This window comes from Hippichthys cyanospilos, chromosome 1, assembly GCF_059441005.1.
Source record: "Hippichthys cyanospilos isolate Australia breed blue-spotted pipefish chromosome 1, RoL_Hcya_1.0, whole genome shotgun sequence".
NCBI classification, from domain to species: Eukaryota; Metazoa; Chordata; class Actinopteri; order Syngnathiformes; family Syngnathidae; genus Hippichthys; species Hippichthys cyanospilos.
The window spans coordinates 34,461,121-34,605,299 of record NC_142369.1 but is presented as its reverse complement, the minus strand read 5'-3'; the positions used below and the strand labels follow the sequence as shown (position 1 = coordinate 34,605,299).

At 38.4% G+C, this 144,179-nt stretch overlaps 3 protein-coding genes across 5 annotated transcripts in view; 2 read left to right on the top strand and 1 right to left on the bottom strand.

Annotated features, from left to right (window-relative positions):
* nr6a1a (nuclear receptor subfamily 6, group A, member 1a) overlaps positions 1–10,089 on the top strand; it is a 146,892-nt gene extending 136,803 nt beyond the window's left edge. Inside the window, exons 8-10 of the mRNA XM_088411640.1 lie at positions 2,364–2,485; positions 4,285–4,437; positions 5,514–10,089. Of these exons, the coding sequence (XP_088267766.1) occupies positions 2,364–2,485; positions 4,285–4,437; positions 5,514–5,644 (406 nt within the window). The 3' untranslated portion in view covers positions 5,645–10,089. The remainder of the gene's footprint in view (positions 1–2,363; positions 2,486–4,284; positions 4,438–5,513) is intronic.
* A 23,833-nt stretch (positions 10,090–33,922) lies between these two features.
* Positions 33,923–64,977, top strand: LOC148430198 (nuclear receptor subfamily 5 group A member 2-like). Its single transcript, XM_088413990.1, has 7 exons — positions 33,923–34,066; positions 35,151–35,269; positions 35,638–35,779; positions 36,419–37,068; positions 53,335–53,454; positions 54,818–54,965; positions 62,660–64,977. Exons 1-7 carry the CDS (start codon positions 34,045–34,047, stop codon positions 62,911–62,913), a joined length of 1,455 nt encoding a protein of 484 aa, XP_088270116.1. The 5' UTR covers positions 33,923–34,044; the 3' UTR covers positions 62,914–64,977.
* On the bottom strand, positions 64,918–121,519 carry adgrd2 (adhesion G protein-coupled receptor D2). Of its 3 annotated transcripts, XM_088413961.1 has the most exons (25): positions 121,142–121,519; positions 120,910–120,967; positions 120,593–120,832; positions 119,874–120,497; positions 113,873–113,995; positions 106,497–106,591; positions 101,586–101,870; positions 96,052–96,163; positions 91,711–91,845; positions 91,246–91,354; positions 90,450–90,555; positions 90,314–90,369; positions 90,023–90,149; positions 89,745–89,848; positions 89,394–89,496; positions 86,007–86,160; positions 81,756–81,889; positions 80,963–81,078; positions 78,953–79,073; positions 73,487–73,528; positions 73,323–73,376; positions 70,946–71,093; positions 70,300–70,358; positions 70,164–70,194; positions 64,918–68,912 (listed from the first exon to the last, which is right to left on the bottom strand). In XM_088413961.1, exons 1-25 carry the CDS (start codon positions 121,184–121,186, stop codon positions 68,905–68,907), a joined length of 3,189 nt encoding a protein of 1,062 aa, XP_088270087.1. In that variant the 5' UTR covers positions 121,187–121,519; the 3' UTR covers positions 64,918–68,904. The 3 variants fall into 3 exon arrangements, 2 of the variants coding, with proteins under 2 accessions (XP_088270087.1, XP_088270098.1); XR_015865487.1 differs by lacking the exon at positions 70,946–71,093; XM_088413972.1 differs by lacking the exon at positions 113,873–113,995.
* Between the last annotated feature and the right edge of the window lie 22,660 nt (positions 121,520–144,179).

The following is a 144,179-nucleotide window of genomic DNA, read 5'->3' as shown; positions in this document are numbered from 1 at the left end:
TCTTGTCTGGCCAGTCTACCATACAGGCCTGATTGGTAGATTGCTTCAAAGAGGGTTTTCTCTCCACAGAGCAGTGCATCTCAGTTATATTTTGCCAAGGCCCCCCTAGGAAAGAGAAAACTTTTGACTATCTATAAAATTTGTAAAAGTACTGTAAACCTGTATCCTTTTTAACATTAACAAAAGAAAAAAAGCAATATAAATCAGCTTTCAACAACTGTTGATTCAGAGTAGTCTAAAAAAAAACAACCAAGTGCATCAAAGTGCCTAAAAAAGAAAAATTTTTGCAATTACATTCCACATGACAAAAACAAAGCCTTTTCCCTGGGGTCCTAGGCTATCACTCAGCTACTCAGGTAAGTCCCAGATGCAAGAATTACACATCTGACTGAAATGTGCACAAATTACATTGATTAAATCAATCATTACAGAATTACAAATGCAACTCATTTAAATACAAAACGTCAATTAGGTGCGAATGCAAATTTATCAATGCAAAAGCTTTGTGTATGCTGACATATACCAAAGAGAAATACCTGGCATAAGGAAAATGCTAAAGAGTTAAACGCATAAAAGGCAGCACTAAATAACGTGCTTAAGATTAGAGCTAACATTAGCTAGCATGTTATCACAGTCACAAGTTGGAGCAACAAACAAAGTAATTTGGGGAATATTATCATAAATGACAACATTCTAAGAAAGAAAGAACAATTTACAGACACTCGTGAGCCAGATTGCACAGAGAGACAGAACAATGTGTGTGTCACCAACAGGGACTACTCCCAACAGTAGCCACACCGTCCTTCCTCAATACAAAATGTAATATCAACAGCAGCCAGAGACAACGCTATAAAAATGAAGATCAAGCAAAATAAACCACATAACAGTAACTGTTAAAGGATAAACTAAATCAGTACTAAAATATTATTATTTTGGGTGTGGCCAATGTGTCTTGGTACCAGTTGATCCATGGAGCGGGCCGCGGACCGGCAGTTGGGGACCACTTATTTATGAATAATAGAGGCCACTGTGCTCACTGGGACATTCAAAAAAGCATACTTTTTTGTGTATCCTTTCCCAAATTTTTGCTTCAAGACAAACTATTCTTGACGGTCTACAGATAATAAGTAATTCCTTTGACTTCATGCTTGGCGTTTGTGCGCTGACTTGGGTGAATGGACGGACGGGCGGGCGGACGGACAGACAGACAGACAGACAGACAGACAGACAGACAGACAGACAGACAGACAGACAGATAGGCCCGCCAGGATGCGCACATAAGGTTACATGCATGACCCATATGGGGCATTCCTCATGTCTGGGGAAAAAAAAAGCAGGTTTGTGCCTTTCCAAGTCATGTCCAATCAATTGAATTTACTGTGGGTGGTCTACAATTAGGCTGAATAAACATCTCAAGGATGATCAGAGGAAAAATGATGCAGCTAAGCTCAATTTTGAGATTCATGGGATACAATTGAAAACATCCTTCTGCATGAACAGACCATCTGATCTGATGTGATGATGAACTGAATCTACATCCACGATATAAATCCACGATGAGGCTATCTGTCTATATGCTAAATACATGCACACAAATACCCAAACATACAAGTCTTTGGTGACCTGGCCATTTTTACAGCCAACACCATCCGAAGAGTTTCAAAGATAGTAGGCATTGAGTCAGTGTTCTCTTGGTATTTTAATTTATTTCATTATTTATTGTTTGAAATAATATTAGATGTGAGACGTGCAGATGTTTTATTGGCTAACCAATATTTTATCAACAATTAAGGTAGACATCACCGCAACAACTCTCCAAGAAAGCCAGACGTTCTGGTCTGTTGGTTCTATATCTTCAAAATGGTTTATAATCCCCCCCCCCCAATCGCTTTGAGGAATATCAATTTGGAATGGAGCCAGTGAAAAGGAGGACTCCCCAGTACAGAGTTGTGGCTAGCATCATCTGTCTGGCATGTGATGTTATGTCTCACTGTTGGTAATAAAGGATGTGTAGGGGTTTGGCTGAGTGTAAATCAAGCTGCAATTATCTGACTTCATGACACATTTTCTCTTAATAAACAGTGCTTCGCCAATGCCTCAGTTAATTGACATGTGTTTTCAAAGTGAATGGGTGATTTAAAGTGGCAGCTTCTATTTCACTGTTACTCTGATTGACTAAGATAAGAACAATTATGTTTGGTGATGTGGATCTTTCGCAAATTGATTTTTACACGCATCCAAATAATGAAATCTTCTTCAATATTTTTCCTCAGTTAGAAAATAAGAACGACTTAAACCTGTTGTGTTTTCGGCATATTTTGTTGAAATAGGCATAACTTTAAATTGCATGTGTTATTTCTCAGTTTCAGTGAGGACGGCATGGAGGTGATGGAGAGGCTAATATATCTTTTTCGCAAATTCCACCAACTGAAGATCAGCAATGAGGAGTACGCCTGTATGAAAGCAATCAACTTTTTAAACCAAGGTGCCAGAGCAAACATTTCATTAGCAAACAAAACAATGCAATATCTTTAAATCTGAAATGCATGACTGCTTTTAAACTGATTCTGAATACGTGCTCATATTTTCTCTAGCACATCAGGTTTTCTTAATAGTAGTAATAATATACTGTGTACTATAGTAACAAATACAGTATTAAATATTAATGAATTAAGACTTAGAATCCCCAACAGGTGGACTGTTTATTTAAAAAAAATATATGCACGACATATTTATACTGTATCTAACTATAAATGACTGGTATGTAATGTGCAAGCTTTTTTTTTACTATAGGGCAAATGAAAATAAACAAATGAATATGTTAAAAAGGAGATGTGCTAGAGAAAAAAAGTGGACATGTTTTAAATATGTATAAGGGACACTTAAAATCATCTCTGATTAAAATTTGCTGTTGACCACTGTTATTATCAGTGTTGAGCAAGTTACTTCAAAACTAATGTACTATTTATGACTTATTACTTTCATTTCAAAGTACTGTTTTTTCCGGACTATATGCCACACTGGTATATAAGACGCAGCAGCAAAAAATTGAGCAAAAAACAACAAAACAAAACAATTTTTGTCACGGATAAACCGCACTGGACTTTAAGGCGCAGGTCATAACATCAGATATTTATGCAAAAAAATGTTATATGGAAGTTTTTAAATTTTTTATAGTTATTTAAAAAAAAATTCATTTCCTGCCAACAGCAACATCTTTTCATTAACAGACTCAACATGCCTGCATATTTAGCACCAACATATTTATGCAAAAGTTGAATAGTGCAGAATTCAGTAGTAGTTCAAACTCAAAATCAATTCTTCGATACCATCTTCTTTTGTCTCCCAATGTTTAATTGCTAGATTATTTTAGTGAACATACTGTACAAACACTTTGCAGATAATTCATGGTTGTTCCATAAATTGACACCTTCAACAGATACACACATTTGCTTAACCGGTGGATTGTCTCCTGATGGCTAGCAAAAAAAAAAACAAAACAACAAAAAAAACAAAAACAAAGATAAGGCGCACTTGACTATAAGACGCAGGGCAGACGTTTAAAAACAGATGGTTTCCAATAGGGCTAACATTAGCAGCTAGCCTACGTCATCGTTATCATGTTTAATGTACTTTTAACATGAGCTTTTGTATGCTTCATGTTGATACACATTGACCACAAGTAATTACGAACTAATTATTAAGAGCAATTGTTCAATGAAAATTAGTGTTAGCTGACTTTATCTTTATTGCTAGTTGTGACAGGGATCTCTCTGACAAGTCAAAATGCTGGAGAATCCACTGCGGAAAGCGGCAGCATATCTTTTACGTGTCACATACTCCTCATCCTAACGTCTAGAGGTGGAAGAGGCATCCCTGAGCGAGTGAATGATCATTTTGCTTGCTTTGTTTTATCTCCACTCTCAATCCTCCGTGTGATTTCTTTTCGCTAATTTACTATGGCTCCACTCTAAATGTTTTTTCAAATTACTGGTGCTATGGTGAAATTAGATGTCTAGCACAAAGTGCCCCTAACTATTATATTTTCTCTGACGAACTGAAAGTAAAGGGCGCATGTCCATCTTGTGTACGTAATGTCCATATTCAAGCTGTCATCTGCTGCTGCCACACTCATCTCTGCTGTACTAGGTAATACGTAATAACAGAAAGTGTTAGAGTTACGTTTGTCATGCATTATTCCCAACACCGTTTGTTATTGCTTTTTTTTTTTTTTAAGCCATACTGTATTCCTCATGTTTGTGTTATGCTTTCGTATCCCTGCAGATATCAGAGGACTGTCAAACACCTCTCAGCTTGAACAGCTGAACAAGCGTTATTGGTATGTGTGTCAGGATTATACTGAGTATAAGTACCCACACCAACCAAAACGTTTTCCTGAGATCATGATGTGTCTGCCAGAGATCCGCTCTATAGCAGGTAAGACCACAATTGCCAAACAATGATTAGTTTCTTTTTAGACATTGGAATCACAACAAGAAATGCCAAAAGATACGGGTCAGGAACCATCGTTTTCATTTTGTGTGATTAGAGTTTGGACAACACTAGTTGTCACTAGGGATGTCCCGATACCACTTTTTTGCCTACCGAGTACGAGTACTGACATTTAAGTACTTGCCGATACCAAGTACCGATACGAGTACTTAATAACACTATAACAACGGTTTTGAAATTGCATTCTTTTTTCAACAATCTTCAACATGTTACTTACAACTACAAGAACTGAAATAATAATTGTGCTGTCTTTACGGACTAAGCCTTTCTTCCTACAAGTCAGAGGTAGGTTCTTCTTTTTGTTCAAAAAATTAAAAAAGTAAAATCAGAAGGCAAGTCATTTGAAATAACTTTTTCAGCAGCAACACAAATGTGGGGGTTATTTCCCAACTCTATCGCTATCGCAATCTCTCAGTGAGAGACCATGCTGACAAGACTGAGTGCTGACTGAGAAGGAGGGCTCACTATGCTGCTTATGCAGCGCTATCAAAGCGGACCGGTAGGGAGTCTCAATCAGACACGTATACAGCCCTCTCTAAGCGGTCACCGAACCCTATATGTTTAATATGCTAATTCACCGAAACCTTACATTTACATTGTCGACCGAGGGGAGGGGGGCTGTCGCAATCTCCTCGACTGAGGAGTGGACCTCTGCGGCGGAGGCAAAAAAAAAATCTGCGGCGGAGGCTCCACCGAAACCCTGAGACCGACTCACCGAACCACTGATCTGGCACGTGTCGCACACAGCACGGCAGCATGTTGATGACGTAATTGTATCGGGTGGACTCAGAGCACGAGTGCGAGTACATAAAATACGCTAGTATCGGGGCGAGTACCGATACCAGTATCGGTATCGGGACAACCCTAGTGGTCACTATTTATTTTTTCCCCTGTCCAAAAAAATCCATGACCAGGTCTCAGCCTAAAGTTGTTTGGTTTTATTATCTATACCTGCGGGGCATGAGGAAAGGGGAAGCTAAAGCAGTTGTGTGTGATTTCAGGGAAGCTGGTCAATGTTCCACTGGAGCAGCTCCCTCTCTTGTTCAAAGCAGTCTTGCACTCCTGCAAATCCAGTCTGACCACCTACAGGACCGGCCCGTCACCCTGTGTGACCGCCTCCTCTGGAAATTAGAGTCCTAACCCTAACCCAACCCTCCCCCTCCCCCCCCCAAGGCGAGGGACTGGTCTCACCTTTAATGAATGTGACAAGCAGCTATTTTTTTTTTTAATGACTTTTTCTTTTTATATTTATTACACGACAGAGCTGAATGTATGCTGATTTACACTGTGCACATGCTTCTGTACAAAACAAATGCTCATAGATGCATTGGTCTTTGGAGTTTACAAGTGTGTATCCAGTTTGCTCATTGTGTCAGTGTTGCCAGTTAGCGGTAGACAAAAAAAAAAAAAAAAACTAAAACAGAGTTTATTTTATTCAGATGGGGGAAGATAGACACGCGTGACAAGTGTTTTGAGACTACCTCAGGAAGATGTTATTGCTATTTTCGTGGTGTTAATAAGGAGTCGCCCAGTCTTATACAAAATTCCAATGGTTGCTTTGGCACCTCACTCAGGGTTTGGATGTTCAAAGGAGCTGTGCAAATCTAACATGAAGAAATGATGTTTTATGACTAGCAAACCATTAGCTACTATAGCTGCATAGACTCTTGGACATTCTGCTAATGGGAGGAGTACCATTCCATGAGTGAAGGTGATAGCCATTAGGATCAGTGGGATCTAATTTGGAAAAGGAGTATACGGGTATTTTTACAATCATAGACTGGGGATATAAGGCTTTATTGCAAGGGTAAGGGAGAATAGCCAGGTTTGCTGTTTTTTTTATTTTGACCAAAGTATTATGCAATTTTTTATTTTATTTTTTTTAAATGCCGATTGATGGGTATGGAGCTGATAGCTCGACAACTTTTCTTGTCAATGAAGGATAAGTACAAGTCATGCATCAATTTTAATTCGAGGGTAGGCCCTCTGATGGGACAGATGAGCAAATTGCCAGATTTCCTCCTAAATGCTGCTACATCTAGACACATATATGCATTCTGCAAATATGATGTTTCATTTGGGAGGAAACTCACAACACGTCAGCAGTTCACGTTCAATAATTTTATGAGCCAGTTGTCACGTAGATACCCTCTGCCCATCAGCCTAGCAAAGACATTTGCTATTACTTTTATCAGGTCCTGTCGAGTCCAATCATGTTTTTGCACACACCCAACACCAGATTAGATTAGACCTGACACACAAACACTTGTCTCAGGTGCTGTCGAACTGGTGCATCGTGAGTTTGATTGGGACGATTGACTCCGCGGACTAGGAAATGAATGTTTATGTGCTGATTCAAGTTCAGCTGCAAAGATTGCCGATAATCATTTTATGATGTGGTGATATGATTTTAATGTGATTGATTTGGTTTCTAGCATCGGCAAGACCTCTGGCCCTTGCTCTCTGTGGCGGATATGCACGTTATTGTCCAAAACGGTGTTTCATATTTGAACTGCTTGAGCGTCCTCTTTTTCGCCTCAGATTTTGAGCAGTTTAATGACGTGCAAAGAAAACAAAATGCAGTAATTGCAACGACTCTCTTTTTTTGCACACGTCGGTGACGTCGGTGACAGAGACCATGACCTTGGCCACTGCCCACCAAGTGTGTTCCTCTCTCAGGTCCCTATTGGCCTGGATCGAAACAGGGTAAAGTGAGTGTTATGTATTGCATTCAGGAGTTACTCCAGCGGCCATGCTGATGTGCTTGTTGTGTTAGTAGAAATAGTATGCTGGACGTAGATGGTCCTCTGTAGGAAAAGGATTCCTCTCGATTTGCTCAACGGTCATCTCGCCCGTTGGTGCGAATGGCAGTGGATTGCATTAGTTTGGCAGTGAAACGCATGGGAAGTGGGTGCAGAGTGGCGAGTGATTGGTCCACTTTTAACATTTGCAACGAGCATGAGGAGAAAATATGTTTCCAGAATGTTCGCTCGTCCCAATGTTGCCGCATGACGCTTTTCCAGGCACATCTCTGGCCTTAACACCGCCACGAGAACAGTGCAGTGTTTCTCTTTCAAATGCTTCATTTCTATTTTCATCTTTTGAGTTTCTTTTTTTTTTTTTTTTACATTTTCATGTACAGTACATATGTAGTTCTTTTAAATGCTTTGGGCTTTTTGTTTTTCTCATGTATTAATTGTCTGTTTTGCGGGGATGGATAAACCCTCATTTTCTGTTTCTTAACTTTTTTGTGGACTTGATTTAAGACCCATTCCCTTGTGCACAGCGGTTTATGAAAGTTTTACTCAGGTTATGTGATGTCAGATATTTTACGCAACACTGCTCACACGTTAGAAACCTCAAATGTATAACTCGATAGTCGAAATCAGGTGTTTTGGGACCGCTTAGGATTCCAAATTGCTATAATGTTTTTTCTGTGTTCCAAGGCAGCGACATTATTTCAGTGTTATTTAGTTATTAAACTATTTGTTTCATCTCAACTCCAGTGGAAGCCATGCAGATAAGTATGTTAATGACGTTTGTTTTTGAGGCAATAGTGTGACAATAATCGTTTGGCCTCATAGAACAATCTTGAAATATCTGTGAATCTTAAAATCAATCGTTTTAAAGTTAACATGCAGATAGCACAGCGATCAATCTCTTCTGTATGGTTGTCGTATGGCAAATTTGGAGTTTGAGAATGAAATTGAGGTTAACCACTCGTTTTCAACACCGAAGCTCAGTGACTTGGAGACATCGAGTGATGAGTCATGTCAAATGCAAAGTACAACTCTTAACTCGGCTGTCGTGTATCAGCAGCTGCAGAGGCCCATCAGCAGAGCAATACTGATGCAGTTGAAGGAGATGAGAAAAGTTCAGGGTGGCCAACAACAGCCGCTACCGACCCCTCTTTTCTCAAAGTAACTTCAGGAATGCATTGAACATCACACACATCTGAGATCTGACTGTGGAAAAAAGATCTGAAGGGAGGGTTTTCCTTTTATGTAAAATCCTGCTACTCAACTCAAATAAGTTGTTTCAACTACCTTACCGCCAATTTCTGTCATAATCTGAAACTCATGATATTTTTTGTCTTTTTATTTAACACAAAGAAAATGTCATTTGCAATATCTGCTGAAACTACCTCTTCATCATCATTTTACTCACACTACAAATAGGTGATTTTTTTTTTTTATGTCTTATTTATTGGGTTCATTGCTTACATTTTCTTTTAGATTGTCGCTTATCTTGCCCAGTGATGTCTGATATATAAAAGTTCTTCAAACCTGATTATTGTAAGTTTTTAAGCATGTTGCTGCATGTTCCTCTCTACCTCACTCTTGCTGCTGTTTGTTTGTTATACACTAATTTTTCCTGACCTCTGGCTGGAATACAACAAATATTTTAATCTCTATTTTCAGGGATCCTTGTTTACACCTCCCCTTTTGTTTCATTTTCTATTAGCGTCATCTTTTGTTTCACATCAGCCATGTTATCATGAATCCAAAACCAAAGATGAAAGAATGTCCATGACAATGTCAGCATACTGATTGTTATTCACGTGAAGCATTCTCGATGTACTCATGCAATCCTTTATTTTCCTGTGTTTACTTTTTTTTTTTTTTTTAACTGTTTGCTATCTTGTGAATGGCGTTTGGTTGACTGTATACATAATTTTCACACATCATCCAGTGTTTTTTTTTTGGGGGGTAATTATTATTAACTTGCTGTTCACCATTCGAGGATTCAAGGTAGCACAAGGGTGTTTATCATATCTGATGCTGCTTGTAATCGATTCTCAATCAGGGAATGTAATTGGGGTCGTGCTGACATCTCCATGTGTTTACATGCTTCCACTCAGTTGAGTGGCCCTGGCACAAGACCACGCGACTTGCGGTTTTATCACTGGGTTTGGACATACAGGCTTCTGAAAAGAGGCTGCAGTGTTACTTGCTGATAATGATATTAACGTCATATAAGGAGAGGTTAATGGAGGATGGCCTCATGGGATGATTATTAGCCTTTCCTCAACCTCTGTGTACATGAGTGCATTGCTCATTTTACTCTGTATTTAAAGCCACAAAGTGTATAACCATTTAATTGTGTCATGTTTTCTCTTAGTGTATGCTTTATATAAAGTGGAAATTGCCAGCCTTATATTGTGGTCGCTCTATCGCCGTGTAAAACGTGTCCAATCCCAGTGATGCAAGATTTTCATAGCCTGTTCTACATGAGCGCAAGATGAGGAGAGTATGGGGCTGAAGTAAAACATATATATATATATATATATATATATGTATATATATATATATATATATATATATATAGATGGATAGATAGATGGATAGATAGATTGATATAGATAAAGATATATATCTCAGGGAATACATTGATTTACACACTGTTGTTTACTGTGAACAGACAATTGAAACTGCTTCGTGTTTTTCTCTTCAGAAATCTTGTCTGCTCTTGTTACTTTAACTACCTGTGAAGAATGTGATCCATTATGTGTTTAAAGCATGTTTAGAATGTGTTAGAAAATAAAAATCAAATAAATGTGAATGTTATGCAAGCATACCCATGTTGTCCTTGATTTTTTTTCAGTTCATTCCATTTATTTTAGTCACAGAAAGGAACGCTAGCAACTGATTGGATGCTGTTCTTATCCAATTTTCTGAGCTTTTTGATAGAGTACGTTTTTAAACAGAAAGTGTACAACTGTAAGCTAATTGGAACTGGAACTTATGTACAGTAGCAATTCAGACCAATAAACGTCTTATATATATCTCACATCAATGCCAAAAACATGTATACTACTACTGGTGTAAAACAAAAAAAAGTTTTGAACTGGGAAGTCTTTTTCTATTTACAAGTTGCAGGAGCATGAAATTGAATTGAAGCCGACTGAAATATATTGTGACACTTACTGAATCGGATTTAATAGGAGAGAAATATTGTAAAGCAAATGTAATGTTTATAATTCTAAAAATAAATTCTAATCTTCATCTTGAAATTTTGAAACCCCAAACAACGGCATTTTGTCAGGATTATGGTTAGATTTGGATTACCAGCAGTGTTGAGGATAGCGCGATGCATTGAAAATGTGTCACTAAAATTTATTGCATCTTGAATGATGATGAAGAAATAAATGGATTTATTTGTTTGAATATTGAAATGTTGTTTGGATTAATTGATTATTTTTTCTCCTTTCTTGTACCGCATAACAGAATTTAAACCCTCAGGCAAATTTAATAGCTTAATGTACAGGAACAGCCTATTAACCTCTTGTGTCCAACAGTGTGACATTCAAGGACAAACCAGTCGTATTTTGAACGGCTCTTCACTGTGAACAATGGGGATCAAGTCCGACTAATCCCAGTGTTTATTTTATGAGTAAAACAATATTTTAAAATATGCAAAAAAAAACATGAAAGAACCAGTCTGAACAGTTGCTTTTAGTTAACAGTTCCCTTAAGGCAGTGTTTCTCAACTATATTTTGCCAGGCCCCCCCCCCAGATGATGCACTGACTATAAATACGATTATTATTGATGAAAATTGTTTAAGTATACCTACACATGTTTCCTTTTTAACATTAACATCAGAAAAACGCAACATAGAGCAACTTTCAACAACTGTTAATTATTTTTATCACGTTTATATGGGTTACAGCTTAGTCCAAAACGGGAAAAAAGAAGCAAGTGTACCAAAGTGCCTGAAACTAAAAGAAAATTATGAAAATTATTACTTTATTGCAATTACATTCCACATGACAAAAACAAAGCCTTTTTCCTGGGATCATCCACACCCCCACTGGCATCAACTCGCGCCCCCCACTATTTGAGAAGCACTTCCTTAAAGGGACAGTGTGCCAGATATAGACTGTTTTTCATTAAAAAAGACCAAATTAAATTATTTTAAATTTCACAAACTTGCAAATGAATGTGTTCGTAATGACCAACAGTATGTTTTAAATATAATCTCAGATCTAGTCATTATTAAATTATATTACATGGGGGTGGCACTTCTCTGGAGGCGGCCATGTTTGTTATAGCAACGGACAATGGTAAATGCAGCACCTCCTGCTGTCTGTCATGAAAAGCGTTCTAAATCTTACACACAATCAAATTTCACTTTTTTTTGTTGTTATAATTTTGGCAAGATAATGTTCCATTGTTGGCTGTGAGGGTGTTTTTTTGCAATGTAATCTTGTACAAGATCTTAAAGGGTGTTAAACTGTATTTATTTTATTCCTTTTGATAATTGTTTGATTAGAATGATTTTATGTTTTTAATTTAAGTTACAAAGTTTAACATTTTTGGCTTAGCTTTAGCCGTAGCTCCAAAAATATTGATAAAAACTGGTCTATAAAACTACCACGACAGAATTCAACTTGTTTACAAAATACCCGCTGGCAGCACCATTAAGCAGTTCAGAGCACTTTCCCTGTATTTGCATTGATTGCTCTTCTGCAACTTTCAACATTGTGTGTAGCTTATAAGTAATCTTTCTGAAACTAATTACATGGTTTTATGAAATAAAAACAAAAATGCAAACGGTGACATATTCAACATAGAAGCAGGAACGAACCCAAATAAAGGCTAGTATTCACAATGAAGAGTGCTTTTTGAATCGACGTTGTCAAAATGATCACCGATAGCGAGCAAAATGCAAATCTGTCTGTGATTGAGCAACCACGGATGTGAATATCAAATAAATATGAACAATAAATAGAAGATCGAAATCCTAGATTCATTGGAGTGCAATTATTATTGATATTTCAATGTGTTCTTGTTCTGTTGTTTAGAGCATTAATAGGGAAAAAACAACAACAATAAACTGTCTACTTGTCTGGCATACCTGAGCACTGTAGCGCCCACCAGAGGGCAACAGTAGAAAGCATAATGACAAAGATGTATTCTGCCTCTGACAATGTTCCTTGCTGTGCTCAGTAGTCAGAGCTCACAATGTCGTCGTCTAGGGAAGGCAGAGAGAACCCAGTGAATATTTTGTTGATCACAATCTGCATCACTTTCCTGTTGCCTGCAGTGCAGATATTTTTTCTTTTATTACACATTATCTATTGATTGAACAATCATCCATCCATGCATCACATATCCTGGATTGGATAGCATCTATTTTCTATAGCCACTTATCCTCACAAGGATCGCGGGCTTGCTGGTGCCTATCCTAGATGACTTCAGGCAGTAGGTGGGGGACACCCTGAACTGGTTCAAACACCCATCCACGCACCCAGTGACACCTAAGGACACTTTAGTTAGGAATCAACCCCACAGCACTGCTAGACGAACGTGCTAACTGATCTTCCACCATGCCACTTGATCAATCCTTGAATTAATGAATGAAAAAAAAACATACAAAAATAATTTGCTTAATTTCACAAAGATGGCCATAGTAAAGAAGGAGGTGAGAGAAGGGCAGAGGTCGAGTGGATGGAGGAGGTGGAGGAGATGCTAGTGGCATGCGATTGCTTGTTAAAACATTTCAGATGCAGTGTTCATGTGTGCTCGTCAATGTTTGCAGAGTGTTCTGCATGTTTACTTATGTTATTAAGAGACTAAGAAGTAACTTATTTTTTTAAGTCTTTTTCATTGACAATGCAATAAAGCAATGTTGGGCACAATTCCCAACATGCTTAATGAACTTAGCATTTACAATATCTTAGGAGAAGTCAATATTTAACCCTTTTGCAGTATTTTGTCCCATTTTTGAACTTTAAATCACAAACATTTCACATCAAAGGGAAAGTGTTGAAAGAAGACACTATGGAGCTGAATCGTCACTCTGACGGTAACATCATGTCAAAGTTCAACATGGCACAACCACTTAGGGTAGTTATATGGATGCAGTCCTGTTCTGAATTTACTGTGAGAATGATGTGGAATAAAATGACCTAAAATGGTCAAAATACTGCACAAGAGTTAATGTCCCTTAAATTATGACATGAATTGTGATATATAATCAATCCCAATGTTTGTTTAATGAGTTAAATATATATTTTTTTTAAACTAAGTGTTCCGTCTCTGTACTTTTTTTAAAAAACTTAGTTTGGCTCATTGCTCAGCGTTCAAGTGGTCATAATCCAACCCAGAGATTGGGGGTCCCATCCCAGGCCATCGTGACCATGTCGGCGTTCTTTGAGCAAAACACCGACCCCCAATTGCCCCTGATGCTGTGTTATTAGTAGGTAAATGAGTAGTTAGTGTAAAGTGCCTATACACCTAAGGTAGAAAAGCATTTTATAAGTGAAAATTCAAGACCAATGAAGCTGGGTCTTAAAACATTGTTCTTTTAAAATAGGCGGCTCGATGGTTAAGCGGTTAACACGTCCGCCTCACAATTAAGGAACCTGAATTCAATTTCAGCTGGCCCCGGCCTTCCTGTGTGGAGTTTCTCCCTGAGCTTCCAGGCACCCCGGCTTCCTCCCACACTCCAAAAACATGCATGGTAGACGTACAGGACACACAGAATTGACTGAGATTGGCTGGCAACCAGTTGAGGGTGTCCCCCACCAACTGCCCAAAGTCAGCTGAGATAGGCACCAGCATGCCTGCGACCCCTGTGAGGAGAAGCGGCTAAAGAAGATGGATTTTCAAAACTAAGATGGTTTCAAAACTAAAATAACATAAGAGAGTCAGTCTTTTGAACGGCTCTATTTAGTGGCGGGTTTGAGAATTAATGGCTCCCTTTGAAGAGCCAAAAGTCACGTCACTAATGATTTCGCAATCACACATGTTAAGCCCCATCACCAGGAACGTTAGCTACCCTACTCTACTCGAGAAAATCACAGTTTCCACCAAGAAATCTATTTGACTCTACTCGACCCTTTTTGCTTTTTCTGGAACTCATTGCGTAGTGGTTTTCCAAAAAAATAGTAGCCCGGTTACAGAATGTGACGTGAGACAGATTTGGATATGTTGCCAGGAAAACTAGACAGGAAAAACAGCCACCATTAACAACTCCGTTAACTATCTACTGATTTGTAGAGCGGAGTAGAGTAGCAGAGTGCTTAGTAGTGCAGGGTAGAACCCTTCGGTTGAGATGGTGCTTTGAAAAAGACTAAATTGTCCATATAGATGTTAGTGTGACTGACGACCAGTCCAGAGTGTTGTCCACCCCTCACTCAGATGATGATGAGAGGAAAAAAAATGAAAAAGCTCCCATTTTCACAACCCTCCTTTGATGGTCTTGAAGTCAATATTGTCTTATGGTTTATGCAGTATTCCAGAAGAAGACACTATGGATCCTTCCGCAAGAATCCTTCCGCATGATCCATTATTTTATTGTTTTTGTATGTGTTTTTGCCGCTCGTTACGGTCGGCGGTAGCACTGTTGAGGTCATGAGGTGCTCCCAGAAAGTCCTTTGTTGTAGAGCGGAGTAGTGTAGCAGAGGGCTTAGTAGTGCAGGGTAGAAACCTTCGGTTGAGATTGTCCATGTAGATGTTGGTGTGACTGACAACCAGTCCAGAATGTTGACCACCCCTCACTCAGTTGGTTAGTTTTCAATAATCATACAGTTCAACTGATAATTAGTGAGTTTCCCATGAACAACGTGGCAAAATGTAGAATCCTCATATACTGAAAATTTCACGTTGACTACATTAGTTTACAGTAGTATATGTTGTGTTGACAGTATATTCAGCAGTCAGCAGACCTACATCATGAGTGTGGTGCAGGTCAATAAGCCGGGGTGCACTACTTTATCTTCTCAAGGTTGACGGATTGGCTTTTGACAGGCTAGCCTATAACCCCTCCCACACCCAACCAACAAGTCTCTAATCAGATTGAGGCCAGTCAAGGCTGTGGATCCCCCTGAGTACAACAACACCCATGATAGGCAGTGGTGGGCGGTCTAATGATGGATTTTGTACATGAATATATTTAAGACTGCAGGAGTTGAGCACCACTATCAACAGGGTGATAAGCATCTAGCAGGAGAACTGACATGTTTATTATCTCTGTTTATTTGCTTGATCTGTTGGTGTTTGTGGTCTTACCTTGGCACATGGCAATGACGGCTATTTTGTTTGTTTTAGCTGTACCACGATCAACTTTTTCCTCAATAAAAGCAAACACTATTCAGATTAAAAAGTACAATGATGAACGGACCATCAACTATTGAAGAATACACATACTGTACTATATATTTACTTATCACTTTGATTTTTGTTTTAGGTTTGAATGCGGTGTTTGTGTGTGAAACAGAATGTGCCTCAGTTCACTACGCCGCCCAGCAAGGAGCAACTTGGTCTGCCAAGTTATCGAACATGGCAAACCAGACTGCCCCTCATCATGAAATGAGACAGCAGTGCTCATGTGCATCTGTCTAACAGGACCTGAAAAGTGTTTAGGGGGGGTCCAGCATTATTAGAGAATGCCAAAGAGGTTAAGGCAGCTAATCTCCTTATTATCTATCGTCCTCCAATGCCTTCAAAATAACCAAGAATCATTGATTAAAATTCATATCAATGATGTCTATTTAATATTCTAAAAATAAACAACAATATATAGATTTTGGCCTGATCTGCCTCACAAACTGATCTTCAAACTCCATCCATGTCTATCAGCCGAGTGAGACGTATTTCAGAAGCAGGCGATAAAACATTGAAAAAATAAAAATAAAAAGCACTAATGGAGCTATAAGGGCAGTAATAATGAAGCACTAATGAATGAATAGACTCACATTTTGAGCATATTATGGAGTAAATTGAGTGGAAGAAACTGTATGAAGATGATAGTACAAAATATCATGCAATGCAAAATATTATGTATTTAGCAGCTTTGATGCACTGTGCAGGATTTGTATGCATGTGTGCATGCGGTAAAGTGACTGGTGTTGCGGCAAATTAGTGCGTGAGGGATTTGTTCAGAATCCGGATGACCTGTGGGTAGAAGCTGTTTGCCAGCCTGGCCCTGTAACTGCCTGTATCGTCTTCCTGATGGCAGCAGTTCAAACAAGGTTGTGTTGTGGGTGAGTATTGTCCCTGATGAGGTTGTGTGTCCTTCGCAGGTTGTGTGACCACCCTTGTGTGCTAAATGTCCTGCAGTGAGAGGAAGGCTGCTCCAGAGATGCGTGACAGAATGCCACTAATCTGCGTGATGTTGTAGATCTATAGTTCATTAAAATCTACAAATGTAAGTTAGTGCTAGAATGGCCGATTTAAAACCCTTTTGTAAAAATTCAGCACCTGTACAGAATATGTGGAGCCTCTATGCCAAAAAAGGTGCTCTTCTCATTTAATTATTTACTTTATGATCTGTTGAAGCAATGTGCTATGTGCAATAATTAATTATGTCTCTCTAGATTGATCTGTTTTGCATTACAGAAAGTGTGAAGACTATGTCAATACTGGCACTTCAACAGATGACACTGAAAATGTTTGGAGAACAAATATCTTATCACTTGTGTATCATAGAACTCTTATGACATCATCTTTACAAAGTTTACTCATTAAGTGGATTGGGACCTCCACATCAATACTGTCATTTGTACCACTGTACAACTACATACCCTGGCCAGCTTTGCTTAATGAACATTTTTCATGCCTTTTTTCAACTTTGTTCAAGCTGAATGATAATGCTGCTAGCATTATAGCATCCATCCTTCCATCCATCCATTTTCGAGAGCCGTTTATCCTCACAAGGGTTGCAGGCTTGCTGGTGCCTATCCCAGCTGACTTGCGGTACTAGGCAGGGGACTCCTTCAACTGACTGCCAGCCAATAACAGGGCACACAAGAATGAAGCCAGAGTGCCCGGAGAGAACCCACACAGGCTCAGGGAGAGCATGCAAATTCCACACAGGAAGGTCGGACCGAGGTGGATTTGAACTTGAGTCCCTCAACTGTGAGGCCGACGTGCCAACCACTGCTCTACTGAGTCACGAAATGTAATTTTGTTTTCTGAATTGTAAATGTGTTTTGGCTTGTTTAATTTGCCTTCTGAAATATAAATTTACACTGTTCACAATCAGACAGGGATATTCTAATTTGGATAAGTGCAAGGTCATTTTACACAGTAAGACAATTTTGTGGAAAACACAAAATGAGATGTGAGTGCATTTCGTACAGTAGCTGGTACTGTACAAAATCCATTCGCAGGGCCTATTACTAAACTGATAATACTGTACAAACAACTTTGCAGATTCATTGACAATTGTCGTCTCCCCTCTCCGAGCACTCTTGGGGAGTGCATATTGGACCTCTGATGATGTGTAGGTCGGATGTGTGCAGATGAGTGTTCATACAGCAGATGCATCGCATACATATCTACATATGAGATCCAGGTCAGATTTTAAAAACTTGGAAGTGTACCATTTATATTGCATGAAACGATCTGATCAAATAACATAAACATCAAATTTGAGCTGCAGCCTTATGATGTCTTCAATCAATTTAAAAAAAGAGGAAAGCTCCACACAGGGATGTTCTGATGGACATGTGAAATTAAACCTGCTGACTGTGTGGCAGATGTTACGTGGCAAATGGTGCTGACATCTACCCATGTATGCCAATGCATGACAGTGACAAGGCACCCGAAACCTATTTTACATACTGCAAACTTTCAAGGCATGCAGCTGATAAGCATCCAAAGAAACCTTTGTTATACTCATCCTCCACCTCCTCACAGCCAGTAAGTGGGCTTGCTTTGGTTTTGCTCTCTTTTGCTAACGTCAATGGGGACGTCTGTCAAGGACACAATTGGCAATGCTTGCAGCCTAAACCCTTCCTCTTTGGCTTTTGCTGGCTCATGTTTGCAAGAGAGTGCACTCAGCACGCTCCACAAGCGTGCCTTCACCTGGTGTGGTCCTCCTCCCTCCTGACACCCCCACCTCTTCCGCTCCTCATCTCTCTCATCTCGTTCCCCTTGACCCTGACACACTGCGACCTAACTGCTGATAACGGCCCACCATTCCTCACCCCTTGCCAACTGACACACTTCCAGAAGGGGGAAGACCTTGTTCCCTTATATTTCTCTGATGCCTGTTTGGCCTTTTTTTTTTTTTTTTTAATGCCCTTGACTCTTTCTGACTGCTTCAACTCATTTTTAATTGCCAATACCATGACGTTTTGCAAAAGTCCACATTGCATTTATAAAGCTGACAGTCCTGTCATGATTATAATGATGACTTCAAAAGGGAGTCTCTTTCTCAGCAATGCCGAGTGACCGTCTTGTTTATTTTATTTCATTTGTTGATCCTAATATTAATATATGTAGCTTACAGCAGGGGTTCTCAAACTTTTTGGAGTCAGTGACCCTTTTCAGAAAGCAAATTTTCCAAAGACCCCCATCGCAAATGTTACAATACGAAACAATACTATTCAACCAAACAAAAAACACTTCAAACAAACATAAGTACTCTTTTTATTCAGCAACATATTCCATTTGACAACAAGTATATTTGTTACTGCTCAGCGTTACTGAAGTTTAGAAATTAAAACTGCAAATTGCATTCCTCCTTACAACAAACCGGGTAAATATTCCCCAAAAGGTTGCTACCAATCATTTAGTCGAAAATACCTCTTTAGGTTTGCTGGCTTCATTGCTTTGTCATTAAGCAATTTAACACAATTTGACAAATGTAAAAATTATTATATTTAAAAAAATATACTATTAAACTGGTTGAATTGATTGCTTTATTGAAGAGTCATGAACACTTTCACAATTGAATATAAATTAAAATTATTATTTTTTTTTTTAATTGATAACCCAATGTTCTGGCCTTCTTAGATGTTCGAATGGCTTCTACCAAGGTAGACAGACAGCGAACAGCAAATGAGTGTAAGACATCTTTAGTTTAGTTGTGACAGTCGTACAGCGCTCACTTATTTATACTTTAAAACTGTAAAGAAATGAAAGCCAGGCGTTCCCAGGCCAGCTGAGAGACAGTCCTTCCAGCATGTCTGGGTCGTCCCCGGAGTCTCCTCCCAGTGGGACATGCCCGAACCTCAACACCACCTCAACAGGCTCCTCCCAATGCAGGGGAGCAGCGGCTCGACACCGGGTCCCTTCCCGGACGACCGAGCACCTCACGCTATCTCTACGGGAGACCCTGGGGAAGGAACTCTGTGATCTCGTTATTTTGATCACGACCCACAGTTTGTGACCATCGGTGAGGGCAGGAACGTAGATCAACTGGTAGAGAGCATTGCCCTTTGGCTCAGCTTTCTCTTCACCGTGATAGAACGATACACAGTCCGCAATACGGCAGACCCTGCACCGATCCGCCTGTCGATCTCACGTTCCATCCTATCCTCACTTGTGAACAAGACTCCAAGATACTTGAACTCCTCCACTTGGGGCAGGATTTCCTCCCCTTACCCGGAGAGGGCCCTCCACCTTTTCCGACTGAGAACCATGGTCTCCGATTTGGAGGCGCTGATCTTCCCAGCCACTTCACATTCAGCTGCGAACTGCTCCAGTGAGAGTTGGAGGCCATGGTCTGAAGAAGCCAACAGCACCACATCGTCTGCAAATAGCAGAGATGCAATGCTGACACACCCAAACTGGAGCCCCTCAACGCTTCGGCTGTGCCAAGAAATTCTGTCCATTAAAGTAATGAACAGAATCGGTGATAAAGGGAAGCCTTGGCGGAGTGCAACCCCCGCTGTAAATGGATTAGACTTATTGCCAGCAATGCCGACCAAACTCTGACATCGGTGGTACAAGGATCGAACAGCCCATATCACCCCCCACAGAACTCCCTGAGGGACGCAGTCAAATGCCTTCTCCAAGTCCACAAAATACAGGTAGACTGGATGGGCAAACTCCAACGCACCCTTGAGGATTATGTCAAGGGCGTAGAGCAGGCAAAAATTACATATCTTACTAACTGTACACACATTGCATGGATTAAATCAATTATATAACTGAATTAGAAATGATATTCCTTTCAATATAAAACATTAATTACCCTATTTTCTGCACTTTAAGGTGCACCTAAAAGCCTTCAATTTTCTAAAAAGCTGACAGTGTGCCTTATTATCCGGTGCGCCTAATATCTCAATCATATCAAATGATCAAATATATATATATATATATATATATATATATATATATATATATATATGTATATAAATCTGCACTTTTATCACAATGTGTTGGATACAAGTATATGAGCGCCTCATATATGTATATGCAAACATTTACCAAAAGGGAATACCTAGCACAAATGAAAATGCCAACAAGTTAAACACATACAAGGCAACACTATAGTTGGATCTAGTTGGGTCAAGAAACGACTAATTTTGGTCATAAATGGCAACATTCCAAAGAAGAAAACAAAACTCACAGACACTCGTGGGACGAATCTCACAAAGAGAAGGAACAAAAGCTCACAACTGAAGTCACACCTTCCCTAACGTCACCACAAAATGCATCAACAGTGGCAAGGCGGCGCCAAAAATCAGACTAAGGCAAGCAAGGTGCAAAACTGCAACTGTTAAAAGATAAACCAAAACAACCACATTATTTTACGGACCCCTTGCAGTCAGGCCACGGACCCCGGGATGTCCGCGCACCCCTTTTCGAGAACCATTGTCTTATAGTATGTAATTTCATTCGCATGTCATAAATAGGAATGAGAGAAAATGCCATGTGATAGATTGCTGTGACTAGGTTTTGTTTTTCAGATGTGAAGTTTAATAATGACTCTCAATTTCCAATTTTTTGAACTGTTTTCTAATTGGCATTATCTTTTCTAGTGCATTGTACTACTGACTCGTTTTGTCATGGCTCCACTATTTATATACTTTTATAAATCCTTTCCCTGGGCAAAATATAATATAAGATTCTAAAAACACGAACGCGGTATTATCTCAAGGACCTGGTCAGCCAACCTATTGTGCCAAGTTGATATCATTAAAACAAACAAACAAACAAACAAACAAATAAATAAATAAATAAATAAATAAATAAATAAAAAAGCAAGTAGAGACAGTAAAATAGTTTTGTATTTTAACTCCAGCCCGCCAATTTACAATTGTCAGTTGGTGTAGTCGATCCATGCATATGCTGGATAAAATGACACATCTCTTTTGCTAATCTGGACACCCAACAAAAGTAACTGCAGCTCTGCTTACCCGTTTCACAAAAACGGCACAAATATTTTGAATCCATACAGCATGGTATGTACCTTCGGGTACATATTTGCCTCCAAATAGTACAAATTTTAAGGGTCCTAATTTGTACTTTCTGAACCTTCCATTTTCTATAGCTGCTTTTGCTCACGAGGATCGCTGGCGCTCACCCCAGCTGTCTATGGGCAGTGGCCGCGGTGACACTCTAGGCTAGTTGCTACCCAATTGCAGGGCACACAGAGACAAACAACCATATACATACCCAATCACACCTCAGGACAATTTTGCAGGTCTAATGCACCTGCCATGCATGGTTTTGGAGTGTGGGAGGAAGCCAGAGAGCACCCACACGGGCTCATGGAGAACATGCAAACTCCACACAGGAAGGCTGGAGCCAGCTGGAATTTAACTCGGGTCCCTTTAACTGTGAGGCAGACGTGCTAACCACTGCTGCACTGAGCCACAGAAGCCACAGCCAATCGGTTCATTGCAATATGGTGTTCGTAACAATCACTCTAACGCAGGAAATGCAAGTCAGTGTGTTGATGTGTGAGTTTCGTCCGCTTCTGGTCAACCTCTTGAGATGCATATTTAACAGGAGTGTGCTAAAAAAATGGATTCACATAAGAATCACAATTCTCATGTACCACAATTCAGATCTATTTAAAACGTCACTAAATCGATATCAAAGATAACATGAAATCAATACACTTCCTGTTGGCTTGTGTACTACGTCTGAGGTGTGCTGTGCAATGATGTCACCACTCAGCCCATTCTGGAAGGTCAAGCCTACCATCCGCACTAGCAGAAGTCTTGTCGCGTTTTGCAAACTCATATTACTTACTAAAGCCACACGGCCGCCAATGTAAATGCACTGTTTTCCTCCGCTACTAACGAATGGAGTTTGACCATCACGGGTCTCCTTTCAAACTCCATTTGTTAGTGACAGTGGGCGGTGCATTTAGATTCGTGGCCGTGTGGCGTTTGTGAGTAACACGAGTTTGCAAAACGCGACAAAACTGTGTTGCTTTGGCTGCACATGCACCACAGGTTAGCCACTCTCCTTTCGGTCAAGGCACTGGCAAGGCAACTTTTCCTTCAGTCTCTTTGAATAGTAGGATGGTCAAGCATACGTTAGTTCAGCTGTCTGCAACATTTTCAGTTACAAGTAAGGACCTAAATCTTTGCTTTCAAAAAGGAAAGGGCAGTTGAATTTCCATTGTTTGTTTCTGTAGTCCTACCATGCACGCTAGACTTTCTAGAAACTGATTCATGGGGACGTGCCTCCAACTAGTACAGAAACCTCAAAGTGGAATGATTGATTTCTATTTTTACCTATATTATCGATTTTGGTAGATTTGAATTCAACCCCGTGTCTGCCTCACAGGTTTGAGTTGAATTCCAGCTTGCTCTGGCCTTTCTGTGTGGTGTTTGCATGTTCTCCCCTTGCCTGCCTGGGTTCTCTCTGGGCATTCCGGCTTCCTCCCACATTCCAAAAACATGCATGGCAGGTAAAATGGACCTTGAAATTGTCTTTGGATGTGATTGGGTCCAGGAATGGTTGTTCGTCCTTGTGTGCCCTTCGATTGGCTGGCGATCAGTTCTGGGTGTCCTCCGTTTCCTGCCCAAAGACTGTTAGGGATAGTCACCAAGCCAGTGACCCTCAGGAGGATAAGCAGCTATAGAATATGGAAGGATGGTGTTATATGCACTTCTGTGTGATAATTGTTTTTCAAACAGCAAAAAAAAAAAAAAAAAAAAAGAAGAATTTATTATTTAATAGATATGTGCAGCCCAGCTGGCCTTGTTGCGATCTGGTGGTTGACAAATATTGTGTACTGCCTTTTAAAATTTTTAAACGTATTTCCTGAAACTTTTCAGATAAGTTTCATTTAAAGGCAAGGATCTTTTAGTCTGACATGAAGATAAATTATTTTAAAAAAAATAAAAGGAAAAAAATGTATTGGACATTGTGACACAACTTGATACATTTTACAGCAATAACACTGTTATGTAGTATTTTGAAATATTATATTCATCAGTCACCGCATAAACCAACCAAGTCTAGAAATGGTACAAACAACTGCTTTAATTGATTTCACATTTTGCCACCAATTTTTGAAAGATAATGCTTTCAGCCTTTTTCTTCACTGGTTTTTCATTCTCTAATGTGACGTTCACAGTTTTGAAAAGCCTCTTTTAGAACATCTAATTATCAACTCGCCTCATGTAGCCTTGAGAGTGAATGGGATTTTGGCATAAATCTATACTTGAACATCTGGTGTCTGCACAATCAAAACATTCTTAGCTCCAGACCCACACTGGAACAAATGTATACAGGAAAAAACATGGTGATAAGCCTGGCAAGTACCTGGTGAGACAGTAAACTTGCAAGAAAGTTGTTCCCCCCGATTCGTATTCTTATGATATGTATAGCAATTGCTTTAATTTGTTGTTTCAAGATTTTTATTTCCTGGGGTGTGACGATTAAGTACTGTTATTGGGGCGGATATTTGGCAGTTTGCTGATAATAGAACTATAAGATGTCCTCAATATCGTATGCACCATATCCAGACCGAAGAAAATATAATACTGTAGACAAGTGCTCAAAGACCATTTCATTATACAGCATAAGTACACCAAAGACAGAATGCAGGAAATGATGTATCCTTGTTTTCTCAAAAAGGAGTAAGGGATTGCTCCACATAGACTCAAAAGGCTGTAATTCGAAATTATGAAAGCTCAAATTTACTGATATTGTGCAAATTCATGTGATGTTGTTCTCTCAAAGATTCTATGGACCATGATGTGATGTTCATCAACTAGTATTACCATATGATTGAAAATAGGGCCAGTTGGGCTTTGAGGTCTCCACACTCAGGTCAATCAGTGGTCCACAGATAGGAAATATGGTGAGCTAGTATTTAGCTATAATGCTGCAGAAGTGAAATCAACCTTCAGTGTAAATGTTTTAAAATCCAAGTTCAGAAATTTCTCCCGTAACTTTGGTTAAGGTTTTTTTTTAAAAAAAATAACTTTTATAAGTAATCATTTGCCTCTGCAAACTTGTGCCATATCAATGACAGTATAATTGACGAGCAGTTTCTTAGCATCCTTAATCCTTTCACTATCGATTTTTTTTTAAGGGGGGGGGCAAAAAAAAACAAACAAACTGATGGCATATATTACAATAAATGCCACTGGGACTGTATATCCCATAGACCACGATGCTTGTACAAAAAACGTGCCAGAGAAGTGAAAGTGATCACCAAACGACTACAATACATAGTAATCAGTGTAATCTATTGTAACACATACAGTATATATATATAGCACAAATTATCAATATATATCGCAGTATTAGATGGTTGATTGACTATGCAAGCTATCTTGTTGACAGTGGACCCAGCACTGCCTTGTTGTGTATGGAAAAGTTGCGAGTAGACACTAGAATATGTAGATATAGATAAGTAATGAATCGCTGGGTTGCCATTTTATCTTGTTGCTACCATTTATATACCCACTGACAATTTTTCAAAAACACAGCGACGGTTTGTCCCAATGGGAGGGAAAGGGGTAAACAACAATTGAAAGTTTTTAATGGCACTGTGTCCATATTGGTACCTCTGGGATGTGATGGCAATACAAATGGAGTTGTGACGACGATCAAGCTAGCAATAGCTGCGAAGGCCAACTTCAGAATACAATCTTACTAGGCTATTGCTTTATTGTCCACATTATATTTGCTGTGTTTGTTTTGAAGTCGGCTGACAACAGCAAATGCTTAGTGGCATAATGTTGTCAAAGGTCTTTTTTTTCCACAATGTACATCACATAAATAAATATATGAATGTTGTCATATCCATGTACAAGCTAGCTGTAAAGTTGGATGTTTTTGCAGGTGAAACGGTTACGGTCGAGACCTGCAAGAATTTTAATGGACTGCTTGGGCAGCAGTGACAGGCCACTGCTGCTCAATGTAGGTAGAGGAAACATTAGAGTTTCCTTTACTGAGAAATGTACTACATGCATAAAGTTGTTTTTGGCTTGCCTAGCAAAAGCAGAACATATGAATATTAACCATTTCTTTCTGTGTAAAAGCCAACAATGATGTGTTTATAAAGGTTTAAACTGTGAAAAATGGTTGCCCCTTTATGCATTTCTGTATTTTTTGCATATTTAACAACGTTTAAAATTGACTTTTCAAATGATTATTATATTTTTGATGGAGGAAGAAAATACAAACCTATCTGACCTGTGAAAATAATAATGACTTGTGCCACCTTTGGTAGCAATAATTGAAATCAAATGTTTGCAAAATTTGGTGATGAGTCTTTTTCACCGCTGTGAAGGCATTTTGGACAACTCTTTCTAGAATTGTTTCAACTTTGCCGTATTGGGGTGTTTTTTAGTGTAGTATCTCAATTAAATTTCAATAGGGACTTTGACTTGGCCACTCCAAAACCTTTATTTTGAGCCATGCTGAGGTGGACTTGCTGGTATGTTTTGTAGTGTTGTTCTGTTGCCTGATCCAAGAGTACTTGAGTTAGAGGGCACAAACTTATGGCCGGGCGTACTCCTTCAGGATCTTCTGGTAAGCAGCAGATCTCCATTTTTTCTGTTCATACCATCTCACAGCCACCACCATGCTGAATTTTTGTTGTTGTTGTTTTTTCTAATCAAATGCTATGCCGATTTATATGCCAGATATAATGGGCTGCACACCTTCTAAAAAGTTCCATTTTTGACCCATCAGTCCATAGAATGTTTCTCAAAAACATACTGGTATTTTGGAATGTTTCTCCAAAAACATTCACCGGAGTCCCACAGCCTTGGAAATGGCTTTGTAACATTTTCCAGACAGATAGATTTCTATCACTTTTTTTCTCTTCTAGAATTTCTTTGGATTGTGGCATGATGTGTTTGTTCTTGGGAGTTTGTTGCCTACTTCACTTTGTTGAAAAGATTGTAATTAGGCGATTTATTGATTCAATAAAGATGGTGGCAATAAGGTTTGGGTCTGACGTGTGAAATTGAACTCAACTTTCAATAAACAAAATCCTAATCTATAAACTCTAATATACATATCTTGAGTTGTCTCAACTTCTCTTTTGTTTTTTTCCTCTCAGGGGTTGACACAGCGAATCAATTGCCACCATATAAGCCCATCTCCTGCATATCCTTGTGTTGTCCAAGTGTGGTCTTAAAATAAGTTTGATTAAATAAATTCTTCACGAGTGATAATTATGCAAAAAGCACAGAAATTAGGAAGGTGGCAAAAACATAGTAGGCCTATGCACCAATGTTTGAACACTGGTGTGGTCATACTTGATATTTGAGATTGTGGGCTATTGAAATAATTTACGGGACATTCGTATGCATGAAATAGTGTGCTTGATTATTGTTTTCTTGTTAAACTGACCAAGGCTGAGACATTTAAAGTTTTTTTTTCGTTTGTTTCACTACAGCCAATTTTGTTCAAGCTTGGTTACTCGTGGTCTCATTTTAATTGGTAGGCTATGTCATTAAGATATGTATCATTACCTTTTTAAGGGAAAACATATATATACTATTCTGTATATAATATTTAAATCTCATTACTGTACTGTGGTCACGAGGAGCAATATGCCAGCAGAGGGCATAAGTCCATCAGGCAAGCTTTGACTTATTACCTTTTTCCTAGTGCTTTTGTCGATGTTCTAGTCTTAAGTCAAGGGACCGACTGAAGCACAGTGAATGCTGGCAGTTTACCAAATAATTTAAATACAGTCAATATACAGTAGTTCTCTTAACCGTTTGTGACTTCCCCTGATTTAGATCAAGCATATGTGACAAAAAAGTGTCGATTGGTCATTTGTGTGTGTGTGTGTGTGTGTTCGTCTCTAAAGATGTAGGCTTTGGAACAAGTGGATGATTGTTCAAGTTCAAGAATGGACCACGTTGTAAAAATGGTGAGTGATTTTTGGAGGAATGCTGGTCTGCCTCCTGTCACTTGCTAATATTTTCTTTTGCAAGGCACAGTTCTCATGTTGCAGGCCTAAGACGTGTAGCACTCTTTGTCTGCCGCTTTCATTCGGTTATCTGCGTGCTTGTGTCCGATTTGTTTTTTTCTGTGACTGGTGTGTAGCATGAAAACGATGTTGAAGCATAAGGTAAACACAGTGTTAACATCCATTTCCTTAGCCGCTTATTGTCATAAGGGTTGCAGGTGTGCTAAAGTCAATCCCATTTCTTTTCGTGCTGTAGTTGGGATACACCCTGAGCTTGGCACACAAAGATGAACAGCCACTCATTCTCACAAACAACTGGGGAAAGTTTAGAGCACAGGTGTCAACCTCAAGGCCCGGTGGCCAGATACGGCCCCCCACATGGTTTTATGTGGCCTACCAAACACTGATTTGACTTCAAGTTTCTGGCTAAAACACCAACCTTGCAAGTTGTTTTCAAAAAACAAATACAATTAAAAAAAAGCACTTTAAAATTATTCATTCTACAACACAGTTAACAAACTCAAGGCCCCTTTATAGCCCCTTTAACACCAAACAGTCCATGAACTCCTCTGAGTTCCTGGTCACGGGGGTTCCGGGTCCGAAGTTTCTTAACGGTGGGCCACAAGTTTGCGTTCATACCGAAGGACAGCGGATGGGGTAGCTTATTCAAATTAGACTAATGACGGAGGCACGAGAATGGAGCACAATTAGCTTTTTCTTTATTTGCATTGACTAGTTCGTGTAGAGCGCTTTAAGTACCCAAGATAGAAAAGCACTATATAAGTGAAAGTCCATTTCCCATGAGGTAAAAATGAGTTTGACACCCCTGGTTTAGAGTGTTCAATTAGTTGCGAAGTGAACATGCAAACTCCAAACAAGAAGGCCGGAGCTGTAAGTGAACCCACGGCATCTGCTCTGTGTGGCAAATACTAATCTTTCCATGCCTCTAGGCATTGAAAAGAAGTATCAAAAGCAAAACCACTATGCTAATTTTTTTTCGACCATTAATGTTGGGTCATTTGTCACAACAGTGTCTACATTTTTTATAGGTGGTGTGGATTATAGTTTTTGTAGAAACATATCAAGCATTATTCACACTTCTGAAAAATGTCATATTGTTCATTTGAAAGAACTTTGATGCGGTATATTCTCCAAATGGTCTTTCAATAGTTACAAACTCAAGTTAGTTGTAGCTTTCACCCACTGTGATAGACACAAAAGTATCTTTGATCTGCATATATCAAGCCGTTTCAACAGGAGATTGCTATGAACGGTTAGGATGGTTGGTGAGGGGGCGGGTTTACACTGAACAAAATACAATTGGCAAAGTCAAAATATGAGCTTGGCCTTATCCCTTCCTTTTATTTATTGTACAAATATATCGCGGAGACAGAGACAGAGCTTGTCTAATGCTGGCGCTCCACTGACCTAGCCACAGCACACTTGCAAAACAAAATCGTGCTCGAGAAAAACAAAAGAAAGGCCATCATTCTTGGCCTGGTGACAGAGGGCTTGACTTAGCGTGAGGACCCCTCCTCTGGTCAGCCAGGCTTGTTTTCGGGCCTGTGATCCCTATTAACACGAGGTGTAGCTTCAGACTAATCGAGGACCCTCAAAGGTCAGGGGTGAGCTCGATTGATAGATACAACTTGACTCCCTCGTCACCCTTAGTGCAACTTCTGCTGAGCCAACAGTCTGACAGTTTAGATGTGCAAGCATAGGAAGGGGACAGGATAAGACTGTGTCCTAAAGTTTGAATGGGTATAATTTGTTAATGTGATCTTAACAATGTGCTCGTGTCATCTAGTGTGACTGTGACAAAGTAAGCGTTCTGTGCTTTCAGTAAATAACCTTACTTACTAAAGGAAGACATGTTATCCAAATGGCAAGATTGAGCTATCATTCCATTTGATCTTAATCAGAGCTAAAGCAGCAACATTTGTCATAATTGCATTAGTAGTGGTCATTTAACATTTAGCTATTTAGAAAAGAGGCAACACCGGTCAAAACAATGAAAACACCCTCTAGTTCGGTGTTTTTACATAGATTAACACTGTCCTGACTAATAATTGAATACTTAACTCATTGCCATTATGAAAAATCATTGATAGAATTAATTGGTGGACAAATAACGTTACAACAAAAAGAATGTTTTGTCATTTAGTTTACTCACAGTAGGGACATTTTGCCCAGATAACAGTGTTGCACATCCTGGAATTTTTTGTTAGCGTTCTAACCTGGGTGAAGCTTTATGACATGGGATGACTTACAGTTCAAAGCTGTGCATTTTAAATAAACAATTATTTTCTTGACCTCCTAATATGCTTAAGACTGTCTAAATGTAAAGGCTTTTCCGAACTTTTTAACTGGTACTGTACTATTCTTGTTATTCTTTTTTTTTTCTCTGTCACACTTGTTGAGGAAGCTAACAAGTTGGCCCGAACGTCGGTTTATCATTGCTGGCAGTGGGTCAAAACGTACTAACTGTGAGCATTGGCAATTATACGATAGCGCCATGAATTACCCGATAATTTCCTAAATATTGCAGGAAACTGCAAATTGGTTCTGGGCTGCTCAGCGTTCGCACATTCACCACGTGCTCGGTGGGTTTCCTCTAGGTCCTTGAGCTTCCTCTCACATTGCAAACCATGTTAGTGTGGATGTTAACTGATAATGTGCCTTGGGTGTACCCCACTAGTTGCCCAAAGTCGTCTGGGATAGGCTCTATTTCACCCACAAACCCTCAGGAGGAAGAGCTGCTAGATCTTTCACTCTTCTTGTTACTTAATATAAAAATGATATCCGGACGACGACGCAAAGTTCACTCTTTATTAGCATTGCAAGTATTCGCAAAACAGAACTGGGGTTCCCATCTTGCATTGGGTTACAAACTACGGAAAGCCCTACAGCTCAAAACACTCTAAATTATTACACTAGTGGTATAGAAAATTCTACTTCTCGTGTGGTTTTGCAACCAAAGAACTCATGTGGATGATGAAACCTACAAGACACATTCACGCTTTGCCTCCATTTGATAAAATATTTTATTTTATATAACGACGTGACTTGTAAAACATTACAGTATAGCAGTTCATAATGTGGAGTAACTAATGTCTTGCGAACATGTACAAAACCACCGCTTAGAGTTTGGGCAAGATGATTATGATCGGGATTTAATATCCATCCATTTACTGTATTTCTCTGAATACAAGTTGAGTTTTTTCCCCTCGTTTTCAACCCCCATATTAGGGGGTCAACTTAACCGCATAACTCAAAACAAACCATTTTTTTCCACATATCTGTTTGAAGAACCTTAATTCAAATGTGAAGTATGTACTATCTTTTCATTTACAAGGCTTAAAATGATTATATACACTGTACCTCTAATTTGATTTAGTATGCATCCGTTTTAAAGTGGTTGCACAGAACGCAAAAATGCACTTTCGACAAGAGACGCTTAATTGCCTCTTTGTTGTCAACAACAAGGCTTATGAAAAGGAACAACTTGACTTGTCCCCTTTGATGTGCGCTTGAACAAGCGGGCATGGATGTCGGCAGGTGAAGGGGAGAAACAGCGAAGGGCAACCTTCCACCCTTTGGTCTCACAGCCGTCATCTCTTGGCTGAAGAACATCCCAATTTGGATATTTTGAATTTGAAGCTAGTGATGCTAACTTTTAGGGCCTTTTGACAAATTACTTTTCAGCATTGAATCTTCAAATCATTTTCTTGTTAGTTTAGTTTAGCGTTTAGTTTCAGCATTTGTGTCTACAATGTGTGCGTCCATTGCCTCTCACTTGTCTCATTTCCACGCCCACCATAACCACAACATTATGTTATTTGATATATGAAAAAATGTGTCTAAAAGTACCGCAATTTCGCCATTTTAATAATACACATCATGTATTATACTTAGCCATGATCCATGAAACCCCTATAGTCAGGGGTCGACTTATACTCGCATTTTTGTAAAACTCACCCAAATTGAATTAAAAAAGTGACATCGACTTGTACGTCGAGAAATATAGTACGTTACAAATGTTCCTCTTCTGGGCATCAGGGACCTGGAACCTATCTCAGTAAAGTCCTCTGCAAAAGGTTAAACACACCCTGTGCTGTTTGGCAGACAGTCACAGTTTGCATAAGAAGCTTTAATTAGGAACTCAAAGCTTTTTTTCTTTTGGCCTTTGTCACGTGCCAAAATAAGATTTATGAGGGGTCCTACCATTCATATTCGCCATTACTCAATGGAAAGCGATCCATGCTTTCTGCACCAAAGTCATGTGAATGTACAGTACATAGATGGCGTCAATGACTTCGCTTTAGCTTATTAAATGAACCAAATTCACCTCAAAATATTTTTCATTTTCATGTTCCTTTTGAACAATGGAGTACTAACCATTGACTTAGGTTGACTTACCTTATCATAGTTTGGTGCTCAGGTCAGATTTTGTAATTTAATGATTTTTTATTTCTTTTTAACATATATGAACTCTAAATCTGTCCTTCAGAGTTCACAGATATTGAGACATTTTAAATAGTCCGGTTAGATGAAATTAAATGTGATGACTGACATTTGAATATTCCTTTCTCATTGAGTGTGGTTTTTTTTTTGCACCTTTTATTCAATGCAAGGCCTAATATAGTGAAATAAGTTACAAAAGGTGGTGCATCTTGCTCTGTAGTTGTTGTTTTCTTGTGTGTATGCGTGTGTGTCTGTGTGTGTGTGTGTGTGTGCCTGTGTGTGTCTGCTTATCTGTGTGTGAGTGCATGTGTGTATGTGTAAGGGGTGTTGCTGTCATGAAATTGTATAGTGCCTTGCTGATTGATATACTGTGGACTTGAAATGACTGTTTGATCCCATGGCTTGTCAGAAATTTGTTCTTGAAAAGAAGGAACATGTGCATGCTGGATAAATGTTTGAGTTTTGTGTTATTTTGCTGTACATAAATGAAAAATCATGTTCAGTAGTATATTGACACACATACACCTTTTGGTCTATAAAGAATTCGCTGGAAACCACAGTATCCCAACAAAATGTGGGCAGTGAGATGGCAGGGTGAATCTTGGACCATTCGCCGGTTAACCACACACACTTTTACACTATTCACATTAGATTTTATTTTGACCGTGTAAGGTTCATGTCATCTTGCAGGAAAACAGAGTACCTAAAGAAAACCAATGCAAGAATGAGGAGAACACGCAAAAGACACATCGACCTACCCACATACTTACATATATACATACATTAATCCCCCCCGACCCCCAGAGGGCACTCTACCCTTTTCCAACTGAGGACCATGGTCTCGGATTTGGAAGTGCTGGTCTTCATCGCAGCTGCTTCACACTCGGCTGCGAACCAGTCTAGTAAGAGTAGGAGGTCACAGCCCGAGGAAGCCAATGCATCACATCATCTGCAAATAGCAGAGATGCAATGCCATGGACCCCATCAACGCTTTGGGTGCACCTAGAAATTCTGTCCATAAAGATAATGAAAGCGGTGAAAAAGGGCAACTTTGGCAGCCAACATCCCAAGCGCTAGTTTCTGCAGCTAGGGATCAGAGCGCCAAGGTCCCTCCCTTTGGCCGCCGCCCATTTCACGCTGCACCTGACCCCTATGTCCCCTCTTACAGGTGGTGAAACCATGGGAAGGGGGACTCACTTCAGGTTGAGTCCCATGGGTGCTGCCCGGCCACCAGGTGCTTTGAAGCAAGCTCCAGGCCTGACTCCAGAGATGAGCCCTGGTTTCTTCATTAGGGGTCTATGGGTTATGCTTAGGCTTGTCCCTGTTTGCCAAGGGTGACCCTGCCACGGGCATAAAGCCTAAGACAACTTAGCTTCGAGGATCATTTGGACCGCAAACACGATAATGTGACAGCCCACAGAGGAGCATACGTTAATCAGTTGCAAAATAATTATGAAAATAGTCATTGCACTTACAGTAATAATATTACTTTGTTTTTGATTTTCATACGTTAATCAGTTACAAAAAAATATTAAGAAGCGTAATTATTATTTTCATGAATGCTTCTCCGGTCTTGAAATTCTCATTTTCAACAGTAATAATAAAAATAATATAACATAATTATATATAAGATGTGAACATATTAGTTTAAAAAATTGAAAAAAAGCCCATTTCATATAGTGAGCCATCGTAATCAGCACCATTCTCGCCTGTCCAGGCATTTTCCAGGAGGCAACTCAGAGACGGTCACGTGACTGCGTCCACCAATAGCAGCGTAGCAGCATAAGTTTGCGATAAGGAGAAGACAGTAAAGGGCGAGGAGGGTGAGGGAGACACCCAAACCAATCCCGTTACAGACATTTTTTTTTCTATAGTCTCCTCCTGTTGCTGTCCTCAGCTGCATATGCAAGGTTGCAGCAACGCCTCCATTCACATTTTAATAATCAGACAATCATCAGTGACTGGCTAGCGAGCTCTTCAGATGCTGGGAGACAAGGCACACGGTAAGGCTATACTTTTTTTTTTCTTCCCCGAATTCTCTTATTGGTAATGTGCCTCGGGCCACAATCGTCGCTGCAAGTATATAGTCAAATTGTTTCCAAAGGAATGAATGATGTTTTACTGACAATCTTGTAACAAGACAATAATTCAACGTTAAGAATTGTGCGCGCGGGGAAGAGAGGAGAAAGGCTGAGTTTGCTAAAAAATAAAAAAAATAAATAAAAAATAAAGACGATAAACAAAATTAACCAAACCAACCAGTAAAATAAATAAATAAACAAATAAAAACGGTAAAATACAGTCAAGGGTGCTACTTATCATCGTCTTTTTAAAAATTCAATCGTCACTGACCTGCAGGAATTAGCTAAAAAAAAAACAAAACAAAAAAAACAAAAACAGAAGCTTGCCTATTATCAATACTGCTAAATTTATTTGCCTTAGCTACTGATGATATGAAACGGTCGTATCAATAAATGTGAAAAGGTTTGTATATAATCCTGGTTGATAGCAATGAGGTCTACGATGTGCATCTTGAAGTCATAAATCCATCAAAAACAAGATGAACGTGATCATGTTTAATATTACATTTTTAAGGATCTTTTTATTTGTTCATCGCTTAAAGATTAAACGTCGTGTTGTAATAAATTAGTTTCTTAGCTATACCATCCCTGCATTAAAGAAAACAAATGCATGAATATGTTTAGGACTACGTGTAATCAAATTTCGAAGAATGAATATTGAATTACATCTAAGAATGATAGGTGAATGGATATCAGCATGTATATATACTAAATATATTAATTGTATTAATAAGAAACACAAACAAATACGTATATACACACACATATGTAGCTATATATATCGAGATTATTGATTTTTTTCTAATGTTGCAATAATACTGTCAAATAGCCTATAATAATTTAAGTCTTTTAAGTGTGACTACAGACAAGAGTAGCCATCAGAAACAATTCAAATGCGCTGTCACATTTGCGGCCTTAATATTCACTCTGCTAACGTCCTTGGTATTTGTGTGTGCGCGCGCGCTTGTGTCTCTGCGTGCGTGTGCGCGTGCATACATCTATACAGGTGTGACATTGAAGGTTATGGAATACACGTATGATGACGATCTGGAAGAGTTGTGTCCTGTGTGTGGCGACAAGGTGTCCGGGTATCACTACGGGCTGCTCACCTGTGAAAGCTGCAAGGTAAAAAAACAGCCACTCAAGGGCTGCTGAAAATATGAACACTTTATTTCGTTAAAAAGGAGGCTGCGGGTAAAAGATTCGTTTTTAAATATGCAAAAGGTATAGAGCGGGTATTTTTCGCACGCTTATTCCACCTGTTAGAAAAAAAACAGTTTTTTTTATTAAAATATGTTTCGAGGGATTTTGGAATGTTAGCTGAAAAAAAACAATAAAACGAATATTTTTGAAGAGAAACAAACACGCCTCAATTCTAATGTTTCAAAATTAAATAGGTTGTGGATAAACAATACCATGGAAATGCGATGTTTGTTTGCTTGTTTGTTTGTGTATTTTTTAACAAAAATTAAAACTCTTTCTTGTTGTTTCAGGGCTTTTTCAAAAGAACAGTGCAGAACAACAAGAGGTACACGTGTGCTGAAAATCAGGAATGTAAAATTGACAAGACTCAGAGGAAGAGGTGTCCTTTCTGCCGCTTTCAAAAATGTCTCAACGTCGGCATGCGACTAGAAGGTACCTTTGCCTTGTTCTCTCATTTTAATAAAAACGTAATTGAAAAATAGTCTGTAGGTCAAACAGAAGACCGGTGTGAGTACATCGTATCCAATCGAATTTACTGTTTAAAAAAATATAAAATACCGTTGTAACGCATTAGTCATTCATTTACTTTCGTGGCGTTTTTTTTTGTTGACTATTCGAACGAAATGAAACGAATAAAGTCAATTTGAAGCAAACATGTTTTGTAGGCTACAGCTCTGTCATCACTTCCTACTCACATGAGATGTGATTAATCGTCAGACAGCCATGCAAGAAAGCACCTGCTTCTTGCACGCGAGAAAAAAAGGCCACATTCTGGCCAACTGATAAAACGGCGGAGACTCCTCAGTTTTAAATCAAAAGCTCTATTTAGGCTACGAGGAGGAGTGAAGACTCAAGGGGAATCTTCTCAGCCCTAAAAAGGGAAGCAAATGAGTGTGCGCGTGTGCCCGCGCGCGTCATTCATTCCATGTTTAAATCGAGGATTCGCGTTGAATAGAAATAGTTAATCGTCGCCGTAAAGTCACCATAAAGTCGCGGTTTGGTTTTGAGACTTTTGTGGAGTAGAAAACGACAACATGTTTGATTTCCTGCTTCATGGCCTCTTTCTGACAGCGGTACGCGCGGACCGCATGCGTGGGGGGAGGAATAAATTCGGGCCCATGTACAAGAGGGACAGGGCCTTGAAGCAGCAGAAGAAGGCTTTGATACGATCCAGTGGCTTCAAATTGGAGAGCGCGGCCCCTGCGTCCGCCTCGCCTCTGCACACCGACTTTGGCTTCAGCGGCACGCTCAGCAGCATGCCCGCCATTTCCAAAAGCATTCTCCCCTCCACACCCGGCTCCATCACCCCCACAGACTACGAGGCGAACCTCTATGCGCCCCCGCCCCTGGGCATGCAGTCTCACGCTCCCTTGAGCGGCCAGTACCAGTACACCAGCTTCCCCAGCAGGGTCATAAAAGCCGAGTGTCCCGATTACACTAGCTCTCCCGAGTCCCTTACGGGATACGCCTACCCCGAAATGTACCCGTCGGCCTCCCCGCAGCCCCCCAGCCTGCCGCCGCTGGTGCTGGAGATGCTGCGCTGCGATCCGGACGAGCTGATGGTCCGCAACAAGATCGTGGCTCACCTGCAGCAGGAGCAAAGCGGCCGAGGCCGGCTGGACAAGCCCAGCGCCTTCAGCCTCATGTGTCGCATGGCTGATCAGACCCTCTTCTCCATAGTGGAGTGGGCGCGCAGCTGCATCTTTTTCAAGGAGCTCAGGGTGAGTATATGCGCCCGGGCCGCCTTATAGCTCCAGCAGTCCTGCATGCGCATCGGAACCAATACGCTCCACGTTATTGCACAATAGAACTGCGGCATGTCAGTCAAGCGTCAGTAAAATGGCTCCAGAGAACAAAAATTATATATATATATATATATATATATATATATATATATATATATATACATATAAAAATGTGAAGTTAATTCAACATGCATTGTATTTAGAAATTCTGTTCCGTGGTGGGAAAAGGCGATTTGTCGAAAAGTTTATATTTATAGTTGCATGCCAAAGCCTTTTGGAAAGCTGAGAGAAATCTGTTGTTTGTCAGTTTAGCAACCATTTTATGTGCCTAGCTCTTGCACGGTAGCATGCAAACACATTCAAAATGTATAAATAATAATAATTTAATAATATTCACACAACTAAAAAAAATAACGGTTTTGTAACAACAACAACAACAATAATAATAACGGCAACAACAACAATAATAATGTGATTGTAATCATGCATATACAATAACAGACACATAATATTAAACTGAAAATTGGTACGGCTTTGAAGTATTCGAATACAACTAAATGCATATGCTGGTTAGTCTTAAAAAATGCTTCTACTATCTTCGTTGACCATGTATGACCTTTAAGGGAGTGTGTTTACAAATCAAATCAAATCAATATACACTAATATTACTTGCAATAATAAAAATACAATAAACAGCAATAATTTCAATGAAAGGAGAAGTGCTGTGCACTAGCTGGATAAACCTTGCTTTACTCATAAAAGAATCATTTTATTGTCACTGTCATTTCACTGCCCTAAATTCTGTCTGCTCTGAACCAGAATGCACATTGGTTTGGGAAGGTCCCAGTGGGTGGGCTGACAGCTCACAGGCTGCTGGGCTTCTTCAGAAATGCATTTTGGAAACCAGAAAATGCCAGTTTATATATGTGTTGGCCTTGTCACACTTGTGAATTTGCCTTTAGTAAATTCTGACAATTTGTTAAAACTGCCATGAGGCCTTTAATTAAATAGTGTTCTAACCACAGCACGAATCATGGTTGGTTAATATGTGTAAATTCATAGAATGCTTAACATCAACATAAACTCACATAGTTCTTTTTTTTCCCCAGCAAACGTGCTTGTTGAATTAATGTATTAAAAACCACCATGTAGATAGATAGAAAGATAGATAGATAGATAGATAGATAGATAGATAGATAGATAGATAGATAGATAGATAGATAGATAGATAGATAGATAGATAGATAGATAGATAGATAGATAGATAGATAGATAGATAGATAGATGTCTTTATTGTCATTGTACAAGTACAACAAAATTGAAAGAGCAACCTCCGATGCAGTAAAAAAAATAAAATAAAGGCTTATCTGAAACAGTATAGGGAAATATAAAATAAGAATCCAAAACACATATAAATGCTACAGTACACAAATTTATATTTGTGAATTATATGTAATATTGATAGAAGTATAACAGAGAAAGCATTGTCTTTTGGTTGGTTTTCCATACATCTGGGAAAACCTTCAACCTGAATTATCAACATGTCTGTGGGAATGATTGCTCATTCACCCAGAACACGACTGTAGTGGGATCGCAATCCCTATAAAGTTCTGACAAAATTGAAGGCATAGTATTTTACAAACTGTAACTAAAAGGTTGAATGAAACGCCAGGCAACATTAAGAGCAGCATATTTAGCATAAATTAGAGTTAGCACTTGTGCCTCCCAATTATGAGGTCCTCCCACATTGTAAAATTTGGTACTGAAGACTCCAAACTGTCCAGTGGTGCAAGTAATGAATCACCACCTAAAATGAGAATAATTGGAAAAATAAATGGATGACTGGAAGGATGAGGAGCAAAAATGTCTAAGCTAAACCTTGACTGATTCATTCTATATTCCAATTTCAAGGGAGTACAGTACCATACGCTTTTTTTTCTGTGTGGAATGCATATTTTACCTGTACTATAAATAATTTCTATGCCAATTAGTAGATCACTGTCTCATTAATTAATCTGAATGCAGAAATCCACTTCTGCTGTATCGAGATGAAATTTTAATGATCTGCTTATAGACGGTGTAGAGCTGGAGCTTCAGGGTAACATTTTTTCTATCCAGTCTTGCACATTGGATGCTCTTTTTGGTTTCAAAGGATTTGTGATGGCTCTTTGTAACAAGCATTGGGGTGATGCCTGCTTCACCAAGCTTTCGTCTTCAATTATGAGCAGTAGATGATTTGAACAGTCCTCTTGTTTAAAGATGATGATACTTTTTGCAAGCTCTCTCTTGTGTGTGTTGGGACCTCATCTTGCTTTGACATAAAATATCAATATGGTCTGCCTGCCCATATCTATGTAAATTTCCAAAACACACACAAGCTTCTCCGTTATCCACTTTGTATTGCTCAATTGGCAATTTTGTTGCTTTGTTGCGCTGCAGCACTTTGGAAAACAGACAATTATTTTTTTGGCTAGTAAAATCTTTCAGTATTGAAGTTTTAGTAATCTTCCATTAATATGCAATTGGTCTTCAAAGCATACAGCTATTTTGAAACATTTTATTTTGCACACTTCTCTTGACTTGTTGTATTTTTTATCTCTATATCTGGTTGTCACTGTTTTTTGTGCACACCACGAAACACCTAAAACAAATACTTGGTTCCTCTATTAAAACACTACAGCACAGAAGAACAAATTAAAATCCTTCAGACAATAACATCACAAAGTCTGAACATCTTGTTAAGTGTCGTGAATGCGTACTACTCATGCAGGGGGTGTCAAACTCATTTTTATCGTGTTCAAAAGAGAAATTAGGATTAAAAAAAAAAATTTTTTTTTGTTCCCCCAAATTTTTAAAAGTTGAAGATAAGTATAGGTATTTTAGTGTGTTTGAGAACTTGGCAGACTTTCCAGCCGACTGGATATTTTCTTTCATAAACCCCCAGTGCATCTGACAATTTGATGACGGTAAGGAGATGAGACCGCAGCCAAAGCTAAAAACAGGTAGAAAATGTGGCACATGCAGTGCTCATTTTAACTCGAAAAATTGTTGGGTCCCCAGGAATCACAATACTAAAAAACTATTTGTCGGGACTAATAAAATCATGGTACTGTATACATTTATACAGATTATATATATATATATATATATATATATATATATATATATATATATATATATATATATATATATATATATATATATATATATATATATATATATATATATATATATATATATTTTTTTTCAAAATAAAAAAAATCAAATTTAAATTTTCATTTTTATATTGTCAAAAATAAAGCAAGTACAACATTACTATTAATCATGTATGAAACATTTCAGGGTTTTTCATTTAACTCATTTTTGTACTTCACAAAATTCTCTCGTGGGCCAGTTTAAACCGGGCCGTGTGTTTGACACCCCTGATTCAACCGCTATATCTGTCAACTAACACAAGCTTAATGCAGTGTTCTCAAAATGATCATCCACGCAGAGCCAACAGACTTTAAGCAGCATTATGTTTTATGCAGCTACATTTGAAACAATTACAATATCGATTAGGCATGTGAGCATTGTTTATATAAAGTTCATACGCTCAATGCGAGTTCCCCTGACAGCTCATACAGTAAATGAATATAGTTGTCTTGACACAAGAAATAGCGTTATCCAACTTAGCATGAACTTAAGACAGACTTATGTTGTTTTGCTAGCTAGGACTTTATTTAGGTCCCTTATTCCTCGCTACTGTGAGCGAATAACTCTGATATCCAACTCAGAGATACACTTTAAGTCATCGAAATAATACATTTACCGACTTTTTGTGATTCTCATTTCCTGTGCCAACACACACACACACACACACACACACACGCACACACACACGCACACACACACACACACTTGAAATTATAAATCAACAAATTAAATTACCATATTACTTAGCCATGTGCGCATTTTTTTATGTGGAGTGAATACAGTAGCAATGAATTACTATACTAAGTATTATGCGGCATGTGCGCGCTGAAGTGAATTTGTTTTTATTGGTGAAATGTTTACTTATATGCCCTAATGAGTGTAGCAGCTACAGTAGTAGCATGCGCCCCAGTAAAATCAATCAATCAATCAAATTTTATTTGTCTAGCCCTGAATCACCAACGTCTCAAAGGGCTTCACATATTAAGAGAGGTCATGTCGAGACTTCTTTCGAAAAAAAAAGTCATACACAGATATCTTTTCGGTGTAAGGTACACAACAGCATCCCCTGTCAAATCTCTCAGAAGGGACCACAGGTGGGAGGAGCCCCCTTCCAGGCCCACAGGTTGAAAACAGGTACAGTACACAATATTGATTACAGAAAACATTGTGCTTTATAGTGCAATAATGACTTGACAACAGGCAAAGCCATGGGGCAGGAATCTTCCCACAGTCCAACCAAGTGGACCACATATGGTCGATCTCTTAACCCGCGATGGTCGATCAGCACAGGGCCAAATGGGGGTGGTCAAGTCACCATCTAGCTAGCCCCCTCTCTGAGGGGGCAGGGGGCAGGGGGGGCAGGAAAAAAAATAAGAAGAAAGCTGCAGACAGGCCCATTAACTACATGCTTTTGATTATAAATGTGTTTTAAATCGGGATTAAAAAAATTCTACTGATGTGAAATGTGTCTGGTGATGCGTCTGCTTGTAAAGGAAGTCAGAAAATGCTTCGAAATAGTACGTAGGCAGTCAAGTAAAATATGAAGCAAATGGCATTGGGATGATTTTATTTTGAAGTTACTCCTGGAAGTATGGCCGTGACAACAATCTAGTCATCTACTTGATCATCATTATGCCGTGAGGCTAAAGACGTGAGCAGCGTTTATTTAACAAAGCTGTGTTCTTGGCGGACAAAGTTGTCAAAAATGTTCGTAAAACGTCAATTTTTGTTGAATGAAGGAGTGGATGGATGATAATTAATAATTTGATCGAAAAAAAATGCGTTAGAGGGACGCACGTTGATTTGAAAGTATATGTCCACCATCAAAAATTATGGGATTCAGGCAAACGAGAGCACTGCACATTGTGGTATGACGGTTGTTGTTAAAGAACGTAATCAGCATCATAAAAATCTAGATTTAATAATCCTATTTCTTTGCTGTCCAGGATCAGGCTTTACCTCTTACTTTTACAGTCGACCCCTGGTTTAAAACGTCCCCGGCTTGCATTTTTTCATGTTACGGTGTCGACCGCGGTATTTTTTTGTCCCCACTTAACTCAATTTTTTTCGCATTAGGACAAAAACTCCTCCTCAAACATGGGGTCAGTGTGTATGTGTGACCGAGAGTCGCTCCACTCTCATTCGTCTATACACATGTCACCTCTTATGTCACTAGAATGCTGGTCTGCTATTGGTCGGCGTCACGACTCCCTAGTAGCAGACCAATAGCTGGTCTGCTATTGGTCAGCATCACAGTTTCCAAAATTGCGGAACGTTAAAACTTTGTTTGCCTGTGAGTGCTTACAAAAACGTATTTATAGTGCATTTTAGTGCTTAATTCAAACTTGAATCGGTTAGCCATGTATCCCAAGATTGCTAGTGATGTTAAAGAGAGAAGTAAGAAGATGATTTATGTGGAAAGGAAGCTGTAGATAATCAAGAAATAAGAAGAGGGCTAAGCTAGGCTACCCTCACTATGGAATATGGCTGTAACAAGCTCTCACCTCACTCAAAGGAAAATAAATCCGTTCCATATTTTTTATTTATCAACACATCATTTATCAATCACTCATTATGCTATTGTGATACAAATTTTTAACATGCATATACAATTTTAATGATTTTACCTGGGTTTTTACATACATTTACTGTTTATCACAGTGTTGGATTGCCTGGCATGTGGTGAATTTGCGTAATGATCCTTACCGCTGAACGGATTAATCTCATAAACTGGGGGCCCACTGTATAATGGTTTTTCAAAGCAACATTGGATCAGATCACCTGGATCCAGATTGACCAATTTTATCGTTTGTAAATCCAGATTACCAGTGATCTAAAAGGAATAACATCTCAATGTGGGGGACATGACCTGCGCAACCTTTTAGGTTTCTTTTTTTTTCTGAAATAAAATTAAAGAATAACATACATCACCTTTTATGATTTCTTTTATGAACACTCATCTGAGCAAATATACAACAAATAGCTTACCTTTTAAATACTTTGAATATGCCTAAAATAAACAAATAAATAAATAAACAAACAAATGAATACAAACAAGTAAATAAATACATTCTGGAATCCAATGTTTTATCGAAGAACCGGACAACTTCTGGATTTCTTGCAGTATAGGAATGGCTGCAGAATTAGCACAGTGGGCCGTATCTGTTCCGTGGTTGGGCCCATAAAACAAATTCACCTATGGCAGGCAATCCAAACCTTTATTAAAAAGCTAATGCGTTTAGAACCCTAGGAAATAACATCAGAATTACATTAAAAATTGGCACAAAATAGTATAGTAAGTGCTACGTATATATGATATACATGTATACAATCAGAAAACATCATAAACAAAAATGACAGAAAGGATTTATTTACCTTTGAGTGGCACTTGTTATTCCCATATTCCCTAGTAAGGGTAGCCTAGGCAAGGCTACCTTTGTATTTCTTGCTTATCTCCAGCTTTGTTTCCATATAAATCATCTTCTTACTTCTCTCTTTAACATCACAAGCAATCTTGGGAACCATGGCTAACCCTTTCAAGTTTGAATTAAGCAGTAACATCCACGATAAACACGGTTTTGTAACCACTCGCGACAGAACAAAGCTTTACGATTCCGCCATTTTGAAATCAGCATCTCCGTCATGTCACGGCAACAGTAAATAAGTGCAATTGCAGATGGGGACAAAACAACACAAATACAGCCAACCTCCTAGGGCAGGGGTGTCCAAAGTGGGTCCTCGAGGGCCGCTGTCCTGCATGTTTTTCCAGGTTTCAATTCCTGACACACCTGATTCAAATGATCAGTATCGTTATCAGTTTTCTGCTGAGCATGCTGATGAGCTGATCATTTGAATCAGGTGCGTCAGGAAAAGAAAGCTGGAAAACATGTAGGACAGCGGCCCTCGAGGACCCACATTGGACAACCCTGTCCTAGGGTAATGACAGTTGTTTTTGTAGCAAAGTTGGAAAATTACTGTAAAGGGGGGGGGGGGGGGGGGGGGGGGGGACAAAAAAACTCCATTGTATTCCACATCGCAAAATGAAAAAAACGTAAGCCAGGGACGCTTTAACATGGGGTCCACTGTACTGTAATTTATAAGTTGTTATTTTAAATCATTTTACAGTGATGGATGACAGATAATTTCCATCTTATATTTTTGTTTGTTATCAAAATCTGTTGGTGAGTTACTTAATGGGAATTAAGATCATGTTTTAATCATTTTTGTCATGGTTTGTTGGATTTTGGGTTGTGGGTTTATTTTGAGGGGTTCTGTTCCTTTCTGTTTACGTAGATAGTTCCTGTTTCTGCTCCTCTCGTGTCTCCCTGCGTTAGTTTTGATTTAGTCCACCTGTCCTCGTTACCTGCCCCTCGTGTCCTCCAATCCGCTCCCTTTGCCTATTGTCCCTGCCCAGCTGCCGTGTGTTTGTCCGATTAGAGTTGAACGTATTTAAACCTGGTTTTCGTTACAGCCCGTGTCGGATCATTGTCTTGTCATGTCATGCCATATCGTCTCTGTCGTGTTTTCGTAGTCCCTTCGTCCCTCAGTTCTGTGTTTACCTGCCAGCCTGCCCGTAGTCTTTGCTTTCTGTTTTACCAGCCTGCCTGCGCCCTTAGTTTGAGTTTTTTGCCGTCCTGTTTTTCCGCTTTTGTTCCCGTACGTTGAGTTAATAAAAATGGATTTCATCAACCCCCTGTCCCGACGCTCCCCTGCTTTTGGGTCCTCCTCCTCCGCAACCACGCCGGCATTCACTCCCGCCTCGCACCCCTGTGACAATTTTTCGCTTTATCTTCATCGCTCCTACAGGTGAACAAATCAAGAGCAAAATCAAAATAAAATGATTTGTTTGATCCAGTTTAAAACTAGAGATGAATTACAATTTCCTATCTGATTTAAAATTAGGAACACCCCATTTTTGAGATTTTATCCAATACAAGTTAAAAAGATCCACTCATATAATCTGTTCAACAGCTAACCTGCAATTTTGGTGAATTTGATTGAGCTATAGAGAAACACATCACGCTCTGCTGATGTGTGGCAGATGTCATTGTATTTCATTCACAAATCTGAGAGCAGTGGATAGCAAACAAACATATTCACATAGTTACAGTGCACTTTGTGTACAGCGAAGTAGACCAAACAGATGTGCAGGAAAAGAAAGATTCAAAGTGATTTTGTGAGTGCAATGGATGCTTTTTGTGTGGCGAGGTATTGTGTGGTCATTTGTGCTTGGACTTTTGTAATTGATCTTATATCATTGGATGATTGGATCTATGAACTGAGAGAAAGCAAGCTAACTTTATTGTAGCCTGAATGTTGTCAAACGCCTTATGGTGAGACCTCATACAATCACATTGCTTTCCAATGTGTTGACCTAACTTTGATTTGGTCATATTTCTGCACATTATTTTATGTAAAATACATTTGCTCATAAATTATGTGTTGCGGTCATTAGCTGCAACTCCAACTGTCTTCAATTGCAGTACAAACAAACTTTCAAATACAATTTTCACCCATATTTTGCACACAGTACTACTCTTATCGAACAGTTCCTAACTTACCTCCTATATGCAATTATTGAATTGATTAGTAATCGTAATAAATAACTTTAACAGCAATGAAAGCATGAAACAAATTGGACTGTAAATGTAAACTTGAAATTAAAAAAAACAATAACCTCTGCCGCTTGATTACAAGTGGCAAGCTCTGGTCACTAATGCAAGAAGCACACGTTAGCAGTCCATATTTTCCTTCAAACTTCTTGTCATGATCACGTACAAATGAAATAAAATGTTCAACTTTTCTCAAAAGCCAAAGCAACATTTTCAATTTACTTTCTTATTTTATGAGGAAAACGGCAATCTAACAAACCAGAAAATGACAACTTAAGAAAATGAAATTTGTAACTCATGCAATGCCAAAGACGTATTTTTTTTTTAATGTTTTTATTTATATACATTTTTTTTAAAGAGTGCAGATATTCACTCCTAGGTTGTTATGTTTTTTGCTAATGCAGCGTGGAAAGATGACTGACAGGAAGTAATCAATTACTTTGGGTAATTAAGTAAAGTAACTAACTCTTTAGGTAATTAAGGTAAGTACTTAAAGTAACATTTACTTTAGGTACTAAAGTACTAAACTAATCATATACTTAAGTGATTATTAGTTGATAGATAATTAGTTTATTAATTAGTTGATTAATTTATTAATTAGTAGCAACCTTTAAACAAACTTGATAAAAAAATTGGAAAAATATAAGTTATTTAAAAATAGATTTTAAAAATTTGAAAAAGTAGCTGGAGGTATGTCTGAAAAGCATATTTGGCAGTTCAGTTTTGGCCAAATACAAATTTTACATAATATGCTATGTTGACACGTCACATTGTTTTATAGTACATGTAGGGTACCGGCATTATTGCAATGCGGTTTTGAATTGTAATTTGCAAGTCAGGCATTTTGCACTTACCGAAAAAGGTGTTTATTTTTCCAACATATAAACAAGCAAGGGACAAGTATTTAAGAGATAGCAAAATACATACATGTTTTATGGAATTTAAATACAAGAATGCATTATCATCATTAGGCTTATGTGTTCAAAACAGAGCAGGAAGAAGTAAGTAAGAAGTAAGAAGTAAGAAGATGTTTTTTAGTAATGCAGTACATACTGTATATATTCATATAGTGCATCCCAACAAAAAGGGAAAAAAAAATCCAACTTCACAGATACCATATACAACTACACATAGACGTTCATACATACTGTATTCCAATGGCATAACGTACATGGCGTACATAAGCGCACACACCCTCCCTCGCTTTTTTAAAAACGATTATACTGTCATGCATATCATTTTATATTACTCAAATGAATACTTCCCAAATATGAAAAGAAACCCTCCAATTATACCATCTTATCCTTATTCTGTAGTTGCCTTGTAATTTACGTAACATCTTTTTGAACAAAGAAATTGAAACACATCTTTTCAGGTCAGTTTCAAGATCATGTCACAAATGAACACGTCCTACAGAAGCACAGTTTGATTTGACTTTTTTTTTCAATGTATTTGTTTAGTAAACGCTTGTGCCGCTTAGTTGGTAGCAATTTTCTTTCATTTCTAACAGCTTCAGAATATTGTGGCTGAGAAGGTTGCTGTGTACATATGCATTTTTTGTGTAGTATTGAACTTAACTAGGTCCTATAATTCCAAAGCGTTTAATTAGATAAATAATGGTTTTGTTGCATCTGTATATTTTGATTGATTAACAATTCATATTGCGGTTTCAAAAGTTGCTTGTGTGGTAGTAATAATGAGCATATACGTTGTATATATACATATCCCAAAAATGTATTTTTATTCACTGTTTTTAATTCTCAAAAAATCCGATCTCATGTAGTTGAACTGCACACTGGTATCCATTTTCTAGATATTGTGTAATCCATTTATTTGTTGAACTGTATGTTTGTAAACATAAATTTGTTTATATCGGAAGCAAGTGTATAAAACACACAAGGAATTTTTATCTGGTAGTATGAGCTACACTAGTATTTCATCAATAAGCAACAATGACAAACCTAGATATGACCAGTGTTGGGAGTAATGCATTACAAAAGAAATGTAATGACTCTAATGCATTACTTTTTGCTGTGACGCAGTAGTGTAAGGCATTTCACACACCAAAATAATAAAATTTTACTTTATACAAGTGACAGTAACATGCGTTACAATGCTTTATAATATATGGGTAAAAAATCAAACCTCTTAAACCCTTTAAATCTATAATATATAATCTATAATATTAATTGAAGAGGTTGATGAATGCAGTTCATTTTATGTTGTTGAGATGGCGCTTGTGTGTTGTTGGTATGCAGAGAACTTTGTTTAGGTTGTTTTATTTGTACGTTTTTATTTTACATTTCCAGCGATCTAGGCATCATTTACAAGTTCAAGGGAGCAATAATATTTATATTGAGCATGTATTTTTACTTTAGTATAAGGTCATTCCACTGGATGCATAATAAGCGTAACGAGCTACATTTAGAATAGCAAATCCATAGTTCCAGGTATGTTGTTGAGACTAATGTAAAAATAAAATGCAATAGTAGTGTCATGCCTTACATTTGAAATACAGTAATGTTAAAATGTAATGAACTACTTTGGAATGACAGTAATTAGCAATAAAAAATGTATTCCAGTTTTAAAGTAAGCTGCCCACCACTTGAATTAACATACATTTTAAATATAGAGAGTATATATGTATGGTTAAGTTGACATTGTACCGTAATACCAACCAATGAAAGCCGTGCAAAAGATGAAAAGGGTCATCAAGTGAAGATATAACAACTACTAGCAGTCAATGTTCTATTAAAATACATTCACAGGTGTGCAGATAATTGGTTCAAGATTTAAAGTGGCCTGTAGTGCAGTAATTTGGACGCAACTTTGAATGTCCATAGATGCAGAAAATCATTGAGCAGTTTTAAGTGCTTGCTGCTGTTTAATATTGATTCTGAGTCAAGCTGGTAATATAAAGAGCTGAAGTTAAAATAATCAGCACTGTCACATGGACCATTCAAAGATTATTCTCTGAAAAATCCTAAATATTTTGGAAAAAGAGCTCTTCAAAGTAGAACAACAACGTATTGGGTCTGCACAATGCAAACAGTTCCTGTAACATAACACAACACATATATCTAAACACAACAAAAAGTCTCACTGTTCAAATTGCTGAATCTTGCTGTATAATTTCCAGGACAGCCTACTTCACTTTTCCAGAAGATGACTGAGTCTCCTTGAACTGCTACTGTTAGACATTTAATTTATTAATCACTTACTAAAGCAAACCAATTAGCTTTTATATTCCGTCATTTGGATTGCAGACTCTGAGAAAGTGAAATGTTGAGGGGGACATTGGAACGATCGTCCATTTAGCCATTCATTTTTGAGGGTCATAAATATAATCTGTTACCCTGATTAATTCAACCAAACTATAGTTAACATCTCTTTAATTGATAGTAAATTTATGAATACCAAATGGCCTCCAATGTTTGAAGCCATTGTTTTGAAAAAAAACAAATGCCCTTCCCATGAAAAACAATTCATCGTATGTGCAGGTGCAGATGAAATGTGTTTGTGGTGAATTTCTTGTGAAATTCAAACTGTTATATGGCCATTTAGCAGCCAGTGTGCACAGTGAGAACAAAGCTGTGCAGAAAGAGCTTTTTCCTCTGTGCTAGATAATTACATTCCGTGCAGACGATAACGGGGGAATGTCAGCCTTCTACTGCAGCACTGCATACTCAGCTACATTGTTATTAAATTGTAAGCTATTGATTGCGGCAATTCCTCAAAGGTGGTCTTTGTCATGTCTTCGGTTTGACCTTCCTTTCACCTGTTGAATGGCAGACATTGCACATGGAGTGTGCACAATGAACATCATAATGGTTCAGCATGAAGGCAATGAACTGGAGGGAGACTATCTGGAAGTAACTTTATGTAGATAATCCTCCAGAACTTGATTCCAAAAATAAATGATCGGTATATTGTGTTTTCAATGATATGCAACCATAAAATCGTAAACTAGAAAGTGAACTAGCTTTCAGACATAGGCTAATGTTAATTGCAGTCTGTAACTAAAAAAAAACAAAAACAAAAAAAAAACAAAAAAAAAAACTGAAAGAACCATATAACTGTAGATTTTGCAGGCAATGCACTATTATAACAGTATTATAAGTATATAGCAGTATTATAAGTAAATATCAATATTTTCTGTTTATGGTTTCAATTTTGTTAAGAAACTCTTTGATTGAGACATCTGAAATGTCAGTATTATCTTTGCAAGAGGAATTAAAACCAAAAAAAATAAATTAAGCCAAACATGAGTGCCATTTTGATTCAGCAACATAATCAATTTCATGATGTGTTTATAAGTTACTTTTCAGCCATACTGAAGTTTACAAAATAAATACTGTAAATTGCACACTTCATCATAACAAATTGGGTCAATTTTCCCCAAACAGGTTGCTGCCAAATATTTTGTGACTAAATTATCAAGCTCTCTGATGATGATGTTGGTGTATTTGACAAATTTCAAAATAATTACATTTAAAAAACATTTATAGTAAAATGGTAGAATGGATTACTTTATTGAAAAGTCATGAATACATTCACAATTTAATACCAAATAAAATAAAATTAACACATACACACACACACACACACATACACACACACGCACACACACACACATATATATATATATATATATATATATATATATATATATATATATATATATATATATATATATATATAATACACACACACACACACACACACACATTGATGTATTTTACTTAATCACTCAAAATGGTGGGATTTTGGATTAGGTGACCTATGATCAAAAAACGTTTTATTTATGATTGAATTTCACATGTTCTTCTGATGCTTCTGTGTATTTTATTTTGGTTTTACTTTTTTTTTTCTTTTTTTTTAACTATAATCCGAAACATTACAAAGCATACTTTACAATTTTAACTTGGCTGTCCTAGAGACAGATCACATCATTTTCTGCTGATCGCTTTTGTGTGTGGATGTGTGTGTGTTTTAAACAGAGCTGGGTTTCTACAACGGTCTGTGAGTCTGCTCTGCAAGCACAGTACTTTGTAGTGGGTAGTGCTCTTGACCCCAAGGCTTGTGGAACATGGCCAAAAGATTTTGCTCTTGTCCACAATTTGTTAAGGAAAAGGAGGGGCAGAGTAAGATGTGGAAAGATCTTGCTTAAAAATCCTGGCAGGATTACAAAAGATAGGAAAGCTAAACAAAATCTGCTAAGCCCCATAGTCTACAGACGGTAATATTGACCATCCTTGTCTGGTTTGTTGAGCAGCATTGTCAACGACAGAATTGTAAATGCAACACATTTCACCCCTGGGGTAAATTTTGACCCAACTCTGGCTTTTAATATATGATATCAAAGGACTATCAAACTTAAAGGCTAAAATATTGCATAGATTTTCAAAACATGACAACTTTCAATATGCCACGCTGCCATCCCTTCTAAATGCTAAATTTGTTATATTTAGTCCATGGCTCATTTACTGCCATTCAAAATTGAAAAGATTGTCAATTTGGGAGATATTGAAAACCCGATGTTTTATCATGCATTTGCCCCGATTTTTGCATTAAACCTTCAAACTCGTAAACGGGGCACAATAGAATTTTTTTGTGTCGACGCCCTTAAACATCCGGGTGGTGCTAGCGGCCAAACTTAAGACATTTGCAAGCCTTTCATTGACTTTGATGATTGGCTTAGCCTGGACTCTCAAAATGCAAAAGTCGTCAAAAGTCATAATACTCTAATTATGATGTGATAAATATTCCTGTTTCAATTTCATAAATATATAAATATACAGCGTAGTTACTTTTGCTATTATCACATTTTTACCATTTTATTTCATGGTCCCCCCCCCCCCCCCCCCCCCCCCCCCCCCCCCCCCCCAAAAAAAAAAAAAAAAAACAAAACAAAAAAAAAACAAGAACAAAACCAGAAAAAATATACGTACATGTATGAATAGCCCATGTTGGGTAATAATAAGGCCAGGCTAGTGAAAAATCCCCTGACACCCTGGGGTTAAATAATTTACTTTCACATGCTATGTATGCCAACAGTTTAAAACACACTTTAAAACTAATTTGAACATATCTAGTTATAACAATGTGGATTGTGAAATCCATGTGAACATATTCTCATGGGTTAATAATTTCAAACTCTACGCAAAAGGCTTGATGATGGTGCAGATCTGCGCATGGCACACATCTGTACATCACATTTTTGTTACGATCTTTTCGGATATCAGTGAAATCCATGACATTAAATTGAAGAAATACTGTAAGCTTTGGTTTCAAAAATATTTTTGTGTTTACTTGCAGTGTTAGGAAATCATCCCAGTGGTAGAAAATGACACTCAACAAGTATACAAACACACTTAACTCAAACGTAAACTAAGCTCTCAATTCAAGTTTCCCCAGTTTGGGGGGTGGCTGCAGCTGAGAGTCTAACTCCTCTTGTGGAGGAAGCACAGGAGGTCGCAGAGACCTCTTACTTCCTTAACCCCTTCCTTTATCACTTAAAGCCCACACCCCCACAACACCACTATTCCAGATGGGTGCGTGGCCCAGATTGGACCCTCTCCTCTGCCATTGATATATTGTTTGATTTAGATGGACAGTAATTCTGCCAGCTCCATGTCAAATGAATGTGCGCCTGAGCCTATTGAGAGCTGTGGTTGTGGAATTACTGACTGCTGTGTCCTTCACTTTACAGACAATGACACACACATACACGCATACACACACGCCACACAACACACACGCACATTGATGATGAGTGGTTTGAAGACAAACGTCAAAACGGCAGTGGAGAAACTAACACAACCACTGCTAACCATCCCTATTCTCACCTTGTTTTTATGATCAACTCATCTCTCCTTCTGTTTTTATATGTTCACATATTTCACTGGATTTAATAGCGAAGTGATATTGCTCTTTGAAAATTAGGAGCAAATTTATGATATGTGTGTGCTTACACGAAGAGCACCTAATTTTCATTTTTATGAATCGAACTGACACAACAATGAGGTTGCAAAAAATACAATCCAGCATGTTTACTGAAATAGAATAATAACATAGGGACCGTCACAAAAATTGTATCCTTATAATACTTGCATAAAAATAGGTTGCATGCTGTCACTTTTTATTCGAATTATTTAGTTTAAGAATAACTGCAATTTAGTTGTAATGATATTGCATTTTTAGTGACAGTTCATTTGACATGTACAACAATTATGGAGCTATAATTTAACAATACGCCTACAAAATAAAAAGGTCACAAATTTTGATTGTTTTACTGTGAAAAAGGAATATTGAAACTAACAAAGCAAAAATGGCGTGTGATTGTTTTTTCACAGCTGCGTGTACTGGTATGTGTTACACTGTAGTAAACCTTTCTCGTCTTTGTCTCACTCCGTTTGCCTTGTGTTTTCTGGAGGTGGGAGATCAAATGAAGCTGCTGCACAACTGCTGGTCTGAACTTTTGGTCCTGGATCACATTTTTAGACAAGTGCAACATGGAAAGGGAGACAGTATCCTGCTGGTGACTGGCCAAGAGGTAACAACTCCCCCACACAGCTTCCCACCAGCACAGTAGAAAAAATAGCTTTAGTGTTTCTTCAAATTCTTCTGCACTTTGCTCAGTCAGATTGCTTTCTTTCAAAAACATACATGTACAGTGGATATTATGATCCCACCAGTTTCTGAAAACAAGAATACAGCATTCCTTGAGGATGAGTTGATCAGTAAGGGCGGGTTGACCCACAGTCCACAACATATTCAGAAGCTAGAAAACCTTAAAATTGTGCAGTTTGTGATAAACAGTGTAATAATGGAGAATATAAATTTAGTTGTCACGGGGAATATACAGTTAACGGCATTTTGTATATCATGTAAGCGACCATGAAAAGCAGTGGGCTAGACAAGCTTTTGCTTTATCACATTGACTTAATTGAATATATTTTCAAAACGATGTCAATATTCAATAAAACACAAGGATGTAGTCAGAATTGTTTCGCTAAATGTACAGCATTTTACTTCATGTATGGGAATCACACCATGATAATCTGACACGTCTAGTTTGCTGTGAAAGCGGCAGAATCAAAACAACAGACATTCGAACATCTGGGAGATGACTGGATAATTGCTCGTATCAGCGAGTAGGTCAGCAGCCTGCCTCCCAGTCTTTTTAGAGCGTTTGCTCTTTCAGACACACTACTAAATCACCACATCTGTCGCTATGAATTCCATTCCCTTAAAGAAGTTAGAGCCCCTGATTTGTTGAGTGGCCAGAAATTCACCTATTTAATGGTCACAGGTGGTTTGCTATAAAACATACTGTAACTGTATTATTACTGTAATACAGCTTTTAAGATTCAAGCAAATAATAAACAACATTAACAACAATGATACTAGCTGACACTGTGTCACTGTGACCCTGTGATTTTCATAAAGTAAAAGTGCAATAATGCAATATAGTAGAAGTAATGTAGTAGTAGCATTTTCATACATCTAATACTCAATACATGCACTGCGATACACGTAATCTCTATCCACCTTTGCATTTTCTGTCTTGTTCCCACCCGGGTCATGTGTTACTAAAGGCTACCGCAGCTAATTTCATGAACAAGTATACGCCATGTTTTTTGGCAGTCAATTGTACTGAACATGTTATTGCAGACAAACAACCTTCTCCACTCATGGATAATTTCGAGTCTTTTAGAGTTTTTTTTCTATGTTTAGGCCACAATTCAAACCTTGAACTTCTTGTCTTGAGACATATCTGCCAACTACAAGTTTACTGCTCAGCCGACACTAATAATGATTAAGACTCTATAACTAAACCTAAAGTTGATATTAAGGATGATTGCTGATGTAACTAATCTCATTATGGGAATTTATCAGTCACTTTTGTTTTACAGATCGAGCTGTCTTCTGTTCTGTCTCAAGGCGAGGCAACTCTGTCATGTTTGGTCCAAAGAGGACAGGACCTAGCCGCAAGGTTAAGGGTCCTACAGGTGGATCACAGAGAGATTGCCTGTCTGAAATTCCTGCTCCTATTCAACCCTAGTGAGTCACTACAATAACTTATACCAACGTCTCAATAATAGTACTGCTTTAGTACTACTACTGTTTTGTACTAATAATTTATGTAAGTGATACATTGTAAAAGAAGTGGTTGATAAAAACAAATAAATAAATAAATAAATACATACACAATAATTTTCACTAGCAATTGGTCTTGGAATGTCTAAACTTGTCTTGATACACTCTGATTAACTTTTGTACTAATTTAACCATACAATGTTCTTTTTTAATTTTGGTCATTTTTTCTGTAAAATATGCTTTCTTGTGTTAGTGTTTCATCTTCACTACGTATTTTATCTGTGTTTTCCTGCAGCATAACAAAAGTAAAAAAGACATTGGGGAGTCTTTAAACTGTAGGATTTAAATGTGATAAGACATTGCCGCACTTCCTGACAATGAGCAGTACATAAGGTTTTCACCCTCTCCTTTTTCCTCGACCAAATTAAACTTAATTAAAATCCCAGTCTCATGAAAAGCGATTGTTAACAAAGACAACCTCCTCTATTGTCCACTAATGGCGTTCTAATAGGTCTATCATTTGATGGAAGGGCTGACATTCATGTAATGGCTTGCGCAGATGGATAGAGCATAGACGTGGCTTGCCCAGATTCCCAGAAGTGTTTGCTGTTTAGCACAGGCAAGATGGTAACAAAGGCCTTTGAATGGGGAGAGCACTTGTCATCGGTAGAAAATATTTGCTCTTTACTGGCGGCTTCTTTGCACTCATTCTCCTTTTCTTCATCCTTCGAGTCAGGTTTGTCAGGGGTAATTTAATTGCCCCTAAGCAGTTTGAAAGGATGATTCATAACATTGATTCAAAACATTTAATTACTGTGTGAATGGATTCTACAAGATGGGCTCAGCTGATGCTGAATGCCGGTCCACTGGAGGACTTAGCTATTCTCGCTCCCTTCCTCACTCCCGTCCTCCCTCTCACTCACAGATACACGCACAGGCACACACATAAATTTACTATCAATTGATGATAAGCGGCTAAAAAAATGGATTGATTGCTGGATGGATGGATGATGAGCATTTTATTTTATTTTTTTGCATCAGTCAGTGGCAAAACTATTGCAAAACTCTACACCCACAGTGTTTGGTCACTAAAGCCCCTATCTCACTTAGGTGTGAACATTGGTGAGTGTTGGCGAAGGTAGCAGCGAACGTTCATGAACATTTGCAACCTCGAATGAGATTAATTGAGCTGCTCCCTCCATGACGCTTGCCGACGTTTGCCCCTCAGTGAAATAGGGACTTAATCACGTTGGGTTTATAATGACATCACTTATCCTCACCGGTATTGTGGGTTTGCTGGAGCCTATCTCTGCTGACTTCAAGATACACCATGGACTCACCATAATGTCAAGCTGAATAGGGAGGTTTTCTTTTCTTTTTTTTTTTTTAAACATCTTTTTGAATGCTAAAAGCAGCTGATTCTAAAAGCAGACCAAGTGAAGCCCTGCTTTGGTGATCACGGTATGGATAGGGAATTTGGGGTATCATTGAGGAAACTCTGCCCCACCATTTGGGGGGAGTACCCAGAAGACCTCATATGGCATATGTTTCAAATTCCAGTCCTTGAGGACCGCAATCCTGCATGTTTTTGATGCTTCTGTCTTATACACACCTGATTTAATTTATGAGCTCATCAGCATGCTTGCAGGAGCTTTAAAATGATCCTAATCATTTGAATCAGGTGTGTTTAAGAGAGCAGAATCGAAAACATGCAGGATTGTGGCCCTCGAGGACTGGAGTTTGAGACCTATGTCCTATGGTGATGCAGACTCTGGGGTGTCTGAGGTGGGTGCTCTTTTATCTTTGAGGTTGAAATCATTGAGGGTAGTTCAAAAGCCTCGGTCGCAAGACCCCAGGGGTGCTTTGCGAATGTAATCCAAATTACAATTTGTATGTCGTTTTGCATCTTGTGTGCAGCCAAGTTTCTGGCTTGCAAATAAAAGCCGAAGTGGAAAAGGAAGGTTTATGTGCCAATGTTAAATAAAAAAAGAAGGGAAAAGAAGAGAAAAGGAACAACAAGGAGGAGAAGGTGATGGATAAGTAGGAGGAGGAGGAAGAGAAGGAGGAGGAGGAGGAGAGTTCTGCCCCACTCTGAAAACAGTGTAAAGAATCACATGGGGCACGATGATCAGTTTGGGGTTTGGATGGGCACAGTTATTCAATGCCTTACAATTCACCCACCACACACAAAAGAAAATGCCTGAAAAGAGATACTGCAATACAATAAAAAATATCACATTGGCGCTATGAAGAGAGCTAAAGAAAAAATGGACTGGAAAGTGTTGGATTCTTGCTATTTTCGTACTGTGCAAAGGTTGTGGCTCCCTCATTGTGTCCATGGTCGCTCAGGGTAATCGCTGCCTGAAATCCCGTTATTCTAACTCCGCCAACAAACGGCATGATGATGTTGTTGTTGATGGTGTGCCTGGATCGCTGTACTCATTGCTGCCCTCGCCTGCTTTCTATTCACTGCTAAGAGTGCATTTGTGTTTGCGTTTCAAAATGATAAATCGTGGCTCCAAAAAGAGTATGCTCCTTACTTATTCTTGTTGTGTCTGGTGAAAATCATCTTTGGATCGCAGTGGAAATTAATTGTTGGCAGCAGCCCCTTCTCGTGTTGACATGTATTTGCCCAAGTACTGTATATAAGATTCCACCATATTGTCTAAGAATTACCAATGGCAGATTCTCTCTAGCTCTTTGAAGAAACTGGTCTTAGGCTTCTGATGTATGTTCTCTCTGAGACACCATATTGCGTGAGTATCATAATGACTAGACATCATTAGCTGTCATCAAATACTATTTAAAGGTTGATCATTTCTAACCATAACCAAGGTGTTCTGGGGGGTTCAGTTTGGTGGCCTCAGTCAGTTTCTTTACGAGATGATGTGGCCCTGCTGGTTTTTATCAAATCATGATCATCAATGCTCACCGATGTCTTTCACAGGTTTAAATAAAAATCCACACTTTCGAATTTGTGATGATGGTCCTCAGTCAGAAAAGGGTGAAGTTGCATCTTCAAATTGAGGATGAGCTCCTGCCCCAAGTAAATATGTTTGAGTTTCTTGGGACATTTTTCACAAGTGAGGGAAGATCAATTGATGGCTCAATTTAGTGTCTGCATTGAAATACTGTTTACTGCTCCGTCTTGGTGTAGAAGAATCCGAGCTGAGCAGAAAAGGAAAGTTTAGGGGTTGCAAGCTTTAAGCTCAAAGAGCCATTTTGACCGGGTTTCCACAGATAAGACACCAGTGGGAGCCACAAACACTTTATTCTCACAATATTTATGGTAATGGGGCAAGTGGGAGGGTGGAAGCGGACAGACTCTGTTGGGCTTTAGCATCCAGAGGAGTTGCTTACAGCAGCTTTTGTTTGCCACGTTGTACCACTTTATTCCAATGAAAAGAAGCAAGCAAACTGAACCAATGTCTGAATCAATCCCTGTTCACAAACAGGGGCATTAAGATGAGATTTATTACGTGTTAAGAAATCTTCAATCGCTCCAGTTTGTATTGTCTACTTACCTGTGTTATCTAAATTTGAAATATCTACTTTAAATCTGGAAGGCCGCTCTTTATTTCCTTTTTACGTTCTCCGTTCGTCATATACAGTAACTTTTAACGGTGTTCATGGTTAGCGATGTTGTTGCCTTCTTGGTTTCAAGAAAAGAACTATCAGACTGACCCAATGTTTCCGTCACAAGCAGGGACATTAACATGACATTTATTTTGCGTTAAGAATTCTTCAAGCACTTTAGTCTTTAATATCTTACTTTGAAAATGTGTGCTTTTAATGTGGAAGGCCATGCTATGTTTCCGTTTCCTGTTTATACCTTCACTAAACTTATTGGCTGTATTGCGTCATGTTTCGTGTCCTGTCGCTTCTCAAACATCCTATAAATGTCGCCCTAACACCCAATCACACAAACGTCATTTACTGCAAATGCATCACTTGTCACACCATTCGCATAGTCGATCTCAACCAAGAATGATTTATTTAATCAACCAACGGAAAGCCACAACAAAAGGATAAAAGAGCCGCAGGTTGCCAAATCCCGGTCCAGCTCCTCCGGGGGACAATAAAGCTAAAAGCTAACTAACTGCAGACAGGCAATGGCAATCCGTGACTTTCAAACGTACGCCTTTGGTGATATCAGACTCTCAAATAAATACCCCTCATGCACACATGTACGCATTACTGGGCTACACAAGTTATTTTCCGGAGCATTTAAATGTCAATAAACCCGCATCAGTAATTAAAACTTATCATTATATGTGATGCTGTCAAAACTTGAAAAAGTCTTTAATCATTTAAAATAAATATCCACAAAAATTTATGAAGTCAAAATTGCAGTTTAGTATAAGAAGAACATCATTTTATTTCTTTCCTATTAATTCGATATATATATATATATATATATATATATATATATATATATATATATATATATATATATATATATATATATATATATATATTTGATATGAAATAAAATAACACAAACATATTAAAAATGAAACAATGACTGATGAAAATGCTATCACTTTTCAAAACAAACGGCGGTCACAATCAATCAGTGTTTTCAGTATCCCCTGATTTTTCTTCTTCCCTGTCTTCATTGCGGAGCTCTCCCTTTCCTTGTACAAAACTGGATATCCACCCCAAAAGTTTTTAAAAGCGCCATAGCGCGTGTATCCAGCCTTGTTTGGTGTCTCGTTTGTTCCTTAGTTAAACAATTTAAATTTGCAAATCGAGTGTAGCTCCAAACACCAAATGGATCCTTTTTTTATCCTGCAAACAAAAGGCATTCCAAGCAGAACAATTTGCCAGAGTTAGAGCTCCAGTGATAGCCCAGCCAGAAAAATGGCAAAGTCCACCTCACGCCCCTGGTAGCCAAGCCAGAAAAATAACCGCTCATAATTTGTTGATTGGAAGTGGCGGACAAAACAAAAATATAATTTATTGCAAACATTTCATTCTTATCCTTATAATCCTTACAAAAAATAACAAGTTCTTAAGATATAGTTCACTGTAATCATAAGTAATTTTGAACCGTACTTGAAAACTTGTAGTTATTTTTTCAGAAGAGGCACAGATGGTTGGCTGATCCAATTGGTGAAATGTTAAGAGGACATGGAAATTGAATGAGTGTGCATTAAACTTCATTAAAGGTGATGGTCTAATTTTGTTTATGTGACAAGCTGTCAAAAAGTTTTGTTCTACCTGGAGACTTGGTCCATAGGAAAAAGAGTAATCTTTACTGGTATGTTTTTATAAATATGACAACTTTAGAGGTGATGTCAGAATATCTGATGCTTGGAGAATATTTATTGCCTGGGACAAGCAGATTATTGGGGAAGTGTTCCTTTTCCCTCTTCATAAGAGGAATGCCTGCCTTGGGCTGTTGAACTACAAATGTAAATGTAGGATGCTTAATTGTTCTGTACTTCAAGTACATTTATTAGACATGCTGGATCCTCACCTTCTCCAACAGGTCTTTAACCAGTGTTGGGCAAGTTACTTCAAAACAGTGATGCATTATTTATTGCTTATTACTATCATTTCAAAGTATTTAGTTACATTACAATAATACTGTATTTGAAATGGCATAATACTGTATTTGAAAAGGCATTACACTACAATTGCATTACTTTTATATTACTCTCATCAGCATAACTGGAAATATGGATATGCCATTCTAAATGTAACTCATTACGCTCATTACACATCCAGTGAAAGGTTCACTTAAGACTAAACCTTCAAAGACAAGATAAAAAAAAACAACTTTTTTCGTTTTTTCGTTAATCCCTTTATTACTTAGCTTCACAGCATTGTGATGCATTGTTTATGCTGTAGGCAAAAAGTTAGCGCAATTTACAATTTCAAAGTTAGTATACACATTGAGATCAGGTGGCAGGTTCGAGACATATTGTTGTGCTGTTACCTTCCACGTGTGATGGTGACGCGTGGGTGGATATAGTCACACGACAAAAGTTCCTCCTTCATGCACTTTACTCTCCAATACGCACTGGGGTTAGAACCATAGGAACATTCTTTCAGTTGAAGTGTCCATACAGTGAGCTGTGAGTACCATACAACAACAAGAGAACAATCACTCGTCTTGTGATGACAACCGGTAACTGGGTACAAATGTGTCATATAATGATCAAACTTGACTCGGAAAACTAAAACAAGGAATATTCATAGGTTATTAGCATTTTAGCTGCATTACAATATGCTTCAAAAATACAGTGGAACCCCGTGTTACAGTGTCCCTGATTTAAGTTATTAACATGTTGTGACGTGAAATAGTTTTTTTCATCTTCTCTTTATGAAATTTTCCCGGTTATGCGACCAAAACAACTGTCATGACCCTAGGGGCTTGGCTGTATTTGTGATGTTTCGTCTCCACTACAGGCATTTTTAGGTAATTGCACTTATTTACTTTTGCAGCCTAACTGCTTCCATGCAGCGCCTGACTACAATGCTGGTCTGCTATTGGTCGGCTTCTCCTCACGGAGATGGTGGTCTGCTATTGGTCGGCCTCACTTGTTTCAAAAATGGCGGAAGGGTTACCAGGGTTAATACAAAATCTTTTATTGTATTTTAATCACTTTATTACTTATCTTCACATAATAGTGATGCGTTGTTTATACATTAAGCAGACACATTTGGTGCATTCCAAATTTTTAATGTTAATATTCAAATTCAAGTTCAGTCGGTGAGGTTAGGGACAGAGGTTTGAAAAATAGATGGTTTCGGTGGGGGTGATGTTAGCAGTTTTTTTGTATGCTTCATCTAGATACACATTGACCAGAACTAATTGTAGACTATTATTAGTAGCAATGGCACAAAGAAAATTAGTGTTAGCTTACCTTATCATTATTGCTAGTTGTGACAGGGATTCTGCTGACCAGGTTTCAAAATGCTGGCGAGAAAGCGGCAGCATATCTTCTACGTACGACATACTCCGCCACGAGTCTCCTGACCTCTTGAGGTGGAAGTGGCACCCCTGAGCGAGAGAACAATAATGTTGCCTGCTTTGTTTTATCCCCACTCTCAATTCTCTGCATGCTTTCTTTTAGTTAACTCCACTTTACTATGGCTTTGCTCTAAATGTTTTATCAAATTACTGGTGCTATATGGCAAAGTGGACAGATCCTTAGGTGTTGCGCCCAAAGTGCACATAACTATTAGATTCTTCTCGTCTTTATCTCTGACAAGCTGAAAGTAATGGGTGTATGTCCATCTTGTGTATGTCTTGTCCATATTGAATCTGTTTTCTGCTGCTTTCGTTCACATCTCTGCAGTCGTAGATACTACTAACAAAATGTTAATATTTTGCCCTGGATTTTTCTCCTCCAATCATGTGGTGTTTTTGGGAAATTTGGGAAAAAAAACAAAAACACTACTTTCAGGTTAAAAATGCATTGTAATGCAGTGCAATTGCTTTCGTTTTCACCAAGTAAAATATTACTATTTTTTGTGTGCAATGCATTACATTACCGGGTTACAACAAAAAGGAATGCAATACAGTAATTGCGTTACTTTTGTAATACATCACTCCCAACACTGTTTATAACATGATGCACAGTGCCACAAATGACTACAACACACATTTACGTTCCTTCAGCCTTAACTTATGTTCCTGTATGCAGATGTGAAGCTTTTGGAGAACCAGGCATTTGTGGAGGGCGTTCAGGAGCAGGTGAATGGCGCTCTACTGGAGTACACCTTGACCACCTACCCTCAATTTCAGGAGAAGTTCAGCCAGTTGGTTGTGCGAATTCCTGAGCTTCGCTCCCTCAGCACACAAGCTGAAGACTATTTGTGCTACATGCATCTGAGTGGAGAGGTGCCCTGCAACAACCTGCTGATTGAGATGCTCCACGCCAAGCGAGCATGCGTGTGAGGAATGCAGACGAATTGTTTCACCACGTTGTGTGTCTTGGTGAGAGTACAGCGAGACCTACAGTACAGTAGGTGTGGGATCAAAGTCAGTAATGAAAGTGGACTACATGTTAGCTCATCTTTGTGAGCATTTTTATAGCCGGAGAGATTCTTGTGCGTTTGATATGGCCTCATCTGTGTTTCAGATTGTTTTGAGCATTAAATGTAATTGTTTGTAAACTTACGTGACTTCTGGTTTGGATCGTAACAAATCTGAATGACGTCAAATTTTGTGGCGATGAACAATATCCACTCCCTTAATTCAAATCAAATGTTGAAAACATGTTGCCCCCTTGCTTTCAAATCAGCACTGATAACCACTGACAATTGCATGGAATGACAATGATAATATTGTTGGATGTTCAAGCACTATTTTATCATAGTAAACTGTGCTGATGAGGGTGATGCTCATCCATCACAAAGGATGGCACCATCAGCCAGTTAACCCCCTTTTGAAGGATGGCCTTGTGATTAACTGTGCCCTTTTTATGACATATTTTATGATCTCTTTTTAAATAATTCAATTTTGGTGTACAGTAGTTTCTTTTGAAACGATCAAAAACACATGTGGGTTTCTGATTCTAAGATTCTGCTGTCATTAGGTAATAATACTGATAATATTACAGGTGAGAACATTCTGAATTGAATGTGCAGTGTCATTTGGTCACATTTCATAGGCGGTATAAACTGATTCCACTCGAGATTTTAATACAGTGACAACATAGCAAACGAAAGAAAAGTAGGATGAACTCAGTTTCTCTTCCTTACATTCCTGTTTTATGTGAAACAGGGAACGGAAGCAAGTTATACATTTTCAAAATGTGATTTGGATTTTCAAATACTGATCTACAGTGTGCCTAAAGAAAAATAAACATTTTTACCATGGAATTATAGAGTAGCTATGCTAGTCAGACATGAAAACACTACGAGTCAGCAATGGGATATTATCGAATTAATATTTCCTGTCTCGGCTATCAGCTTCTAGGCTGTCATCTTCAAGTAAGGTATTCAGAAATTCCATATCAAATTTACAAATAATGGAAACACTTTAAATTTTCCTTCAAAAAGGCCTAGATTACTGTTAAAGCAAAGCATTTGGCCACACTGGGTTATCATACAAATGCATATTGGTGATGTGGAAAAAGATTATCATACAAATTGAACACGTTTACCTGTTTAAAATAATGTCATAAACAGTAGCACTCATGTTGGTTGGTTGTTGGTTTTAAACAATGTCAATGTCGCCAAAATATTTATTAGCTTATTCTATGTTTGTTTGCTGCAACATTTTTCCATTTACCAGCTTTCGTACCAAGTGTTTTAAAGTCAGGTTAACAACAAGTTGGACCTAATTTAAGATCCGAATAATGGCTCTCATAATGCAGAATTTTGTTCGTTTGTGAAAGTCATCGATGTGGTACCTGTGGCACTTACTGTGTTAAAAAGTAAGCGAGGCTCATAATTAATAAAAAAAAGAAAAAGGAGATCATACTCTGGGTACATGGGCACATCCAGAGCCAGTGATATTGTCAATGCCATCCGTTCTCAGTAATTGTGAAGCGAACACAAAATAAAAGGTTTTTGGAAGGTAATAAAGTTCACGATAGACATTTGAAATCATTCCTTTATATATTAAATGTCCAAACATTTGTGACATTCGAGACAATCGTTAAGTCTGCCTTAATGCCAATGTTATCCACATAATGACAATGTCATGCACTTTGATTTCCAATTGAGGCAAGAACTTGTCAACATGATGTACATGATGTATATTTTCTTTGTGAAGTGATAAAATTATTATTCATTTCATTCTAAAGAAGTTCTCATTTTTTGTCAGGGCTACTATCGTGGAACAGATGTCCTTGATATTGGTTGTTTTTTTTTTGTCCAACTATAGGTTGACCATCTGTTCCATGTTCAAGTGTTTTTCTGCCAAAAGAGACAATGACTGACCAAAGCATTTTGTTTAGTTTCAATTTTATTGTAATAGTATCACACCAATAAAAGTCAAGAAAATAAAGCTGCACTTACGAGTTGGCTATTTTTTGCCACTTTGAAAAGTGCCCATATTATTTACAACTATCGCAGCAGTCATGTTGTGGCTGTTTTAGCCTTGTCTGACGTTTTACAATACATAACAGATACCTTCTCTTCATCTAAAACAGTAATGCTCAGCAAAACAAACAAAATTCATAACATTTAACATTTTAACATTTACAGTCAAATTAATCAGACTCCTCAAATGTCTCACTCAAAATCAGACATCTGAGTCAATCGTTAAGTGTAAGGATGATGCCCAAAAATGCAATCAATGACTACAACGTGGCACATGATAAAAATGAGTTTGACACCCGTGGCGTACACAAATACTAAGTAGTCTGTGTTGCAACTCTTTGAACTCATGGACAAGATGGATAGCATAGTGTTAATGATTTAATGATGCCATTATTGAAGAGCAATATCTAAGTCTGAAGCTAATATTGGGAGACTTGAACAAACATGAACAAAATAGAGAATTTTTTTTAGATGTATAGTAGGCTAGCACACACAATTCAAGTTTGCCAGAGTTGCTGTCTGAGCAAAGCTGAAATAATCATGAACATAACTTAAGGATAAACAATTTGATCAGAGCTGCAATTAAGGCTGAACTGTTTATGACAGTGAATATGCATCTATCTTTGGATTTGGGCATTTTAATGAAATCATATTGGAATCAGATTGACTCACATGGTTGAGAAAATGTTATGTAATATAAATGTAATCAATAAATCACTTGCAAAGTCAGAAGACCTTTCTTATGGTACAGCATACACATAAACAGTCCAGTATATTTTAGATTTTTGATAAATCTACCATACATATGGTAATCTGGTGCTCTGTCAATATGACTCAACAACACATTGTGAAACAGCAGGTTTTGGAAATGTAAAATAAATAAATAAAATGAAATAAAAAATCTTTATTAATATGTTTTTATTTGCCTGTATTGGAAAAAAATATCCATTTTAAGGCCATGCCAATATATTTCATTTTAGTATGGAGTAGAGCAGTTTTTTTTTGTTGTTTTTTTTATCAGTAAGTAACAGTAAATCTGTCGCTGCGATTGCACAGCTCACTTGAGATCATACCACAGAGGGTCAATTGGATTTAGGTCTGAGTTATGAATATACAAGTTCAACCATTTCCTTCGTGCAAGTGAAGTGGCCCCTTTTTGCTCGTTTTTTCACACTTTCATGATTCACCAAAGGTGTGTTTTTCTGTGGCGTATATAACGCATCTTTGGAGATATAGGCAAAACGGTTGATTTTTTTTCTCCATTCATGCTTTTGTATGATTTTAAACTTCTTCTGTATGTATACGGTACATCCATCTGCCCACCCATTCAGTGGGCAAGAGCAGGGTCTAGCCCTACACTGGTTGACAGCCAGTCGCAGGGTCCATACCGACAAAGAATCCCTCCTTGAAGACTTAATTGTTGATACTTGTGAATTATAGGACAGGTCTTCAATGAACCTGACATGACTGTTTTAAGAATGTGGGTGGAAGTACCTAAAAAGAAATCCACACATGCTATGGCAGACATGCAAACGGCACACTAGAAGCGTGTCTGCTTACACAATCATTAATATTAGTTGTATGATTATCAATATGTAGCTACTAGTGCTGGGTATTGTGTCTTAAAAGTGTATTACGATATATTGAAATACAGCAAAGGCGTATTGCGATACATATTGAAAAAAAAAACAACTATGGCATTTATATATATTAGCAATGACTGAAAAAAAATAGAAGGAAATTATTAAAACAGACCAATTCTATTTATTCTTTTCAGAAGCCATACACCATTAACATCAACTTTTAAGGAAAAAAAAAAAAATCTATTTTTCAAGCATGCCCTTGGCTATGCTAATATGTCCACAGCAATTGGGAATGCTCTTTCAGATGGCACTCATGTGGCACAGGATACTTGTAACAGTAAGCGAAACCGATCTGAGACGTTAAAAAAACAACAACATGTTATTATAATTGATTAAATACAGTGAAACCTTGAGATATGGTTGCTTGTGTACAGAATTTTCTCTTGAAAGGTCAAAATTCCCACTTGAGTTAAAGACAACATGAGATTCTACTGCTCGTTAATATGGCTGGGGAGTGGATATTATTGCGCTTCTCTGGAACTTACTATGGATGACTTGAACTCTATGTGGGTGAGGAGAAAGAAGCCCAATATACAACTAGAACGGCAGATGTTATCTTCATTCCATAAATGTTTCTTTTCCTGCTGTTTGCCCTCCTCATCTTCTGTCACTAGCTTTGGAACATGGCCTCACTCAAAAGGTCATGTATTGTAACATTTAATGTGGTGATTTTGAAGCGCTCGGAATGATTTACATGTAAAACCCGATTCATAATATGACAAAATTATGATACAAATGCAAAAGTTTTTAAAAAAACAAAAGTATGGAAATAAGGCATTTCAAAACCCATAAGAGATAAACAGTATTTGAAACTGAACGTTGTATTGCAATACGCGTATCGCGTCACTTTGTATCGCAATATATCGATATTATCGCGCAGCACTAGTAGCTACATTCATAATATATGGACATAAAAAATAACGGCAAAGTAAAACAGCTAAAGTCATAATCTAATAGCATAGCCTTAGCTTTTTTACAAGCAGAGAAAAAAAAACAACCATAATTCAAAGCTACATAAGATTTACTTTCACACATTCTGATCACAGTCCAAAGTTAGAAGCACTTGGTTTATTAAATCAAAAAAACAATAATTGACTCTTTTCTAGTCATATTGTGGGTCTAAAAAGGAAATAGCAGAGCAGGAATTTTTTGAAAAGCCTCAAACTAATGTTTACATATGCAGTTTTGACTTGATTAGCAAACTTGACATTTAGTGCTTTAGAACATTTCCAACATGATCCAACCTCTGTATATCAGCATTATCAGTGGTGAAGGTGGTGCATTTATTTCAGTTGAAGGTATGTCTGGTACAAAATTGTTTTTTTAATTGGTAATTTTATCCAGTCTGATACCTTTCAACATTTTGATACAGTTTACACTCAGGGGACCAAAGGTTTTTATGGAAAATGCGACTGAAAAAGTAACCCTAACCCTTTAATCAGGAATGAATGAGTGAGACGCTAATTCTTACGTAACAGGATTTTGATTTATTCATTATGAAGACTGCACATAAGAAAAAAAAACTGCTCTCTTCCCAAAAGACTTTACATTTTTTCAGATAAAATGTTGAAGGTTCATTAACTGTGAAATGCATGATGTAGTTTTTACATCATAAAAAACGTCACATTTTACAGGTGTAGTTTACCCTTTCTGCTAGAATGTGATCAACACACACAACCATCTGCAGCTTCCACTTACAATATTTATGACACAAATTATTATGCAACAGTTTTATTGAATCTGGATGGAAATGGTGACGATGGAAATATGCCATTTTAATATGCTTCTGAGCAGAATTCTGTCTTAAACAAAACTTACTCAACAAAAAAATCAATACTGTCTGATCATATGAGATGTACATGATAATACTGCTGCTTCCTCATTACATTTGGAAAGTTTGAGCAAGTAGTAATTGGGACTATTACAGCAACCAGAGACTATTGATTTGTGTCCCGTTCTACACAATAATCTAAAACAAAAAGAAGCATGTTATGTCCTGAATGTATGCAATACCTGGGCAGGGCTCTGTCAAGATGTTTGTTTATTCATTTATCTGAGCTGAGAACCAAACATATGCAGCGTATATGCAAAGGTGGAGCACTTCATCTTTTATGTGGTGTTGCATTTACACCAGCAAGACCTGTGTATATGTGTGTAGTAGTGGTGCACTCAATTTGTGCGTCCAGTTCTACCATCTTTCAATGTGATCCAAGGTTACAATGTATTGAGTATCAGGATGGGACTCCATTTTCGGTTCAACAACCTGTGGTAAAATACAGAGAAGAGCATTAACTATGACTATATCAGAATATGATGTTTTGGTATTGCGTGTGTGCAAGTGTGTTTGCATACAAAAGAGAAAACAAGAAGGGAGGGCAACTGAAAAGCAGAGTGAGAGAGAGAGCAGGTGTTGGAGTGGTTAATAGCTAATGCTGTGAATAGCCAGACATGGCCATTGCTGATTAGTGGAATGAACTTCTTCTTTGTCTCATTTGTCAACAATGAACACCCAGGAGCACTCCAGCATCCAGCAGGCGTTCTTCACAGACGCTAAAACATTAATGAATCAATTTCAAACTTGGTTCATGTCAGTGATGGGCAAATCGCCACTATTGAAAGCGACTTAACCCTTTGCACCATCTGCTGCTTTCTAATTCGGGGCCGAAAAATACACAGTGAGTTCTACACACGGGCCTAATGATGTGCACGACACAGGTGAATAAAGAGACAAAATTACATTTGGCCTTCTTTAGCCTTGGTGCAAGCCTTTATAATGGTATAAGTCTTCAAATTTGGTATTCAGTGATTCATTTCCCCCTTTACAGAAATCAATGAACAAATCAAACAAAACAACATCAAAACAAACAAGCAATCAACTGCTGCTACTGAACATGTACATATTTAACGACAGAAATCTCAATCAAAAAATTCTGACCATAGTATGTTGTTGGCAGCCTCAAACGTTTATGAAAAATAGTAGTGGATACTTTATGTGGTTGAAAGTAAGGACCTGAATCGTGATGTAAAACAGATGGCCCGTGGGCCGGTCCTGGCCCACAAATGGGTTCATTTCGGCCCGCGAGGTGATTTTTTTTTTAAAGTATAAAAATGGACTGAATTGTTTAATAAATTAAAACCTTGAAATGTTTTATGATTAACAGTAGTGTTAACATTTTATGATTAAGAATTATGTTGTACTTGTTTTATTTTGGACAGTATTAAAAAGAATAATACATTTGAAGTTGACATTTTATTTACATAAATATATAGCATTTTATTGGTCTGGCCCATTTGGGAATAATTTTGCTCCATGCGGCCCACAAGCTTAAATTTGACATCCCGTGCAAATAAACCGGGAAAATAATCATTTGTTATTTTTCCACTGACCCTTGGGTGGTACAAAGAAGAAGGCACAGAAAATCAGAGAGTGAAGCTTTGCAAACAACAACAATATTTCAGACACATTATTCTATTGTTTTTGTCCTCATTGATGGTTGGGGAAAAAAGATTGTACCTGATGGTTTGAAAGCTGTAAGTTGTACCACCTGTTAAATTCAAAACAACAGACGCAAATAGCAATTGGTGAAATGACAAAAACTACAAAAAAATATTAACTATCATTACACTTGTAGTAGAAACCTATTGCTTACCTGATTTCCTGGAGCTGGTTTCAATGAGAAACATACAAAACTTTCTTTTCGGAAACTCTCTGCAAGACAAAAAAAAAATCAGCTATCACTTTTTTTCCTAAAAATAACAATTATAAATTCAAAGTATTCAAATAGGTCATTAGACCTTGATGTTTCATATCAAATTGTTTTGAGTAAGACAGTCTGAATACCAATGAATTCTGAAGAGAGTAGTTGTGTTCACACAACACAGAGAGGCAGACAACACGGATGGAAGCATGAAAGGGAGATGCCAGGTAATGAGGTGGGCACAGAGTGTTGCGGCCCTGGGCAGGGATGGTAAGTGAATGCAGTTTTCCTGATTTCTTTTTTTCCTCATACACTTTCTTAAAGTACGAAAAAAAAAGAAAAATCCCCTGGGGTCATATGTGACACATTACACTGCACCACACACTTCAGGTGTGCCCACCCTAGCATTTTGGAAGGGCTGCTGTAGCGAGAGTCTTAATAGTAATCGTGTTTGCAAGCTGGGTCCTTACGCAGGAGTAAGTAAAGTTTTATACTCAAAAAGGGTAAACATCGTTTAATTAATTTTACATGTATTGCAGTTCTGTTCAAATAGACAGGGTTTCATTCAAAATTTGACAATGCAAAACAAAGAACCTACCATTCTTGATAACGAGCGAATTGGAACTAGAACTGGGGGGTCCAGAAGTCTCGCTGGTTTCAGGACTAGAATGGGGGGGTGGGCTGCGGTCCCAGGACCTTATGGGTGCTCTCTGAGAAGGTATGAAGGTGGTTGGCTGGGAACAATTCTGTTATAACATACATATAAAACAAAAAGCAAAAACCAAAACAAACAAAATGATGAGTCAATGAAATGAGTAAAAAGAAAATAGGTCACGACTTATTTCATGGTGAAACAGAATGAACAAACTTTGGATTAATCATTTGTTTTCAATTACAAAGAATTACCACAAACAATCGCTGAAATAAATCATTATACTGTATTTCTGTCACCCTTACTCCTCACCTGCAACCCACAGCTGCTACTTCAACAGATGTTCAATAAGATTCTGATCAGGGCTCTTCAGAAGTCAGGTTTTTTTACCTTCTTACCCATTTAATTAGCTTTGTATTTTAAACCATTAAACCAACCTGACCTACGGTGACCACCCTGGCTAGCCACCCCCACATGTAGGGGATTTTGATTTGAGCACTGATTTTTTTTTTTTTTTAATTAGCTGCCATTTCCACATAGCTATAGTATTCTCGAACTTGTTACTAGTCTACCACAAGTCATTTAGAATTGTGAAGAATGTAGTAATTTAGAATTTAAAGAATTAAGACATTTTTGTGTCACTGTGAATTAGATTTGATTTCTGTACGATTTAAATGAATGAGCAACTGATCACAGTTTGTCAAATGGCATCGGCCAGCATTAAGTAAGTAAGTAAGGACCAAGTTTGGCTGTTAGCTAATAAATAAGTGCATTTATTCTATATTTTGACCTATTCTGGTTTGGTGATGCGCATGATGGGCAATGTTCTGAATATATTTTATTTCACAAAAACTGTGGATTGTATGATGAGGAAGAACACGCACATGCACGCCACTTGCTGAAAACTTTCTGGAAGCATCCCTGTGACCTGTGACCAATAGAAGACCTTGATCATCTTAAATGTTCAATGCAAGGCACTTCAATTACCATATTTTCCGTACTATAAGGCGCACCCAAAAGCCTGACTTTTTTTGAAAGGCTGACAGTGCGCCTTATAATCCGGTGCGCCTTATTTATGGATAGTATCATGTGCTGACTGCATCAACTATAGTTTATGCTTAAAACATCCAGTTCAAACCGACCTGGCCTGAGGGTATTAAAGCCGACTCGGCTTTAACTTGATTTTCAGGCCCAACCCGATTTTTTTTTTTTTGAGGACTTAAGAGTGTGTGGCACCATACTCATGTTTGTCGTTTAAATTTCCCTGACTTTCGTTTATTCGTAACTTCTATGTGCTCCATATCGAAATAGCGGGTCACAAATACATAATGCATGCCTGTCACGGTGGGGCATGCCGTTTTGAGGAGGTGCGGGATGCGGGAAAGGCGGAACCAATAAAAAGCAGGACTGACTGGGGTAAGGCTCAAGAGAGGGTGATATAATAACAACAAAGGCAGGGTTGAAAGAACCGAAAAATACAAAGTACAAACAAAAAAACGCTAAACAGAAGCTTACTGGGGGCAACAAGGAACGGGAGGCAGCACAGGAAGGACGGGATCAGGGCAGCGCGAGGTAAGACGGCGAGGGGAAGACATACAAAGACCCGACAAGGGATGAGGCAAAACACCGGGGCTTAAATACTATCAGAACTACTGAAGACGCAAGACACCTGGGAACAACAAGGGGCGGGGAAACTGACTGGAGGACACACACGGGTGACAGGTGAGGTTAATTACAGTAATGACACGCGGGGGAAAACACAGTGAACCTATAACTTAAACTAAACAACCCAAAACTCACAACAAAACACAGACAGATCATGACAATGCCGAGGAAAAAAGTTAAAAAGACGCCGGCGCCACGTCTTCACCTGCGCTTGGCTCCTCACTCAAACCGTTGCAAGTTTGTCATTTAAATTTCCCTGACATTCGTTTATTCATAAATTCTTTGTGCTCTATATCTAAATAGCTGGTCAAAAATATATAATGCATGACATTTTTTTAGAAACTCGGCCATTCATTGATGGTGCGCCTTATAATCTGGTGCGCCTTATAGTGCGGAAAATACCGCACATAATCAAACCCTGTGTTTGACATAAGATTTAGTTCTTTTTCAGTATGCTTCCTTTTTTTCTGTAATCATATGACTGATGTGACATGCCATTTATTTTAGTGGTTATTTCACCTTTCTGATATTAAAAGGTCCCCAAAATGGTACATACAATTGTAATGGTATCACAATTAGAGGAGAATAATTTAGAAAGGTAAGTAACTTCATTTAATTATGGCATGACCACAACCCATGTTACATTTTAGGCACTTACGGTGAAGGATAAGGCTTTTCTCTTTTCCTTGATCCTCTTTATGGCATTCCTCACCTAAACGAGAAAACACATGTTGGTAACTCTTCATGTATAAATACTACGCAACTTAATAATTTGTTGTAGTAACTGACAATGTCGGTAACATGAATGAGCTGCCAACTTACCTCACTGTTGTAAACAGCATATACTAAAAATATATACAGGCCCTGTGGAAGATCAGACAAACACACATTTCAGGGAGGAACTGCATGGCTAAAAATATCATACACACTATGCAGTATTTACAGACTCACTCCCACACCCGATTTTTTGCTTCTGCAACTGCAAAAGATGCATTTCCTCTGTCCAGCCGGTACCTGTCAGCGGCCTCCAGATTCTCACTGGCAAAAAAGGCCCAAATACGACCCCTTCTTTCAGCTTGATGGCATTTCTTACCGCTGGTGTCCACCAGTGGGCTTGAGGATTGAAGTTATGACAGGGACTGACCAGTTTACAGGCACAATTCTGATCAGCTGCCTCACTAATAGACACGCAGAAAATGGTCCACTCTGACTCAATGTCCCTAGCTACCCTCGGGATGTGGTAGAAACTTGGGAGGTGGAAGTTGAAACACCTATGGTCACGAGCTCTGGGTCATGACCGAATGAACGAGATCCCAAATACAAACGGCCGAAATGAATTTTCTCTGCAGGGTTCCCGGGCTTTCCCTTAGATAGGGGATAGGGGGACAAGCTTGATCATCCGGGGTGGACTCAGTGTCAAGCCGCTGCTTCTCCGCATTGAGAGGAGCCAATTGAGGTGGCTTGTGCATCTGGTTAGGATGTCCCACCTGGAGGAGGTCCTGGGATTGACCCAGGACGCGGTGGAGGGACTATGTCTCTCAGCTATCCTGGGAATGCCTGGGGATCCTCCTGGAGGAGCTGGATGAAAGGGCTGGGAGATGGAAGTCTGGTCTTTACTGCTCAAGCTGTTGCCCCCGCGACGCTGGATAAAGTGATAGCTAATACATAGGTGGATGGATGGATGGGTGGGAGTTGAAACTTCTTCTGATAGGGGACTCTACCAGACGTTCCCAGCAGATCCTCACAATACCTTTGGGTCTGCCACCTTGGACCGGGATTCTGCCGCATCATTAGAACCAACACATCACCAGGTGGTGATCAGTGGACAACTCTGTCCCTCTGTTCAACCGGGTGTCCAAAATAAGCAGCCACAAATCAGATGACATGTCCACAAAGTTGGTCATTGAACTGTGGCCTAGAGTTTCTTGGTGCCAAGTGCACACATGGATCCAACATGGACCCCCTTATGTTTGAACATAGTGTACTTTATGGACAATCTGTGACAAGCACAAAAGTCTAGTAACAGAATGATCACAGTCATTAACCTAGCTGAACGCAGAAGTTCCCTGAGTGAGTGCTCTCCAGCACACCCTTCAAGGACTCCAAAAAGCTGGGTACTCTGAACTGCTGTTTGGTGCATAGGAACAAACAGTCAGGGCTCGTCTCTCCACCTGGAGGCTGCCCTCTTCTCCACCAGGGTCGACCCAAGTAAACAGGCTCCGGGCCTAAGCTGTGTGTGTAAGTGAGCCTGGCTATATCTAGTCAGAAATATTACGTCAGACCACAGGTCAGGCTTCTTCTCGGCCATGTCCTGAGAGCTAGCGTCTGTACCCGGGGATCGGCCATCACTCTATGGCTGCCGTACATCTGATACAGTATTTGAAGCCAGTGGCTCCTACGAGGTGAGCCCATGGGAAGAGGGACCCACGTACTTTAGGCTGTGCCTGGTTGAGCCCCATGGGTGTAAGCCCGGCCACTAGGCGCTTGCCAAGGAGCCCCACCTCCTGTTTGTCTCGAGTGGGGTACCCCAATGCCCTGTGTCTGGGCAAGGGAAACTTGATGGTTATTAGGAGTTAAAAGGGGTCTCCAAACCATCCTTAATCTGGAGCCTCACCTGTGGCCTGTTTGCCAAGGTTGAAGGGTGTAAAGCATATTTAAGGATCTCGATGAAAATAGTTTATGATCACCAATTTTCATAGAGATCCTTTTTGAAAATGTATCTCTCTTTGAGTGTAATATCCTGGCTCATGTGCCAATAATGTGCGCCTGACTCATATGCAGGGTACTTTGAAAGAGTGTGTGTTTTTACATTCACTCAAATCCAATGCACACAAGTTAATATGGTCATAACAGAATGCTTAGAAGACATTACACATTGGGGCATTCTCCCATGGGGTGGAAATCATGGGCATGTACAGGACACCGCCCATCATCCAAACAACAGAATGCTTTGGATGACTTAAACGGCTGATTAATGTAGTTCTTTGAGACGCGTGCTTCAAAGCTCCAAGCTCCATTACCATGTGAAAATTTTCTTTATAGGTGAAGGAAAACGTTAACTTTTTATTTTTTATTTATTTATTTATTTTTAAACCAATTAATATGATTTAGTGTTTGACTTTTAGCCATCTTAGTAATGCATACAACCACTAGGCATTCCATAGGGCAGGTGTGGGTTTGCACAATTCAGTCATTACTCCATGTGGATTCGCAAGACTATATAGATTTCATATCTTAAATGGAGCATAATTGTCATCAACTGGTGGTTGTGCGTCAGTAAAGTTGTTTCCACATTGGACAAAAAATGTAAACTGAATGTAATGTAACTGACAAGTGTACTTGTCAATGCCAATTTGATCAGAGCATGAATCACCCCAAATTTGTCATCGTACCATAGGTAATATTATAATCACTTCTACGCCTATACTTAACCATGGAAAGTTTAAAATAGCACAATACGGACCTTTAAACACTGCAAGTACTTTGAGAGCATAATGAATGTGTGTGTGAGATTGTGGGAGACTAGTCAGCTCAAACCCTATCTACCTTAACTCTCCTCCCATGATTACATAACAGCCACTTCCTTTCTCCTCCCTGAGTTTTTTTTTTTCTGCAGTGCCAGTTTGCTTTCTTTTGCACAGTCTCTCTCTGTCGTTGCTATTTTTTTTTTACTTTACATCAACCACCCATCCACCCTCCTCTGATCTTTAATTAATCAAAAGCTAGCCCCTACATGACCCCCAGAGAGCTGCTTGTTAATTTGGATTTACAGCATGTGTCCAACTGAGGGCAAGTAACAAGACAGTAGGAGTTCTTCCTCATGTCAGTAGGAGGAAGATGCTCAACCATTCTGTATTTTCCTTGGTCAGAAAGAGTTTCACTTATACACCAACAAAACAATAAATTAGGTTCAGACATTTATGCACCGTATAATACTGAAATGACGAGTTTTTAACAACAAATTTAAACAAAAATAGATGTTTTCTTCTGGCTTTCTGCCACCCAAAAGGGGATATGAGATGTAGACAAAGGATGAGAGGAATTTGTTACGGCAGTCTACTTCTCTAGTCTACTTTAGACTACTACATGACTTCATGACTTTGTTTGCTCATTTCTCTATGCTCCAAATTAGGGATGCATTATCACAGAAAAGTGGCTTAAAGGGATAGTGTGTAAGATGTAAGCCATTTTTATTACAGACAGCAGGGGGTGCTGCAGGTGCTGCATTTACTATTGTCCATAGCTCTAACAAACATGGCCGCCTCCAGAGAAGTACCACCGCCCATGTAATATAATTTCATGATAACTAGACCTATAAGTATTTTTAAAACATACTGTTGGTTTTTAAGTACATATTCAAGTTTTTGACATTTACAATCATTTAATTTATTCCTTTTTAATGTAAATCTTACACACTGTCCCTTTAAGCATCAACTGATAGCGAGACAAAATCCCGGCAGCCAGGGAAAGAGATTGGTTTGATCGAAATGGACTTATTCCCGCCGCAACTAAGCTGCAGGTCAGGAAAAACACAGGAAATCCATAAATATCAGGGCAACTTGCTGAACAACTGGCATGGGTAGAAGACTGTGACTCAACAGCATTCAAAAAACATTCAATCACATTTAACAAGCAAAGTGTCTTCCTAAAAGGGACACTCTGTGAGATTTGACAGTTTTTCCATCACGGCAGCAGAAGGTGCTGCATGGCACTTCTGCTTATGCCTCTGTAAAGTAATTTAATGATAACTAGACCTACGATTGTATTTAAAACATACTGTTGGTTAAGAACAAATTTATTTGAAATTTGTAATCATTTAATGTATTCCTTTTTAATGTGAACGGTCTAAATCTTACAGTTTCGCTTTGAGATATTTCCTTCAAATTCTCTTTTTTCTCTCGCTCTGTCTCTCTCTCTCTCTCACTGTCTCACACACACTATCAATATACTGTATAAGGACGATGTATAATGTACAGTGCGAGGTCAAATTACTAAAAAATCCTTGGAAATTGTGTGAATATTGATATATGAATATATGAAATATATGAATATATGAAATTATGAAAAGTGTGTCTGGTTCTAAACTACTTTTTCTTTCATTCAACATAATGCATGAGCAAAACTATACTTTGTACACACTTTATACTAGGGGGTGGGATCTAAAATGTGGGTCAGAATTATTTTTTGATTCAAAATGATTGGATTGACAATAATTTCTGCATCAATCTATTGATGTGCAAAGAATCATCACGATATAAACCAGTCTGCTTTGGGAGACACAATGACAAATGGAGACATTTAAGTGTATTTTTTTTAATAGAGTTTTGAAAAGTAAGATCAGCTTGTTTTTCAACAAAAACAGCTTGTGGACCACTACTGCTACAATTCTTTATTTAGATTTTTTGACTTACCTAACACTAGAATGACAGAAGCCTTGTTACTTGACTAGGTATTGTAAACAGTAAGTAAAATACCAAAGTACTTTATCCCCCATCATTCTTCTTTATATATGTCAGCTTAGCATAGGTGACCAACCAGCAGGGAGAGCTGTGAAGTGCCAAAATAGGCTTAATTGTTTCATTTTCCTCTGCAGCTTGTTGAGTTTTATGTCAACTTTGGGCTGTCAATCACTTTGGCGCTACACCCAGTGGTGGAGCCTCGGGGCCAGGAAGGCCTTCTCTGCCCTCTTAAAATAACTTGATATTATAACAATGATATTCTAAGAACTATAGTAAAAGTCAGTTTCCTTTTACATGTATTTTTTCTAGATAAATATATTTTATATATACAATTATTGTCCATTTTCTGTTCTTTTCCTGTCATTTTATATCCGTTTGGTTACGCTCCTTGCAGTGCTGTAGTTCTATGTTGGAGTTTTTAGCCAATTAGAATTCAGCTAACTTGTGTCACATTTCTGGGTGAAATCTGCATTCCAGATTAGTTATTAAAAAACTATACATACAGTATATTTGAGTTCATCTGTTATTTGTGACTTCATTGTATTTGTGTTGGGGTTTGGTTTTAAAACCCAGCAAATAGCAAGGGTTCACTGTATTGACGCTGGGTGATGCCTGTATCCTATCCACAACACTCAAAAGAAGAAAAACATACAAAAGGGAAAGCATCTTGGATTAAGGTTAAAAAATTAATGGACTAATAATTATGTAGTTTCTTGTCAATAAAAAAAAAAAAAAAACAGGGATGTTGCAAAACATATTCACAACATAAGGAGAAATCACAGCCAGACAATATACAAAGAACAACAAACAACAAAAAAACAAGGCTTACTTGGAAGGCATTGAGAGCACTGAAGATGTAGGCAATCACAACAGACAGGTGGACCAGTACGCCACACAACCAGGTTAGACCCAGGACGGGCAATAGGATGAGAACAGGTCGAGTCACAGCCCTGCAAACAATATGAATGCACATAGCTTTTGGGCTAAAAGCAGGTCTAAAATCCTTAAAAACTTGCTGTAAAATGCAAAATGACTCTGTAACAATGATCATTTCTGTTCTATCGCCATTTTAAAATGTATATGTATGTATATCAGAGAAATTAAATCTCCAAATGTTTCAAGGGATTTAGGAGTGTTCTTGTAAACCACCTCTTCACACCCTCTCTAAACATTCCGTTTGCAATCCGTTTTTCAATAATCATAGCACTTATGCATACATCCCTAACCTTTTTAAGGGATGAGGCAAAAACTGCTTCTTTTGTTCAAACCACAATTGTTGTCACACTGATGCACCTGGGGAAAATTGAGTTTTCAGATAGTGTTGAATCTGCAAGGACAAAGCCAGAACTCACTTTACTCTCTTTTATGTTCAAAATTCGTTTCCATCTCCCGAGTACGCATAACACTCTAGTGCTGGCACAGACTTTTAGCCTGCTTGTGAAGAAATGAAGAGACACAATAATAGTGGAGATTGCGTCGTGGTATGTTTCATGCTGAGCTGAAGGACATTTGGCTGAATGACAGAACAGAATATAATGTCTCCACACCCATTAGACTTAGCAATATGTCCTGAGTTGCACACAAAAATAAATGGGGTTATGTTCTGGGTTCCAGCCACGTTTGATAAGTTGTTCCACACCAAAATCTTCTGAGCATAACAAAAATCAAAACGTTTTCTAGGTGAGAAAACTTCCATATAACTTTCATATAGTTTATGAGAAAAGGCTCATCTGTGCTGTGAGAGAAGGCTCATCTGTGCTGAGTCCACAGCACACTCGTCCGGTCAGTTTTTTAATCACGACACCATAACACACTTAAGATGTGAATAACCACTGTGTCACTACTTAGTGCATAGTATACTAACTAACTAACTAACTAACTAACTAACTAACTAACTAACTAACTTGAAGCAAGGGTTTTCAAATGGGTAGAAAATGCTGTGCATTTATAGTGCATATTTCTATAATAGTAGTGACAACAGCAATACATATATTCTGCATATATAAACGGAGATGAACGATTTTCCTTGTTTTTTGATCAAACACGGCTATAAAAATTACTCAGAACACTTGCTCGCTAGGTGTTGCCACACAAGATTAAAATTTGTGGCAAAGGAGACATTACGATAGTCCCCTGTCAGTATTGTAACCATGTAATTGTTGATACCCAGCTTTTGTAGCCTGCAGCTTAAAACACAGCTTTAAAGTGCTAACAATCATGTAAATTGCAGATGTGTATGTTTCCTACTTGTAGCTTGATGGTTTTTTTTTTTTTCGATAGCTAAAAAAAAATACTCATATGTGTCTAAATCCAGAAGTATTTTGGTTAAAATTTAACAAAAAAAAGCAACATTAATCAAAAACATAAAATAAAATCATATACAAGAGTAACATTATAAATTATGTTATGTGACTATATTATAACTTTATTATGTTTACTATTCTATTCTATTCTATTCTTTTCTATTCTATTCACTGTTTGCCTCCTAAAGTAAAGTAAAACCTAAAGTAAAGACACTGTTCAAGTGTTATCTGGTTGGCCCAAATATAAATAATAACATTAGCGTTAAGCATTCTACACTAAGACAATGTTGTACTGGGACCAGGTGTTAAACTGATAAGACCCAGTGACTCCCACAGACGACTCCTGAACCACAGCTCATAATCTCTCAGCTGTCTCTATTGACCACAGTTTGCTGAGAAATCAAGGAAGCATCATAATTGTGTGTGTGTAAGGTTTGTTCTTCACTATATAGAAAGACAGTCATACGCATAGTGTACACTAAAGATGGACAAGAAAACAAATTTCAGTGATGAATAGCATTTCCATTGAAGCTTACCAGGTGAGGTCAAAGGTCTGCATTTTTGATGCTGAGCTTGGACTGAGCATCTTAGCACGACGACGAGCGCTGGAAACAGTCACTATGACAACCCGGCACAACACAACAGAATTGACCTGCAAATGGAAGACAGCATCAGCATTGTGTCATGCAAACAACTCCACTTCGTCTCAAACGTACATTGAGAAACGTGACAAGGCTCTCTGCCACATCAGCGCTTTTTTCACATGCATAATGTTTTTGGTCTTCTGCAATGAACACTATTTTTTATCACAATCTAATAGATTCAGAAGTCTCTTTTGTTCTGATTTTTCATAGTGTTCTGCGGCAAAGGATTAAGTGCCGTTCGACAAGATACAGTACCCCGAAACACATCACCACAGTCTGTCACATCTCTCGTGCATGCAATACAAGGCAAAACAAGCCTATAATATGCATTACCATAATTACACCATTTCACATAACATATAACAGAACACACACACATGCACAAGCACATTCACACATGTTTGTCATGTCATGCATTTCCTTGCTCCAAGCACAAACCTCAACCATCAGAAATTATGCTACACGATTTAAAGCTATTCTCTAAAAGTAAGTCTTGACCCTGAAAAAGAGGTATGACTATGTGAGGACTAGCCTGAATGTCCTCACTTATCCAAAATGTCTTCACTATGTGGGTAGAAAACTCAGAACGGTTCTCACAAGTATAGCTGTGCGGGAACACACACACACTCACTCACACACACAGATGGATACAGGATACAGATAGGGAGTGAATGGAACCACATACCGCCAAAACAAATATTACAGGTCCCACAAAAGACCATATTGTGCCAGTCTTCAGATTGAGCCAGCATTGACCGTCGGCCTTGTACTCATTGACAGTAGCTGCCAGTGTTACAACAACTATTAGAACAGGGAGTCCTGCAAAACAATTCAATAAAAGCACGTTAAGCATTGATGTAGTGTTAGAATAAAATATGCAATATGTTTAAAGACATATTTACAGAACAGTGACTGCTTTGTCATCTCATGATCAGACTATTTAGTCTGCTCTTCATCGCCAAGCCTATTTTGTCTAACACTCAGCACATCTGCATGGAGAGCTACAGGAAACATCTCAATATTGTTGTGCTTTTTCACATTCTGTTCTCAGCTTCTTTTGGATATAAAAACATAGTGACACAATTAGAGACATGAACAGCTGCAGAAGGTTTTACAAATGCTAGACTGTGAAAAGGTTAAACTGCTGCAGTGCATCTCTTTAACCCCTGGGGGACATCTGACTCCAACTTTTACATTTTTTTACGTGTGATTCAAATGAAAAAGCATATAAAAAAACACTAGGTGGCTAAAATATCGCATATATTGTCAAAATATGTCAACTTTCGATATGCCGTTCTGCCCTCCCTTTTAAATGCTTGCAAATGGGAGGTCAAGAGGAACACACCCTGCAGATGTCAAATTTAGCCCATGTCTGGCTCATTTACGGCCATTCAAATTTAGAAATGTTGTCAAATGTTGTCGATGTTTTTATCATGTATTTCCCCTGATTTTTGCATGAATCATTTTATTGGCAACTTGGGTGCAATAGGAATTTTTGTGTTGTGACACCAAAACCACCAGGAGGCGCTAGCAGACAATTTATGACATATACAAACCTTTCAATGATCTCATTGAATGTCTTAGCCTGACTCCCATAATGCAAAGTTCTTACCCTGCATTGTTGGATAAAAGGCTTCGATCAAAGAACTAAATATTGAAGGAAAGTTTTTATTTCCGTGCAGGGAAGTGTTTAATTTCATGCAATGCATAACATTATACCTACAAATTCACATCTGCGAAATCTGTAGCATGGAAAAGCGGTTAACATTTGTTAACATGAAAATGTTCAAATGAAAATCCTTCAAAATAACATCTATCGATATATATATATATATATATATATATATATATATATATATATATATATATATATATATATATATATATATATATATATATATATATACATATATATATATATATATATATATATATATATATAGATAGATAGATAGATAGATATTTAGATAGATAGATAGATAGATAGATAGATAGATAGATAGATAGATAGATAGATAGATAGATAGATATTTAGATAGATAGATAGATAGATAGATAGATAGATAGATAGATAGATAGATAGATAGATAGATAGATAGATAGATAGATATTTATTCAGTGGGCCCCCGTGTTACGAGATTAAGGCGAATTCCCCGTATGACGGGCATTCTAAACCTATGTTAAATAGCTAATGTGTTTAGGACCCCAGGTAATAACATCAAAATTGTACGTACATATTAAAAATTGGTACCAAAATAGTATAGTAAGTGCGACATATAGATAATATACATGCATACAATCAGAAAATTGTTACACTTTGCCTGTGTTTTATTCTGTTGTGGGTTTACTGTAGTTGTTGAGATTCTTGGTTTGTTCAGCCATTCAGTTAGAATTGTTTCCTCCCCTGCATCTGCCTCTCCTCCCTGTCCGTTATTTTTATTTTTATCCACCTGTTGCTTGCATGTTCCTGCCCCTTGCGTGCCATCCAATCAGCTTCCCCTGCCTCTTGTTCTCTCCCAGCTATTTTGCGTTGTTTTTTTCAATTAGTGTCATGTCTATATAAGTTGTAGGTTTGTCACTGCTAGTTGTCGGGTTATTGTAATGGTCACGTCCCCCATGCCATCATTTCCTCGCTGTCTCGTTCATTGTGTTCTCCAGTCGCACGTCCGACCTTCCCCGTAAGTTTAGTTTAGCCCTCTCGTTTCTTTGATTCATTGCCCAGGTTTTGTCTATTTTTGTTCTTGCCTCGTTTGTTTATTAAAACCTCATTTTCGAGCACATCCCCTACTGGCTTCCTTGCACTCTTGGTCCATCCTCCCGCACACCCGCACTCCACTCACCATGCCCTATCGTGACAAAAACATCATATATATAAAAAATAGAAATGATTTATTTACCTTTGAGTGCCGCTTGTTATGCCCATATTCCCTAATTAGGGTTATCTCCAGCATTGCTTCCATATAAATCATTTTCTTACTTCTCTCTTTAACATCACTAGGCATCTTGGCACCCGTGGCTAACCTTTTCAACTTTGAATTAAGCAGAACAATGCACTATAAATATAGTTTTGTAACCACTCACAGTCGAACAAAGATTTACCGTTCCGTCATTTTGAAACAAGGGAGGCAGACCAATAGCAGACCACCATCTCCGTCACGAGATGCCGACCAATAGTAGACCAGAATTGTAGTGACGCATTGCAAGGACGGCAACTGAATATAAGTGTAATTACCTAAAAACGCCTGCAGATGTAGATGAAACAGCACAAATACAGCCAAGCCCCTAGGGTCATGGCAGTTGCTTTGGGCGCAAAACCGGGAAAACACCATAAAGAGGGAATGTAAAAACTCAGTATTCCACGTCACAACATGCAACATGAAAATAACGTAAGTCAGGGACGTTGTAACACGGGGGTCCACTGTATATATATATATATATATATATATGTGTGTGTGTGTGTGTGTGTGTGTGCGTGTGTGTGAGTGTGTGTGTGTGTGTGTGTATATGTATGTATGGAATATGTATATATGGATAGGGCTGGTGCCACTGAACATTCAAGTGGTTGAAAGTAAAAAATTTATAATACTGTATTTTGATGATGTTATGATCCTTTCAAAGTCAGTGAACAATTCCGGGACACCAAGGCATTAATAACGCAGGATTACTTTTTACATATAGTAATAGTTGCTAATATGATACTCACTTTATATTGCACACTCCACGGTAGATTTTTTTATGTGTATTTCTGTAAGCACTACCAAAGCGGCTAGCATTTCTTTGTTTTAGTGCTTTGGCAATTTCTGATGTACGTGTGATGTACACTTAAGCAAGGATCTGTCTCTGGCCACCTCTGGCTTCTCTCAAAGTGAAATAGTTGCATCTCTAGTTTGACTCCATTCTGAATGATCAAGGTCCTTGCATTATCTCAATATTAGAGCCTCAACATACTGTAGGAGAAAATAGTTTCCACAACTACTGCTTTGGCAGAGTCCTGCAGTTATCTGACAGTGAGCGAATGGCTTGTTGAAATTAAAAAAGGCACCTTTTCTGTTGGGGATTCTGTGGGGTTGCTTGTCCCTTGTTGTGTTCTGTGGGGGTCACATGCATTTTCTAAATCCACAGTCCCTTTTTTGTTATTACATGATTGTACCCAGTGTCAGAGGAATGTCTGTATAAACATGGTTTGAGCTTGGCATGGAAGAATTTGCTTGGTCCAAATCATCATCTAACATCGCTGGGGTGGACTAAAATTGGATTGCACGACACCTTTAAACATTTTAGATTGCATTGCATGCAGGGAGGTGTATGCAATCACTTAAGATGAACACCCAAAACGTCCACATTCGAATCATTAAGTGACCGAGTCTAAGATCAGAACTTGTGAATTCATTGAAAACTCAAATGTTAACATAAAGTACGGACATTGATTATATATATATACTGTATGTTGTAAATTTGCGCACAACATACCACAACAAGGCCAGTGGTCAGTGTGTCTCGATTTGTGTGTGTGTGTGTGTGTGTGATTTTTTATTTTTTTGTCATACTCATTGACTCCAGGCTCTAGGTATATGCATTTTTAACTTGATTTCATGGTAGTTTCAGCACACTGGACATTCTAAACTACTCTTAGGTGTGTCTGTGAGTGGTTGTTTGTCTCTGTGTGCCCTGTGATTGGGTGGTAACCAGTTAAGGTGTACCCCTAATACTGGCCAAAGTTGGGATAGGCTCCAGCACGCCTGCGACTCTCGTGAGGATAAATGGTGAAGAAAATGGATGGGTGGTTAAGAGGATGGATGGATGTTTTATACAAACTCCCTATAACCACAGCATTTTCTCACACAGGGTCTGGGGGAAAATGCATTGCCCATATCTGGCTCTTCTATTTCAAATTTATACCTGGACTGATCATAAAAAGTTCCAATTATAAACTTACCCCAGCCAATTATGTAGTACAGTTTCATTCTGCGGTCCTCACTGATGTTGACAGACACAACTTTGCTCCACAACAGCAAACCTTCAACCAGCATCCAGGAAAATGATGCCATGAAGAAAAGATGGAGCAGCGCAGTCACCACAAAACAGGCAGCCTGCCGGAATCAAAATGTAGAGAAAGAATTGTTGACGGGCACACATATTTTCGGCTTGTGAGACTGTGGTCAGATATACAGCACACACTTGAACAGACTCACAGACAGTGACTCATGAAACGTTGTTGTCATCAAAGGCAATGCATGGGCATACGAGCCAGCCATGTTGGCTGTAACAACACTCCACTAAAAATGGGCGTGTTGTTTCGACCTATTCATATTCACTGGCTATTGTTCAGTGGAGCTAGTTCAGTAGTTATTTTTCCTTCCAAGCCCATCACACAAGGAAGCACACAGTGCTACCAACAACTACCCTGCTTTTGAATGTGTATAGACAATAATTTTGTAATAGATCTTTTTAGGCCACAAAAAAACAGTACACCATAATAATGTTTGTTCTCCGTTGGGTTTTATTCACTCATGGAAAAAGAACTTCAATTCAGCAAACCTTCAACTTCAATGGACCTTCTCACAACCTGTTTCGTCTGTTACATGATAGTTCCACTGGAAAAAATTAGTGGAACAACCACAGTGTGTTTGTCACACACAAAATCAATGTTGCCATAATCAAACAACACTTGAAATACACTAACCACTGGTTCAACTTTGCACCCTTGAAAGTTCGTTGGATATGACAATTTCAGAGGTGTTTCAATTAAATAGATTGTGTGTAAATAAAACTGAAAAAAAGTCTGGTGCTGTCAGCAGGACAACAGCTACAGATGTACCAAAGCGCTTTACAAAGCATTTAAAATAAAAAAAAAAAGAATAACAACAAAAATGAAACATAACACAACATAAAAATGACAAAACAAATGACAAAAAACCCAACAAAAAACAGCAGCAGTACCATAGCAAATATTATGTATCAATACAGATGTAAATACAAAAGCTAAATGTAAAAAATATTTACAGGAGATGACTAGTCATATTTCTCGTTGACTCGTTCTAATTTTGGAGCATCCCAGAAATTGTTGGAAGTTGAAATGAAATACATCTTAAAACACTTTTTTTTTTCTAGAGTTTTTGGAGGATACTTTTAGTGTAAACATCCTTTTTACAACAGACCTATTACATACAGTAGGTGCCAATGTTCAACCTGATCAGGTGATGTTTTAATCAGGAACAAGTCATAACATTGTTTTGCTGATCTTCATATACTATAAAATGTCGTTTGCTCATTTTGCCATGGTGGCAGAAGCCATACTTGACAATGACAACGAAAATCTGTTGATATTATTATTGCAGAACTGCCTTTACAAAAGGAGACACATTTCCGGTTGGCTTAAAAATGTGGGTTAGAAATTGATTATTGAAATTGATATTTCATGTTTTGACATAAGAATGTCATAGACAGATTAAGACCCTACAACAACAACAGCTAGTTTTATTAATTAATTAATTTATTTATTTGTTTAATTTTGTGCTGGCACTAAATGTTGCATTCTCATCAGTATTCATTCAAGGTCGCAAATGTTCGCTAAGCAGTTGGCAGACATTCGTCAAACGGGGGGTCATTTTGCAACAGAATTTTGCACATTCAAAATTTCCTTGCAAAAAAGAAAAAAAAGAAATCACGAGAACTGTTTTTTTTTTGGGGGGGGGGTGAACATTTGCGACCTTCAACAAGAATTCACAAACTCTGACATGATTGTTCATTTTGCCACGTTCGTCACAGTCAAAATGATCTCATTTCAGCGGTATAGAGGATTTATCTGTCATGTTTAGTTGGGGTTTGTTGTTTTTCTTGGGTCATGTGGTTTTGTTTCATGTTCTTAGTTCATGTTTAAGTTTCCCTCGCGTCTGCCTTTCCTCTCTGTGCCTCATCAGATAATCGCATCTACCTGCCTGTTCCTCATGTCATCCGCATGTTCCAGCCGTGTGTCTCCATATCCGCTTCCCCGCCTCTCGTCTTCCTTCCAGGTGTTTCGCGTTTCTCAATTATTCGTGACTACTTAAAGTCACTGTCCTTTTCCAGCCAAGTGTTGGGTCATTGTTTTGCACGGTCTACCTCGTCGATGTCCTTCCTCGCTTCTTGTAATTCCCAGTCGCTGTTCCCCGTGCGTTTATTTCCTATTCCTCGTTTGCTACTTTGTCCAGTTTTTGTCAATTTTGTTCCTACCTTATTTTATTATCAAGCCATCTACTTTGGAGCAAAACCACCCCGCTCTCCTGCATTTCTGGGTCTATCTTCCCACACCGCCATGCTCGTTCATGGCATTATCAAGCGACGTGGGACTGCTTTAACCCTTTGACTACGACTCTTTTTTTTTTTTTTTTTTTCCTACCAAAAACCTATGACATATATGACTTGTATATAAGTCTAGGATGCTTTGTCCCACCAGCATTTCGTAATAATAATAATAATAATAATAATAATAATAATAATAATAATAATAATAATGATGATGATGATGATGATAATAATAATAATGTCCTAGAGAAGTGGAAATGATCACCAAACACCTACAATACAAAGTAATCAGTGCAATCTATAGTAACACATATAAGCATACGCAGCACATATTATCAATATATTTCTGCAATACTAGATTGTTACTTCACAAGAAATTGTGGAATGTAACCAATCAGTTGACAGTCGGCCTGGCACTGGCTTGTCGTATATGGAAAAGTTACTAAATGCCACCAGAATGTTTAGATAGGTGTGTAATGAACCGCTGGGATGCCATTTCGTCATATTGCTACTATTCCTATAGCCCCTGCCATTTTTTGAAAAGCGCAGGGATGCATTGTCACAATTGGAGTGAAGGGGTTCATTTGTGAAACATGCTACTTTTAAAATGAGCCTGATCAAATACAGCAGTTGTAATATATATTACAAACATGTACTGGCTCCTAGCAGTAGAGTTCGTTGCCGCACAATCACCAACATACAGTTGCTATTAATTATTATTAAATGTTTGTTTTTGCTTGCTTTTCACTACTTTACATTCAGTGTTATGATAATATTATGTTGGGTTAGTGAGTTCACTTCCCTCGTCTCCTGTAACTCCTGTCCTTTAGTTTACCTGTTCTTCTCAGTCCGATAACTGAGACTAAGTAGTTCACCCGTGTAAACTGGTTTGCAACCCATGATTTGCATTTTCTTTCTATGCCTTGCTTTGTACATGCTGACTGCTTTTCAACATCCTCAAAGCAGTCTTCAGTTGAGTTGTTGCCAACACTGTTCTACTTGCATTGCAATTAGTGACAGAGTCTTCTTGGATTCTCACCTCATTGGAAGACGCCCAGTCACTGCACATTAACAGCAACTCAGCAATGCTGAGAGCAACAATCAGGTTCTTATGAACAGTGGTACGGTCCGATTTAGGAACCCTAAATAGAGGTAAACACAAATGAATTTGATGAATGTATATGAATTTTGACACTATATGTATAAAATTACATTTTCATCAAAGGTTTAATCAAACATCCGTTGGGAATGTACAGTATTTACAAAGAAAATTCTCTGAAGCTCTTCAACGAACCTGTCTATTTTTTCCTGATGAAAATCTGGTAGGTTTGTGAAATGCTTTTCAACCTCTGTGCTTTAAAGGCTGTGCTCTGTGATATTTATGACTCACCCCACAGCAATGAAGAGGATGAAGGTGAAGAGGAGGCCACACAGCGACACTCCACAGCCAATGAACGTCAGCACCTGCAGAGCTTTTTTGTTTTCTGGGCTTGGCTGAAATGCGCGTACACACACACACACACACACACACACACACGCACCCAGATGCACACACACGCACACACACATATGCACAACCCATGCCCCGAATACATTATATAATAAACTAAGAGCAGCAAAACACAGATGAAAAAAAAAAAAAACTTGAATAAAGAGAGTGAATATTACCTGGGCTTCATACACCTGTAGTAGCAATGCAAAATTCGTAGTGTGATTGCAGTAACACACAGTGTAGCCGTATTGTTTGGAAACGACCTCGCACCCTTTAGTATTCCACCATCCACCAGCCTCAGGACTAGATAGACACAGATATGATTCATCCAAACCATACAGAATGAGAAGAATGGAAATATTCTAATATCTTGAAGTTTTGGGGCTAATCTTCATTGTAAGATAACTTCGGCATTAGAAAGGCATGCGAAAAAACATTTTTTTCATGTTGTTCCCAAGCAATCTTACGTGAGATTAAAATCCCAGAAGGCGCACACCGGGTCGTACACAGCACCCACCGGATTCTGTTGGATACATCGAGCCAATATGATAAATGTGATGATCGAAAGAATAATTGTGAGTACTGTATTTAAATCTGACTCACCTGCACTTTGTGACGGAGTTGAAAGTGGACTGCTGTATTAACATGTTGGTTGTCTCCCAACACTGTAGTGGATATGACAGAGGAGCCCAGTATTGTCCCCAAATACCTAAAGCACAAACATTTACATCAGTCAATACTGTGACTTTGCTTACATTTGCAAATCAATTTGCTTTTTGTCAGGAGAGAATATATTTAGAATTACACATAAGGATATTATTGTGTTTTGTGGCTCAGGTCTGAGGATGGCATTTCATTGTTTATTTCTTTTTAATTAAAAAAAAATGACAATAAAAATGGGATTTTTTCATTAGTGTTTCTATAATTTCAACAAGTTAATGAAGCATAATAAATATTGTGATGGAAGTTAAACTTAAAGCACCATTGTACAAAAGAGTTGTCATGTTGGTGCATCAATCCCTCCAGGATGCATGTGCTGCAGGGACAGATAAACATTTATTCAGGAAGGCTCGTTATTGGAGCCTTTTATTTGATTTTGATCGTAGGCTAATATAGCTAATACGTATAGACACGTACGACATGTGTTGCCTTCATTTTAAGGCTTATATAAGACTTAATAAAAAAATTGTGGCTCCAGACAGATTTATTTATTTTTTGCGTTCAATATTGCTCTTTCAACATTTTGGGTTGCCAACCCTTGGACTAGAGGCGTGAGTTGAAGCAAAAATTGTGTTGCAATCTTATATTATCCGATAACAAGTATACAATAAAAGTAAATGTTAGCAGCTGAAAAGAGGACTAAATTGGAAGAGAAAATTGCTGTTTTCTTGCACAATACCTTTGGCTTCCATCAGAGACAGTAGGAACCATGCTGATATTCCCTTCAGGATTGAAAAGAGGTCGCAGAGAACCATACCACGTGTTGATCAGTGTGAGCTTGTGGAATCCTATACATTAGGCACAATTACAAATTAAGATGGCATCAATTTTCACCACATCAATAAAGGAACCAATGCAGACGTTTAGGATCATTTATTGTTCAAGATGAATAGTTGTTGCAAAACTCAGCAGTGTGCCTTCATCCGCACTTTACTGCACGACCTTGGATGATAAAAATATGAATGCATTCTACACATTCTCAAGTCTGTTCATAGTCGATGCGTTCACTTGTATGACTGAATGTGTCTCCTTGGCAAACAGAACTGGGGCTGTGTTGCAACAAATGATGTGAGTCTGAATATGCAATTGACTTAAGTGAATGTGAGTGAAAGAAAATGATTGGTTCTTGGTGTGCTCAGTCTACCTTTGTTCAGCAGATCCTGCACTTTTTGATGTGGGACCAAAATACAGTCTGAGTTAAAGTGTTTTTCCGTTTCAGGCCCACAGAAACTTGTTCCTTTGGATGTTCCATGAAGTCTCTGCTGCTGCACTGCTAATTCTGTAAAAAAGAGAGCAAAGCAAATTTAAAGAGGTACTCAACCTCCAACCAGACTCTTGCTCTACCCCTCCCTAATATCTTTAAATGGCACAAAGCCCGTAGAACTTGCGAGAAGTAAAAGTGACAGCAACATTTACACTGAAGTGATATTTCATTTCTCAACTTGCTAAGGAGGCATTTGAGAGGCAGAGCGACTACGTCAGATTTGCAAAGTGACTTTTGAAATCTCTGCTTGTCCAATGAGAAGACAAATAATGATCATGACAGGTGGAAGAAAGCATTAGTAGACAACTGTTTATAAAGTTTACCGGCAAAAAATTGATATGGGGTTTACTCCTTTAAAATGAGACATTACTTAGGAGACATAACAAGAAATCCTTTATTCTTGTATTTAAGTAGAATTTTCAGGTGCTTTTCAATGAGTTTTTATTTTTCTGAAGACTTTTTACCTTTACTCTCTGCATTTGATGACAAATGTATCTGTATTTTCCACTTCATCCATCCATCCATCCATCCATCATTATTATCTGGGATCGGGTTGCGGGGGTAGCAGCTACAGCAAAGAAGCCCATATTTCCCTCTCCGCAGCCACTTCACCCAGCTACTCCGGGGGATGTCCAATTCCCAGGTCAACTGACAGATATTGATCGACACTCAACCCTGAAGCCTCTTCCCAGTAGGACATGCCTGTAACACCTTGCCAAGGAGGCGTACAGAGAAGGCATCGTAACCAGATGCCCGGGCCACCTCAACTGGCTTCTGTCACCGCAGAGAATGGGCGGCCCGACTGAGCCTCTCTCGGATGACGGAGCGTCGTACCGTATCTCTAGGAAGAGCCAGGACACCCTGCAAAGGTAGCCCATCTCAGCCACTTGTGTCCAGGATCCTGTTCTTTGTCACAAACCACAACTCCTGTTGTTTTCTATTCATTCTGTCAAACTAGGTGTTCTACAATTTTTCAAAGTTAAGGAATGACAATGCAAAAATGATGTAAATAGAAATAAAGTCAGCTGCGGTTGACCTGATTATTGAGCTCAAGGCATACTATCTGATGGATGAAAAAGGTTACTTTAGAATATGAAAAAAAAAAAGAAAAATGTTGATCAAAACTACAAGAATGATAACAGTTCATAAAATATATACGTTTTTATGCAGATGTTTTCATATAACTATATTTTTTTATTATTTTTGCTTATGTATATTATGTATATTTTTGCTTATTCATATACTTAAAGGGCTTACGGTGACTTGCATGTGAGGTTTGACAGCCAAGGAAGGCCTGACCTATACAGGTTGGCAAGCGAGACATTGATGGATAGAGATCCCAGTAGTGTGATAGGAAAATGGAAAATGAGTTAATGACTGAGTTAAATGAAAGAGAATGGAGAGCAGAAGAGGTGGTGTTACATGAGTACCAAAGATTAGTATGGCTGAAGTTAGACGGGCAGTGAAGAGGATGAGGAGTGGAAAGCCACTCGGCTGTGATATACCTGTGAAGGTACGGAAGTGTCTTGGTGAGATACCAGGAGAGTTTCTGACTGAGTTGTTTAACAGGATCTTAGATAGTGAGAAGATGCCTGAGGAATGGAGAAGAATGGAGAAGGATGCTGGTGCCCATTTTTAAGAACAAGGGGAATAAAATTGATGAGCCATACAATGAAGCTATTAGGAAGGGTTGAAGATACACTTAAGGCAAAAGTGAGCATTTGTGAGCAACAGTATGGTTTTATGCTTAAAAGGAGCATTTCTGATGCAGTATTTGCCTTTGGGTATTGATAGAAAACAACAGACAAGGTCAGAGGGAGTGCGATTAGTCTTGTAGATAAGTAAAAAGCTTATGAAATAGTACCCAAAGAGGAACTCTGTTTTTGTATGAAGAAGTTTGTAGGGACAGAGAAGTATGTTAAAGCACTGCAGTGCATGTACAAGGACAGTAAGACAGAGGTGAGGTGTACTGTAGGTGTGACGGAGATCAAGGTGGAGGTGGGATTGCATCAGGGATCAGCTCTGGTCACTTTCTTGTTTACTACTGTGATGGACGGGCTGACAGACGAGATTAAACAGGAATCACCCTGGACTATGATATTTGCAGATGACATTGTGATATGCAGAGAGGAGGGAACAGGAGAAGGAGAATCTAGAACGGTAGAGGTTTATCCTGGAAAAAAGAAATGAAGGTCAGCCAAAAGAAAATTGAGTTTGTGTGTGTGAATGAGACTGACCTAAGTGGGGAGTGAAGATAGGGGGAGAAGAGATCAAGAAGGTGGAGAGTGTGGAAAAGAGGTGGAGAACCATGTACAGAAACTTGAATATGTGGATAAATGTGTCAAGTGTGATGTGTGATGACTAGTTTCAACTAAAGGTATACACGTGTGGTGAGACCAGAGTTAATGTTTGGCCTGGAGACACTGCCATTGAGGAAAAGACAGGGGGCAGAGATGGCGGTATGGAGATGGAGAAATGAGCTTCTCTTTGGGAGGCAGGGTTACTGTTATGATGGATAGGGTTAGGATTGAATACAGAGGGACAGCACATGTTAGAGGTTTAAGAGATTAAGTCAGATGTCAGACTGAGAATTTTCGGACATGCGTTTTGAATTGCTCGGCACTAGAGGAAGACCAAAGAGGAGCTTTATAGATATAGTCAAGAAGGAGATGGAGGGAGTTGGTGTGAAAGATGAGGAGACAAGAGAGAGGCTCTGATGTAAGCAATTGATTCACTGCAGCAACCCTAAAGGGGAAAGAAGAAGATATACGTTCACTTATCATGTTTTCACTGTGACAACACCTTTGTACTGGGTTCCTGGTCTGTTTTGTTATAAAAAAAAAATTATATGGCATCAACAAGTAGCTCCATATTTTAAGATAGCACTTCTAAGGCTCCAATCTCACAGAGTGGCGAATGGACACAAGGGTAGCAGTGTTGTGTTTGCTTACTTTTCCAACAACTGTTTAGGGGGCCTTTGTGATTATAGCAACATTTGGTTGCAGCGCTGTCAATAATGAGGAGGCAACACATTTCCAAACTCGTGTCTTCAATTTCAAGCCAGATGACTATGCAAACAGGACACAATATTTTCCCAGTCACGTGACCAAGGGTACACACTCAGGGAAGAATACTTTTCCTACTATGACACAAGGAGGAGAAAAAAATGCTTGGTTTGCACCAAGACTGCAGAACCATGGCAGTTCAGAACAGACGCTTTCACGCAATTCACCTGTTTAAAACAACCAACTCAATCCAATGTCATTTTTGCTCTTGCTCCTTTCTGTTTTTATTTTTATTAAACTTGTAATTGTTGTTTTATTGAACTTAAAGTAAGATTGTTTGGTGTTTTTGGGTGTCAAGAAAGGCACTTTAAAGTAAATGTATAATTATTAAAATTAGTATTATCAAAAATTATATATATATATATATATATTTATATATTTATATATATTTATATATATATATATATATATATATATATATATATATATATATATATATATATATATATATATATATATATATATATAAGTTTTTAATACTTTTTATTCAAAAGTAAAAGTAACTGCACACCATTTTGATAGGTATTATTTTTGAACCTCTGAACAACAAAATCTCAAATGAAGATTCAGTGCTCATTTTACTTCCAAAAACTGTTGTGTCCCAGGGACCCACAATACTTGAAAACTATGGGTCCTGGCAGAAATGTTTGGGGACCCGGAAATTGCGCGGTAGAAAAGTCCGCTACTTTTAGTTTGAGTGTTTGCTTGTTTGATTTCACATGTACATTTTGTTCCTCTTCCCCAGCTTCTTAAGCATTTTGTTTTTGTTTCCTATTGTTACCTGATTGTTACCTGATTGTGACCTCTCACTGATACGAACAAAAAAAAGGCCAAGTCCCGTTTGTTTTTGGCCTAAATATAGCAATTAGGAGAAGGCATTTTAGAAGGGGGGTAAAAAAAAAAACCCACAACTTCACATTTATTACTCTTTTTTTGACACTGTCCAAAATAGAACAAGTGCAACATTTGTATTAATCATAAAATATTAATACTACATAAAACCATAAAATATTACATACAATCATAAAACATTTAATTAAAAGTCTTTTCAGGTCTTTCATGAGTTTTATCCAAGTAAGTCTCAAAAAAAAAATAATGGTGGCATCATTATATTTGTGTGACTTGGGCCATCCAACCCATGGTGTGTGACACTCACTGATGTTGGGGCTGTGAAAAGTCAGGTGATCACTCTCTGCCATCAACCCGGAGCTCAAGCTGGTCACCATCCGGTCAATACTCTTCACCACATCCATTGGACCATTCACCACCTATAGCACATCAACCACTGACATGTTACCAACCACTCTTTGTTCAGTTTTAGGCTCAGCAATAGTGATATATAAAAACATACATATACAGAACATATTGTGCCACAGGCCAATTAAATGAACTGATTATGGAACACAAGGTGGTGATGGCCTCAGCTTTAAACATATTTTTCTTGGATAAACGTTCAAAAAGTTTCATCGACAATATTCAAAAGGAACTGATGGACTGAGCCCCTTACTATAGAACACTAGTTACAATAGGTTTCATTAATTAACCAACTGTAGTAATCCATCTCAAACCAGGATGTTTTCTACATCCTTCAGTGTTTCCAGAGCCTAAGTACAGTTTGGCTGAATAACACTCACAAATTCCAACGAATAAGCCAGTAATGCAGTGGTAGGTAATTGTGCATTTTTCCATTGTCATCTTTGAAATCTCATTCTAAACATTATGTTCAGGAGAGCAAAGCCTTAGATACAAGCAGGGGCAGTGTGGTAAGGAGGCAGTTAGAGGAAGAGCATGGCAACAGTTTGTCAAAGAGATGCTCATCCATTGAATGTGGGTTGAGATGGCCTTGGAGTGTTGCGAGGGGGAAGGGAGGTGAGCGCTAAAGCGAACACAACACTTGTCAGGACTTGCCTTCATATGGTTCCACAAGCACATCATAAACACAGTGGAAAGAGGACTTTTTAAAAAAATGCAGGCTTCTGTGAGCACTGATGATAATAATAATAATAATAATAATAATAATAATAATAATAATAATAATAATAATAATAATAATAATAATAAGAGGAATTCACAGATTGATTGTCTTGTAAAGCACTTAGAGCACCATATGGTAGAGCAATAACTATCGAACGGCACTCAAGTAACCATTTACAATAAATAGCAGGCAGCAATGAAATGTGGTTAGCAAGTCTGTTTGACATGTTATTTGCTTCAAATCGCCAATGAAACATGGTAGTTTTGAGTTTCCATGCTCCCTACTTGAGTAGATTGTGTTTTTTTTCTTCTTCATGGGCTCCTGGCTTCTAACACTTTCCAAAATTGGGCATGTTAGTCTAAATGAAAAACTTAAATTGCCTCTAAATACAAATCTGAATGTGAACAGCTGTCTATGTGCCCTGACAATTGATCCATTTGACTTCTTGCCCAAGTCGACTGAAATTAACTCCAATTACTAGTAACACCAAATTGAACAAAAAGTGTAGAAAATTTTGCGTGTCATAAATGATAGTTCTATCACACTTTCCACAACACTTCTGTACTGGGCTAACATAACCTGACATTATCATAATAAACTCAAATAATTATAATAACTATAATGAAAGTCATTTTCATTTATATATATATATATATATATATATATATATATATATATATATATATATATATATATATATATATATATATATATATATATATATATGTATTTATGTATGTGTGTATGTATAATTATTCTCCATATTCCATTCTTTTCATGTCATATTATATGCATTTGGTTATGCTCCTTTAGTGTTGTAGTTTTATGTTGGAGGTTTTAGCCAATTAGAATTCAGTTAACTTGTGTCACCAGGCTGTATGTAATCTGCCTTAGCCAAAAGGCAATTGCATCAACACGGCGCGGACTTCTGCGCAAGCGCAGATGGATATGTGAGCAGCCGTATAACTTAATAGAAAGCAGTAATAGCCAACCGAGTCATAAGATCGCCATCTTGAGGTCTCACGTTGAACGTGCCGTGGGTGGATGCTCACTGCAGGAAGGCGGTGCAATACTCAAAAAGCAAGCTACGTGGTGTTGGCTTTGCCTTACTGCTTTAGAGGCATAGCGTAGCTATTAGCTCACCTGTCCCGACTTGGCCATATTTCCAACTGGGCTACCACAGGCTAACCGTGGCAAATAGTTTGCTGGGAATGCCTTTTGTTTGCACAGGACCAATTTGGTGTTTGGAGCTACACTGGATTTGCAGTGGATATACAGTACAGCGTTACGAGATTAGGGCTCGAAAGGCGTATGGCGGGCAATCCAAACCTGCGTTAAATAGCTAATGCGTTTAGAACCCCAGGTAAAAACATCAAAATTGTACATACATATAAAATATTGATACCAAAATAGTATAGCAAGTGCAACATATAAATAATATACATGTATACAATCAGAAAACATCATAAAAAAAATATAGAAAGGATTTATTTACCTTTGAGTGGTGCTTATTATGCCCATATTGCCTAAGAAGGGTTATTTCCAGCATTGTTTCCATATAAATCATCTTCTTACTTCTCTCTTTAACATCACTTGCAATCTTGGGACCCATGGCTAACCCATTCAACTTTGAATTAAGCAGTAAAATGCATTACAAATACGGTTTTTAACCACAGCATTGTATTGAAGACACGCCGACCACCAGCATTGTAGTGACGTGTTGCATGGAAGGAGTTTGACCAATAGTAAATAAGTGCAATTACCTAAAAAGGCCAGCAGATGGAAGTAAAACAACAAAAATACAGCCAACCCCGAGAATCATGACACTTTTTCTTGTCGCAAAGTCGGGAAAATACCGTCAAGAGGGGACGAAAAAACTCAGTATTCCACATCGCAACATGAAAAAAATGTAAGCCAGGGATGCTGTAACATGAAGGTCCACTGTATTGTACATCTCAGTTCGAAGTTTAAGAAAGCTCCTCAATGTGCTACGGTGCTTTTAAAAAACTTTTGGAACACCCAGTGGATACACTGTACGTCTGAGTGGCAAAAGTAAGAGACCTCCATAATGAAAAGGTGAAAAAAATCGGGAGATATTGAAAAGACTGATCAATTGTGATCGCTGTTTGTTTTGGTGAGTGCAAGCCTTTTCCTTATTTATTGTGACATTTTGAATTTGTTATTTTATTTCGTTCATATTCAATTAATAGTAAAGAAACAAAATGATGTTCTTTTATTGAACTGCAATTTGTAATTTGGAGTTCATAAAATTTCGTGGATATTTATATTATTTTTAATATTTTTAAGTTTTGACGGCATCGCGTACAGTGACAAGTTTTAATGGCTGATACGGGTTTATTGACGTTTAAAAGCTCCGGAAAATAGCCTGTGTAGCCCAGTAATACGTGCGTGTGCGCATGGGGGCTATTTATTGGACAGTCTGACATCACAGAAGGCGTAAATGTGTGTAAGTCACGGCCTGCCACTGACTTGTGTCTTCATTGCTGTCTGAATGTTAGCTTCCATGTAGTGTGTAATGTACTCTTAAGCGTGTAGTTTTCATATAGGGAAATGTCATAGCTACATATATGAACATTTTTCAGGTGGGATGTTTTGACCCAGGAATATGGAGCTTGAAAAAGCGATTGATGGCCTTATACACTTGTCCCGGATAACTTCACGGTATGTTCATCAATTTGTGAAGAAAAACATTGCTCTCTAGCGGTGCGTTGCAGAAATACATGATTTTGCATGAGGGACTATCTGGATTGATCATATAACGTTACAATGTCTTTTTTGACGAACGTAAATTAGAAAGGCAAATATATGTTAAAAAAAAAAAAAATACTGGATCCCAGCTGGCTTCGGCAAGAGTGGATGTTTTCCTGTAGTGCAAATGATATTTGTCTATGCAGGATTTCTTTTCTTACTCAAAAATAAAAGGCACATCTCACAATTATTCACTTGTATAGACACCTGCGGTCATTTTCAGACGGTTCAGTTGTTTTAAGAAGCTTAGTGATGTGAGAGGTACATGTGCACACTTGGAAAAGCGTGATCCAGGCCGGGACCAAGTCAAGGTCTCATGCGGAGCCACTTTCGATTGTCAAGAAAGGTCAAAGAAAGGAATCAAATGGTTCTTTTTTTAAAATTTGTTTTCCTAAATACTGTACGCTGCTTACCATAATTATACAAACCAACCATTTGTCCACAAGAAATAACATTTTCAGGATTGAAGGCTTGATCATGGCTCCGTCAAGTTCAGCGAATATGGATTTTAAGATTGAAATGATAAAGGTGTAATTTTCTATTCTTGCAGAAGGCTGCGTACAACTGTTGCGACTCATGCTTTCGTAAAAAGCAGAAATATAAAAGTGGGAATATAAAAAAAGAAAAAGAAGCCAAGCATAGCCATTGAACTCGGAGATATGATTCACAGAATAACACAAATGAGAGCCGAGTAGAGGAAAACTAAATGAGTGACAGGTTCCCCCAAAAGAGTAAATCAATGTTTGCCACGGTTAGCATTTTGACAAAGTCAAAGTGAAAATACCAAATGCACACTGAGAAATAATGCTTTTTATTCTATAATATTTATTCTACTTATTTTTCATCCTGTTTTATTTAATGTGCAGCAATCAGAGCAGCAATCCTAATTGTCTTGTGGCGTTTAGACAATGACAATGAAGACATTCTATTCTAATCTTTAGTTTCTTTTTTGACTGGCAGGTATCAATATACAATTTGAAGTAAACCATAGGTCTCAAACTCCAGTCCTCGAGAGCCACAATCCTGCATGTTTTTGATGCTTATGTCATTAACTTACCTGAATCAAATTTTGAGCTCATCAGCAAGCTCTGCAGGAGCTTGAAAAGTATCCTAATCATTTGAATCAGGTGTGTTTAAGAGAGCAGTATGGAAAACATGCAGATTTGCGGCCCTCAAGGACTGGAGTTTGAGACCTATGTTTAGGCTGACCTGAATTGCCATTTTGAGAATGTTTGATTAATCAGCCGTACAAATCAGAACATTTTGTGGTCCTGACCTTTGACCCTCAGAAGTCGCTTGCAATTGGACCCCTGTGAAAGTTAACTGAAGATATCTGCTGTTGAATTTGTACAGTACACACATGAAATCTTGAGCTAAGATTCAGACGCAGAAAATCCTGTCTGTGAGGCAGATATAATCACCACTCATCTACCTTAAAGCTCATTAATAATGGTGAATTTAGTTGACTTAAATAGCTGTCTACATTATATGATGTTGAAAGAGCTTTATAAAGGCCCAGATTCATCCATTCACACACCAATGGAGGCTTGTTAACTGGGATCAAATTCAGTTTAGTTTCTTATACACTTTGACATGGTCGTCAAGGTCAGGAATCGAGCCAACAACTTCCGGATGGGAGATGAGGGCCGTCCCTCTTGGTCAAGACCAATTAAATAAATAAATAAATAAATGCAAATAATGGAGTACAAAGGAAATTCATTTAAGAAATACTACAAGCTTCAAAAACGCAGGTTAACAGAACCTGCATGAAACTAAAATGTTTTCACATGTATTCAAAATGTATTCCAAATGTATTCATATTTTGTATGTATTTTTCCACGTGGAGGAATCGTGACAGTTGCGGCAGCATGTTACCTGTTAAAATGGTAAAAAGCAGAGCCAAAAGGGCAACAGAGAGAAAGAGCTGAGAAAAAGGAGCATGCTACCTCTTTGATGGCCTGCCACTTAAAGGCATTGTCCTGGCTGATGATGCTGTCAGCCACACTGATGAAGTGTTGGCTTAATTCCTGGATGTTCTCCTTGGTGCGGTTGGTGGAACCAGCAAACTGTGGGGGAATATCAGCAGCCAGAGACAGCAACTGAATGAGGGAAACCATGTCTCTTGGCTGAAGTCCCTCCTGCCTTGTGTCCTGCAAAGCCTGGACGGATGCGTTCAGCAGGGCAGAAGCTTCGGCCAGACTGTTCAGCCCTGACTGGTGACCCAGTACTCCCTGAAAATAGAGATGGGATTATAATTTTCTTCCAGATAAATTTCATTCACAATGCTTCCAGATTGATTTGGGATATGTCAAGGAATGTGAAACAAAACACTCTGCCGGATATGTTATTTTTACATTACCCCTAAGAACACACAATCAACTAACACACCTAAATACAATTATCAGCTCGTCAACAATCTTTGCGGAAGACTGCTAACAATCCTAATCATTTGAATCTGGTATGTTGCTTGAGGGGAAACAGGCTGGTCAGTGGCTTTTGAGGACTGGACTTGGGCAAACCTGTCCTAGAATAAGGCTGGGTGCATGCATAAATCAAGCTGCTTTTGTCCAACTTTTCTCTTCTCCACGAATGATAAACACCCTACTTACTATCTTATGTCTAAATCTTCCTCATATGTGTTAAGAGTTGATCCACTCCAATAATTGTGTATATACAGTGATCCCTCCTACTTCGCTGTCTCAGATATCGCGGTCTCAGTATTTCGCGTTTTTTTCCAGGAAAAAATAAAAATATTTCTAAATAAAAAATCATTTAAAAAATGTGCAAAAATGTACAAAAATTGAAAAAAGCAAAAAAGTACATTATTCAGTACTGTATTCATCAAATAATTGTCGGGTCACGTTGCATTTCCGTTTCCTGTTTTACGTTCTCTGTGCATCATTCGGCTCGTTCCGGTGATGCAGTGAATGACAACGTAAGCTCATATTTATAGTTTATTATCATTTATGTTGATAACGCACGCTGCTGCCTATGTTTAGTAAGCGATGAGTGTTTATTCTGTTTATGTGTTCGTTTGTGTAGAGGTTGCATTTTGTAGTTAGTAGTTGTTGTTAGTTGTTGCTAACCCGCTAATGTCGGCTAAAAATACAGTAAATTCATAGATTGAGTGTTTATATGTTAGGGTTAGACTGACTGACTTTAAGATTGTTGTTGATTTATTATTCAACAGATACTACATGATACACCATACATGAGCCAAAATAAATGAGAAGTTCAATGTAATGACTTGCGTACAACTTTCACGGTAGTCTTGGTGCAGTTAACCAGTCCTGAGAACAATTTCTCAACAAACTGAGCAATATTAGTTATTTAATGAATATACAATAATGTTAATAATGTTGATAAGGATAATGTAATGTTAATTAATAGGAGAAAGGAAATAAAATAGTCAAAAACTACAAAAAAAGGATTGTTTATGGTTACTGCGGCTATATTGGGGCGTACATAGAAATCTAGGAACTGATACCCTACTTCGCAGGTTTCAGACTTCGCCCCCATTAACCGCGAAGTAGGTTAATGTATATATATATATATATATATATATATATATATATATATATATATATATATATATATATATATATATATATAGTTGTTTAGCAATGATGAGCCGTCAGGGCCAGCAAGGCCTTCTTTGCTGGCCTAATATAACCTGACATTATCATAACTATAATACACTATAATAATTATATAACTATAATAAAAGATAATTTTTGCTAAATATTTACGAAATATATATATTTTGTATTGTTTATATATACAATTATTCTCCGTATTCCGTTCTTTTCACGTCATATCATATCCATTAGGTTACGATGGGTCAAGTGCTGTAGTTTTTAGCCTATTTGAATTCAGCTAAATTTTGTTGCCAGGCTGTATGAAATCTGCCTGCCGCCCTAAGCGCTAGGGCATTCACTTCAAAAGTTGCGGGCCATCTGTGCCGCATGCAAATACACATTTGAACCAGCCCCTGTAGTTATTAGACAGCTTCAATAGCCAATCAAGTCATAAGATTGCCATCTAGAGGCCTTATGTTGTACGCGACATTATAAAAAGCTAACTGCAGGAAGGCAGTGCTATCCACAGCAGCCAAGCTACAGAATAGTGTTAACTTGGCTGATCTGCATTAAAGGCGTAGCATAGCTATGAGCTAACCTGTGCACGAAGGGGAAGGTGTTTATTCGCCACTTCCAATTAACGAACAATTAGCTTTACCCGTGGCTTACGGCTTCTGAGAGGCACTGAAAATTGTTCTGCTGGGAATGCCTTTTGTTAGCAAAGGATCAGTTTGGTGTTTGCAGCCATGCTGGATTTACAAACTTCAAATGTTTAACCGAGGCAGCAACGAGACACCAAAGCACGGCTGGACACTACTGTGCTTTTAGAAACTTTTGGGGACACCTGAGTGAACATACAGAATTGTACATCTCAGCTCGAAGGGTAAGTGAGCTTCTCAATGTGCTACGGTGGTTTTAAAAACTTTAGGGGACACCCGAGTTGATACACTGTACTCAGTGCGAAGGGAAAGATGAAGAGGGAGAGGAAGAAAAATCAAGAGGTATTGAAAACACTGACCTTGTGACCACTGTTTGTTTTGTTGAGTACAGACCTTTTCTTTTTTTTATTGTTTCATTTTTAACATGTTTGTGTTATTTTATTTCATTCATATTCAATTAACAGTAAAGAAATAAAATGATGTTCTTATATTAAACTGCGATTTCTAATTTGGATCTCATAAAATTTTGTGGATATTCATTTAAAATTATTATTAATTCTTTTAAGTTTTAACAGCATCACGTATAATAACAAGTTTTAATTGCTGATGCAGGTCTATGGATGTTTAAATGCTAAGGAAAATAGCCTGTTTAGCCCAGCAATGCTTATGCGTTCGCACGAGGGGTATTTATTTGAGAGTCTAACATCACTGAAGGCGTATGTGTGAAAGTCATGGATGCCCACTGATTATTAGTAACGTTAATGTTTTATGATTAATAGTGATGTTGTGCTTTTAGTATTTGGACAGTAATGAAAAAAATACTAATACATTTGAAGTTTTTGTTATAAAGTTATATAAATATATAGCATGATTTTATTGGTCTGGCCCACTTGGGAATAGATTTTCCTCCATAAGGTCCGCAAGCAAAAACAAGTTTGACACCCCTGGACAAAAGGAAAAATCCCAGTTCCAATGTCCAACTGTTGGCTTATTTTTCAACTCATTTTTTCAGAAAGTGATGAACTTTGCTCCACTCTTGCGAGTGAACCACTGAGCCTAGAGGGAATGCCCTTTTCATGCCGAATCATGACACTAACTCTTATTTATTGAGCCTATTCCCCTGCAGAATGATCCAAGCAGATGTTTGTGAGCTTTCCTTAACTTTTCCAGTTTAATGTTGCCCCATCCCACCTTTTTTGCAATATTTTGGAAGAAATGGGAGAATTTTTGCAAAATAATAATATTAAGTTGAATTATTTTTAGACTTTATAATTGCTTGAATGCAGTGGCGGGCCATGACTTTCATACATACACCTTCTGTAATGTCAAACTCACACACGTATGCATTACTGGGCTACACAGGCCCTTTCCCTGAGGTTTTAATAGTCATTAAACCCGCACGAGCCATTAAAACTTGTATCCACTTGGGTGTTCCCAAAAGTTTTTAAAAGCACCATAGCACATTGAGTAGCTCTCTTTACCTTTGAACTGAGATGTACAATACTGCATATCCACTCGGGTGTCCCAAGAAGTTTTTAAAAGCACCGTAGCACATTGAGGAGTTCTCTTTACCTTCGAACTGAAATGTGCAATACTGTATATCCACTCGGGTGTCCCCATAAATTTTTTTAAAGCACCGTATTGCGTGTGTCCAGCCGTCCAGACGGTGTCTTGTTGCTGCCTTGGTTAAACAATTGAAGTTTGCAAATCCAATGTAGCTCCACACACCAAATCGATCTTTGCAAACAAAAGGCATTCCCAGCAGAACTATTTGCCAGGCTTAGCCCAATCAGAAATATGGCCAAGTCGCGACCGGATAGTTAATAGCTACGCTATGCTACGCTTCTAGCCAAAGCCAACATCGTGTAGCTTGCTTGTTGAGCATTGCACCGCCTTCCTGCAGAGAGCATCCATGTCACGTTCAACGTGAGGCCCTCGAGATGGCAATCTTATGACTCGGTTGGCTATTACAGCTGTCTATTAAATTATACGGGGCGCTTCTGCGCTTGTGCAGAAGCCCGCAACTGTTAACGCGAATGCCCTTGCGCCCCCAGGAGCAGGCAGGGTACGTACAGCCTGCACAAGTTAGCTGAATTCTAATTCGCTAAAAACTCCAATTTAAAACTACAACACTAAAAGAAAACGTAACCAAATGGAACAGAATACAGATAATGATTTTATAAATAAATAAAAAGTATATATATATATATATATATATATATATATATATATATATATATATATATATATATATATATATATATATATATATATATATATATAGTAGAACATTTATTTGAAATGAAATTGACTTTCATTATAGTTATTAATATTATAATAGTTTGTTATGATAATGATGTCAGCTTATGTTTGGCCAGCAGAGACGGCCTTGCTGGCCCTGATGGTCCACCACTGCTTGAATGTTACATACTGTATCATGTGTTTGTCAAGTATTAAATTGAATATAGGATAAAAAGGATTTGCAAATCAACCCATTTCTTTTGGTTTTACAAAACATCCGAACTTCATTGGAATTGGGATTTGTAGTATGGAACTCTTAGGCACAGTAAACAACAATTCCATCATGAAAGTAAAAAAAGAAAATGTGTGGGTTGTCTACCTGGCTGTTATTGGAAAGCTTTATCAGATGACTCATGAAGGCAGTGGGTTGAGCTCTTTGGGAATCACTCATCTGTTTCATCTTCACATAGCGTTCTGTGTCAAAAACAACAACAAAAATGTAATGCTAGTATAGTAACAGGCTGTGTAAAGGGTGCATTTTATTTTTATAAACATGACAGAATGCCAAAGGAGATGTTTAAACTGTCAATGCATTTGCTCTAGCAGTCACCATGAGGATGAGAAACCCCATTGGCCATCCGAAAGCTAAACCTGACCATGTGTAATCAGGCGTAAAACAAATCTGTAAGGGAACAGGAAGAATGCCTATTCCCAGGCATCTAACACTTTTAGAACTTGGCCATGCATTACTTTAGCCTACAATGCCTGCTGTGGCATTCCTCTTTGTTAAGAATGTTTAATATTGAATGTTTGTGTTTGTGACAATCTGAGAGGGAGCTACAAATTGTGCAATGTTATGGGAATAAAAGGATTTTATTTTTGAATGTTTTGCTGACGGACCGACAAATGACAGGAATGCTCAAAAAACGTTGAACTCAAAATGTCGGAAATGCAATTTCCATCCATCATTTACAATTTTTGGGGTAGATATATGGCAAGCCTTTTGAACATTTATTCGATATCATGGATATCACACATTCACATGAGTTACTCGTTCGATCTTTGTCAGCACTAGTTGCAGATTCAGCCACACTAGTTGTGTACTTTCTCACACGGGTTGCACCGAAACTCTACCTTGTCATTGTCAGGCACATGTTAAGAAACCAAATGTGGCTTATTCAAACATGTTAACTAGTGAGTGACCTACGATTTGCAGCACAAGCTCACGAGTGAGAGCTGGAATACCCCCTAGTAACACTAGTGACGGACAAAATACTGACAACTTAACTAGTGTACGCCCCTACACGCCTTGATATCTAACTAGTGAGTGTCAAATGTTTTCCTGGTTAACTAGTGACACACCAGATATCCATTGTTACATTAGTGTGACAATTTGACCTCACTAGTTCAACTAGTGAGATCCAAAATGCTTACTAGAAGAACTAGTGGATGCCAATCTGCTCACTAGTTAACTAGTTATACAAAAAAAAATAATGAGGAGGTGGAACAGACATGTGCATCCAGGAATCCCATTGGCTATACAATTCTAATCCCCAATCAGGATTCAGACTTTGTGATTAGCCCACCCACTCTATTTGCATGTGGGACACTAGCTTACAAATTGTCCTGAAGAATTGCAGCTAGCTAACTCGAGGCTGCCTCTTACAGTATATGTTAACTTGTGATTGCCGAAACACAGACTGCTTGACTACTTACAACCTATTTTGGCCTTAAAAGCTGACTGGCGAGGCTTAAAATGTGAACCAGTTCACTAATAAATATGAATATATTCACCAGTTACACTAGTTGGTCTCATTTTGACCTTACTTTTTCACTAGTGAAACACTTGTTTTCTTACTCGTAAACTACTTTGGTTTGGGGTGCATCACTAACTTACTAGTGACACAGATTTTCATCTCACTAGCTAAGTAGTGGAACGTATTTCATCTCACTAGTTGAAAAAATCTAATTAGACATGGGCACATGTTTGCATGACAACACTTTACAAGTTTACTAGTTGTGTGCACACTTCAACTTGTAAGAAATTTTGTTAAACTTCTACTATGTAAATGACAGCTAGTTTGCCCAAAACATTCACAAGTACAACATACATACACATGTTAAATATTTGTTGTACTAGTTGTGCATTATTGTTCTCTAGTGTTGCGTAAGTGTCATCTAGTTAGAAGAAAAGCCATACTTGTAGGGAAAATGTCAAACATTTTTGATCAAATCTTCCACAAGTTCATTTCGGGGTGTGACTAGTGAGACAAAATGCCTTCCACAAGTTCACTAGTGACATGAAAACCTGTGTCACAAGTAAACTAGTGAGTAACTCTGGCCTCAACTAGTGTTACTATAGTAAGAAAACATGTTTCACTAGTAAACGAGTAAAATCAAAATGAGACCAACTAGTGTAACTAGTGGATATCTTCAAATTTACAAATGAACTAGTTAATGCTTTGAGCCTCATTAGTCAACTAGTAAGGATGGGAAAATCCCAACTAGTGTTACTATTAGACAATTTATGCCATTACTAATGATCGATTTTTAAAACACAACTTTACTAAAGTAAAACAAAAACCTAACTAGTGCACCTAGTGGACATTAGTCCCTTACAAGTGAACATGTGCACTGTAACATGTTGCCGTTAATCCTACTGGTGTGACACGAATGCCAACATGCATAACTAGTGGACAAAAATGTTCATTGGTCACTATTCAGATGACATCTCTTGAAGCTTTAACCCTTAAGCACCCGGACTATTTGAAATGAAAGTAGTGATTACTGTATACAATTGTTTAAACACATATATTTACAAAGTAAATATCAAAATGCCCAAAAGCACCATATTTGGCAGTGTAATACCAAATTATGTATGAACTTGTGAAGTGATTTTGGTTATTATCAATAAAACCTTTGGATAATGTTTATAAGTAAGCTCAAAAAATGCCTACTAGTTCACTAGATTGACTTTATTTTAACTTCACTATTGAACTAGTGAGCATTTTTTTTACCTTACTTGTAAACATGTAAGCTGAAAAGTGGGCAACTGGAGGTTTCTTGTCTACTAAAAAGCACTATGAGCGCCTACTTGTAAACATGTAAGCTGAATAGTGGGCAAATGGAGCTTACTTGTTAAATAACAAGCACTAAGATATCAAGCCTACGAGCATGCAAAGCCTGATTAAATGCTCAAAGGTCCACAGGACGCGTTGTCGCTCCTTCGATAAGTATCCAGGATGCATCGGTAAGGACGGCAGCCAATCATGATGCAGTTGGTGGCATCCAAAGACAAAGTCAAAGGAAATGCCTTTCAGAGGTAAGGCTTGTTTGGTTTTTATTCATACAAAATGTAGTTGAACGATTATTTGCCCGAGGTAACGCTCGTTTTGTTTTCATTTGTAAATAATATTGTCTTACAAGATGTAGTTCTGCGATTATTTTAGGGAAGACAGTAGTTGTGTAAAAGTCAAATATGCCGTCAATTTATCAAGATAAAGTCTGTTTATAAACTTTCTCCCAAGATTGCGGCGATGTGGGTGTCCTGTTTTGACGGGTTAGTCGACGCTCTCAGGAGCCGCCGAGAGCATCTCTAGCCATTAAAAAGCAATATAAAAAGTGCAGTTTTTGAAACATAATATCCTTATTACTGTTTGTTGCTTTTGTATGTTTGAATTATTTTATTTCCTTTGACATAGAGTACAACTTTGTTGTGACAGTGCATTAGAAATAACAGTTGGGCTGTTTTTAGTGTGGGGACAACTGCTGGAAGACGCCACAGCACAGGAATAGCTTCACTCTGGACCTTCAGATGGCATCTTCAGCTGCACAATGCTGTCATTTAAGAACATCAGGAGGAGAAGCACAGCATTTGTCATCATCATATCTGTGATAGAGATATTTGTCCCAAAATATTTTAATATACACTGTTTATTTGTTGATAAATTTGTTGTATCTAATTCTTGTGTATTTAATTATTTTTACATCAGTACTGTATTTTAAATTGGTCTGGATATTAATTGTGTGAAAAGAATTGGTGAAACCACAATCAGAATTTCTTCCAAAACATCTAACCAAGATAACCCATGCTGTCAAAAAAATCTAATTTCAATAAAGACTGTGGAAACCTCAAATTGTAGGCATATTAATTGGTTCTATTCAAAACTAAGGAGCCAGGGCTGTGTTTTTGTATTTTACTGTATTTATTTTGTTGTTTTTCACAGTAAAGATAATGAATGACGAGGTGCTGATGTCAACAAATACACCACTGCCCCAATTGCACTGCGATACATTCTCCAGCTCTCCCAGATCTGCATGTACACCACAGTTTACAGCAGAAGCCTGATAAAAGCCCATTTATTTTAATTATGTGAGACAGAAGAAAAAAAAAAACATTCAGGTAAGTAGGTCTCAAGGACCAGGTTTGAAGAAACCTGTGTCACTATAATGTCGATCTTCTTCCACTGCTGGATGGCTTAAATACAGTGGAACAGTCTCTGTGAAGCTGATGAAAGTGTTTGCTCCGGCAGAGATTTGAGTAGTTATTGTTCATTTTAAAGAAGTTTTAGTAATTTATTATTCTTATAGTTACTGATTTTTAGTTGATTGTTGTGTATAGGTGTGACCACGTTATACTCCACATTATTATTGCTACGTTTTTATAGCCTTTTATTTGGAATGGCATTGCGTTTTTGAGCTCACCGAAAGATCATTACATATCCTTGAATTTTAGAATTTAAAATCAACAAAACTAAACAAACAAACAAAAAAAAACAGTATAGTGACATAATATAATATATTGTATTGATATTTAGCTGGGGCAGTAAACAATTGTGGAATCTCAGACTAGAGCTTTACAGGGTTCAAGTTTTGCTGGGTGGAGTGCTTATCAAAGAGCCAATAGGAGTTGTCATCTTCCTCTTTCCTGCCCCCTGATTAACATTTGGTGCAACTGGTGAGCAAAAGGGGTTCACTTGTTCTACTAGTGAACATTTGGGCATCACTTGTTAGCTAGTTGAACTAATAAGACCTTTTGACAAGACCTAGTTGACAAGCGAGTGCATTGGCATCCACTAGTTCCACTAGTGAACGTTTTGGCCCTTCCTAGTGGAACTAGTGAAGACAAAATGTCACACTAGTGGAACTAGTGGATATTTGGGCCATCACTGGTTAACTAGTAATGCATTTTGACTCTCACTAGTTAGATATCAAGGGGTGTAGGGGAGCACACTAGTTAACTTGTCAATATTTTGTCTGTCACCAGTGTCACTAATGAATGTTCCAGCTCTCACTAGTAAACCAGTGGAGGAAATCAGAGTTAACTAGTTAACATGTTAAAATAATCTATGTTTGACTAGTTAACATGTTGATGCTTTTGTGTCTTACTAGTTAGAGAGTTAAGACTTTAAACATAACTAATTAGGTCTCATGCGCCACAAGTGCATCAAAAAGCAGACTAGCTGGTAAATTGACACTACAAGTGTGTTTCTCTAGTCACTAGTTAAACATCCATCAGCACTAGTTGGACAAAAGTGCCACTATTTGTTGAAAATGAGCCACTAGTTGGCATTTTTGTGCAACTAGTACAACAAAGCGAATAACTGATTTGGCTGTATGTCCAACTAGTGCCGACAGAGACCGAACTAGTGAAAAATGCAAATGGCTGTTATATATGATATACAGTGGTACCTCGGTACTCGACCGCCTCTATACTCGACCAAATCGGTGCTCGACCAAAAAATTCAAGTAGGTAATGCATCGGACCTCAAACAGATTTTCGGTTCTCGACTAGCCGAGCCGAGCCGAGCCGAGCCGAACGCACTCCTCGGCCCTTCTCGGCCAGCGGGTAAGCGCCAGTTCAACTCAGACCGCCAGCGGAGTAAAACGTTTGTTCGAGTATTTCTTCCCGAATTTAAACTTTTTCGTGTTGCTCTAGCCCTTAATAATGGGTCCAAAGAAAGACAGTGATAAGGGGAAGGCAAAGAGGAAAACAATGAGGACCACTATTGAACCGAAGAAGGAAATTATAGCAAAATATGAACGCGGTGTACCTCGCGTCGCAGTTAGCTAGCGTCATCATGGAAGGAGTAACTCCCTCCCGTCCTCTCCACATCCATTCCTGTATGCCATCAACCACTCTCCAAAACGTAAGTAAATTATACAAAATGGTTTATAATGCTTTATTTATCTTTATCTTTATCATGTACTGCTTGTGCACATTTACTTGTGCACACATACTTTCCATTATTTCTTATGGGAAAATTGCTTTCGGTGTTCGAACAAATCGGTGCTCGACCACCACCTCAGAACGGATTATGGTCGAGTACCGAGGTACCACTGTATATGATATAATGCTGAAAAGGCTTGCCGTAGTTAGACATTATGTCAGATGTACGTCACCGTGCCACGGCCCTTTATTGCTAGCTGAAATATAAGCCAACTGACTTGCAGGTTTATCTGCTAAATTACTGCACCTTTATAGTACATAGTGCATGACAGTAGATATTTTTGTGCCATAAAGCAATGGAGAAAGATGTTAAATTGAGTGAACCAACTGAGTACCATATTTTCCACACTATAAGGCACACCCAAAAGCCTGATTTTTTTTTTTTTTAAATACTGACAATGCACTTTATAATACGGTGCGCCTTATATATGGATCAAATCATGTGCTGACTGCATAAACTATAGTTTATGCCTAAAAAATCCAGTTCAAACCAACTTGGCCTGAGGGTATTAAAGAAGACATGGACCAGTGCGATTAATTTAATTGATTTAAAGGCCCAACACATTTTTTTTGTATTTGAGGACTTAAGCATGTGTGGCCTCACACTCATGTTTGTCATTTAAATTTCAAAAAATTGAACTTTTGTCGCGTGTGGCGTCGCGTCAGCCAATCAGCTTCGGAAACGTTCAACGTCTTAAGCAGGGGGCAGGAACTAATCATGGCGGCTGCTTTGCGGTCACCGGGAGCTATCCAACACGGCCAGCTGAGCTTTCAATACAAAACAGAGCCAAGCAAGAGCACTCACCTGGCTTGTAGAAAGGCAGAAGCGAGAACCATGGATAACCGCTATGTGCAGTTTTTGCTTCACTTAACAACTGTTGAACCGTAGTTACTGTGCTAAGCTAACGATTGCGCAGCACTGACAGTATAGTATTTAGCATGGTATTGGCCACTTGATTGCGACATTGAAACTTGTATTATATTTGTTCAAACATGTGATATTTATGCTTTCATTACACTTAACCGAAAAGCTGTTACTGTATATATAATTATAAACTTTGAGAGAGGCAAGGCTGTTTCTATTATGTAGCACATTCCATATACAAACCAACTCAATGTGCTTCAGCAGCTTTAACACTTTTTAAAAAGAAAATGCAAAGAGAAGCAAAGCAAAGAGAACAAAATTAAACTTATACATTTGTTAACAAAATATTTTAAGACATATTTAAAAGCACAAAAAATGACTGCATATGCAATTTGTTTACATTTTTTTAATCCTACTAAAATATTACCTCCAGATGGACAGGCAGTGATATATTGTCATATTAATTAAATTACTATAACTGTACTATTTTAATCGCAGATATTTTTCTCCAGCCGTTGTGAAAGTGCTATACAAATAATGATAAAATAAGGCGACGGTTCTAATTAAGCAAATCAAAGTAATAAATACTTGTCTGTTGACAAATTGGTTCATGAGCCACATTCACCTCTGAAATTGAAATAACGTTTTAAATAAGACATACCTCTACTACTCACGCAGATAAATGGCAGTGGCTCAGAGCAGTCCAACAGACTCGTTAGTGGAGGCTGATCTGATTGGATCTGAAGCGTTCTGCAGCCTTGCAGCGCCATCTTCTGGTGTTTTGCTGCTCACAGTGCCCATTAGGATAAGACAAGTCGACATTGTCAGTGCTCAGAAGAAACAAGTCAATCTTAATGCAGAAAACTCAATAAAACAAACACAAAAATATGGGGTCGTTGTCAAAATTACCCATCGTTAATGTTATTAAAACAGGGTTGGAAAAAATAAGTTCTATACAGGACATGTGTTGTCTTGATTTGATCCCTGGACAATAATGCCTACCATGTCACATGGATTTCACGACACAATATATGTAATGCTACTACGAGGATGGAGCTTGTAAGGTGTACTCAGTCACCAGTTTCATTGATTGTTTAGCTGACCAACAAAGCTGCGGTTCCCATAAACAACTGCATTGGTCAAATTCTGAAAACTTTGTTGGTTATTTCATATGAAGGCCCTGAAGTGCAAATAAACAAATCGTGTAAACAAATTACCAAAAGACGAAGCAAATTAATATTTCACAAACAAAAATACAGAAAGACGAAACGTTTTTATTTTTTGGAAAACAAATGACCAAAAGCAGAAATACATTACTATTTCAGGCCATATATTGTCCATGTCATGTCATGTCAATTTCTCAGTTGAGTCAAGGTGGTCTTCTAACATTAGTTGGTAACTTGCCATCATGCTGGCTTTGGGTGATGCTCATTCTCAGATTCTTCTCACATCATTACTGTTCTTATTTAAGGAAATTAGAATGTACTGTGAATCTAAAAATGTCAGTTGTCGATCTAGTGATGTCTTTCTCCGTGTGATTTTTTTAAAGAGCAGGGAAACCTCCATGATTAATGTTCTCTCCTGGGCATGAGAAGCATGAGGAAAAAAAAATACATTTTTGATTTGAAAAAAAAAATGCTGGAGAGCCTAAAATATGGCTAAATAGATTTGTGGCAGGGCTGTAGCCCCAGCGTAGTGCTATCCCTGGTTAAGAGTGAAAGGAAAGTAAAAAATGCCTGCAAGTAATTTAGAGCTTTTAATTTTCTGACAATTTTTAAATGTTGTCGCTTACACTTAAAAACAGATATCTGTACTTTCTACTGTTTAGAATTAACAGGCTTATGACTGTAGCTTGCAAGCTAATGATCTGTAACTCCAAATCCATATATTGTATTAAAAGCATTACAATTTATAAACTGTCCCATCACGATGATTTTTTTAAGACATTAGCTGCCACATAAACCCAACAATAAATAAGTAAACAATAAATAATATAGAAATGTTTATTTGTAGTTAATTCATCTTCATTTCATAACAAGATTCCACCTGGCATTCATGTGTGCAATTAAAAGGGATCCGTATCAACTGCAGTGCTTGTTTTTGCCAGCAGAGCTCACTAGCTGTTACAGAAGCTTCCCAAAATTATTCAATTTTTCAACAAATTGGCCCTGAAGGGCCCATAAAAGCATTAATTGAGCATTACTAAAAATGTGCATGCATAGTCCTTAAGATTGAAGCCTGGTATTGAGGTATTGAAAGTTTCTGTCTGGCGTTCAGTTGGCGTTCGGTCATTTATCTGCTCTACACATGCGCGTCGTGAAAGACTTAAAAAGATCAACTGACTTTGCTGGTAGCTTGGCGTGACATCATCTCGATTTGCATATTCAACTCAAATCCAAAGACTCAGATCCACAAATGCAAAGGACCAGATCCATACATCCCAAGGGGAGTTCCATACAAAGATGTGATGTGGTGTCTCACGCCGTCATAGTCGGGCAAACGAGTTTTCAATTGGGAAACTCAACACAATTTAGAGTGGTACTCATACAAAAACAATTCAAATTCAACATATTTGATAGTAAGAATTTTCAAACATGCATATGTCTTTTGGACAGCCATCTTATTCCATATATGGTGAGCACGCTTGACCTGTGTGAAGAATGGTTTCAAATACAGGACTGTTTGTCAGCATGAAAGATTTATTTATTTTTTTTGCTCCACATTTGTGACCTTTTCTTGTTTTAATGCTAAATTAAAAGGGTATAATTTAGAAATCCTTTTAATCATTTGACTCTAATAAATCGGTTGTCAGCTTCCAGAGAGGCCACATCCAACCCCCCCCACTGACTATCGATGGTGCTGCAGTGGAGAGGGTGAGCAGCACCAAGTTCCTGGGGGTGCACATCAGCGATGACCTCTCCTGGACCACCAACACTGCATCTCTGGCCAAGAAAGCACAGCGGCGTCTCTACTTCCTGCGCAAACTGAAGCGGGCAAGTGCCGCGCCACCCATCATGACCACATTCTACAGAGGAACCATCGAAAGCATCCTCACCAGTTGCATCACCGTGTGGGGCAGGAGCTGCACCGACTACAACAGGAAGGCTCTACAACGCATCGTGAGGACAGCTGAGAGGATTATTGGTACTCCGCTCCCCTGCCTGCAAGACCTGTACACCACCCACCTCGGCCGCAAAGCCGTCACGATTGTCACCGAAACAAGCCACCCTGCACACAGTCTGTTCAGCCTCCTGCCCTCTGGAAAGAGGTACAGGAGCCTCCGCTCCCGCACCACCCGACTCAGGAACAGCTTCATCCACCAGGCCGTGAAACTGCTGAACTCTCCCCCCCACCCACCCATGAAACTGCTGAACTCTCTCTCTCTCCACTCCTCTCTCTCACATTCAGCCCCAGCCAGAAGAAACACCTAGCTGGCCCCCCACCTAAACTCAAACTTTACTCATGCACTTGCAAAATTTGCACAGACAGCTGCTGCCATGTTTATGTATAATTATACTTCTATTGCACTACACTTGCGATTACACTTAGAACTATAACAACTACCTCAAATGCACACAACTGGGACAACCACAGCCAGAGTTGTCCTGCTTTGTCTCGTACTGTTGGATTGTCCTGTCATATGCTGCTACTTATGTCTTGTCTTGGGGTACTCTTGCCATACATGGTTTTTCGTATTTAGTTTTTAGTTTTAGTTGTTAGTTTAGCAACACTAGGCAAAGTAGATCAAACATACTGCACTTTACATTACTATAGATAAGTATCTAGTTTTTAGGTTTGTCTCGTCTTGCGCACCTGCACTTTGTTATTGTACATGTAAAACGCAGAGGATAGTGAGAAACGCAATTTCGATTCCTTTGTATGTTAAGCACATGTGAAGAAATTGACAATAAAATTGACTTTGACTTTGACTGTTTGTTGTGGTAAATAAATGTCTAAGGCCAAAGGCAAAGCTCTCCATTTATAGGTTGATTACGTTCCAGCCCTCACCAATCGTTGCGAGCTGTGAGTCGTGACCGAAAGAACAAGATCCCAAATACAAGTGGCGGAAATTAGTTTCCTCTGCAAGATGTCCAGGCTCTCCCTTAGAGATAGGGTGAGAAGCTCGGTTGTCCGGGAGGAGCTCAGTGTTGAGCCGCTGCTCCTCCCTGTTGAGATGAGCCAGTTAAAGCGGTTCCGGCATCTAGTTAAGATGCCTCCATGAGGATGGATGGACTAAGCTAATTTGATTTTCATCTTTCGCACATAAAACAGCCAAACTTTGCTCCGGACTCTTTGGATTCTTTAGTGATTTTGATGCAGATTGGCTCGCTACAAACATCAGACACGCAGGTATGAAACAAGTCAAAAATGTCATATTATAATTGGGGCTATAACCATTGGGACAATTAGGATACACCCATTTCAACAGGGGTGTGGCCAAAAAAACAAAACAAAAAACAATTCTCATAAGTATCAGGGTTATCAATTTGTAGGATCTAAATCAATATAATATGTCCCTAAGTCAATATGTTTAAAATTAAATCAATAAGCTTCCTGACGGTTTTCGGCGGCACACTGTGCCATGACGTCACCTCGTAGCCTGTTTTGGAATGGATGCACAAACACAAACATTGAGACGGTGATTTAGGGCTATACAAATACAATTTGATTGATTGATTGAATTGAAAATTGTTTTGAACCGAAAATCGATTCTGAATTGAATTGGAGACTCCAATTGGAATCGAATTGTAAGACAATCAAGGACTCCCACCCCTACTTTTCAACATGGCAGCCATTCAGAGTGAAGCCAGCTGCATTGTTTTAACTGTGGAATAGTTGACCTTTTTTTGTCCTACCTTAAATAGAATTTCATGTTGCATTTTTTGTTGTAAATAGTGGCCTCTGGGACAGTTATTACACACTCTGGTCTTGTAACGTTATAATAATAAGTCCTTGGGGCAAGCATCCCGCATTTTGTATACTGTATTGCTGCAGAGACCATGGTCAGATTAGCAAGAACAAGCCTTGCTTGACTAGTGAAGTGCATATAGCCACTATCTTGTTGCGTCTGCTCCAAGTTCTTTTTAACTCATAGCTTTTGGTGATTTTGACACAGATGGTTGTTAGAATAATCAAATATGCAGTTATGAAACAAGCTGCAAGTCATTTTATACTCAGGGCCATAAGAGAGGCCATTCCGTTCTGAGTGAAGGCTCTATGTGTCAAGTCTACCAGTCTAAAATATATGTACAGTATTTTGATTCTTTTTCCTAAACAGTGGTGAGCTTCCGTAGCATTTCATAAGGTCTTATGCATCTTGGCAAGTTGTTCCATTGCTGCTGTCCGAACAACTGAATAAAAACGTAGCAAATTGCAGAATTTAACCTAATCCTTTAATCCAGTGGTCCCCAACCTGGGGGGGTGCTGGCTTTTTCAAAAGCCACATCATCCTTCTCACTATGTATGTGATATATGTAAGATCAACAGCGACCAGAGGCGGCGCCAAAAGTTTTCAATGTCGCAATCTCGCAGTGGCCGAGACCGTGTTAAATATTGTGCTGACAATACTGCGCTATCTTTAGCTTAGCACAGTAACTACGGTTCAACAGCTGTTAAGTGAAGCAAACACTGCACATACCAGTTGTCCCAAGTTCTCGCTTCCGCCTTTCTACAAGCCAGGTGAATGCTCTTGCTTGGCTCTGTTTTGTATTGAAAGCTCAGCTGGCCGTGTTGGATCGCTCCCGGTGACCGCAAAGCGGCTGCCATGATTCATTCATGCCCCCTGCGTGAGCCGTTGAATGTTCCCGAAGTTGATTGGCTGTCGCGACGCGAAACGCGGAAAAAGTAAAAAAAAAAATTAACTTCATGCGAAAGGCGAAATTTAGCTTCTCGTGACCGTGTGTGGCCATTCGCGTCGCTCCATTCGCGTCCATCGCGTCGCCGGACATGCATTCGCGCCCAGTCACGCGAACTCCATTGACTACAAGTACAAAACTCTCCGCTTTTTCACTTCGTTTGCGTTCGGTGTGCACGTACCATTAAACTAAATCATCTCCAAAACATTATTTCGGGTGCAACCAACGCGGCCCAGTACCAGTTGATCCACGGACTGGTCCGCGGACTGTGGGTTGGGGACCACTGCTGTAATCCACAGTTTCGTTTACAGGTTCATATTTGAAGTGTACTACTAGTGCACTCATATACTCATATACTACTGCTATAAAAGTCGTATATTTGTAGTCTCAACATTTATACTTGAATTCTATCATTGTGAAAGGACACTCATTTATACATTGCTAATGTACAAGTCCTGTGCTTCTTTTGAATTAAACCTAAGCATGAATCAAAAACATTTCCTTTCTCTGTAATTGGATCAAGGCTAGGCTAATTATCTGCACTTTGTGGAAGAAAGTAGAAAATACTCACTGTTAATTTGATATACAGTTAGTTTTTGATATTTTGTATAACTTACCAGAGTGAAGAGCGTACATTTATGTCATATAAGTGTTGGTTTAAGAGTACGTATTAAAGTACTGTACAAATCTTTGACTTTTCTGCATACTTTTCAGTACCAGGCAAGTATGCGTACACAAACTTGTCTAAAATTTAGAATAGATAATATTAAAAATGTAAAAATATACTCTATATTAATGTGGTCATACCTGGACAAAACAGAAGGGCCTGGACTTCCTTGACAGCTGGGTGCTTGATCAGATGCTCAAGGTTCCAGCTGAAAAGCATGGCCTTATTCACAGATGAGCATCCATTCAAAGCACGGACATGGCGGCTTTCCAGAGAAATATTCCAAACGTTTAAGTCAGTTATATTTCCAAAAAAGGGCTCAGTGAAATTCCCTCCAAATGAGTCCTGGTCCTGACCCAGAATAAGTATCCCATCAGCATGAATATCTCGAGAAGTGTCTGAGCCTGATCCCATGTCCTTCCTTTCACCATCCACATATATAGCCCATAGACTGCTGCTCCAAGAAACACAGATGTGATGCCATCGACCATCGTTTGGAAAATATGCTTTATATGGAAGGTGTTTCCCATGGACAATAAGTGCCAGTAGGACTCGTCCCTGCATATCTCCCTGACCTCGAAGTAGGAATTCATTGGTAAAGACACGAGCAGCATAGGAGAAGATGGTGGACACTTCATTCCACTCTGGGTCCCACTGAATACGAACACACACACTGAGTGATGATAGAGCAGGGAAGGGCCTATTGACGCGGGCGAACCCTTCTCTGGATGTTTTTGGGAAGTTTAGAGCTGAAAACTGCAAATCTAAAAAAAAAGCATAGGAATTGTTTTTCAGTTTTACAGCCTTCATGCATTTGCTGCAGATATAGTCATTGTACTCTGCCACTGAGCTCACTCACATTGCTGGGAAAGGGGCAAGGGCTTGGATGGCAATTTGGGGGGATTGTTGATCCAGACATGTGACAGGAGCCCGGCCTGACGCATTAACTCCAATGCCCCCTCTCGGACCTCCAATTGGTCCAAGGTGGCAAGTGAGCTGAACTGACTTCTGCAGGAGCTTTCAGCCCTGGAAAAGTCTACTGAGTCATTGACCAGAACTAATGCCCAGTGTGAGGATAAGTGAACCAATCTGGACAGTTCTGGGGAGTCAGATTTTTGGTTTATGTAGTACATGCAACAAATATCAAGGATATTTAGAAAACAAACAGTGACTCACCATATAAATCGCCCACTTTGTCGGTTCCAACATGTGTTGGCTCAGTCTCACACACAATCTACAGGGAAAAGCCAAGTTTGTTAGACATGTAGTTTATCATTTTCTATCACTTACCAATGTAAAAATCCTGACTTGTTTTCCTTCAAAAATCATTTTTCATGCTTACACAAGAGAAACAGATTCTCTGGATAAAGATTTTATACTATGGAGAATAAGATAGAAAGGTTATTACCACAACAGAAAACAGTATTAGTCCAACATGCACAGCTCCAGTCATCTCTATGTCAGTGTAATGTCCAGTTAAAACAAATTCTTTGTCCAACTTGGTCCTGGTTTCACAAATAACGAAGAAAAAAATGTTTCAAAAACGAATTTTGGAACAGCTATTTCATTACTTTACAGTATCAAAGAAAACCACAGAACGACGGTGTGTTTAAAAAAATTGTAATCTCTGGAAAGGTAAGACTTAAACCCGGGTTGTTCAGCAAATATGGCTGAATGTCACTCCCTAAGTAATCTGGAAACAAAATCCACATGTATAGGATAGTTGAAGGTAAATCCATCCACTCATTATCAAGAACCTTTGCTTCTATGTCCAGCATATCCAGCAGAGGTCTCAAAACTGGCAGACAATCAGCAATTCCACCGTCTGTGTAAAGAGGGACATGTCCCTCTTCTCTCATCTCTCCTCCCTCTCTCCAGAAACCATTCCCCTCCTTCTCTAGCACCCTGAAGCAATCTAAGCTTTGTCATGTAAATGCGAACAGTTTTTTTTTTTTTTTTCCCAAAGACCCTATTTACGCAAGCAGTGTCTCGTATTTGGCAATGAGAGTTCATCAACAGCAGCAAGGAAGCGGACATCTTTACCACACAGTTCTTATTTATTACTTCTATAAGACTTCAAGTGAATCAAAACATCTGGTTTACTGCTATCCATTTTAGCGGACAGAAAATTAATGCTTAACATTTTAGATAGTTCTGGTTCCATTTTTGAATGATTAATCCCTCTTCCAATGATGATCAGTGGTCAACCTTTCCTTAGCTCAGAGCTACATCTTGAGTACTGGTGCATTTCTGAAATAGCAGATTTGCTAATGCAGTCTTTGCTTATTATTATATTAATAGTGTTCTCAACTACAAGTGTTTAACTAGTTTCCATGATTAATTGCTATGCGTTGTATTTTTCCGGGAGGGGGGGGGGGGGGTGTTGACTTATAACTGCATTACTTAAAACAGACCAATTTTTTCCCACGTCTGTGTTTGAAAAACCTTAATTTGAATGCAAAATTAGTAATATGTCATTTACAAGGCTTCAAACGATTTTATATACCTGGAATTCGATATACTTTGGTATGCCTCCTTTTAAGAGCGAACGCCGCAAAAATGCACTTTCGTGAAGCACCGCCTTATTGCATGTTTGTTGTCAACACTGAGGCTCTCCTTGACTTGTCTCCTTCAGCCCTTGTACAAGCCAGTATGAATGTCGGCAGGTGGCGGGGGGGGCGCTCTGACCTCACAATAGTCACAATCAAGATGGTCAGCAAATAATCTCTGAAGACCAGGATGTCTGTGTGTTAAATGGGAGGAGCTATTTGGTGTGTGAAATAGTGATGATGACTTTTAGGGCTTTTAGACAAATTAATATTAAGTTGTGTAAAAAAAAGATAAAGCATTGAAACTGCAAATAAGTTTGTTATTGCAACTTTCTTTCCATCATTTGTGTCTATAGTACGCATACTGTACACTGCCTTGCAGTCTTGTCTTGTAGTCTTGTCCCCCACATAACTGGAGCAATATGGTACTCGATATATGATGTAGAAATTAGTCAAAAGGAACCGTTATTTCAATAACACGCACCATGTGTTATAATGGGACAGCCATGATCTTGTAACCATTAAAGACAGGGGTAGAATTACACTTGCATTGTGTAAAATGCACCCAAATTGAAGTAATGCGGGGGGATGTCAGCTAATATGGAAGTCGCCTTATACTCTGAAAAATACTGTACGTCTTCCATCCATCCATTTTTATAACCGCTCATCCTCACAAGGGTCACAGGCTAGCTTGTGCCTATGCCAGCTGTCTTTGAGCAGCAGGTTGGGTACACCCTGAACTGGTTGCCAGCCAAGTGTAGAGCACACAGAGCTCTACACAAACATGGACAACCATTCCTCACTCACAAACAAACCGAAGCGGGATTTGGAGTGTCCAATACACCTCCCAAGCATTTCTTTTGTCTATGTGAAAGGAAACTAGAGAACCCAGAAAAAAAACAGGTGGGGACATGCAGAAAATACAATTTCCACTCCACCATTTATAGTCTCTCACAGAAAAAAAAATCTCTCTTTGAAAGTCTAACTCTGTACCTTTTGGTCTTTCCAGTGACTTTAAATCTAATTGCAGTGTGCATATATATATATATATATATATATATATATATATATATATATATATATATATATATATATTGTATATGGCAGGTTATATGTATATGTATATATAGGTTATATTATGGCAGTAATATAGTTACTTTTGTAAGTCGGAAGGGATCACTATCTATATCATCGTGCAATAGCAAAATCACTTCTATAACATTCTTAGCAAATGTCCCATGTCCCATCGCTTGTCAGCTATCTCCAGGCTACACATATGGTCCGTAGGGGCACCAAACAGTTATTCGAAGAAGCAATGTACTTCAGAGTCTTTGTCAAGACACTGCCAGAGTCATTCTTTGAAATATTGTTGTAACCTGAACGAGGCACGGACTGAGTGAAATAGAGCTAACCATTAGTATTCCATCAGTATCTCCTTGACGTTCCAGAAACTAGACAGGGCCCCAGTGTCGAAAGCCCTTTTTCTGGCTTATTCAGTGCCAACACATGCCTCTCCTTCGTGCGCCTCCCACTTTGAACAAAACAATTTCTCCTTCCATGCCAAGAATTTCTTGCAATGAGAAGGCAAGCTTAACTTTATTATTTTCTTCAAAGTTGTTCAAAGTGAATGGAACAAATTAGAATTTACAGTAGAACAAGTTCAGACACAATAAAATAATATGCATTAATTACTAACATCACCTGAAGCCTGTGGCATTCAGTAAACAGTACTATGTAGGTCTATTGCACTGACAAAAAGGATCGTGGCAAAGATTTAAAAGTAATTAAGTCAAGTTTATTCATACAGCCCTAAATGACCACAGGGTTTCATAGGGCTCTCTTTTGAAAATTCTATTATATTCGATTTGTCTACTTCTTCAATGTCAAGCTTATTTTGCTCTTAAAACCCCTAGGCTTTATTTCAAATACCCCTCATTGGCACAAAGACCTTCTTATGCCTAATTTTGCTTGTTCAAAGTCTAGAAAGATACCAAAAGAAAAAAAACATCCATGCTGGTCACACTGAGCAGGTACGTATATCGGGCGTCTAAACTGCATTTACAACAAACGCGACAAAGTGCGTCGTTTACGGTCTACGTGAGGCATTTTGAAGTCACTTTTTGTTGCGCGAGAGGTGGGGAGCTAGATAGCTGTGCACTTTACAGTGGATCCATAAAGGAGAGCATTATTGAGAACTTTCACTTTTCTGGGTAGTAGCAGAGCCAATATTTTCTTCGACAGCAACTTTATTCTTCTTTTTTACACTGCGTGTTCCTCGCTTTGCGACAATTATCGTATGCCAAAAAAAAAAAAAAACGTTTCAATGCCGATACTGTGCTAAATACTGAGCTGACAATGCTGCACTATCCTTAGCTTCTTAGCACTGTAACTACGGTTCAAGAGCTGATAAGTGAAGCAAACGCTGCACATGCAAGTTGTCCCAAGTTCTTGCTTCCGCCTTTCGACAAGCCAGGTAAGTGCTCTTGCTTGGCTCCGTTTTGTATTGAAAGCTCAGCTGGCCGTGTAGGATAGCTCCCAGGGACCGCAAAGCGCTCATCATGATTCATTCCTGCCCCCTGTGTGACACGTTATACGTTTCTAAAGTTGATTGGCAGTCACGAGGCAACACGTGACAGAAGTTAAATTTTTTTAACTTCACCCGACAGGCGAAATTATGCGCTGCACGGCTTTGCATGGCGTCGCTCCATACGCATCCATCGTGTTGCCTGACGCTCCTTCCTGTCGCGCGAACGCCATTGACTACAATACAAAACGGACCCCTTTTTCACCCTGCTTGCGTTCGGTGTGAACGCAACATAAGTTTAAATATAAGCGTAATGTTCAATTCTCCATCCATCCATCCATCATCTATAGCCACTTATCCTCACAAGGGTCGTACTGTTCATAAATAGCTTTCCTAAAAATATAAATCAATATCCCTAAATAATGTTGATGACTTAAATATTAATATAGAGTGCAGGATTTTTCAAAAGAATGGATCCAAAATTTTAAGAAGTATTATATGTCCAACTGTATGAACACATATGTGTGTTCTTGTACTATGTGCTTAGGATCTTTGAGTTTGGAGTGTTTTCAGCAGTTCAAAACACTTTAACCTGCCTGATGATTTTACGCTTCTTTCAACACACTCGAGTAGATCTACTGCCTTCAACAGGCGTTAGGGAACTGTTGTCAACACTTAGTAAAGTCACATAAATCTAACAACTTTAAATCCATGTGCTTTAGCACATGCAAGCGTTTTTAACAAGGAGCCTGTGTGTTTTTTCCCGGCCATTTGAGTAATCTGTCCTGCTTTTAGCCTGAAGTCAACAAACTTTGGTCAGAGCTCATTTAATCAACAGACTTTGCCGCATTGAGCCAGATAACAAAGGAAAGCAGACTAATTGACCTCCCTCCCTTTGCTTCTCCTTTTCCTCCACTGTAATTCTGCTGCTTCTGCCACCCAGTGTATTTCCATGACAACCTGCAGATTGTAAGGATGGTATGGAAACGTCAAACACTTGGGAGGCTTGCATCGTTGCACACAAAAGACCAATGACCTACATGCAGAGCAAGGAATGGAGGCTTTTCCCAGAATGGCCAAGCAGAGACTAGAACCGAAATAAAATCGCCCCCACCAATTTTATTTCAGCCTCCTCTGCATGTTTTAAACCAGCCCAGCAGGACTTTGCTCCATTTGATACCACACAGTACGAATACTGGCTATTTGGTATGTAGAACTTGTAATACTATTGTTCATGAATAATCATGGGACACAATAATAAACTATGTGTTTGCCAATTTTTGCCCAAAGCCTCAGAGTTTTCTATCCGACAGCACATCTGACAGTATGTACAGTAGTTTCTTCCATGCTAAAGAGATGCTGTAAATCTGAGGTAAGAAAATGGCGGAATGCTGTAACGTAACATTCTTGGCTGGTCAGCAATCAGGGGCCATGTTTGCCTGTCCTAATCTGGCAGGAGCAGATAGCCTTTATAGCTAGCTCTGCGCCATCAATCAGCACAGCTACTCACGGCCTTGTCGACAGCAACAGGGGTCACGTCGTCGCCACAGAGACCGCATTTAAAAGCAGCCATATAAATGATATAGGCTCTTGGCATGACACAAAGAAAAAAGTGACAGAGGGAGATGGGATTGGGCCGGTCCTGTGTGAGCTGTCTTTAGACAGAATTAGGCCTCAGTTTGAGTCAGACAATACTGACCTGAGTCAACTCAGTGCTCGGCAGAAAAAAAAAAAAAAAAACACCTTAGAATCACTGTGATTTTGGCTACTTGGCTTTTAGATACTTTAAATATTGTCATTTATGCTCATTGAGGCATTTCAGTTTTAGTTCATGTGAATACTGTAGCATCAACACTTCCAAAGGCAAATCTTTGATAACGTTTTTAACTAGTGTTGGGCATTATTTATCTCATATTATTGTCATTTCAAAGTATTATATTACACTTCTATTGCATTACTTTTATATTACATTCACTAAAATAACTGCAAATATGGATTTGCCATTCTTAATGTAGCTCTACAAATAATTTCATCTGTATGGTATTGTACACCTTTAAAGACAAGGTAGAAAATATTTGTTTCTATTTTAATCCCCTTATTACTAAACTTGACAACATAGTGATTCATTATTTACGCTTTAGGCAGAAACAATTAGTGCATTCCACAATTTTAATGTTAATATTCAAATTTAATTTCTGTCAGCTAGGTTAGGGACAGACATTTCAAAAATAGATGGTTTCGGTGGGGCTCATGTTAGCAGCTAGCCTATATCATTGTTATTGTTTTTGTATGCTGCATGTTGAACAAAGAACTGTTTCTCTTATGTGTTTAGGTCTGGTTTTCATCTTGTAGACGTTCACTCCCAATGAGTGAATAAGAATCTTCACTTTTACGTGTCCCTTCACACTCTCTTAGAGAACACCCGGCTTTTCTCTTAAGACCCGTGTCTTTGAAGCTTCAAATAAAGGAAACCTAAATACAAGACAATTTGATTTCCGGACTTTTTATCTATTTCCAATTAAATCCTAAAGAAGACATTCTCGGTTATGATCTTAATTAAGAGCCGTGTGAGGACACGGCTACCGGACTCTCACTTACAAGACATCTTGTGCATCCATACTACTGCCATAAAGCCACACCTGGCCTTTGTCCTGCACTCCAGATCTCAGTTTCACCCATCACACTCATGTGGACAAGTCATTTTTCATTCACGATAAGTCTGAAAACTTTTTTTTTTTTTTTTTAAGTTTTCACTCCGGAATAATAACCATTTAAAAATCCAATCAACATATTAAATGAGCCCTGCACTTGTTGATATGATTATTACTTGTTCATTTATCTGTTATTGTGTTTAAAAATTCTATAAATATTAAACTGCCATGGTGAGATATTTTTTTAATGTTTCAAATGTAATTTGCACCCAAGAGTACAAAAAAGTTAATTAAAGTGTTAAAAAAGTGAAATTAAGTGAATATTCAATTTCAATATTTAATGTCAATTCATTTTTGATATGCATGTCTCAAATTAACCAAAACACATGCTTAAGATAGCTGAAATGAAAATAAAAAAAGCATATGTTAAACACAGAACGGCTCGCTGAAATGTATTTAAATTAATTGCTGTTATATGTAAAGAACGCCTGCCAAGGTTGGCCCCCCTACATTTTTACCACACCGAATCTGGTCCACTTTGCAAAAAGTTTGGACACCTATGACCTACATAATGTGAAATTTACATAGTGAATTAGGGCCTGTATCATGGTGTTTTGAACTTTCCCAAGTTAACTATAGGTATATAAATGTTTGTATATTACCTTTGACACAATTGGTATTCCCAGAAATAAGATGCCTGGCTTCCCAAATTCTGTCCCAAACGCTGCATCTCCCACGCCCCTGTCATGATGTAGTCTCAGTGTACCACTGATGGTGAGGAGAAAGAAGGCATGTGTTGAATGCATGGGTGATATGGAAGCGGTAACAACAGAAGAGTCAGAGGACCCTGTCGCTTTCTCTGATTGAGAGGCTGCTACTGAGAAGAAAGCAAGGAGCCAAAATGCTCAACATGGCATGAATGGAGAAATACATCATTTTGATGGTGTTATTGTTGAGATAATAACATTCAAACAATCTTATAAGCTCTGAAAGGTTTTGTTTGCTTGATACAGGCCCTTTAACCCCTGGCCCTATTATCAGCCAAATTGAGCGGACTTTGGAAGGTTCATAACATCATCAAATACAAATGTATTTTTATATTTCAGTTCCTTAAAATGCTCAGTGGCATCAGCCTTATCCATAGATATGTATATTTATGTATATATTCCAAGGCTGTTTCGTTTTGAAGAATGATTATTTCGTGAGGGAAAAAACAAAACAAAAAACTAACAGCTCTTCAATGCTGCATATTAGCTACATAACAAAACTTGAAGACCTAAATTATAGAATACAGTTCAAATAGACCTTCCACTTTCAGTGGAGATAGAAAGGTTTTCTTCAGATGATAGTGATAAATCTTCCCTACAAAATGAAACATTTTATCAATGTCTTTACTTATTCTATAGCCGCTTATCCGCACACGGGTCGCAGGCGCTTATCTCAGCTGGCTTCGGGCAGCAGGCGGGGGACACCCTGAACTGGTTGCCAGCCAGTCGCAGGGCACACAGAGACAAACAACCATTCACACGCCCAATCACACCTAAGGACAATTTAGTATGTCCAATTCACCTGCCATGCATGTGTGGGAGGAAGCCGGAGTGCCCGGAGAGAACCCACACGGGCTCAGAGAGAACATGCAAACTCCACACAGCAAGGCCGGAGCCAGGTGGATTTGAACCGGGACCTTTGAACTGTGAGGCGGACGTGCTATTCACTGCACCACTAAGCCGCCTCCAAATCCACTAATGTTTTTGTTTTTTTAAATTTGTCTCTAACCTAGCCAACTGATCTTGAATTTAAATATTAACATTGAAATTGTGAAATGCACAACTGATTTTGCCTAGAACATACATCACTATCCTGTGAAGCTAAGCTAAGTGAAGCTAAGAAATAACAAGATTAAAATACAGAAAAAAAAAGATTTTGTATCTTGTCTTTAAAGGTTTGGAACTCAATACAGATTAAATGATTTGTACTGGTTTTAGACTTAAGCCCATCTTCCATCGGAGGTGTAATGAACGTAATAAGCTACGTTTCGAATGGCAAATCCATGTTTCGAGTTATGGTGGTGAGAGTAACATAGACGTAAACCAATAGTAGTGGAATGCATTATAGTCCAAACACAGTCAAAGTCAATAATATTGTATTGTAACTAATTACTTTGAAATGACAGTAATAAGTAATAAATAATGCATTAACTTGTCCAACACACTAGGGATATTTTGAGGGACTCCGTGGATGTCATACATACCATATTTGTTTCACTTTTGAGATATTTGAGATCAGGATGCATTTGTATTGATTGTATCAACCTCTGTGTTTTCCACAAAATGCTCATTGTGTAAGTATACCTGCAAGTGACACTATGCCTAACCTATTGTGGACCCTGACCCAAAGCAAACGAATGTGCTCATCAGCGCTTTGCTTTGCTGTGAAACAAGCAGAGGGAACGTGTGAAGTGACTAGTCAACCCTATCAATTGAGTCTGCGTTCCCCCGTTTTACCACTGGGTGGTAATCACGTACTGCAATATACTGTGTGCATTACTACTTACTACATTTCTAAACATCTGCCTCTGTTGTCCCTGCATGTCAGCACTGATCAGAGAGCAAACGGGTATGCTCTTCCTGATTCACCTGCATTCACTTCAGGTGGAGGAAATTACAGGCGTAAGCAATGGGGAACAGATGTGCAATTAAGCTAACAGGGACGTGTACTTAGCTCAGTCATTGCTAATGCCTTCCAAAATAAACGTCATTACAGAAAACGACTTCATCTCTCACCAACTCAAAAAGGATGAGTAAAAAATATATTTTTAACCAACTTCTCATGGGGGGTTTAGGGTTGTGTTCGTGGTCACTGCAAAATCAAGTTTGGGAAACTGATGGACGTTACCCTGAACTTCTGAGACCCAGTAAATTTTTTGGACAATCATTATTGTGCCTTGTACATCTAGTTTAACTTAACAGCTGTTTGTGTGTGTGTGTGTGTGTGCGCGCACGCGTGCTTGCTTGTGTGTTTATTTTTCAATTCGTCTGACCTGAAAATGAAAAGATGAAGAGTGCAGAGTGACTTGTGGCTGTTGATGAGAGACACGTATGTATATCCTGTGTCTCACTAGACTCCTGAGAAGATTCACTGCTTACTCAGGAGTGAAACACTTCAAATTAAAGTGTTTGTGCTGACAAAGGACAAATGGGATTTTCCTGTTGTGCAAATTGTGCAGGCTTGCACGAAGTGTCATGGAAAATGTCTCCTGGTCGACACCTCTAATGAAACGTGTTTGAAATGATTGCCTGCATATTGCTAGTGAGGTTTATGTTTTTCATGTATGAAAACCTTGACGGAAAAGGAGGTAGATTAAGAGAAATGCTATGACACAGTGGGAGAGATATTGTTCTTATCTCCAGTGTATAGATATGTCTTACATACCCTTGAAGTGAGGGAAATTGAATATTCATGAGTTAGTGTGAATAAGTGCTCTGTCAGCTGATTGTGTCACTGATAGATGAGGGGTGGACCAACACAATCGTCTTCAGAGAGCCATAGAAGCCAGTGGCCATAAGCAGTCAAGTCTGGCACAAAAAAAAGTGAGCTAGCAATATATATATATATATATATATATATATATATATATATATATATATATATATATATATATATATATATATATATATATATATATATATATATATATATATATATATATATATATTATACACACACACTTAGGCTTTCAGTGATTCGGCCATACACGTTTTTTTGTTTGTTTGTTTGTTTGTTTTTTTGTGAAAAGGCATCCAACACACAGAGAAACCAATTCCTGGTTGTAGTCCACATCTACTGGTATACTCAATTATTTGTTTGATTAAAATTGTTTATTGATGAACACTGATAGTTATGTAGGTTATGTAGCAATTGAGAGAAAGTGTGAAAACCCTATTTGCATATATGAGCCCATATTTAATATCAATTTTAAGGTACAAACTTCTGATGATTTCCCCTTGCAAAAAATTATTACAAGCTTACCTATTTTATACTAAAATGGTGGTAGTTTACTTTTTAAATAGTATATTTTAAAAACTTCAGACAAGTATGCTGGACTATGCTTGGCGTGTACTGAAAGCTATACATAAAAATCAAAGATTAAGTACCTTAATACTCAGACTTAAACTTATGTATTTTGAAAGCTTAATGTATCCTTGTTTCTTATGTATAGTATACCAAAAATATAGATAAGTCTTTGGACACTCTAAAAACCAATTTGGTTATATGAACAAAAGCGCTATAAAAATTAATTCCATTTCCTATTAACTCTTTTAGTGCCAAGCATTATCAAAAAAGAAAACCTCTAAAGGGCCAGTATATTTAGCATTTTCACTTATCTTTCAAGGCCGACAGAATATTGTGTGCTATGCCTGTGCATATATGGGTGGTATATGAAAGATTGATTTCCATTCCTTACTTTGAATTGCTTATAGGTAATATCTGTATTGTAAGTGTAACACTGTCATCCAATGGTCACAATTATCACTACAGTGCTGAAATGACTTATATTAGGTTAATTAGTCAAGGGTTAGGGTTATAACCCTTAAAACCCTTAAAAAAAATATATGTTGTGGACCCCTGGGTTACAGCTTCCCTGTCTTACATTTTTTTCATGTTGCAATGTGGAATACTGAGTTTTTACATCCCCTTGTTACGGTATTTTCCCCACTTTCAGACAAAAACAACCGTCATGACCCTAGGGGGTTGGCTGTATTTATGTTTTGTTGTCTCCATTTGCAGGCATTTTCTGTTCTGTTGCCTAACTGCCTCCCTGCAACGCATCACTACAATGCTGGTCTGCTATTGGTCGGCCTCACTCGTTTTCAAAATGGCGGAAGGGTAAAGCTTTGTTCGATTGTGAGTAAATTTTATTTTGCATTTTACTGCTTAATTCAAAGTTGAATGGGTTAGCCATGGGTTCCAAGATTGCTAGTGATGTTAAAGAGAGACTAAAGAAGATGATTTATATGGAAATGTAACCCTGGTTAAGATGGACCTTCCAAAGTAAAAGTCTATTAATAAAATAGTCATAAATTACTTTCCTGGTAAACACAAAATAGATTAGCATGACTGAAAAGCGTGTTAAAAGATTAAAACATTCCAAATATAATTTGGTATTATTATTTTTATGGTCAATTTAAATGATTAAATGACCCTTAATTTTTATTTTGGAAGTCGCGTAGCAGGATGGGCACGTGACCATGATTGCGCACTTGACTTTCTCTTCTTCGTTCTGGCTGTTGGAGAAGTCGCGGGTGTATTTGTATCACAGCGAGAAGTTTTGAGAAAACACAGAGAAAAAAGTCAATGGAACTCTTTTGTTAATTTTTTTTTGCCACGACAAAGGATTTTTGTACGGTTCACAACTTGTTTTCCACATCTTTAAATCGGTTCAAACCCACTGAACGATATATTCTTGACGGTGGACTTCCAAGTTGTGCGATTCAAGATGGCGAGCTACCCTTGAGCTCCGCGGATTGTGCCTCGTGCGGGAGCAACAGAACTTGGACAAAACTGAACATTGCTACGAACCTGGTAGGATCGATCCATTTTTTCCCTTCATCACTGTGGATTACAGTTATAAGGATCGAACATTCAGGACGTCCAGAAGAACTATAAATCGGGATTTAATCTTGGAACCTTAGACAACGAACATTTGACGTTACGCATTCGCGAGACAACGAACATTTGACGTTACGCATTCGCGAATTGTTGGACTTGAACGTTGTCACTTGTATTTCCCATTGTAATGCTGTGAAGTATTATTCTTTTGTAAAACAACAATAATACTAAATGGTTGAAATTAGAGTGTACTCAAAACAGATTAAAGACATAAAATTCGAATTTAATAATATAACAACCCGGGATGAGAAAGAAGTCAATTTAAACTAAATAAGTTAAAATAGACAAGGTAGATAACCAAAATCAACAGAAGAGGGAAATAGTATTGTATTTTCTCACTCTCATGTTGAATTCTATGTTTATCTGTGTGTATGTTGCTGTATGTTAATTGTGTGTTTTCTTTTCAACTAAAATAAGCCGGCTGTTCAACTTATTTTCCCTGGTCCGTGATCATTTATTTGGTTTTTATTTAATCACTTCTCTAGTAGACAAACTTAGCACTAGTCCAATTATTAGAAATTACTGTAAGCACTTGGAAAGTGTTTCAGAAACAAAGCTGGAGATAATCAAGAAATACGAAGCTAGCCTACCTTAGGCTACGCTTACTAGGGAATATGGGCATAACAAGTGCCACTCAAAGGTAAATAAATCCTTTCTATGTTTTATTTATGATGTTTTCTGATTGTATACATGTATATTGTATATACGTAGCACTTACTATACTATTTTCTTACCAATGTTTAATATGTATGTACAATATTGATGGATTTACCTGCGGTTCTAAACGCATTAGCTATTGAACATAGGTTTGGATTGCCTGCCATACGTTGAATTCGCCTTACGAGCCTAACCGCAGAACGGATTAATCTCGTAACATGGGGGCCCACTGTATATACAATTAAAAAAAAATGTATGATGAGAATTTTATTATTTATCATTATTATTACTATTTTAAATGAGGAGAATTCTCGCCCTTTGCGCTGAAACAGTTAACCAATAAATCGACCTGAATTTCACACAGTATAAACTTAAAGCCTAAAATGTTGACGTTTTAAGTAGGATATACATTACCTCCCTTGACGTACATAAGCCTGTAAACTAAACTGTGAACTAGAAGTATATACCTAGAATTTTATAAATATTTTGAATGAGTATGCATGGAGCGTACCTTAAAAAACTTTGTGAAGGTGCTCATAGCGGTATAAGTTAGGGTGAGACTTTTTAAAGACAAATAAACAAATGTTAAAATGAAGCCTAACAGGAACAAGGTGCCAGTGAAGGAATGCCACAATTGGAGATTTTGCCTACCAACACTCTGGACTGAATGGAGATGTATGGAGCAGACTGGCTGACTTCAAATTAGTTCTGTATGTTCATCAATATTGTGGGTTGTGCATCAACTCAACAAAACATAAAATACATCTTAATCAGTGCAAATTCAGCAATAACGTCCCGTAGGTTTATTACTCATTTGGTGAAACATGTCTTTTGATGAAGGCTTCATATATATTCCATCATATGTGTAAATGAAGTGATCCCTTGCTACTTTACGTCTCCCCTATCAGGCCCTCAGTGCATCGCAGATTTTTTTTTTCATGAAAAAAAAGTATTTACACTTTACATATGTAAGACAAATATTACAGGAGTACACATATTAACTTAAATATTAAATTCCTAAATGTTATACAGTAAGTGTACTGTTAGCCCTTCTCTTTTTCATGTCTTGACATGAAACATGATTAAAAATCAGAGTTTACACTTGAAAATACAATTTTTTACAAATGGTAAGAACCCAAAGCTTTCTTTCATCCTCTCTTTCAGCCACACATTTGTGTGATTGACTCAGAGAACTTCCTTCGCAATGACAAAAAAAAAAATAAAAAATAGTCCTCACCTGTCATTCAATCTGTCAGTCAGATCAAGGAGCACTCCTACAAGATGCATACACTCCTACAAGACACATGATTGGCTCCCGGCTCAACAATCGACCAATGAGGGCAGATGTTGTAACACACTCTCCTACTCAGAAATCCACTCCTCATTGGTGTCTTGTTGTTGTGCTGCTTGTCACTGCCGAGTTTGTTCTCTGAATCAATCACACACAAGCAGCTGGACTAGACCAGCAGGAAGAAAAGAAAGCTTTGCGATCCTGTTACCTTTTGTAATAAATTGGAAATTGAAGTGTAAACACAGATTTTCAATCATGTTTGGTCATCTACTTGCTTCACTCTAGTTAGACGTCACAGTGCCTACTCGTAGGGCAATTGCGGCTCACTATGATCCCGGTTACGTAAGACATGAAAAAGGGAAGCGATAACAGTACTACAGTTACTGTATAGGGTGTAATAATTTAAGATTTAAGTGATAACAATACTACAGTTCCTGTATAGGGTTTAATAATTTAAGATTTAAGTAAATATCTGTTCTGCATAATGTTTGTTTTATGTAAAGTATAAATACTTTTCACATTTACAAAAATCTGGTACTCACGATACACATGCATGAATATTCTGTCAAACACACACACTACTTTGCGGTTTTTCACTTATCGCGGGGGGAGGGTTCGGTCCCCATTAACCATTAAAAAAAGGGGGATTACTGTACCCTAATTTGAAGAAATTGTTTGTAGCTTGCAAAAAGTGCAAAGAGTTCTTGAAGATGGCAACATTAGTTGCCATTTTCCATCCATAAGTAATTTTCCAAAGCCCAGTCACGCCTCCTAACCTCCCAGAGCCTTTTGTTTTTCATCCTGTCTTTAGGTAGTAATATATTGTCTACAGTGAGTGTAATGATGCTCGAGAGAAGTTGTGTCCCACTAACAGGCACTTCTGTCACACACGTCACCATCGCTGTGCATTGATCTGTGTTTCCCTGAAATCATCTGTCTCCTACATGCCGGTTACAGCTTTAATTGTGTCTTGCCTAAATGATTCAAATAAGGCTGTATGTTGCTTATACCTCTGCTCCACTGTCATTGTCAGCCCCACTTATTTCATTACAGATTCGGTTGACTTGATAAACAGCAGGGGTGCCCCATTGAACAGCTCTTAGCCAGTCTGGCCTGGGACAAAGAAGCGGTCAAGCGGGGCAACAAATCACACCAAACGAAGCATTTGGTCTTTGTGCAAGCTAGTTATGGAAAACTGATAGCAGCACACAGAATGCTTAATAGGTATAATAGATGCCGAAAAGGGGGACTCCTGTGCTAATTGGCAAGAGTAGGGGGTGAGGAGGAAAGACTGGCATCACCACCCACCCTTTGTGCTTGTGAGAGCTTGCTGTACTGTGAAATAATCTAATGGATTGTACACAGATGGGGCAGCGCCACACTCTTTCTGCCTTCGTCTCCGTAATGTCTTAGGGCTGACAGATAAACATGTTAACTGGGTAATTGTCCTACCTGCAGTCTCAAGTGACAATTTTCTTTCTTTTATCTTTTTTTTTTAAGATGATTATATTTGACACATTGTGTACACTCAACCGCCAATGTGAAGCTGAGTAAGTTTTAAGTTTGTGAGAAGTACAACACTTGAAGAGCACCAAGCAACTTTTTTAAGTAAGCTGTGTGACTGCAATAATGGAAAGTAAGTGGAACAACATATTAGGAAAAAAATGACATCATCTAATTTCATCAAAATGGACAAGAGAAAGATAAACTCAAGATGCCAATCAATAGCATGCACATTTTTCTGAATATTTTATTTTAAATCACTGCATAATCATACAGATCAGTTGGATATCAATGGCAGGTTCTCAATGAATTGGTAATAAAGTAGCAGTCAAATGTTTTTGACACAGAAGGGGTAAACTTTTAAATTACATGAACACTTTTAGAGTTATCAACTGTCCTATAAGATATCTATTTTTGACCATTAAATGTCATGTTCAGTTTTGGTTCAATCTTGTAAGAAACTCACTCCCTGTTTTCAATTATGTAACATACAAATGCCTGTTTGCACACTCAATATGAAAAGAGAGTTTATGAATAAATAAATACTCCCACTCCCAATAATCCCACTGACAAATGCCTGTTTCCACACTCAATATGAAAAGAGAGATTATAACTAACTAAATAAAAACACTTAACTCATTCAATCCCAGACATATTTTCATCTTTTGTAAGAATAATATTTTATATTTTTCATTGCCATCACCTGTACTCAGTTGCGGTCCGTGACTTTCACACTTAGGCCTTCAGTGATGTGTCCCCCTCAGAAGCACATGTACGAATTACTTGGCTACACAGGCTATTTTCCGGAGCATTTAAACATCGAAAAACCTGCATGCATCAGCAATTTAAACTTATCATTATACGTGATACTGCAAGAATTTAAAATAATGAATGAACATTTGTAATTATTTGACCACAAAATTTTATGACGTCCACCAAGTGTCATGTCGGTGTGGTTTGTTGGCGACGGATGCGGGAAGGTGAATCTAAAATGCAGGGAGGCAGGATGAGATGGGCTCAATAAAACTATTTATTACTCGTGGAAGCTGGGCGAAACACAACGCACTAGAGCTACACTAGAGCTGGAACACGCTCATGACAGGTGACACAATTTACACTAGTGACAGACGCCAGGGAAAAACAACACGAACCCAAAAGCAAAATAAGTCAAACTCCTCAAAATAAACCCAGACAGAACATGAGACCAAAAGCAGGCAAGCTTAAACAAAATTGTACGCTAAATTACAAATCACACTTTAATATGAGATCACCATTGTATTTCTTTACCAGTAATTGAATATGAACAAAATAAAATGATGAAATCATATTAAAAATGAAAAGAATAAATCAAACGCTCAAATCACCAAAACACTGTCTATTAAGCATGGGCCACTGACATATCCATCTGCGCCTGCACTGGCTTCTGGCGAAGGCCCTTTTCCCACAGCATAACGACACAAGTTAGCTGAATTACAAATGGCTAAAAACATAAAACTACAGTACTGCATGGAGCGTACCCAGATGGATAAAAAATAACACCAAAAGAACAGAAATGGAGAATGATTTATTATATAAAATACTGTATATATTTAGTAAAAATACATGTAAAATGAAATTAACTTTTATTATAGTTCTTATAATTATTATAGTTTATTATAGTTATGATAATATCGGTTATATTAGGCTAGCAGAGCAGGCCTTGCTGGGCCTGTCCGTCCAACACTGCCTGTACTCAATTCTCAGATAATGACCAATCACAGCTCACCTGTTGGTCACATGCCAAAATGTGATAGTCAATGTGATTTTAAAATGTGTTTGTCAGAGTAACAAATGTGCATGAACATATTTGTCATCACATTAATTGTAGATAAAGTAAGATTTTACAGCTCAAAATGGCTAAATAAGTGGACAATCCCTGTTGGGGGATCAAAGCCTCTCCTCCTCTTTTCTTATCATAATGAGTCCTGAATGGGTTTTACTTACCTCTATAGGAAGTCAATCAAACATGGTCAAGGTCAATGCAGGCAATTGTGTATGTTACCAAAGAGAAGTTCATGGAAAGAAGAGAGAACGTATATTCTCTAAGCAAAACCCCAAGAACATAATGATTTATTTAAGTGGGGGGAAATATGAATAATGTATTAGCGATACTGAGGATGATTTTTTTTTTTCTGTATTAATTGTCAGGAAGGTTCGCAACGTGTGTGTGGGAAGGGGGGATAGCATTCAGAGATCACAGGGGTGCCCCTCAAAGCCTCTATCCCTACAGCCACAGTTTGACTTGCAAATGAGCTCAAGGAGGCTAATTAATAGGAAGTGGAGGTCTGTAATGAAGCAACAGTAGTGCTAAAGTAAAAATGATTTGACTTCCCATTTCACTTGTCACCCTATTTTTTTTTTTCTATCTGTCTCGGGTGATGATAGCTGGATCAGTGTTCTGTTTGTCCAATACTGTACTTTACATTATGTGACCAAACAACAATCACATTAAGTCTTCGATATTCTGCATTTTAATACAAAGATCCCTCCCACGTTCCCGAAAACATGCACTGTAGGTATACTGGACATTCCCAAAACATGCAAGATTGTGAAAGTTTGTTCGTCTGTGTGCCCTGCGATAGGCTGGCAACCATTTCAGGGTGTATCTAGCCTTCTGTCCAAAAACAGCTGGGATGGGCTCCAACATGGAGGACACATGGAGACAAACAACCTTCCATCCATCCATTTTCTAGAGCCATTTATCCCGACAGGGGTCGCGGGCTTGCTGGCGCTGGCAGTACAACCATTCACAATCAAATGCAAGGGGGGGCATTTTGGGGCATCCAATCCAATTGCTGGGATGCAATTCTAGTTTGCCAATTTATGATTTTAAGTGTGTGTGTGTGTGTGTGTGTGTGTGTGTGTTGTCTTGCAGTTCACTTGCTGACTTTCCACATTCATGATGGCAGGGTCTATGGCTATAATGGAGTCTCTATGTCTTTCTTGTTTCCATGATTTAAGGAGTGTAGTGTTTCTTTAGATGAGAAAGTCTGCCCTAAAGTTGTCTTTCTTGTTTGAAGCTGTGTTTAGTCCATGCAGACACCCCAGCAACCCATGGCATTGCCACCATTTGCAGGGCCCTGCGGTACAGAGCCATGCTGCTCTTTGAAGATATGCAGAAAAGCCCTTTTCTTCATTGCTCTCGCTCCATATAGTTGATGCACACATTCACACGTCAACACTCACTCACACACGGTAAAAATATATTCAGTTCCTTGATAGCCTTTGATGAACATGCATCCTTTGTTGTTGTATGTTTTTGGAATGTGGGAGGGAACTGAATCGCCTTGAGAAAACCCACATGGGCACAGGGAGGACATGCGCGTTCTATACAGGAAGGCTAGAGCTGGAAGCGAACCCATGAACATGTGCTTACCAGTCTGCCTCAGTGCTGCCCAACAACATAATGTCTAAAATGATAATGTATCCTACATACATTATTTCACATTTACATATTTATACTTGGCAGCAAGTTCTATTATACACTTTGTGCCTTACTTGAAAAATAAAAATAAACAAATAAACAAACAAAAAAAAACATTAAAAAGGACTTACTCACGAAAACCAGACCTCTTTAGGGTCCTTGCATTAATTTAGCTTTTTAATTTTTTTTTTTAATGTTTTGATATTGTAATAGCATTTTAAAAAACACTAATCACATCAAATGTGCAATATTTGTCCGAAAATTTGCAATCCAATTCTTTCTTAAAGACCTTACACCCCAAATGGAAAGTCTTATTCTCTTATACTGTTCACACAGATGTTATTTTTTACAGAGTAAGTAACCAGCTTCACTGCAAACGGCTGGCAGCCACTTCCGGGTGTCCCCTGTCTAGTGCCCGAAGTCAGCTGGGATAGGCACTAATAAGCCTGCAAACCTTGTGAGGATAAGCGTCTGGAGCAGTGGATCTTAACCTTGTTGGAGGCACCGAACCCCACCAGTTTCATATGCTCATTCACCGAACCCTTCTTTAGTAAAAAATAAAATATGATTTTTTTAGACTGAGGGGTGGACCTCTGCGGCGGAGGCTCCACCGAACCCCTGAGACTGACTCACTGAACCCCTAGGGTTCGACCGAACCCCTAGGGTTCGATCGAACCCAGGTCAAGAACCACTGGTCTAGAGAAAATGAATGGTAACCAGGTTCATTTCCTCAACATTTTCAACCCATTTCAAATCTTTCATGATAAGCCTTTGTCATATACAGTAATCTCAAATTAACATACTGTAGCCTGATCATGCTCCCTACACGAGCCTCACAAGTCAACTTTGCTAGAATGTGTTGCTTATTGCAGCCAAACCTGGAGGCCAGAAGTTGACAGCATTGTTTCTATACAAAAAATGATGCCTCTAAAGTTGAGGCTGTTATGTTCAACAATCGTATTTTACAGAAGAATTTCTATATTCGATGATCAAAGAAAGCTACAACAATCTTTGATTCAAAATATACTCAGCATTTGAAGATATTCACAATAATTCCAAAATTTTACTCATGTGAAAATACTGTATGTTTAGTGAAAAATAGAAGCTAAACCAAAAAATGTGACTATAGAAAATTGAACAATTAAAACTTAGTTGAAATCAAATCGCTTGACAGCCGCTTGTCCTCAAGACGGTTGTTGTGCTGGAGTCTATCCCGGCTGTCATCAGGCAGGAGGCGGGGTACACCCTGAACTGGCTGCCGGTCAATCACAAGACATACAGCGACAAACAACCACTCACAAACACCAGAGGGAAATTTAGAGTGTCCGATACTCCTACCATGCATGTTTTTTGGAATGTGCGATGAAACCGGAGTACCTGGGGAAAACCCACATTGCATGCTGGGAACTGACAAACTCCACACAGAAAGGCCAGAGCCTGCGCAAATCAAGCCCGCAACTTCAGCCTATGAGGCGGAAGATGTGCTTACCACTTGTGGAAGGGGCCAAAGGGGCCAGGTGCTGAGAGAGCTGGATGGTGGCCAGGGGTGAAGAGCTTGGCAGTCTGATCCCCAGCTGCAGAAGCTGGCTCTAGGGACATGGAATGTCACTTCTTTAGCAGCGAAGTAACCAGAGATGGTGTGCAATGCAGAAAAGCTCTGAATGGACATAGTCCTACTTGCCTTCCCACACAGCTTGGGTTCTTGCACCAGTCTTCTCGAGAGAGACCACTCTGGTGTTCACCCTAGTGGATGATACGGTGGCCTCCCACCGCCCTTGGGTCAAAGTACCCACCCCTGGAGTCCCTGAAGGGTGTGCTGGAGAGTGCTCCCACTGTGGCACTTTCTCATTATGCTAGGAAACTTCATTGCTCATGTGGGCAATGACATGTTGGTTTGGAGGGGCATAATTGGGGGAACGGCCCCTCACAATCTGAATCTGTGGTGACACCTGTGCTTGTCATGGGTTGTCCATAACAAGCACAACGTTCAAACATAAAGGTGTCCTTTTGTGCACTTGGCACCAGGACACATCAGGCCAAAGTTTGATTATCGACATTATAGTTATGTCGGCGCGGAGCTGCCAACTGACCACCACCTCATGTTGTGTTAGATTCGATGGTGAAGAGAATGCCGGTCCGACCCCGCAGACCCAAACCTATTGTGAGGGTTTGCTCAGCTCTAGCAGAGTCCCCTGTAAGAAGGAGTTTCAACTTCCACCTCCGTCTGAATTTTCACAAAAAAGGTGGGGGAGATTGAGTCTGAGTGGACCATGTTCCAGCAAAATCAGCATATGCTCTGACACCTTAGAGTCTGGTGTTTCCACAACCGCAGAGACATTTTGGTCAATTCCATATTGACCAAAGTGACCACATGACCGGAGCCACTACAAAAAACTTGATTGAGTCTTTACCTAACAATGAGATATTCCATTTTGTTATCTGACAATATCCCCTTAGCTCATGGGCAATGTTCCCTCTAATTTTCAATGCGTCTGAGCACTCACACAAACTCCCTGAGCAGGCTTTGAACCAAGGTGAGCAACTTCAGACATGCACGCAGTGAGTCACCGTGTGCATTTCTGCTGTTGCTTCTAAAGTGACCTATATCACATAACTCATATTTTGTCATTAACGAGCTTTGAGTATATCCAGGGGCCTCGCTGCGACCCTGGAATGAGCCACAGAAAAAGTGGGATCATTCGTGGCTAGTGCTTTGATGACACAAGGCAGCTTGGAACTCCAATAATTCATGTGAACAGCACAACTTAATGATATCCAACAACTTCCAAACATATGTGTGGACCGGTTGTGTGCTTTTGGGTACTTATCCTGTCATTTATGAGGGGATAGCTGAGATGAAAAGCATCGTCCAGGACCAATACGGGAGAATGATGCATCTATGATTGACATTTTTGTAGGAGCCGACTCACAGCCTTTGGAATTTTTTGGGAATTTAAATTTCAGTTTTTGTAATGGCCAAGAGCTAGAAATGATTTATTTGTTGGTTGTTTTGTCAGGGAGAGGTGCATGATACTGGCCCTTTAAGAGCCTCGGGCCATCATGCATCACAGGGACAGTTGAGATTGATTGCAGATTAGAGCGCACGGTTTCTTTACTGTAATGTTTGCCTTTTATTTGATTTTTTTGTTTTGTTTTGTTTAAAGCGCTTTGGAAGTATTGTGGAAATAAATGTCAGGTTTTATTGATTCAAAGATAGATCTGTGAACATTTCTATTTTATTTGAACCTGGGTAAGCATACGAATAAGCCTGGCCAGAAGTCTCAACTTGCACAATGGTGCCAAACAAATCACAACTGTTTTTGCTCACTTTCAACAAGTTTGTTATTTTTATTATTATTTTTATTTCTTGAGCAATAAGTGTTTTAGAAATGACAGTGTAATGTATATTGCACTTGCCACCATGGCAATAAACCAGCCACAAGTTGTGAAAAAGGAAAAACAAATCACCCACTTTCACGCTTGTTCTTCTATTAACATATACAGTGATTTCATCTTAAAAGAAGCACTTTTTTTTTTTTTTTTTACTTTGGTTTGGTGAGTGGATATGCTGCTCGTTTGTTTCGCAAGGTAAATGGTTAAGCATTTGCCTCTCTTAACTCCGCATTGTTGTTAGCTAGCAAACCTGCACGGGTGTATATGCAAGAAAGGTTTCTGTCAATGCGTTTGATTGGATGAATAGTGTATGAATTGGATGAATACTTATCGTATTATTGGCTGGACACTTGTCACTCGCTGTCACAATGCAAAATGGTACAGAAAACAATATTATTGGTCTAATTGATCTGATATTATGAGGTCTAATATTAGATACTATTTAATACGTTTATATTGCATTTTGTTTTATGCGCGACATAGATTTTCTTGCGCGCTGAGAACGTGCGATCAGTGCGCAATTGCGCACACGCGCAATTTAGAGGGAGCACTGTTCATGGCCCAGCCTTCACTTCACAGCTCTAGCTGCTCTCAGCCAATTAATCTGAACCAAAGTAGTGATTACAGTTAATTTTATCAATGGTGATTCCTCTCTACAAGTGATTCCTCTACAAGATCATACGCCTGGTAGAGAACTTTGCCCTGTGGATCTGCAGCCTTTCGTTTTTCCTTCCCAGGTGCGCAA

Coding starts and splice junctions, on each gene's coding strand:
- LOC148430198 (XM_088413990.1), top strand. CDS start 34,045: ATGCTGGGAGACAAGGCACACG. Junction 35,270..35,637: donor TCACCTGTGAAAGCTGCAAG/GTAAAAAAACAG, acceptor TTGTTGTTTCAG/GGCTTTTTCAAAAGAACAGT. Junction 54,966..62,659: donor CCTGCTCCTATTCAACCCTA/GTGAGTCACTAC, acceptor TCCTGTATGCAG/ATGTGAAGCTTTTGGAGAAC.
- adgrd2 (XM_088413961.1), bottom strand. CDS start 121,186: ATGACTGGAGCTGTGCATGTTGGACTAATACTGTTTTCTGTTGTG. Junction 89,849..90,022: donor TACAGGTGTATGAAGCCCAG/GTAATATTCACT, acceptor CGCGCATTTCAG/CCAAGCCCAGAAAACAAAAA. Junction 70,359..70,945: donor TTCGCTCGTTATCAAGAATG/GTAGGTTCTTTG, acceptor TTTGTCTTGCAG/AGAGTTTCCGAAAAGAAAGT.